Here is a 144179-nt window from a genome sequence, read left to right as displayed (position 1 = left end):
TGAGAGAGAAAAAGGATGCTATGCTTTTATGGGCAGAACACTTTTGTTAATCCTCATGTTGAAGCAAATAAGGTAATTATTGAAGGCTCACTGACCAGCCGCTGATGTTTGTTAGACACGTACTACATGAATGCCGCCACGGCATCGGTTCCCTTGTGGGTTCAGAGGTTACAGTGGTGAGCACTGCCTGCCAGTACTATCCATTTCTGTTGGTTCTCTTCCAGGGAGGCAACAGTGCCACCCACGAGCGCTGGCTGTCAAGGTCTTGGAGGTTTTGGTTTTGTGGGTTTTACTTCAGTCAAGCTGATGTTGAAATGGTGAGACTACAGGAAAATACTCAGCAGTTTGCCCGAGCTCAATGCCAAGGAATAGCCAAAACCTGACCCTGGTTTGTGTGTGATCGATGTGAGTCTTATCGCCAAACGTTGTCAGCAGCTACAGGAAATAAAAGCACATTAAGCTGTCAAACGCTTCCTATAACTGAAGGTCTCAAACAGAGTTTGTAATCTGATGGATAATAAAGCACCAAATTACACCCTTGTTTCCTGCTGCAGTGGTTTGTCTCTGCAGGGTGGCTGGACTCTCTCATTTATTAATTTGCTATATTTGAAAATAAACTAATGAGGGCAATTTAACAACTTAATGTACTTTAAATGAGACTTTCAGGCCTCCAGATATTTACCTAACAACACGTAAATATTTGTCTATACCTATGCTTTACTGTAGTTTGAATAGGGGATAGTGGGTTTAAAAATGGCCCTGGTGAATTATTAATATTCTCACTCACTTAATTGGCAAGCTCACTTACATCCTGAACCCACTGCACATTCTCCAGATGTGTAACAAACTCAGCAGCATGAGAACGTGACCATAAATCAATCAAATAATAAATAGGATATTTGCACCAAGGTTTCCCATAATACAAATGCCAGATGAGAAATCTGAGAAGCCATACCCAATGTCCAAACACACACAACGCCTTAATCAGATGTAATTTACTCCATAAATGCAGACAAAGATGAAAATATCTTTGGGGAACCACTTTAGAAAGAGAATGACTCAGTGAAGTGTTGGTTTGTGTTATTGACCCCGTTTCAAGGCAGTAACTGCAGCCGTGTATGTATTATTAAGACTGATTGGTAGCCTTGCGACCACTCCTAGAGCTGAATCTGTGCCACACTTTATCCTTACAACCTCATGAAGAGAGCAGACTTGTTATATTTAACTAATTCTGCTTTCATGATTAAATGCAGAGGGTCAGTGTGGTTTGACGGCCGGTGTCAAGCCAAATGTTCGGCCAAAGCTTAGCTGCGGCTGTTACTTTACAACTCTGGAAAACTTCTTGGCAGCGAGAAGACACAGAAACACACACATATACCCACCTCCTACTGTAAATACTATCTTCACTGTGACACACTGCGCCATTCACCGTGACATTTATAAGAGTGGTGGTCTCTGCAGACGTATGTTGTTTCTCCTCAGTCCACCCTTCCACACTGTTCCAGATTATCACAAGGGCAAAGATGTAAGCCGGCACTAAAAGTGAGGTCTAACAGGGTTGGTTAAGTTTTGATCTCCACAGTTCGCAGGAGTGAAACTGGCTTTTGCTCTACATCATTTTCTTCTGAAGTAGCGGAATATCAGAGCACAACTCTCAGCTCTGTGCACAGATATTTGACACTTTCTCTACTGTAAGTGATCTTGCACACAGTTGAATAGGCCAAACGTGACACAGAAAAAGAAAATAATTCAGTAAGTAAGCAGTAATCAGCTGACTGAGTGAGCTGGTGAAGGTCTATGTGCTGTGCGGGATGTGATGGAGATGTGGCAGTGCCATCTGCTGCTCAGAAAGATACCATGAGGCATCTACATGCTGAGCTGAGTATCATGAGAATCCTATATGTTTAATTCAGACGTATAGTGAACATTGATAAGATGATGTCCCAATGGTTTTTCTATGTCTTTTTGTTTTAGAACTGACATTAACCTCAACTAAACCTGGAACTAAAACATCCAATTCCATTATCATTTGGTATATGAATACATTTTATTCCCTTGCCAAGTAACAAAAGTACAGTTGTGCTTGATCAAATCTTTAGACCCACTCATAATGTTCACAAGTTTTTTTCAAAAAGCTTTTTTTTTATTCCAGCGTTGCTGTCAAAGTACAGTAATGTGGTATTTTGTTGAAACAGCAGGAATTGATAACAGTTTGAGTGGGTATTAACTGGTTGGTAAGAGTATCCTTCAGAGGCCCCACAGTAAGAATCTCATAATCCCAGCAAGCGTCTGGACCACTTTAATGATTGTAGGACCCAGACAGAAAATTACCCCAAGTGTTAACTTTTTCTCACATTTCTGTTGGCATTAATGATTTAGTGTGGAAGTGCGCTGCAACCAACTGTGGCGTCAGGTCTGAAAAGCAATTAGGGTTTATGAGAGGTTCAAGCCCTACAATTTCCAATAACGATCCACACATGAGAGGTTTTTCTTAATAGCATGCGGCTACTTCACTCCAGGATTCTCTATAGGCGCAGTTTTGGAGTTGGAGTGTGCACAATTACGCACAGATTGACTGCATCGCCTTTAAGTGAAAAAAGAAAGTTTTCTCTTTTTGACATATTAGAATTATTATTTAAAGATCACTTGCTACTTTTTGGACTTGACAAATCATTATTACTGCTAAGATTATTCCACTGGCTCTAATTCATCTACCCAGTTTCGCGCTGTGTGTAAAATCGATTTGGCATCTTGATTTAAAATTCAATATTAACAATTACCTAACAATTAACAATAACAATTACCTGGAGGTTGTTGTGTTTCTTGGTGGTCCCGCTCTGGGCAGAGGCAGAGCGATTTGTTGCGGGTGTAGGTGACTCTTCCAACAGCGCTGGCTTGATAGCGTTCGCCTTTGGGCGCGTCGCTGACACCTGGGATGTCCCCGTCCTCAGTGTCGCGACGAGAAACACCACAACACAGCATCTATTCCACGTAGAGACGAGCATCCTTGAACGTTACCGAATTGCCAAAAAGGCAGAAAATGAACTTTGTGCGGGGGAAAAAAAAAAATTGTGTCTCAATGAGAAGCGTGCGCACTAGTAGTGTCCATGCGTAACGCTGGTTCTATTGCGGTACAGAGAGGAGTAATGACGAGGCCACGTTTTTGTTCCTGAAAATTAGATATGCAGAGAAATGACTGCCATCGAACCTGTTATTTGAAAACACAGAAAGCCCAGTGTGGGAAGGAAATAATGAAGAAGATAAGATGTTAAAATGTCGATGCTGAACTAAGGGTCAGAGACTTGGCAACACGTCTCCACTGAGTCTCTATCTGTGAGTGAGCGCTGACTCCTCCAGCCGGGTGTTTTATGATCTCGGATACTTTCTTTTTTTAGGATTCTAATGAGTTTGCCTCCGCCCCTTACAAAGATTGAAACTGATCTGTGTGCTGCTCTGCCACTTGTGTATTGTCGTCTCCACACCGGCACCAGGAGCCCCGTTGGGAAAAAGCTATAAAATTATACACTGTGTATTTTAACTGGTCGTTTGACCCTTTTTACTGCCAGGCGCGTAGGAAATGAAGGAAAAAAGTCTGCGTTAAAGTGCTCTAAAGAGGGTTTGTAGGTAACGTGGAACATTTTCCATTATCACAAAAAGGCATCTGTCTTCCTTGGTAATCGTTCCTTGTATTCGTAAAACGTTCATCTACCACCCTGTGTGAAAACAAATGACTTAAACATGTAGCTGTGATTATGTTTGACAGTGAAGTAACTCCCTGACCGGTACAACAGTCAAGATGCTGTTCAGGGTCCAGCAATCTGAAATAACTCAAAATAAAAACCTGTCTGATAACCATTGTTTTCCCTCTGTGGGAAAAGCATCCCTCATGATCCAAGGAATGCCAGTGGTGATAAAGTTAGTGATATAAGTATTATAGAGGCGTCTTTGTTTGATTCTTAGAGCCTTTGTATGAGCATAAGTTGTGTTGGTTAGTTGAAAATACATGTGGAGGTACAATGAAGTCTTTCAGTTTCAGACAGGTGAATGCCACAATTTTAAGTACCGGCCCATAGACTAATTATTTCAGTGGTTTTATCAGTTTGACAACGTCAAGTTTGTATTAGTGTACATCTACAAGCACTGCTCCTGTGTATATATTGTTGTGATGGTATCTCAAAATGTATTAAGCAAACCATCCATGATTATGAACTTCTAAGTGAACGTCTAAAACACAATGCGCGAACAGAAGCCACATGTGAATGTATATCCAGCACAAAAGGCAGATTGTCAGTGTAAAAAAATAAGAAGCGAGTCATCAAAACCACCTTTCCCACAATGGATGCTTAATAATGCTTCAGTCTTCACACAAGTTGGGACCATCTATTCAAGGCTAGAAGCTTGGATGGGCTGGGGTGAAACCAGTATACCGGTAAAGGCTTCTGACCTCAAAAGCGATCCATCAGAGGCTCCAATTCAAAGTGTCAAGTTCTTTTGTTAGAGACAATGGACAACCAACTGAACTGGGGAGTGAGAGGAAGTATTGGACTTGTTTTATGTAACTGTAGATGCTTAGAGGTGGTACTATTTTTGCCACCTTTGTCACCCGAGTGTACAATGATTTACCCACAAAGACTGTCAGCAGACAGCTGCTCTTCACAGAAACACATTTTCAAAGAGGTTAAAAAGTCCATTTGTACTATATGTTATTGAAAAAGAACAATGAAGTTGTCTCTTTACTACGAGTGTTGTCCTCTTCTTTGACATGTTCCAATAACTAAGCAAAACAATGATTCACAGCAAAAACTATGATTTATCCCACAAGCGCTGGGTGATGCTCGGCTGGATTTTGCCGGTTTTCATTGTTTTTCTGATTAAACAACTGGAAAGGTCCCTGAAGAGAGGGCGAGCAAAGTGGGATAGGGCTGATTTGAATCGTCTAAGGCATTTAAAAAACATTCATCACTTACAATACATGCAAACAAAGAAGAGGAGACACTTAAAAGGACAAACTGCTGAAACTCTTGAGGGCAAAAATCATCGTGTTGAAGCGCTGGTGCTGATAAGTGGAGAGATGTGACAGTCCTGAGTAACATTAAAGCGTCCTGATGAAGGGAAGGAGGAAGGGGGGGGGTGGACAGAGAGAAGGTTCTGCATGTGGTAACTCAATGCGAGAGACTTCTGGGATGGCTGTGTGAGTACGCCCCTGGTGCTTTGTGACCATTATCAACACAGTGGATTAACAGAGAGCTTTGAGGATGTCACCAATTAGTGTCAAACATTTCGATCTTTAAACAACCGAGAAGAAACAGGATCAGTTTCTTCACAGAAACACAGAGAAGATCACCTGGACCAAGATTTGTGATTGTTTTCTTTACCACTACCTAGTGTACGGACATGCTCCATGACATCACCACTCCAGCCTCCACGCAGTGATCGCTTCTCAACCAACATTGCGCAACAGTTTTGTCGTGATGGCACAATCCTTGTTCAGTCTCACGTACTGAAAGATCCAAACCATGTGTAAAATAATATCTGAGAACATATCAATATCAGTTCACCTGATAACAGAAAACAAAACACTCCTAAATTACAATTTGTTTTGAAAATAACAGATCAGATGTATCAATGCAGGCAGATTTCACTTCAGAGCAGACTGGATAACTCTTGCATCACTTGTGGGAGAGATAAAAAGGTCTTTTCCAGTGGAGTAGTAGTAGTATGTTAATACTGTCAAGAACTGATGGTGGTGGTGGTGTAGCACACACCTCACAGGCACAATAAAAATAACAAAACAAAATATTAATAATATAATAATAGCATCAAAAATATCAGGCTGCTCAGCTCATTATTGCTCAGCACTTAGCTCAAACTGCATCTCACTCGACTCAAATTGCACATATATGCTCCTTAAACTATATTTATATTTCTATATATCCTATATATTTTAGAAGAAATGAAGACCCCCACCCCTCTACTGCTGTGCTTTAAAGTGAGTATGAGGTTTGGTTTTCGACAAATATGGCACTTTGGTCTTATCTGTCCATTGAAGATGGTCCAGATTGGTGTGTGGGTTTCGCAAAACATAGTATATATTGGTGCTTTACACTGGTTTTAGTGATACTCTTTAGCTGAACGTGTCCACAAACGTATTGTGCACTTGGTCTTAGTGTAGTGCCTCAGAAAGGCAAACCAAGATAGGTTTATTTGTATTGCACCTTTCAAAGACACACAAGCTTACATAAGATAAATATATATCAGAACATTTAAATCGATCAGTTTTATGGTTAGGATCACTGTCTGCAGACCTTTTGATTCAAGCCTAAGCACTGTATACACTTGTTTTTTGTCCAATAAATGCGCTTGTGGAGCTGCTATTGTCTAATAAAGCCCATTTTAAATCACCGGGACACAGTGCATAACCCAAACATTCATGTGAGTAGTAGTCTGTAGACACAGCATCGTGCATGGTGTGTGAACTTTTTGGATGGGGATTAAAGTCATTGTGGCTCGATCCTTTCATGTAACTGAAGACAGTGTAGACCAGTTTCACTGTGGCACAGGGAGACTGGTTCTTATTAATGGATCACACAGTCCAGGAATGGTTTCACCCTCCTGGTTGGCCACCCGCAGCCATGCATCAGTACAACACATCAGTCGGCTCACCCTGAGCCTGCCTTTGATTCGGGGTTGTTCCGAAATGTGGGTGTTTATGTTCTGTGCCGAATGTGGGGTTCCCCACAGTTGAGACCCAGCAACATGTCTGTAAATCATGCTTCCTTTGTGCGGCGGAGCTCACTGAAAGGCTGTCTTGCTGACTTTGATGTGACTCACACAGAACATGCATATGGACAACACCCACACTAGATGATAAACAAATAATCAAATAATTGTGTTTAGTAGATCACGACGTGGTCACACAGCTCCACTGACCAGTGGCGCAACCAACCAAGTGTGCTTCCAGAAGACGAAGGGTTTAAATGTTGGGAAATGTTGGGATTTTGAATGCAGATGACTGTTCTCACATTTATTACGGGAAATATTACAAATGACATTTATCATAGATTGTCTGGAAATGTCTTCTCATTATGAGTTTTTTTTTTTTTTTTTTTTACATAATTTTGGTTTGTCTGGTTCTTTGGTGAATCAGTTTCTTGTCCAACAAAGCCAGAGATAAGGATTATCCTTTGTAGAGATGAGTAGCCTACATATGTCTTCTTTCTGCACTTGCACAAATCTTTTCAACTTGTTCCAAATGTATTAAAAACATTTCATGCATGTGTTTATAATAAAGTCGGAGCCTTGTGACAGAATTTGCCAGAAATTAAGACATTTGTGATCAAAGAGTCTTGTTCAGATAACCACACTAGAACACAAACACTTGTGTTACCCAATCAGCATGGCATTGACACTGTGAACCCATAAAAGCTAATATATCCATAAAACACTTCTAATATATTTTTTAAAAGACTGCTAGATAACACCATACTGACTGCCTATTTATACAGTGAACAATATATTAGTCTTTGTAGCCCTTTCTCTTTTCTTTAATGGACATGCAGACATCTATTCCTAATGTGACTCCAGCAAGTGTGTCCTTGCTGAGCTGCAGCAGAGCAGTACTAACACAACAAGGGAATTTCATACGAAAACACTGCAACTCTGGAATTTAAACAACTCAAATTAGTGTGGTTAAGTCAAATCAGGTTTATTTATCGCCCACATTTCATTAAGTAAACATCAAAACACATCAAGAAATGGAAGTTCTCTATAATATAAAATATAACATGCAAGGAAATGCAAAAATAGACAATGTAAGACAGCCCACGAAGGCATGAGCACAGATATACAAACACTTTGAGAGCATAAAAACATCCTTACAGGACACAGGTATGGATAACCACCACCTGTTGACATGAGAGGTCTGACTGGATTAAAGACAACGAGCAGGTAAAAAATGTACTGAGGAACCAAACCATTAAAGCTTTAAGCACTATTAGCTGAATACGATACATTAAACATAACATATGAATGTTTTCCTTACAGTTACGGTCTAAATGGCACAAAAGGCATTCAAAGTGCTTAATTATATCAATGGTAGTTAGGGAAAGGTAATTATTTTGTCATTAGGGCAGTATAAATTTTGATTAGGTAATCTCTGCCATATGTGTACGTTCATTAGTCAATGATGGAAAGTCATTTGTAAGACCTAACCCAACATACAGGAGCTCAGGATGTCTACATGTTCACTCCTGGTACTTTTTTTAAATCAATGAAATCAAATGATTCATTTTTCTAACCACAGTCTGTCTTCGTACTGTTGATGTGCTGCGTCTCTCATGATCTGAGTTGTTAGTAATGTCGCAACACATTCATAACTTCTTTCAACTCCACATTCCAGGAAGATGAACTAGAGGCTCCACTGAGTGGTGGGCACGACGCCGCTTAAAAGAGGACATGTTGCTTGGCAGATAATTGTTCCTCTCGTCTCATTTCCCAGGAAGATGGATTAGGCTATTTCCGAAGGGTCTGGACTTCAGTTGGGAGCATGAATGCACCCTGTTACTGCCTATTACTGACTCAGATTATTTAATCGATAACAGTGACCCTTCTCTGGCAGAATGCTGACCACATGAAAGCATGCAGGGTTCTGGTAATCAAGGGCTGAGAAGGCCATTCCTGCCTCTAAATCAAACGATGCCCTCTTTGCCTTGGGCTGTGGGAAGTGGTGACACACAGAGCCGCACTGTCACTGCTGTCATTTAAAAAATCCTCTTTAAAGATGCCTGTCCTCCTGAAGTTTCACCATAGACACTTTGCCCATGAGGCATAATGATACCTCTACTACCAAAGCTGCCTTTCAGCTTTGGGATTTCATGATTATGCCTCATGGGCAAATGCAACGTATTACAAAGACCAAAAGACATGAGCGCACAGGTATCTCATGTAACAATGTACGCAGACATACAAGGCTTTTGTTCATTCTTTAACACCAAGACCACTGCAATATCGCATGGGAGGAGCGAGGAGTAAATATAGTTGTCTATGCTGAGGTTGACATATTTGAAAAGAAAATTTAAGCCTGTGGTTCAAACTAGCATGAACTGTGAATAACAGACACCAGGTACATATTCAGCAGTGTGCACTGAGGCCAGAGTCTGGCAGCTTGCGGCCACCTCTCAAAATGAGATTTATGATGTGCCTGACCAATATAAGCTATAAATACCATGTTCTCATGATAAACTATGATTTTCCAAATATTCCATCTAATCAATATGGTAAACCAGAAAATTAGATAATACTATCTGTGGGATTTTAATAGCACACTTAGAGGCCAGTAGTGCATGGACAGCATAGATAAATGTAAGCTTAATTATTCCTGCTGAGATCCCCATGAGGAGTGTTGATTAGTCTTGACAGTAATAGTGTTTTAATTGAAGCCAGCTCCAGCCACATGCATGTGAGCCTGCTGGTATATATGCTATGTCTGGTTCATGCATGCGTTTGGCAGCTTAACCTAAAATGCTGCTTTAAAAAGCCTGCAGTAATTACAATTGCATGCAATTTTCGGTCTGAAAATCGCAGCCCTGTCGGTACACATCCACACCATAACAACGTTTTCAGGTTTTGTGGAAACTGTAGCCAACAGCTGTTTCAGCAAGTGAATTAACTTTATCACACGAGTTATACAGTGAGCTGTAAACAGATATGATGTAACCTGGCTTGAACACTTGAGTATAAAAATCATTTGTAGTCAATGACTGCCTGATGCCAGGTGGCTTACCTGACCAGTGACGAGTATCCCATTACTTTGCGTAAGAAACACTTGGGTAGCTTTCTCTGCATGTTTTGCATTATTATACATCTGCAATAGGAAATATAGGCATCCCATCGGTTTTGCAGTATTGGGCTGAATCAGAGCATAGAGTGTTGCCCGCACTCTTCAAAATTCATCCTTCTACTTTTATCAGCATTCAGGTCTTGTTCCATTGGTAGCCATACATGCCCATGTCATAACACTGCCTCCACCATGTTTTGCAGATGATATGCTACACTTTGGGCCATGAGCTGTTCCTTTCCTTCTTCATAATTTTCTTTTCCCATCATTCTGGTACATGTTGGTTTCATGAGTCCAGAGAATCATATTGTCGAACTGTTCAGGCTTTTTTAGCTTAAAATGTTTTTGACTGTCAGTCTCGTATTTTTAGTACTTCAAGATACTGTATGTTAATAGAGTTTCTTAGTTTTCATAATCTTCTTTGTCTAAAAGTGCTCATAGCTCAAACTAAACATATAGATTCAGTTACAAAATCACAGGAATGCAACTTTAAAAAGCAGATTTAACACTGTAATACTTTTTCCTGCTTTTAAACCTTGACCATCTTTGGATGAATTTTAAATTTTATGAGAAATTTACCCAACAGTGCCATGTAATCAATGTCAATGCTTGTGCATAAGTGTTCCCTTCTGGCTCTAATCGGACTTCAGATCCGTCAATTGTAAAAGGTACTTCTTTGTTGTAAGCAGCTGTGGTGACATCATTTTTCTGTGATCACTCGCTATCAGTGTTACTGCGCTGTACTGGATTGAATGACAGCCACACAATGCTCCTTTGTCCCTGAACCTGTGATGTTGGTGCACAGGAAAGTCACAGAGGTGGACCTCTTTGTACGTTTCAAACGTATGCGTCCATTATCAGTGTAATTTCTTCTCTGATCTTTTCATCCCTGCAAATTTGTGACCACTCAGACCATGCATCACTGTCCTCCACTGTATCTATTGTTTTAAACACCGAACTATGCATTAACCTACAATACACCACGTGTATAGGAAGCCAAATCTTAAGTCTGTATCTGTATTTACTGCTGATGTGATTGATAAACAGTTTTATATGAACGAAGTGTCTAGGGACGCTAATGTGTTTGCATGTTTTACTTTAGATTTTTACTAATATAAACTTTTTTAAATGTGTGTTTTAGATTTTCAGATATTACTGTTCCTGTTCCATTGATTCCTGTTTTTTCTGTGACCTTTCTCTCACCTTTTTTCAAAACTACTGTATATTCTAATTAAAACTTAATCAGTCAATACAGAATCTCATTTGGAGAGCTGCGTTGAGTTAGAGTCAGTCTAATCAGCTCAGGTAGCATCTCATCATGTCTGCAAGAGCTCTTGTGCATCCGATGAGCATGAGATCTGTGCATCCGCAGGAAGACGTAGGTCATCAGCTCTGACCAAGAGCATGCATTAATCTTCTTTTTAATTAGTGCCCGCTCCGTAATTACATCAATCTGCTGCCAATGTTGGTGTTCTTTATGTTTATATATACATTTCAGTGTTCAGACAGTCTGTCAGGAACAGCCACCTCCAGCCAGTGACTGGCCTCGTGTGCACTGGTTGGAAACATGATTAACTTCTCTACTAGATCACCTTTTTACACAGTTCAAAGTGTTAGAGTGATGTTTGCTAATTTGAACCTAACCTTTGACCATAATGCTGCCTAAAATAATCAAATTCATTATTTTAAAAGATTATTAATGATAAAGCAAGTCTCGCTGCTGTTCATGTAATATTCACTGCAGCCACTAGACGTCGTCAAGCGGTAAAACGTAAATGTTGAACATTATTTGCTGTGTAGCAGTAGGAATTAGGTCTTAAAAAGATTCTAGAGCTAGTGTAAATGAGGATCCATCAGTTCCAGTAAAGTTTAAGAGGATACTGGCCTCAAAGGCTATGATTTTTTAATGTCTAAAAGAAACCTGGAGTTTTCTTATTTTCCTCTATTAATGATAAATAATACGCAGTTCTAACATTACGGAGGGCTTTTTGAAATATATTATTAAACTGTCTTTCCAGAATAAACAAGATTTGTCTAAATTATTGGAACACCACCTCCTTTCCGGCTTTTATTTGCCTGATTTAAGGCACAGCTATGTGATTCGTGCCATGGAGCTAGCCTCATCTGATTCACTGCAACAGAATCAAGTATTGTACGCAGTGAGGCTCATGTCAGTTATCAACAACATAACTGACTCATAAGGGAACAGGATTAAGAAGGCTGCTCTCCTCTGTCTTGGCACTGAAGTGACGATCAGATGGAATCATTTCCTTAAATTTGGTAACAGCATTTTCAAGTTTGTGATTAGAGAGATCTGATATTGAAAAGTTGAAACATTTGTTTTTTCTTTTCCCTTTTTTATTTTGGACTGAAGTCTTGATTTTAGTAGCTTCTATGAATCATTCCTATTGTGTTGATTTTTGATTTTATACTATTTCGGTGGTCGGGGAAAGGAGACACTGTTACACACTGTTAACATGGGACTGCATTATCGTTATTTTCTATTATATAACTTAATTCTTCTCAAGCATACACACGTCTCCTGATCTTACTTTAGGTTTTATTATGATTGTGGCATATAAAGATCCTTGTCTTGATCCATTTCTGATCAAAATGAAAGCAGTGGTTGTCCACATGAAACCTGCCCAGTACAAACATTGTCTTTAGCAGCTCCAGTGGACCTTTCTCACTGGCTCCACAGCAGCACTAAGAAGTCAATGGTATTCACAGGCTCAGTCAAAATACATGTAAAAACACTATTTTTTTTCACTTTGGATTAGACAGAACATTTACTGGTGTTTTCTCATACATTTTTATCTCCTGCAGGGGTTGTGTCACAGTCATTTCCTGGAGCGCTGACAACGTAAAGAGGCACAAATTAATTGTGTAGAATTGATAGTGTCAATTCAAAAATACTATAGACGGTATTTTCAATAGCACTGTTCACCACATTACCACAAACATCTATGACTTCTTTTAAATTCAGTTTTCTAGTTCATTCATAGGTTACTCAGATGTGTTGGTCAGAATAGTTCTGGTTTGGATAGAGTGAGAAGATATTGTTAAGTCAAAGCCCAAACTCCCTGTCTTTCCCATCGTAAAGAGATCACTCATCTATGGACATCCAGGATTCTTGGTCGGAGATGGACAAACTCTGTGCCAGCACTCAGTCGACACCAACAAACCACCCATTAAACGGGAAAATAGTTTCACATGCATTTATTCTGGCCGCAGCATCCTGCTTTCTCGGTGACACGCACGTTTTAGGTGCACAAGTCCTAAATTACTGAAGTCCTGACGTGCTATGGACCTCAAAAATGCTGTTATTGCCATAACACGGGGAGAAACCGGAAGATGTAATTGTTTAACAGACGTGTCACCAAACCTCGTTAAAGAATGATTCCATTTTGCTGTTCTTCTGAGTTTATGAATGGTGAGCGGTGCTGCATGTGCGCTGTGGCGTGGTTATGAATTACGGCCCGTGTGAAAGACTATTATCTCTCTGGACACCCACTTCTCTTAATAAAATAATCCTACTGGAATTCTTCTCCAGCAGTGGGCCTCTTAAATTGTCACAACCTTTCACTCTTGTAGTTAACAATATCCCAGAGACACATGGCTAAATCCCCAAGACGACCTCCAAGCCTTCATCAACGCAACAGCATGTCAAACGTCCATACATCACAGAGCGACTGATGAGGAAAAAATGTCTCTGTGTTTTTTTATTGCTGTCATCCATCCTGGTCCTTGGTGTTTTTATTGGTTGGATGTGAATGGACCAGATGTCTGAAGGTGTTAACTTTGACCTGGTAAAATGTGTTTTGTCTTTGCCTGCAACAGAAACAGAAAAAAAAAAAAAAGATGAGGCACTTTCATGTGGTATGTTTTCAATTTCACTTCAGCAAGATTAATCCAAAACAATTTATATGTGCTAAGAGTGCTGTGTAAAACCTGGCATCTCTCAAGGAACGTTTCCTTTTCACATGTCCTCAGCTGATTGCTGGACACTAAGCAACATAGGACGATTTCACGAAAGCAAGAAAATAGCAGTCAGCAGCAGTGTCGTTTCTGAGATAAGCCTTCAATTAGCCGAGGACTTATCTCGGCAGTGCATGAGCTCATCGCTCAGAAATGATGCTTTGTGAACATGTGGTGAAGTGCACACTCTCCTCCTTTCGATATGCAATCACTGGCTCCTTTGTGCTCCACTGACCAACGCTGTTCATGGCAAGCAAGTGGTGCAAGTGCTCATCCACCACCTCCCAGCACTCATAAGATGCTACGAGAACCCAAAGAGGAGGAGCTGCACTCATGGTGGGCAACTTAAAGGATTTTCTAAATTGTGCCGCTTCAACCACAAAGCATCAGATCAGCCGTTTTTGATCACACAATATTTACAGACATTCGAGTGTGTTCAGCTGCTTGTCTGCTGGCATGGATAAAAATTACAGGCTTTCATAATACCAATCTTTTTATAAGATTTTGACATTTGTTGTGTGCTGTTGAGGTTTTACGCTGATCGTTTCGTTTAGTATTACTTTCTGTGTGTGATTTGCAGGACCACCACCACTGTTTCTACAGAACATTTGAGCCTTCCTCGTGGCAGCAAAGTTTTGCTCCTCAGTCAGCTGTGGAGAGCAGCGACCACAGGAACACCACCGCTTTTGTTGAGTTACATTGTCCTGTGGGAGAGCGCTGTGCCGCTGACTGCATTTTTTTTGTGTCTTCATATCCATTCGATTTAGCGCCTCGTCTGTGGACACTGGATAGAAAATCAACCCCCTTTTTGTGTTGCAAAACACTGATTTGGAACAGCTAATATGTTTTTGAGAAAATATGATGCCAGCATGCTGCTGACATGTGTATTGGCAAGTCACAAACTGTTGCTGAACACATCAGTCAGATGTTTACTGGTGTAATAATCAGTTTATTTTGCACCACAATATCAGCTTGTAGCAACTACAGCAAAGTAAAAGAAAAATGGTGATGTTTATGCACTTGTTAGCACAGATTTCAAGCATGATATACACCAATCAGCCACAACACTAAAACAACCCGGTGAATAAATAAATATAAAAAGGCAACTGACTAACAATCACATAGTGATTCCACTGAGTAACAGGCCTCTGCAGTCAGGTTTCTTACGAATAGTGTAACAAACATTCTCGTTCGCTGCCACTGTACCTCTTCAGCAAGGACAAATACGAAATCCACAACAACCACACGCAGAAAAAACTGTGGTCAGCCGACAAGTTACTGCTTACACCAGCTAAACCATGGGGCTAATTTCCGTGTCAGCTTTTGCTCAGACTCAGAGATTGTTTGAAATGATTTATGTAAAATGGGAGTTTATTTAGACGCTTTTAGGCATGCTGCTTGCTCTAATGTTTCCTGTCCTTTGTTTGATGGACTCTTTTTTATGTAAACTCATACATTATTTTGCATTTTTTCAGTTGCTACAACAGAGGTATCCAGCACGAGATCTGTAGTCAGACTGTCTACAAAGAAACGGGTTGAAAAATACAACAATATTGCTGTGACTTTCTTCCTGTGTGTAAACTGTGTACAGTGAGGTTTCTGTTTTCACTTGTGAAAGTCAAAGCACTTGTTGCTTCCTGAAACGCCGCTGATTTCAAACAAAGTGTCACTGGCAAAATAAAAAGGCCTAAGGAAAAAATTAAAATAAAAGACGAAAAGATCCGTTTGCTCCAGCTTCACAAATAAAATCCACATGCAAGTGAGAAAGCTGGCTGCACTAAAACTGTGATCGACTTTATCCCTGTGTCTCTGTTTGTGTGTATGTGTGTGTGTGAATCCAGCATGTGTGGTAATAGATAGAATGGAGTAAATAACCTGGTAGTTGACCTCAGCTAACATGAAAATATGCTGGTGGTTGACTGGTGATGCTGCAGTTATAAAAGCCTCTGTGAGCCTGTGTGAGATGACACCACAACATGATGAGTGATGTGGAGTTGTGTAGGGCAGGCATATTTACATAGCAGATGTTAGACTTCACGGAGGTCTGCTACTTGAAAAGAGCAATGATTTACCCGGTCGGTCGTCTCAAAAACTTTAAAAAGAATTTAAAAAGCACTGAGTCAAATCGAGTTAAATGGCAATGACTGGATTAGCAGTGGGAGCAACACAGCACCAGTCAAAGAGAGTTAATTCCAATGTTCGGTTTGAAAGAGCATGTCGTGAACGCACTTTCGTCTTCTGCAATATTTGGGCAGATTTCAGTTGGTCCTAATTGTGGTGCAGAACCACATTTGTCATGGCGGTTTAGACGACGCTCAAATGCTAAAGGGGTCTTTTGAGTTTCTGAGAGGCTTGCTGACCCATTGCCTCCCTGTGGAGCTGTTGGGGCAGATGTGAGACATATTGGACATGTTTGTTCGTCAGTGACGGTGCAGATGCCTTGGACGCCGGTTGGAATTCTGCCTTGAGAAAGTGAACAAAGTGTCTGTGGTCGGGGGTGGGCGGGTGGGTGGGGGGGAAACCACGGCACGGCAAAAGAAGATCATTCCTCAGGCGACAGAGATGAACAAAATGTCCCCTTTCTTGCATGTAAATAGCACTCAGAACGATTCCCAGAATTTGGCTTTATAACGTAATATCTCCAGGTCATGTGCAATTGGACACCTTCACCTGACATTTCCAGCATAAGCCATCCAGGACTGTGAGTCTGAGATATACAACGTGTCATAAAGATTCATTTTCAGGTTAAGTGAATCTACAGCAGCTTGCAGGCTGCCAGGTAAACATCCCTTTGCACCTTTGATGCCAGCGTAGTAATTACGAGAGGGGTTGATGTCTCAGTGTTGCAATGAGAGGTTGGCTTATGAGCTTGTACCAGCACAGGAGTTTGTTTTCTTGTAAACAGTAGTGGCAATATATGTAATATGTTTTCTAAAATAAACGTATGTGTAAGTATTGCTTTGGGTAATTGAGAGAAATCCCACGCTGCCACTCAAACAAGCAAAACTCAAAACTGATGAGAGAATAGTCCATGAACTGATGCAGTGAAAAAGAATAGGCCGCTTTTTTCGCAACTAAATAATTGTAAAAATAATTTATCTCTAATTTCAGGTGCTAAATCGTGAGAATGTATAGTTTTTATTGGTTATGTGGCATAAAAAAGCAGTTTTTTAATTGTTGCCTTGATAATACAGGTGATATTATACCAATGTCTTTTCTTACTTAGCACTAGCTAAGGTTAACTTTACATTTAACGCACGCAGGTTCGCTCCAGGCAACTGTATTGCAAGTAAGAGGAACTGCTCTTAATTAAACAAGAATGAGAATATCATTTGAAATAAATGGTTTGTTTAGGTGCCTGCAAACAAAACAAAATGAATCTGACTGTTTCATCTTGATGGGATCAGAAAGCTGTAAATAATTTGTGCTGAATCGTGAACCGTTATTAAATCACAATCATGGTCATATTCCCTCCACAGGATTATGTTTCAGCTTTTGCAATGCAAAAGAACCTGAATATAAAGTATACGACAAAACAGCTGCCTCTCCCCAAAACCCATCTCTGGATCAACATGAAAGAGCTGAGTTTTGACGAATGGAAAGCCCTTTCTTTGTGCGTTATATTGCATGTTCCTCTTGTCATGCTATAACCTCATAACTCATCATGTTTCCCCATCAAGTTTGAGGTTTGTACATCTGGGTAGGACAAATGTTCTTGAACCTTTGTACTTAAAAAAAAAAACAAAAAAGAAATCAGCAGGCAGAGTACACTCAAAGACATGTTGTCATCAAGTTAAAAAGAAAGCTATTATTCTTCGTTTATGAAAAGCTGACATTGTGAACAACGCTCTCGTTTCATCACTCGTGTCTGGCCATTACTTTGGTTTTGTGTCTCTGTAGGAGTTTATTGAAAGAGACTGAAGGTTTTGAGCAACAGTCCAAATTATTTTCCACTAAGTACCAAGTCTCGGTTTTTATAATAATATACAAATAAAACAACTCAGAGTCTGTATCAGCAGACTCAAACTAATCTTTCAGACTTTTTGATTGTTAGTTAGTAGTGAAAGCCAAAGAAGCTGAGCTGCTGTATCTAATCTAAAATGTTATTTGACAAAAGAAACACATCAAAACCAAACCGAAGATCTGGTTCTGCTGCTTTTTCTGGACCTTTTCCATACATGTGTCTGGATTGAACTTGCTTCCATTAATACCACAATCAAACTATTTAACAAAGCAACTCCAAAACCTGCTGAATAACCTTTTATTGTTGTTTTGTTTGTATTATTGTCTCCTGCACCCCAACCGGTCAAGACAGATGGCCATTTAACTTGAGCCTGGTTCTGCTGGAGGTTTCTCCTCTAAGGGGAGTTTTTCCTCTCCACTGTTTGCCTGGTGCTTGCTCAAGTTGATCGTGCTGGGTTACCTGTGTTTTTGTCTCTTTTGTGAAGCACTTTGTAACATACGTTTAGAAAAGTGCTCTATAAATAAATTTGATCAGATTTTGTGGAGTCACTCCTTGTTGCATGGAAACCTGGCAAGACTCAAATTATTTATTTCACGTAACATGTGCATATGATGAATAAACTTTAAACATTTGCCCCGTTTTAATGCTTTATACAGTGTAAACATTTGACACTTTATCAACATGCTGGCAAATTGTTTTAGCATCAAAACTTCCCACCCAATCTCTTAAAACCAAATGTATAAGAACTGCATATGAACAAAGTAACATAGAAATAGATCATTTCAGAACAAATTTCATGATAAAATTCAAGTTAAGGGTTCAAGCTGTTAAATGATGTGAATGAAAATTGTTTGGGGTGCTGACATTAAAATTCCAAATATGATAATTTTGCCTGAACATATGAAAATGAATAAGCACACTTATGTATTACATTGGTTGGTTACTTTGGAATGTATACAATCCTTATCAGACAAAAGGAATAAGGGGGTGGCTGAGAGCTGTATCGGCTGATAACTAGCTGTCAGAGAGCTGAGAGCGACCATTCTTAGCTGCTATATCTGTATAAGAAATGCTACTTGGATGCTCTGTAGAGCTGTTGTTGTACTAGAAGTTCATTGTGCTCCTGTCAGTGACTCATGCACTAATCACAAGAATCACCTATAAAGCACTTTATTACCTAGATACAATATCATGAGAATCTGCATTTTCTGAAATTGAATCTGAGACAAGACTGAACAGTGCTCTGGTCAGATTTATGCTACTGAGTGTGCCAAGTAGAAGTGTAATGATAATGGTGACAAAACAAGGAGCTTTTTGAAAGGGTTGTTAGAGTAGAAAACACACCTGGCTCCTGGGAAAGAATCACAGATTCCCAAAGAGTTGTTTAAACCCTGTTTACACTTTGTATGATGTTACAGCTTATGTGTATTTACAGGATATGCTCTTCAGCACACAGGGTGTTCATGGAGGTCCTTATCCCAAGGCTAATGCAGGATAATATTATAATGTTGAGGTTCAGGCTGTGACACAACTGATGACTGAGAGAGAAAAGCGAACCTCGGGCAAAATACGCCAAACTCCACAGAGCTGGACAAACACTTACTTTTATTGGGAATAATAAACAAAACTAAGTTGGAGGAATTATCTTCACCTTGATGTACAGCAACATTAATCTGAGAGCAGTTTATTACAAAACAGGTTGTTGATGTGAATATGGAACAGACCCATTTAGAATTAGCTTGGATAACTTTACAGTGTAAACAGCATGAAGCGAAAGAATACTTGAAACCATCGAAAATAGTCTTTCTGTGACTTAATTTAATATTCTGAAGTTGAACTTTTTCATGATTCTCTGTTTCAACAATGATTTAAATATTGTGCATTGAGAAAAAGGGTCTGACATGGAGATGTTTGTTGACAACTGGACAGTAAATCACTGTAATTTATACATAAATTACTGTGATTTCATAGCCATCAATGGCTTATCCAGCAAAATCAATGCTATCCGTTGAATTATCACATCAAAGTCAGATGATTAGTTTTGTAAAACATGTTGATGGTGTTCGATGCCAGATACAATAAACCTTAATAGCACAGATGGTAGATTTTGTGTATCTACAGTATCTAGTTGTATTTGTTGAACATAAAAACTGTAAGTGAGTCCAAAAGGGGGCCATTCAGCTGTGGCAATAACCTGTAGTTTTTTTAATGCTTGTTAATGTTCTGTTCATCCATAATAGTGATATCACCTCATTAGATAGGTCCTCACAGTGTAATTACTTTACCAAAATGCTAAATTATTCCAGCACCCTGTCATGTGACACAGGGCAGTCAGCATAGTAATTAAATTGTGTTTATGAAAATAATGTCAAAGTCCATTTTAAACGAGAAGTTTCACTTTGACTTTAGTACAATTTCAGCATAGTGTCAGTACTTGAGTGCAGTACCTGTTAAGAAGTCAGTATTTTACTTTTTCTAACCCCTACAGTTAGAAAAGATCCTCTGTAAATATGACTCCATTTTCTTGGTGTTTCAAGGATGAAAACCCTTTGTGATAACAATATTCAGAGTCTCAGACAGAACTGGCACTACAGTAAAATGAGAACATGATTTCTCCCTTCAGCACTGACGTGGTAACAGGCAAAGGCACAATTGATCTGTGTGAACAACATTAAATCCTGGTCCTGGAAATGTCAAGAGTATTTATGGTGAGCAGCAGTGTTCACTTGCAGAAGACAGCGAACATCCTGAGGTGGATCATTACACGTTGGCATCTGAACATACCACATCATACAGTAATGACCTCCCTCAGGATACACATTTGATACTGTTGCTGGGTGCATATTTCCCTCACTGTGTACCGAGGATGTTTTCCAGAAAGAACTGTTGTATATGTCAACAGAGCCCCGTCATTGTGCAATTCACTGTGAGGCTCGGGCTGATACTGAAACAACACCGAGTCTTGTTTTAGGTCAAAATAAGCTGTTTAAGCGGTTCTGACAAAGATGACATACTCCAATAGTCCAAAAAAAGTGCTGTGTATTCCTAAATACACACTGTATGTCAGACTAATGAATGTGGAATTTGTTTTTAAATTCCTGAAAGTATGACATTCCCTAGAAAACATTCCCATCATCTGGCTCAGATGGATCATCTGGGGGGGGGGGGGGGATTATTTTGAGTTCTAAACAGGAAACAGCCATCTTCATTCTCTGGGTCATGTACCTCCCGTGTACATCTTTTTTAGCACCTGCTAAACCAAGATGACAAACAGTAGCTGATCCAGAGCTTTCACGTATTTCTCACATCAGCCACCATGAAAGTCTAGATGTTCAAACTTTCCATAAGCAGCACACACACACACACACACACACACACACACACACACACACACACACACATTGTGTAAATCCAACACTTACTGACAGTGAAGATGATCAGTCATCCAGGTGAGACTTTCTGGAAGTTGAGTCATACTAGCTGCTTTCTACTATGCAATGCAATGTTCCACTACTCATCCAAAAAAGTTCACTGACATATTGCTGCACCCTCTGGTGTAGGAACCCTGAAGTTGGTCACAAGAATGTGAACTTTAGAGTTTATATGTCCTGTAACCCCATGTTTTTTTGCCTAATGACATTAGATGGCTCAGCCCCACAACCTTTAACAGGATAAGAAGTTTAGAAAGTAGACAGAAACAGTCCTTATGTAAACAATAAAACAAATATGTCCACACATATGTCCAGGGAACGCTCACAGAAGACACAGACAGAACGATGGAATGATCACAATGGAGATAGTACTCACAAACAAAACAAGGCTGACTGATGGTTTGAATAGAAAAATGATCATAGTGAGTTACAGTCCAGTGTTTTGTTGGTACCTTACCCTGGTGGCTTGATACGTCCTTACATGTACAGTATATTGTGAGTTCACCTAACACAGGTATGTGGAACTGTACTTATCAGGTGAGTTGATTGTGTGTGAAGATACCCTGAGGATGGCATGCACGTTGGTGTATCCAATTAAATAAAAGCCATTTTACTTTAAGACATCTGCTTAGATTTTTTTCCTTCTAAATCCTTCCCATGAACGAGGGTATATTTGTTCCTTTGTACTTTTAAATCTTTTCCAAGCACCACTGGTTGTAAAGGAAGCCAGCAGAGCTCCTGTTTTGAAAGTCTTTTTGCTCATAAATTGTAAAAATGGGTGACATTACTACACAATAATAACTATAATTTTATTATTCCCTTATGTAGATGATGGAGCTACTACTGAGTTTCAAAGTCTTGTCCGAGGACACCTCGACATATGGCCAGAAGGAACCAGGACTTGAGCCAACCGAGCCACTCCTATAAAAGTTCAAAGTCACAACTTTTGCCAAAGTGAAGAGCAGAGGATGATCAGCTCGCTTGCAACCTCACATCATTAAAGGTTTTATGGTTATAAATAGAGAATTTCTGGAATTTCTGTCGCCATATTTTTGGAGAACCACACTGAGGTTCCACTGCGGTCTGATGTTTAATTCTTAGAGACAGAGGTTCATGATCTTCCAGGAAGTTACAATGTAGTATGACAGGAATTCTAATTACAAAAGTTTATCACGGTATGCACACTGCACATGGAAGTTAAACATGTTTGTTTCCTGCTGGAGGGAAAAAGCTGCAAAAGATACCATATTTGTGTGAAGTAGATGAAAGGCCATGTGGCAAGTGGGGGGTTAATTGTGTGGCCCCTGTACTATTCAGGGACCAAAATAAGCCACATAGCCTGTTGTTAGTCCTGATTGCGGCTGTTCTCTAGATTCCATAATGAACAATTCCCTGTAGTTATGTCTCAGGTTTTGCTGATTTATTTATTTGAATCAGTGAAGGATGGATAAAAGCAAAAGGAAGTCAGAGGAGGAGGCAGAAGGAGATCTGGTTCGATTACAGAACACCTTGTTTTGTTAGCACATACAGATTTAAGTGAACCTACTACATGGCTGCACACTGGTAGCTGAGCTGCAAAGTACATTGTGGATAAAAGACATAAAGGCTGCATTTAATCAGGGTATTTACCTCACACCAGAGCTCCCACATACTGTAGGCCTCTGTGTCGGTGCTTGTGTACACACTGGCTTCTCCTGTTCCACGCATTGTTTCCAGAAGGAAGGATAAGGCCCAAAGTAATTACTGCAATTCATGATCAAAGCTAGAACAATGTCCAAGACAATGCCAAATGCAATCGCGGCATCCAATAGCAGTACATCTGATGATATGGGGGAACTTGAGATTGCATGACTGAGCGGTGCCAGGGAGAGGCTGAAACCACATCACCGCACTTGTCTGTGGGCAAAAGCGGCTGCAAGTTAACCACAGACACTCATTATGTCTTCATGTAGGAGTCGACCTCGTGAACTCATAGTGAACTGCAGCACGATTACAGAATATGAGCGGGGTCAACAGCGTATTGATGCCGTGCTCGTTCAAACCACCTGCCATATTGTATGAGCTTAGGAAGTAATAATAGCTAATATGGTGCTGATCTGTGTTACATATGAAGTCTGTGAAGAGTGTTGTGAACACTTATCACATTAACCTGATCTGGGGCCAGTTTACACCTACAGCATATTACACAATCCACAATGGCACGATGACAGGAAATGAGAGGAAAGAGATGGTTTAGACCCGCAACAAAGGTCCTTTTCTAGACTCAAACTGGGGGCATTGCTGCTCAGTCCATGACTAAAACCCTCAACGCTGGTCTGTACTTCCCCATCATGTCACTTGACCCCCACACCCACCTGCCTTGTAATAATCCCTGGTCACCTGATTCATCCCTCTCACTGATTGTTCAGTGCCCTATTAATATACAGATTGACATGTTAGACACCAGTTCAATTGTTTTGTGACTGTATTCAAGTGCTATCAAACAGCACAGCTGGCCTGTAATCAAAGAAATCCAGCAGTCAAACAATCAAACCAAATCATATTGTGTTGACAATCCAGTGGCCAGTTGGCTGATCCTCAGCTATGAACTTCAATCCTCAATATCAGCAGACAGCAGTTTCGTCTTTGTGCCAAATTATCTCAACAATCAACAGCTTCTAAATGCACCACACAATTCAGTGTTATCTAAATATATGCAGTTTTGTGCAAAAACAAAAATCCGTCATTGACTTTTTAATTAACTTCCAAACTGGAGATGGCAGTATGTTTAGGCTTTAATTTGCTGGTCTCCCAGATTCTCAGTTTTGTGACAGTCCAAGACAAAAACAATACGGAACGCATACAACACCCTCAGCAAGAGCGCAAGTACAGTAAATCCAGAAATAAACACAGTCTAGGGTTTATGCATCTGAGGAAAACAAAAGCAGGTAGAAGTCATTTCTGCCAGCAGCAGCAACAAGCAAACATCAGTATGCACAAATCACTTTGAGATGTGATGTGTGTGGTGGGCAAACTGAGGGCTGACTTAGCACAGAAGGATTCTTGACTTTATGTCCTGGCTAATTTATTTAGTGCTGATTCATATAACGCAAGGTCATGTATGAAGCCAAAATAAATGACTCATTATATGGTGTACAACATCATATTAAAGGCACCACAGCTTTAATTTGCCATTTACACACATTGGAGCTTCTCCAAAAAGTTGTTTTCTCCTCTTCTGAGAGAACTTTGTTGGTTGTTCATTTCTTTCTTTTAGTTATTTACAGACATTCATAAGCAATAGAAATGATGCAATTTGTCCAGAAACCTTTAAGAAGTTAAAATGCTCATACAGTACTCATGTAAATCATGCAAGTAGGAGGTGCAGCCCACCGTGCAGCCCTTTGGGAAATAACACATGTCCAGATGCTGCAGCGCACTATTCATCTCAGTTACAGTGAAAAGCATTTGAATAACACTGGGTGCCATGATTCATCTGCTCAGCAGCTCCTTCTCTTTTGATCCATTCTTGTCTCACTTATTTTCCGGACAAACAACTTCACTCCAAATTTTATCTGCCCTTTCCCAAAATAGGGGGGCCCACATCAGTCAGATAAAATAATTATCTCAACATTGTAATTAAACTTTCTTTACTCTTTTACCCATGTGCTATATAAGGTTGTTTTGTACAGTTGGGGAAAAAACAATAACAACAAAACAAAATGTACTGCAAATACAGAAAACACACATTTGCAAAATAACTGATGAGAGCTCGCAGTTTTGCGGTGAGACATCCTAAATTTGTAACGTAGTATATATTGTAATTTGTCTCCTTTTACGTTCAGGTAATTTCTTTAGATATATGGGTCTCCCTTCCATGAGCTTTTGGCTCTGGAGCTAATGTTACTGAGGACTTCTAGTTTCATTCCAACATGGTGCACTGACATGAGAATCATAAAGCATAAAGATTTATCAGGCTCTTGTAATCATGGTGTTAATGTGCGTGTCTTGGACCAGCAGCAGTGTGAGAAAGACGTATGACATGTATGTTGATAGCGTGACTGATGGTTTGTGGATGTTCTCTAGCTACAATGAGAATGTCGAAATAATCTTCATACATGTTGAACAACATGTAGTGAACTATTAAAACATCCTCAAGGTATATTTCGAATTGGTGCTAAATCCATTTACCAGATAGGTTGTAATCAATCAAATGTAGCTCTGTTCGTCAGATTATAATCCTAATCTTTGTAACATAGCATACTCAAGAGGCAGAGGCTTGATATATTCCAGTAACACAGCGTAATGTATGCCAGGATCATAGTGCCCCTTAAGTGCGTAACAATGCGGTGTGTTAACCATATGTCAGAACCTTTATGTGAGACAGCTCTCTCCCCTGCCATCATGAAGGTTCAGAAGATCACACAAAACCATTACCGCTCATGAGCACTGACTCTGCCCTGCACACACCTCCAAGCCATGGCTCGCAGGAGCACAGCTTTCCTTGAATTTTAACCTTGTTGTCTACGACTGTATTGAGTTTTGCAAAGTAAAGCCTGCTTTTATCATGACTGGCTTTGACTGGAACTCAAAACAGATGGAAGGAAATTAGAGATAAATGCAGCTGAGGTCCATGTAGGAGCAGAACCTTTTGGCCGTATGTATTGAGATAGAGGTGATGTTGTTGAATGTTCTACATTGCATACAAGAATAATACATGTACTGGAGGAGACAGGCTACACAATAGTGGTGACACAATAGCTCAACTTTGATTTCTGTCTTATTAGTAACTGGAAAATCTATTTAAGCTTCTCAGAGTCAAAGTTTTCTTGTTTTTTTACAAACAACGCCAGTAAAAAAAAAAAAAAAATCATAACCTGGATTTAACTAAACAAATAGGTAAGAGCCTCCCATTGGATAATTACTGCATGGATGATTATGTTTCAGCTGTCAACAAGTTATTTAACCTTAACTGATGCAGTGAGTAGCTTCTCATTTCTTAAATAACAATGTTGGAAGACACATCCTGTGGTCGTGGAAAAGATGTTAATCTGTTTCAGAAGAGTCATATTATTGGCATCGAGCAAAGAAAACATCTAAGGAGATTGATGAAACTACTAAAACTGGGTTAAGAACTGTCCAATGGAAGAAGGTCATGTGGTCTGATGAGTCCCAGTTTACCCTGTTCCAGAGTGATGGGTGCATCAGGGTAAGAAGAGAGGTTGGTGAAGTGATGCACCCATCATACCTAGTGCCTATTGTACAAGCCTGTGGGGGCAGTGTTATGATCTGGGATTGCTGCAACGTTATGTTTCCAAAGAATAAATTCAGCCGACTACCTGAATATACTGAATGACCCGATTCATCGGGCTCAAATTGTGAAAGAGTGGTTCAGAGAGCATAACACATAGTTTTTATACATGGATTGGCTACTACATAGTCCAGACATCGACCCCTATTGAGAATCTTGTTTTTTTCTTACCACTCTCTTGTGGATGGATTAAAAGCTTACACTATAATTAATTAAAACTAAGTTTTCATGAATGGCATACTCGCAAGGAAATTATGAGGAACCATAGTCTTATGAATATATTTTATGTTGTGCTGTTTTGACTAGATACTTCCCGAAAAGACAATCAAGTCATAATAAACCCTGGTGATATATATGTATATATACATACTGCATTAGTGATATAATAATCATGTACATCCACAAACCCCAACATAAGAAATCAAACGTCTTTGAAACACTCTGGCTGTAAACTGCAGCGTCTGGCTTTAACACACTGCACTAAAAACATCTTTCACTTTCATTGCCTGTGATAAATGTTGTTTATGACTAAATTCTGTACAACAGTCATTCAAATTGAAATGAGGTGGTGTAGGTGAGCGGAGGCGTAAGTCATGTAAACAGTAGTCAGAGCACAACATATTCTACAGGAACCTACAGCCTGTTTTTCTGGCACTGTGCCTCATTGTAACAACACCCTCAAAGAACAATCTGACTATGTATTATAATACACTGAGCATCCTACAAGTAGAAACTCACATCAGGAGATTAAAGATACAGAGTAACAGACATGTGCATTAGCCAGAGTACACTGATATACTCCAGACAGTTATAAGAACTACAAAAACCTGACGACAACTTCCACAAAATCATTTGATCATTTTGTGTGTCAAAAAACTGCTTTTCTTTTGAAGCTGTACCGAGGTCCCGGCTTGATTACCATTTGAGATTGAACACAAGCTGCCGAAAGGTAGAAAAAAAATTTCTGCTGGCATGTCTCTTCATTACATCTTGGAGTTGGATTAGATGAAGTATCCAGGATATTTCTGACAGAGCCACTCCTCTCGGAATTTAACCCTATAGGTGCCACTTTCACTGCATCTGGGAGCCAGCTGCAGCTCATTGTATACAGTGTGAGTGTGTGAGTCTGATTGGGAGCGCTACAAGGTCTGTCTCATTCAATAATCTGCTGATTGACCAACTGGGAGGTCACAAAGGCTGCAACAGGAAAGGCCTATGAAATCACAGCAACTCAATTTTGAAGAGTGCACTGCTGATGTAGATGACAAAGTGTACTTAAAGCCCACGAAGACATGAGGAGATTTGGAGCTATTGAGTTGTCTGAATGTGAACTGTGTTATAGTGAGATCACAGGCAGCTAAAGGCTAAAGGCATCTCACGACTGCAAGTTTAGTTTCTAAAATACATAAATTTTAGGGCTGTCATTTAAAATCAAGTGGATTTCTTTGAGAGTATGTTATGTATTTAAATGTATTTGGTGTGCTGCAAAAAGAAAAAGAAAAAAACAACACATACCATGCTCTGTGTGTAACAAATCCGAAGATTAAAGAAAGCAAAAGTAAACAATTTGTTCTTTTTGCTAAAAATGGTTTACTGGACAAGGAAGATAACAAATCTGATCCCTTGATGGTAACCATCAAACATCTGATTATACACACTCTTAAAATGAATTACCAGATGGAAAATATTAGCAAAGTATGAGGAAAAAGAAATGCAGATGATGAAAACAGAATATCAAGACTGTTGTGAGAAAAGGTTAGAGCACCAAAACTACAAGCGAATCATTAAAAAGAAAAGACATGGCAATGTTACGACAGAATAAATAGACTAAAAAATGACAAAATGTTAAAAGTATAACAAGGTTAAAACGTATTTAATTCTGATCTGCTTTGCAGAGCATTTCTTGACCTACTGGACCATTTCAGTGTAGCACATGGAACAAATAGCAAGTGTTCAGACACGTCTTTCTGTGGCTGTGTGGACAAAACCATTGCTGTGAGGACATTTTATCCAGTCAACGTCAAAAGGGAGAAGGAGAGTTAATACTTGGATAGAGTTAACTTTGGATTAGATATTAAGTTGTGTTTATTAAGGTTGTAGTAAGGAAGGCAAATGAACTGCATGTCAAGGAGTGTCCTCACAACTACAGAAAGGCCAACAAGAAGGTGTATGCTCCCTTTTCTGAAAACCAAGGCACTCATCTTTTACACCATGTACTTGTGGACGCCGCATTTTGAGCGATCGTTACTGCTACTTGCAAACATACAGTACAAAGCACCTTGTCTGGTGTTCAGGAGTGCGTAAATAAAGCAGGTGCAGTAACTTTTTCAATTTAGAAATCACAAATAACGGACATTTACCTTTTAAGTACTGGTCAACAGTACTTGCCATCTTTACATTGAGATATTTTAGAGAATATGTTTGTAATCAATCATAGCTGCTGACACAGTTGATAAGTTGGTGATAAAAACACGACTTCTTTTGTTTGTTCTTGATTTTTCCAGCTGCGTTTCATACTCAGTGAGTGTAGTTAAATAAAGAACATACGGCTACAACACAAATGTGATACGACTAAACACAACATAGACCAGTTTTGTGACTAAAAGTTGAGCAGAAAAGTGACAGACGACAGCTGGAACAAAGTTTGTGTTAGTAGCTAAGTGGTCCCCACATTCATTTCAAATATCATTAGAAACCACTGTGTTTCCACATCTCATCTCAACCCTTAGGCCTTCTCCAGTGACTTATAATATTCTTTCAGCACAGCCCAGGCCTTCGGCGCCATGAAGCCATCAGGAGGATTTGTTCCTTCGCGAGCCATTTTACGCATGCGTGTGCCGGAGATGAAATCATAGTCTTGATGGCTGAAACAAAAAAAAAAAAAAGCAAAAAAACAGAGGGTTATGAATGAGTCATATATCAAATCGATGAAAATATTGATTATGAGCTAAAAATAACTATGGTGACGCTTTGAAATCAAGGGCATCAAGATGAACAAGCAGACCAGTTAGCATTATTACAAACCAAAATCAGGCGCTTATAACATTTCACATCCAGCGCAGTGTGATGACTGTATCTTACTAAACTCTATATTTCATTTGCTGACCATTTCAGACAGCTGTTTTCCTCCCAAATCATTTTGTGGCTGGAAATGCTGCACTGGCATGCTATTGCAATGGTGGTTAGAGAGTGAGGCCAGAACAGCTGATCCAACATTTACGAATTTATCATTTATAGCCTTGCGTTTTGGTACGTTGTGGGTCTCTACTAACACACTGTGTCTGCCACAGAATCTTTCTGTTACTACAACTACTATAATTTTACAATCCTACATGAGAAAGTTATATGTCAAATGTCCCAAATAGACAAGTGAGTTTATGTCATTTATATTTTTTAAAACTCAAAATACACAGGTGCAAATAAGGTCCTCAGAGGGGTAAAGAAACCATTCTTTAACAACATTTTACTTAAATTTAGTTTTCAATGTTTAGGCCAGATGTTTTTTTGTCCCCACAATCACTACAAACTACTGCTCCCTTTTAAAAATAAATTGTAAAAGAAAACACCCTTATTATTATTACTTATAATAAGTAATAAGTTATTTAAATGTGTTATATACGCATTTAGTGGACAACTATCGGTTAATATAAGTATCAGACTGGACTATAAATAGGCTTTTTTTACTGCTAGTTAGAGAAGTAAATATTACTTTAAAGTATCACAATACTGTCAAACTACTGAACTAACGGATAGTTGTGGAATCCCCTTGTCAAACTTCTTCATTCTGACATTTGCTCCTTCTCCTCTCTTTACAGCTTCTCACTATACACCGAGTTCACCTGGCTCAAAAAAACAAGATATAAACAACTTTTCTGAATCGAGAAGGAAAGTCACTGGCGCAAGTTCACATCTTCACTTGTCTTGTCTATAAATTACTGTTGGGGATATCAAGACGGTTTTTAGACATCTTGTTCGCAGATATTTACACTCATCTCCACTGAGTTTACATTCAGAGAGGCTCAAACTCCTGATGTTTACGGAGCAAAATTGTTGTCACATGACACAGAACATCTTGTGGATGTGAACCACTGAGAATATGTGAAGTAGAGGACCTAGCACTTCACATGGCGTGAGGTAAAGGAGCTGGAGGCAAATTCTTCTGAGAACATTTTTATACAGCGTCAAATTAGAAACAGCTTGCTGTGACCTGAGCCATTACGCTTTAGAGAAAGACTGAGGGGTATTGCTGGTGATTAGGGTAAGCATCCATATTCCTCCTGAAATCTGGCAAGGCGCTGTCAGCATGAGAGAATGGAATGCCATAAATCTGAGTGACGACTACAGTCTTTGGAAATCTAGTTGTGCTCCTGCATTTGCTCTCTCCAGTTTTAAAATGATACCAAGCCACTGGGTCAATGCTGTTATAAATAAGAAAATACCATATTTTGTGTAATCTGCCAATGAAAGTGACCTACTTTTACTACGTGACAATCTGAAATGTGAATTAAAATTTGTTGAAGTTCCTGGATTTCTTATATCTTATTTTCCTCAATATGTCTTTGTTAGATTTTGTTAGATGCGCACAACACCACATGCGTTATTACTTATGTGTGTGACAAAGTTTAGAATCCTAAAAATATTATTAATACCGGTGATAAAAAATTTGATTTCCTCCCTTGTGTAGCCAAAAGAAAAAAATAAAGGTAAAGACTGCAACATTTTGTAGAAGCAGTGTAGTAACAGTAACAAACGGATTCAAGTCAAACTTAGATGAGGAAACAGTTTTTCTTGTTTGGCCATGTCATAATTTCAAAGCCAAAACAAACTAAACAAGCTGCTGATAATAAACATGCTATTTTTAGAAGCAATGTTGCCTCCTCCTGCATAAATGCTTGATGTTCCCACTCAGCAATTTGGTTTGGATTTAACATCATAAATATGCATCATGGAAAACAAAGCAAATCGTATGATTAGTCTGGCCATATTCAGTTCATTCCTGGCTTAACTGCTGCAGTTGCATAACCTGATGGTGGAAGCTGCACCAAATCCGGAGGAGAGGCAGCGAGATTGCATGATTTTTGTTAGTCATCATGTGCAGTGTCCGTATACAGACTCTAATTAATGGCAGGTCTCTGTAATTTTTGAGCAACATCAAAGCTTATACAAATCCACAAAACCGTTTCACTGTGTAAGAAAGAAAAACAAGCCTTGTTATTCTTGGCTTAATTTTTTACTGTAGATCGAAGAGAAACAGCAAAGAAATGCATGAAAGAGACTTTTTTAAAGACAAGCCTAATGAGTAATTAATTTAGAGAATGAAATGACTGTTTAGGCTGCTGGTTCTAATTGGGCTAAATGTGAAACATTAATCTGGACTAAATCTACAAATAAGCTGGTTAATTTGCTGTGAGAGCACTGGTGATCTACACCCAAACTATTTCTTTTTTCCATGACTCTAGTACACTTAAAGACTAAAGGAGAGAAGATCAGATGCAGGTTTTAGGAAATGAAATTCTAACATGAGTACTCACTTTTTGGGGTCATAGAAGTCCATTGCCCTTTTGACTTTGTTGTAAGCAGCAACCTTAAAAGGCACGATCTCCAGGGTGATGAGGCCTGGAGCCATGGTGAGGACCTTAGCCCCGTGAGTGGGTTCGTACAGGTCCTTTCCCGTGTCAGGGTGGGGCATGCCTGCAGGGTCACGGCCCACAATGTAGAAGTTGGCACCAGCTACCATTCGAGCTCTGCAATGCCACTGAACCTGTGGACAAGGAGAAGTTAAACTGTAGCCACTGAAGAAACACTAAAGACTCACTTGAATAAATCAGTAATTTCTTGGTATTTTCCTTAGAAGTTTAGCCTTTTATTAAACATTACTACTGCAGCTGCCCTTTATGCAGGAACTACTTGTACTGTATTTTTGTTTGTACTAGCAATATTTAGAATTTAATATAACATCATTATTTTCTTACGATTACCGTTTTTAGCACACCAATGCTAGCTCCACATTGTTGCGTGATGACGCTCATTGAAGTTTAAAGGTTGCTTTACTGTTTGAATGACAGTTAAACCAAGGGTACATGTTGTTTTTAATGCGTAAACAAGGTCAGAACAATGATACTAGAACTGAAGCGGAGTCTGGCTCTTTAAAACTCCTGTTCAGAATTAGTGAATAAATTCACTGCCTGACATCCCCCAGCCTCCAATCTGCTCTCAATAATTTTGACCATAACTTTTCAATTATCATAAGTGAATGATTAAAAGATTCCCAGCTACACAGCTACGCTGAGGCACACAGAGAGGTCTGTGCATGGCATAGAAACACTAAACAGAGCGCCTCAAGTCAATTGTAAATTCCATTTCCTGCCATTTATCACTCTCAAAAATGTGCAGACATCAAGTATGTGAAAGCCTTCCTCTCTGTGTCTGTTGTCATTACTCTGTGCCGCTGTCACATTTTCATTCCCTGTCAATTTTGAGGAAAATACATTGCATTATTTTTTTTTTAAGAAACCTCAAACATGTCACTGCAGATACAACATTCTTTACAATCATTACCTCAGTTGGCCCTGCATACATCATGGGTGAGGGGAAAATAGCAACAATGGTTGAGTCTGGATTCAGGATGCCCTCCTCCAAAACTGCAGCGTGCTGCTTCATTCGCCAAGGCAGAGGCACATCATCGTCCTTGGTCCAACCTCCCAGAGGGTGGAGCAGCAGGACAGGCCGACGGTAGCCTCGTTCGATGAGACGCTTGTGGGTGTCCTGCATCAGGAGTGCATGGCCGTTATGGACCGGGTTGCGGAGCTGGAAGGCAAATATGGCATCTGAATGGAGAGGAAAGAGAATAGAGGTTTGTTATAATGAGAGGAAACACATCTGTCCACATTTTTGTAAGACAAACAAAAGGCCACAGGGTAGTCAGAGATAATGAAGCAGCTAAGTGCCCTGCCACTGAAACCACATACAGCCTCTGTTCTCATCAGTAATAGGTTTCACTCATGTGACCCTTATACTTTGACTCATCCCTTACCCTAAGTCTAAACAACAAATAAAAAGAGTGGAAGTTGTGAATTACCCAACGTTCTCCTCTCAAACTAAAAATGGTAGCAGTTTATAAATATTGTGACGTTACTGTCTGTCAAAAGGTTATTGGATCAAGATCTCATCTCTGTTTTAATTTAGTTCTGACAGAAAATAAACAGAGCAACAGCACTCTGCTCCAGACCTGCATTCATTTCTTTAAACTTGAGTTTCAGCTCAGTAGGTGTCAGTCGGTACTGGTCGAGTCCGTCGTTCCAGTAGATCCTGTCCAGAACCTGCAAATCGCCGCCAACTAGCCAGTCCCCACTTTCCATCACCATCTGAAATAGGAGTCACAGTGATCATGATAGTGAACACAACTCAAACATAATCCAGACGTAAGACAGTGTGGTCCATAAAAACTTCACTGTGCTGGAACCAGGCCTGCGTGAATTCTAATAAACCCCCAGGAGTTATAACCCAGTTGCAACAGGGACAGAGCAACATAAATCAAAGTCTGTGTCGTTAAACAGTCAACAAAACTTCCCTGAATCTGGCCATATCTACTACCTTAATTTCAATAGCAGAGCACAGACAAAAATCTGATTGTATTCCACAATAAAACCTGGTGATGAGCCCGTGACCACAATGGAGTGCTTTTTTTTCCCCCTCTCATGAGATTAATCCAACAATGTCACCGAAGTGTTCAGGATCCAGGCAAAGGCAACTATTGTTTCAGGCAATATCATTCGCCTGCCTCCTGTGGCATTTATGACACCATAGCTGGAGTTACTGAAAACACTGGCCTGTGGGATGTTAATGTGATACAAAGTGACAATTCTCTACAGGCTCAGTAATAAAACAAAAAGCACAGCTACAGCATTGAGACAGCGAGTAACCCAAAATAAAGGCCACAAATGAAACCTGAGGTGAGCAGGCATTGTGAAAAGAAGATTTAAATGTTCATAAAGAAGTATCCATGTTACATTTTCAATGACAAGTAATTTATCAAATGAAAAGATAAAAACATTAACGAACAGATTGATTTCAGTTTGATCTGGCAAACTGTATAAAAGAAAAGGCAAAGTTGTCAACAGTAGAGGTGTCTGCATGATGTGATCGATAACCACTTGGCTCAGTCGTGAGACGATTTCAAAAATGTGTTGCAATCTGTTTTCCAAACTCCAATTAATCCAACCTGTCTGCTGCTGGCCCAGGAAGAGTCATGAAAGATGCTTGACAGTCGTTTTCTTTGGGAGGGACAAGTTGCAATTTATTTTCCCAACATAAGTGAATGGAAAACATAATGTCTGCAAGGATAAATCAAAGGGGCAGGCATTCACGTCCACATGTGCTCTGTTAAACTATTATAAGTGCTCCAGGACTTCACATGTGAAAGGGCCCTGGCCAAATAAACAGCCATTACGCCACAGTTTCTGATGAAGGGGGCTCCTGTCTGACTGATAGACAAGGGGTAAATGGGTAAACAACAAAAAGTGGATTAACTAAATGCAATGTGGAACAGGTCACTTCTGGCTGGAAAGAAAAAAAACATAGCTACCAACTTAGAGGTGTGTTGACAGACTGGCTCCAGTGTGGAGAGTTAAACATACACTTATGTATACAGACACACATTACTTAATGAGTGACGCCTTAATTGCAGCAAGCTGGACACATGTTCAGCACTCAGGCATCAGGTGTTGACACCAGAGAGACACAGTACAGATATAATAAAGTTTGCAGCCTTTTACATAAAGAAACACTCATACAGTAAATTACCAATATGTATTGGATCAAAAAGATGGAGAGATTACAGATATGTGCTAAATTAAAAATGATAATTAACTGTTCTGGGATATTGATACAGCTGTAATGTGGCATTCAAGTTCATCTCCAGACTGCATTTTTAGCTGCAAAGGGCTTTAAAGTGAGCCAGTGAGGTTTAAAGTAAGCGTGACCGCAGGAAGCAGAGTTACCAGACACTATTAATTATGTCTTGCATTGTAGTCAATACACAAGTGACTCGCCAACTGTACTAAACCTGAAAACAATAGGATTTAAAATTAGCCAATTTCTAAAAGTAACCATACACTATGTGTTCATGCAGATGGAGATTTAAGTACACTATCTTGTCAGCAACACCAGGCACTTCAGTCCTTTTCCAGCTACAAGGAAATGGCACTTTTGCACAGGGTGTGCAGGATCATTTCAGGACGTTATCTGTCCACCGAGTCTACCTGAGCCCCACAGCAGTCGATAGGACACAGATGGAAACGATTCCTCGGTTTATTTGGAGAAGAGCTGTGTGAGCGGAAAGGTGGAAGCTGGCAGGGATTCCAGAGTCTGTTCAGCTGAAAAGCACAATCTCAAACATATTTGGTCGAGGCTGAATGAGAGGTTCAGCATCCAAATTTAACACCTGCAAAATGAGGGTGGACCAAAAAGATCAAGTGATTACACTGGGCGTCCTAACATACTGTGAGAAAAGCTTGACTCCTCAACCTATTCAGTCTTTCCATAAGCAGTGTGAAAAGGCCAGCTCGGATCTGTCTTCAATCAGTGTTGTATCCAGGGAGGCAGTTTCACATGCAGAGTGTTTATCACACAGAACACAGAGGCGGACTGTCTGCAGATGCCGTTCATTACTGTCACCAAGGTTGAGATTGTGGTTTAAAATATAACTTCCAACATATTAGCCTATAGTGTAAATTCAGTTTTCACAGTACAGGAACAATATCCGTGCATGTGTCATCTCAAAAGTTTACCTTGATGTAGGGGTGGTCTTTACAGGTGGTGCCCCACTGGCGAGCACAGCGCTCTTCCTTGCGGTGTTCGTAGAACTCTGGGTTGCGAAGGATGGCAACTCGTTTGCCCTCATAGACCAGGGCCATGGCTGTCACACCATCTAAACGCTCTTTATCTGCAGTAGAAATCGGCAGCACCACAGGCACCGACAGGTTGATGACCCCACCTATGATAAGCAAGACACCCATTTTATGATGGGCAAAAAGCAGACACAAAGAAAAACACTGCCACCAGCTTCCCAGCTGATGCTACATTAAAATGTACATTGTGAGGTATAGCACTACAATAGAGCAGTGTATTTCTGAGTGGAGCACTTATTTTTTGTTTATACTGTATATATAGTATGCATGGGTATAAAGTCTATGTTTACAAATTGTGACACCTTATTCACCAAAAGTTGTTTCAGTTTATTTAAATTGATCTTTACAAGCTATTCACAAATAGCTCCAACCTAACAAATAATGCGAATTCTCTTAGTTTGCAACTTTAAATAATGGTGTAAGATGGAATATAGTGACCTATGACTCACAGTTTGATCCTAAATGTGTGTTTAAGTGGGAAAACCTGCTGTTGCATAATTAGGCAGCAACATCAACAGGATGTTATAGGATGAATAGTGGTAGGATTGGCTTTTTTCTTAAACACAGCCAGTAGTTAGCACAGAAACATTTCCTCATACAACATATAGGGAACTATGACGTCAGAGACCCAAATTATGCTCATGGCTACACTTGTTTTAAAACTTCATCAATAGTGTAGTTGGTGTTTAAAGCACATTTGTGCTCATCTGGCTGCTATGCAAACACAGACAGAAGAACAGAAGATACATACAGTAGTGCTGGGCAGGGATGACCCCTCTCAAATTTTATTTAACATTTGAGTGACGACTGCTTGACGCTAACATTTCAGATATTTAAACAACTTAAAAAGACACTGAAGATAGACTGCAGCCATTTTGCAGCATGGGAGGACCATGTAACATCACCCTAATCTATTCCAAAGCATAGTTTTTTTCCTACAATAAAAGCTTTTTAAGATATTAACAACAAATATGTGCTAAATACCTGGTTCTTCCCAAGGACACCTTCAATTTCATAACCATGCAAACGCAACGGCTATATATAAATAGATATAGGCCCCTATTGGGAAGCACTAGGACACCCACAACAGGCGTGTTAAAAAGCTCAAATGTTAAGTATACACAACAAAACAGCTCAACAATGCTAGTAGAGTTTCCATATTATACCCTTTTAGGATAATTGTGAAATATAGGCTAAAGCACAGGCTTCAAGGCTGCAATTTAAGAAGCTGAAGAAGAAAATCCCATCTTAAGTTAACTACAGCTTAACCTTTCTTATTGTAGGATTTACTCTGAGCAGTGGCAACGTTCTGTGGCGGGTTCCTATTACCTTCCATTCGGACTGCTGTTGCCCCACCTTCCCCAGACCCACTCTCCTAGTCCACTCTGTCATTGTATAAAGCTTACAGCTGGTTTGAGTAAAAAAACAGACACAAACAAGCCTGCCAAATGTCAGAATGAGGGAGACACAAGGTAGAATTTGGCTTACCGTTTACTCTTTCATACTATTTGATCAATCAAACATGCAGTTTTCTGCTTCCCAACTAGTTTTTGTGTTTTAATGTGGGTCATTAATCCTGGGCTCCCATAGCTTTCTGTCACTGTCAAATCCCCGGAAGGAAGTGAAAATGGACAAATTGTGGTGTATGGTGTCAATCAATATAGTGGCCTCTCCCTTTGCATGCCTCTCCTTCAGGACACAAAGGAAAGTGGAAGGAAATATTTTTCTATCAGTCAATACACAGTATGCTTCTTCCTCTGTCTGGCCAGCTCAGTTTCTCTGACTAGATAAAGTATCTTCCTGGAGAAAGAACTTAACTCATCTGTTATTGTGTTCCAACTAAAAGTTCCTGTATCCTTGGTGAGACAGAGGTTGTGTTATATACCTGTCAAAAACTGAAAATGAAATTCAGCCTATATTCAATTTATTTCACATTTTCATTTCACTGTATGTAACAAAATATTTGGCAGCACAACACACAACTGAGTGTTATGTAGTCATATGGTCAATAAAACTGAAGCGACCTTTTCTTGGCATTTCAACAGTAATAATTACAACAAGAGACATCAGAATTCATATATATATCTATATATCATAACATCATCACCCTTGAAAATGTACAGTTAACTTCAATCAACTTCACTCTAGACGATATCAACGTGTCATTTAACCACCTCAGCTAGGTGGTACGTCAGTGCTATATAATGGGGCATGTACTCAGCATGTCAGCCCACCGGAGAAGTTTATTTAAGTCTCTCAGCACATCCAACAGTGTATAAAAATGCATTGCAGCTTGCAGGGACACATGCAAGTGATATGTGTTAATCTAATTTAATGCTCCATTTAGTCAAGAGTGCTCAATTTGTATTTGAATAAAATCACAACTGTAAGAGGACAACACAAGGTCTACAGCTGGCAGACGTTTGGGTTTCAACAGACAGCATTAACAATAGTGAAAACATCAAACTATTACACGTTTAAATGAACCTTTTGGTATCACTAGATTTAATTTATAAAGGACTGGCTGACTAAGAGAGAATCCTGGTGAAGAACAGAGCATAACTTTATTTATACTTGGAAGACCATACAGTGTTGGTAGTGCCAGACAGTGATCCACATTTGCATTTAACTACTGTAGTAAGAAATATTCATTGATGCCTCTAATGAAAGCCATTCACTACTTTTTGCTAATCAAATACAGCAAAACTGATTTTTAAAATCAAATGTTGGAGTTTTCTTACCATCCAGCAGACAGTCAAAGTGAAGACATTGTAAATACTCTCTCTCCCTCATAAAACCATTCAGCGGAGTGGCCCAGCCTTCAGCCAGCACCTGTACCCACTGCATGTCCACCTGAGCATCACACAGGTATAAAAGTTACAGCAGGGATGGATAAACAACATAATAATAGCTTTATAGGCACAAAGGCTGTCAGCAATGTTCTCATAAGTTTGATTTGTAGAATACACTGCCCATCCAAAAAAAAAAAAAAAACGTCACCACCTGGACTTAACTAAGCAGATAGGTACGAGCCTCTCATCGGATAATTACTGCATGGAAGGTTATTCTTCAGCTGGCAACAAGTAATTTAACCTTAACTGATGCAGTGAGTAGCTTCTCATTTCTTAAATAACCTTATTGGAAGACACATCCTGTGGTTGTGGAAAAGATGTTAATCTGTTACAGAAGAGTCAAACTATTGGCATGAATCAAGCAAAGAAAACATCTAAGGAGATTTATGAAACTACTAAAACTGGGTTAAGAACTGTCCAATGGAAGAAGGTCATGTGGTCTGATGAGTCCAGATTTACCCTGTTCCAGAGTGATGGGTGCATCAGGGTAAGAAGAGAGGTTGGTGAAGTGATGCACCCATCATACCTAGTGCCTATTGTACAAGCCTGTGGGGGCAGTGCTATGATCTGGGGTTGCTGCAGTTGGTCAGGTCTAGTTTCAGCAACATTATGTGTCCAAAAAATGAGGTTCAGCTGACCTGAATATACTGAACGACCAGGTTATTCCATCAATGGATTTTCTTCCCTGATGTCATGGGCATATTCCAGGATGACACAGCCAGGATTCATCAGGCTCAAATTGTGAAAGAGTGATTCATGGAGCATGACACATAATTTTCACACATGAATTGGCCACTACAGAGTCCAGACCTTAACCCCATTGAGAATCTTTGGCATGGGCTTGAGATGACTCTCCCATCATCGATACAAGATGATGACAAAATGACAAAAAAAATTAATTCATCTCTGGACGGATATAAATGCTGAGACATTACAGAAGCTTATTGAAACAATGCCACAGTGAATGTGCGCCGTAATCAAAGATAAAGGTGGTCCCACAAAATATTACAGTGTGTGACTTTTTTCTTGGATGGGCAATGTATTAAAATTGTTTCATATCCAGACATACCTTGCCAATCTGTACAGCAGGCAGAGTCTCTGCATCTGCTTTAGCCAGGTCCAGTTTGTTCTCCTGAACATACAGTTCTTTCACTTCATAAGATGCATCAACTGGAACAATATCCTGCAGAATCAAAAGAATGTGAAATTAATTATTCTATACTCATCAAAAATCATCCTATACAAATAAGATGTTGATTGAGGTTCCCAGTTATAAAAGCAACACTGATTTACATGGTACAGTGCAGACACTACTGTAGACCAAGTGACATCAATATCTGTACAATAACAAGGCTTTACTGACCCCCAGTGGCAAACACAGGAATGACAGCATCATTCTGTGTATTAAGTCTGAACTTTCTCGCTGTCACTACAGGGGGACATTTACATTTACATTTAGTCATTTAGCAGATACTTTTATCCAAAGCGACTTACAAGTGAGGAACAAGGCAAGCAAAGAAAATCTAAGTCAAGGAGAAGCAACATCAAAGGAAAGTGCTATAAAAAGGGGACATCACCAAACATCAACAGTGGTTTCTAAACATGGCTTGTCTAGAAAGACAGTTAGCCCTCTCACCCTCTCCTGAAGCAGGTCAATAAGCTGTTGTATGCACTCATTCACACTGCAGGAGTCCGTCTTCAGCACCAACTCTGGAGCCTCTGGTTTCTCATACTCTGAGTCAATTCCTGTGAAACCTAATTAAGATGATACACAGGGTCAAATACAAAGTTTGGGCTCTCTGTGCTATGGTAAATATTCAAGTGTATGGCATGTGTGTTCTATCAAAATGCCCAAAACAATAGCACTTATCAACAAAATGTTTTTGCTTCACTTGAAACAAAATAATCTCAAAAGGATCACTGAGAAAACACTTCCTCTAACAGTGATGCACCAGTTCCGTTTTCTTTGTCATGTCATTTAGATTAATAAGATTAATGAAACAATGTTTTTAGCTAGTAGACTTGTGACAAATTAAAAAATTATCAGTAATTGTTCCTTCGTAGTCCACAGTTGAAGCAATAGAAATAACAACTGCAAAGTGACTAAGAGGAGGATTTTAACTATACATATTTAGAATATACTAAACTATAAAACTTAGGAACCCTTCAGAATTATCTCCATTTCTGCATGGTCACAAAAATGAAGTCTGAAAACCAAATATTTATCTATTGAGGGGAAGAAAAATATCCTAAATTGATCCATTCTTAAATATTTGTGGGTGGTAAAAGAATGTATGTATGACCTTTGTCGACTACTCCTAGTGTGTTAATAGTTAATAGTGTATAAAGTTCTTTTTTTGATCTTGTACACGACCTGCCTCACAGGTTGGGTTAGAAGCTCTTTTGTAATGCTTTCAGACTAATCCAACTTTGAAAAGGCCTCTCAAACTCATATCTGATTGTCATCCCATTATTCAAAACACTGGGCACTAAATTCCCTTCAAATAAACTATATATACATGAGTATTTGAAGAATATTTTATATTTATGTATATTTTTGTTTAATTTGTTTTGTTAGGTTTCCTTTGTATACTTTCAGGACTTGTGTTTTAGTTTACGTTCATGCAAAAACAGAGAAAATTGTGTTCACAAACGACCAATCATCGCTGTATTATGGATTTACACCTAGGGATCTCCTATTACTATTAAGTAACAAGTGTGATTCTAAGCTTCTCTTAACCAATCAAACTGAAGTATTCAGCATGTTTCCTTGAAACAGGCATTAAGCACTGCACCAGACAGAAACGTCTATAAAAACTGTGAGTAACTCCTGTGTTTCTCTTTTCTTGGAACTCTAGCTAGCTTGTGGGCAAGCTGCTGGCCTGCACCTCTCAGGCCCTTAAATGCTGCAAAATATCAAAAGTACTGGCTATAACAATAATTGCAATAATATATATTTAATAAAATGTAATTTAACATGTAATTAGCAACTGATTATAAACTAACTACATTTATCATATGTTCTCATTGTTTTCACTTAGATGTTTCCTCTTTTAGCTGTTCTGCATTTCACAAAAACATATGATGCTGACACACATTTTGACTTGTAATAACGACATTTCAACAGTTTCAAACCAAACTGCACCTCTTATTTCCCCTGCTCTGGCTCTCTTGTACAGCCCCTTCACATCCCTCTGCTCACAGACATCCAGTGGAGCGTCCACAAACACCTCAAAGAAAGGCAGCCCTGCAGCCTCATGGATCTTCCTGGCATTGAGGCGATCCTGGCAGACAATAACCAATGCAGAAGAAAGGTGAGAAAGGTAATTTAGCCAAAGAGTTAGTAAAAGGCAGCGTTTTGTTTTCAAATACAAGAGGACAAAGACCACTGCACATTTTAGTAAACTAGGTTCTGATGTGCTAAGCACAGTTCAAAATTGGCTTCCAAAAACAAAACACAAATACACTGCTAATCATACAGCAGAATCCTTCATAGTAATTTGAGGAAATTGTAGACAGTTAAACTTGGAGTAATTTTTTTTGTTTCATTTGCTTTTCTTTATTTAAAATTAACATTAATAAATGCAGTATTTTAAAATAACTCCAAATATGTTCAAATTACATCAGGTTAGCAAAAGGTCAGAATTTAGTGTGTAACAGAATGAGAGCCACATTTACTACAGTATCAATCCCTAATGCTCTCTTTGGGGAGTCACTCACTCTGCTGTAGGGAGAGATGAAACTGGCTATGCAGACCAGGCCCGCATCAGCAAAAAGCCGGGCCACCTCGGCAATGCGTCGAATGTTCTCTTCACGGTCTTCTGGACTGAAACCCAGGTTCTTGTTCAGTCCCTGACGGATATTGTCCCCGTCGAGTGTGTAGCAGGGGATACCATGACACACCAGGTACTCCTCTAAAGCCATGCTCACTGTCGTCTTCCCTGCACCGGACAAACCTTTACAAAGAAGACAGCACAATTATGAAAAAAGTTATAACATTACCTAAAGGCAAATATTAAGGACATCCTGAACATGTTTTTGCAACATCCCATAACCTACCAGTCAGCCAAACAGTACATCCTCTGAACCCTCCTCTTGTGCCCACAACCTGCCCACGTTTGTTTCGACTGACATGATGAGCTTGATAGGTGACATTAGTTGCACGTTGCATTCCCTGAAAATTACATAGATTTAGTGTCACTTCAGATTCACTGTCAATGAATTGCACAGAGATTAAAGAGACTCCAAAATACATGGAATTAACATGGGCACAAAAAATCATCATATTTTTATCATACTAGCAAACATTGAAGCTGCTTTAAAATACATTTTCTTATAAATGTGTAGTATTCTCTATATTATAAAGACTGCTAACTTATTGATTAGTTTCACATTAACCATTTTATTTATAAAACAAACTGTGTTTGTCTGATTTTACTGTTTGTCAGGTTTTGGAAGAACATGATGTTATACTTTTACAGTTGATGGACGTAAACACAACAGCACATTTTTATTAATGCTAACAATCAAACAACCAAGATAAATGTTCCACAAACACTGTTTTACTGATACGGAAGCTGTAAACATCATGTGTAATGTTATCTCAGCTGCAAGGGCACTTTACTCAAACAGTTGATGCCCTCAGTCTCAGCGCTACTACGGCAACCAAGGCTTTAAATGTAGAGCTAGCTGCAAGTAGCTAGCTAACGTTAACGTGAAACACTGTATTCCAGTAGCTGTTACATGACCTTAGGAGTGCTATTTAGGTAGCTGCATAGCCCGCTGGACCGTTGGATGGTGGTGGTGGAAAGAGGACCCTCATGAATAGAGGCATTGTATAAACACAACTTGGCAAAAAGAAAACTCACCCAGCTCTCAGCAGCGTTGCTCAGCTTCTGTTTCTTGTTCGAGTTGCCACACGTCTCCATGGTCGGCAGCAGTCAGCGAATTATTCAACCGGCTACACACAAGATGGAAAATGTTCAGTATTTTTATCTTTTTACTAATACAGCAGTTATGTCTTTATGTTGAGGGCATGGGTACCTTTGGTCAACGAAGAGACCCGGAGACGTGGAGCCTGGAGGAGCAACCAGGAAGAGGAGCCACGTCAGCGGCGACGTAGTGACGCACTTCCTCCGTCGACTCAGGTGGAGTCGTGAGAAGCTGAGCTGCTGTCAGGTTGGATGTTTGGAAACTGAAGGTCCACGATCACATTTATGATGTCTAAGATTATTTTAAAACTATTCAAAAACGTATATGACATTGCATTCTGACCAATAAGACATTTCAGATATCTACATATAAATTTTGACCAGTCACTATCCCCTGAGATCAGAATTGACGTCATCAACACCATTGCGCTGATTTAGTTTTCTTTTTTTTCGACCGGAACAGTTCATATTACTCATATATGCAATGTATTTCTGATTAGTCAAAAATGTAATTGAGGATTTCCGCAGATACATTTTGACTAGTCCCAATTCCAGTGAAAGATATCTGTAATTCAATTTTGGCTGGTCAGAATGGCTCATTGACTTGAATGGGAAAACTAATCTATATCTACAATTCAGTTTTGCCCATCCGTAAAGTGAATTCCAATGAAAGATACCTTTATTGGGCACATTTTAAGATAGAAGATCTATCTCAAACTAAGATATTACTAGATATCTTTCATTGGAATTGTGAATAGACAAAATGTAGTTGCGGATGTCTTCAATTACAGTTTTGACTAGTCAAATACACTGCAGATATCTGTAATGTGAATCCTGTCCACCTTGGTAAATTCGCTTGCCATAGACTCACTGATCTGCAATCAGTAATGATGATGGTGGTGGTTACAGGGAAACCTCCAATTCTCGTAAAGATTCACTTAGATTGGATTATTTGGAAAAAAAATAAATCAATATTTTTACCAACATAGCTACAATCATGCATAATGATTTAAAACAGTCAGTATTTTATTTTATACTTTGTCTAATAAAAACTCTAATAAACACATGATGTTGTCTCGGTGATTAATGCAAAAGTGCCCACAAATAGTCTAATAAAAGCATGTGCTGCTCCACCTAACAGTTTAAAGAAACAGAGTGTGCAGAACACTTCTTTTAAATGAATGGACTTACAGGGCGATGCTGGTGCTGATTACAGGACATGCTCTGAATTAAAGGGGATGTAGAGCAGGGGGCTGGATATAGAGGCTGGATGGATCTAGAGAATGTGTGAAGCTTCTGGGAGGAGCGCTCCGTGAAAAGCGAGCGGCACAGCTGTGGCAGTGGCTGTCCAGCCTGAGCAGAGCAGCATCAAACAGGGCGCAGCATCAAGGATTCACGGAGCTGCAGCTGCAGGAGGAGGCACCAGGAGGACGGAGCAAGGCAGGTAGGATGCTGTAAATTGTGCAACGTGAATTAAAATGCGAATCTGTCCTCTTCTCGTTGCTATATGCTGCGCTACATGTGTCTACAGCACATTAACTGTGCCATTAATATGAGATCTTTAATGGGATGGCAGGCCTTTTGCTGGGTTAGAGCTATACTGCTGATGACATTCAACTTTCCATCAGTCTTGCTTAAAGATATGCTGCAAATACACTGTAGATACGAATGTATCCAACGAATATGTATATTTTAATTATATTTTCATTTATAGTGATATGTTTGAATAAAATAAAATAAACTTTTATCCGGTTGGTTATGGCCATGAGCTGGAAGTGTCGGCTGACTTCCATCGTGTTTATAATATCATGATGACGTCATCAGGGTATTTATCAGTAGCATCGGGTGACATAAAAAGGCAGGTTGTCTCACATCAAACTATAAAACTTTTAAACGCAATCAAAACCTATATTCTCAGTCATATAGGTAGACTGTGCATGCTTTTTAAATAATCTAGTCGTCAGTTTCCAAATGCAAATAGTTTTGAATGAAAAGGAAAGAGCTTAATTATAGGACATGCAATGACCTGTTGCCCCACCCAGTAGCCTCATATGGAACATGGTGTTTAGCACTGTGTGTGGGGCCACTGTGCTACACCCCAAAAGTAAACTTCAAAACCAGCTCCGCCAAACCCATCACATGTGACAGATTGCTGCCCTATAATATATGGGAGGCATGGGAGACACCCAGTTCTGAACCTTGACAGTACTGCCAGTATTAGCCCCACATGTGGTTATGGCATCCACAAAAGTAGGGATGGCTCCATGGACAGTGTGGGTATTTTGGCTTGTTCGGTATAAGATTGTTTGTCTTTTTAGAAATAGAACTAACATTATTAGTTCTGCAAACGGTGTGTGTTTGTGGGCTGCTATGAACAACTTTGGATAGTGAATTAGTGTAATTCAGTAGTTGTGGATCCAGTAAAACAAGTAAACATCACTGTGGCAAAAACAGTTTTCAAACATTTGCTCACTGTCTTTCACATTATTGTCCTGACATGTACTATATACTCTGAGGATTAATAGTATGGGTAGATACTGGATCTTACATTCTGGTGCATTGTTTTAAAGAAAACTAATTGTCATTATACATAACATACTGCAAATTAGCTCCACTATAACCAGCTACAACAGTAAAATACTACTTAGATGTTAATGCATCCATAATACTACTATAATGCATACTAACATAATGGTCCAGATCTTTAAATGTTCAATTTTAAATCTTACAGCGTTATAGCTTTTATTAAAGTAAATGAAATGCATTTTTTAGATTACAGCTGCTGCTACTAATAGCATTCAAAAGTACAACCCTCTTACAATTTCTCAAAGCACAATGAAATCATCTGTTCATTAGAAGAAAAGTGGGGAGAACTTTTTATTTTGCTTACAAACTCAAGTGTTTCTGAATCTATGACTGGAACGAAAGAAAACAAAATTAAATCTTGACATAGTGCTAAACATGCAGTTTCGAGGCTGGATTTATAGCACACATTTATAGCCTGTAGAGTCAGCTCCTTTCTGTAGTGTCCCCAGTACATAGAGGGCTGGGTCACTTCTGGTGTGACTTATTTTTAACCCTCCCTTTGATGCCGACAATCCACATGATGTGAAGAAGAAAATGAGTGGACAGCAATACTAGCGTGTTATTATGAAGGCCCCAAAATGGAGTCAAAGCCCTGGTAAAATACAGCCTTTAAGGCAAGTGGGTGGCTTCTCTTGAAATAGCTTGGCTAAGCAGGGACAGCCAAGTTATCCATTACGGGCTGTGACCATGTGGAATAGGTTTTTCTGCCAGTTTTCCATCACCACCCATCCTTTTGGACCACTGGGTGCTCCAGCTGGTGGGAAAATACTGTATACTGTACACAAGGGAGGAGGGGACCAGTGGAAAGCTAATAGAGACACTCCGCTGACCTCCCATGTGCAGCACACATAGTGCAGTCTCACAGTGAAAGCTGGAAAATAAATATCTGGCTGAGTATGCAAAGAGTGTGCACAGATACCAGAAAAAAATAGATCAGAAATACTCTGGTTGTAGGCTTTCTCAAAACAAATAAGAATAATAATTCACAAAGAATTATTATGTGCCTCTCCTACAATGTGGACAGTTAAGTCAATACTGAAAACAAATACACATTTCATAAACTAAAACTCGGAACAGCAACACTCAAAGAGATTGTCCTCGCTGGAAAAACACCAGCTTTAGTCATTTCTTCAAATTCTTACATCAGCCTAAAATAGGTTTATATTTTCTTGTCATGTGGTTTTATGTAAATTCTAAATTTATACATAATTTCACAAGTTGGCAATAACAAACAACGTATTTACTTGTTTAGAGCTTGTCGCACTTAGATCAGTGTTTACATGTAAACAAAATGTCTTTGATCACAGGGTTGAGGGATGCGATACAAAAAATGTCCACATCTCACAGAAAACCTACCACTGGCACAGTCATGTTCAGAGTCTATGCAGCAGCAGGATTTGTCTCTCGTAACTTTTATTACCACCAGTGCTTCACTGTCCATTAAAGAGGTAAAAATGTTAATTATGTTTGAATCTAAAAATAAGAGGAGGATACATTTGCAAGCACTCACACTCCTAATGCTAAGCTACACCAGCAATCAACATGACGTTCCCTTTAATGTTATCAATAGATCACAATTTTCAGTATAACTAACCACAGAGATGGAACATAATGACTCTGTAATCAGCTTGTAATGCTGCTCTGCTCTTGTTGATCTAATTTCTAAAACTGGTTCATATTAATACATTTTATGAATGTTTTAAGTTTGTCAGACTTTGTGTAGCTTTCCAACAGTTGCATAATAGATACTGCAGTGGCTTAGACAGAGAGCAGTCAGCCATTTTCCACTGTAATAATATTTTCCCAAAAATTGATTCTGAGGAAACTGATACTTTCAGCAGCTCGCCAGTCAAGCTCTATTTCTATCCCTTCATTTTTTTCAATTGCCAGGTTTCTTTCTAAGTAAACATACCCTTCTGTCTGTATCCCACATGACACTTATTGAGATGTATTTTAGAGCTGTTAGCAACATCATCAGATCCATTAATGGAGCTGTTAAAGGTACTTGAAGCCTTTTAGACATGAAAGAATGAAAAAAGCTGTAGTGCTCGCACAGGTCATTAACCGACAAGAGCTCAACAACAAACATTGCAGTGGCTCATCTCCACCTCTGTCTTTGTTACTTCACCTTAAGCTTTCAACAGTCCATCCACACTTAAATTTCTCTGTATTTTATTTAATTCTATTATATTGAAGTGTATATGTATGCATATTTTTAATATAGTTTTTGTTTGTGAAGGTTCAACCAGTTCTGGAGCTTTTGATCATATCTCAGGATCAACTTCACCTGGTAGAGTTTTTTCTGGCTGCTTAGGAGTTTTAATCCATTATAAACAAGAACCCCATAAAGTGGTGTCAAAACTTAGATTCATGACAACTGAACAAACTCCATTTGCAGAGAAGGATTGTGTGACCCGATAGCTCCAGGACAGCTGCTAAATGGTGGCTGGAAGATAATTTTTGTTATGTGAACAGAATTAACTTTCACTCTCAACTAGTTAGTTTCCTTGAGCTACTTTATATTCATATAGCTTAAAACCTTTATAATGAGCAAGTATATGACTTTTCTGCAACAGGTGAACTACCATAAAAACCACAGATCTGACTATAGCAGCTTTTGTTGAGGACAAAACCAAAGCAGTGTGACAAAAAGACTTTGGAAAGTCCAAAATAAGAGTCTGGCTGTACCAGAGTGGTTCTGGTGAATGTCCATGGAAAGGAAAATGTAATTCACAGTCTAACTCTCAAAACCACGTCTAGAATAACTGACTGTTATACACTCAAAATAGCTTTTTAGCCTCATTTAATCCAATAAAAAGCTCCATCGCTTGCTTTGCTAATCCCTAGGATAAGAAGGAGCAACAAAAGTAAACTTGTGTTCATCTCCCTGTTTCTCACTGTGATGATTTGACACCTTAATGTAATCAAGCAGTGCCTGAATGAGCTTTTCTGTCTTTTGGCAACAATATATTTTCCAAACCAAATTGTTTGTCAGTTTCCAACCTTTTGTTTTGTCTTATGGCAGCTTAAAAGCTTCACGGTTCCCAGAGGAGCAGTGCCTGTGGATGGACAGTGCGGGCACCCATGGCATCGCAGGAGCTTGTGGATGCAATAGACTCTGCCACTAATAATCTGAACCCAGAAATGGAGGGTGGTACGGGGCCCAGCAACAGTAAAAGTTGTCCTGTTCATACACCTGGCAGCGAGGACACAAAGAAGGGCTTTCGGAAAGGCATAGGAAGACATAATGACTACATTAAGATTTCTGTGCCAGAGTCCAAGGTCAACCGTCTGCCCATGGAGTGGTGGAAGACAGCAGTCGCCTTCTTTTATGCTGGTTTTAACTTGGTCCTGACCACAGTCGTCATCACTATAGTTCACGAGAGAGTCCCACCCAAAGAAAGCAGCCCACCTCTTCCTGATAAGTTTTTTGACTATGTTGATCGGGTCAACTGGGCATTTACAGTGACAGAGATCAATGGCATGGTGCTGCTGGCCATTTGGTTAATCCAGGTGTTCTTCTTCAGATACAAGTAAGAACTTTGGGTACTATCTATTGTGCAAGTTGTTGTCTTTCAGCCTAAATGACAACTTATTTTTAAGACTTTTTGTGGCATCAATTATGTTTCATTCAAACATCAAAATGTTGAAAAATGTGATCTCAGAGAGTTGGACCATGGTGTAATTGTTGGTTCCAGACACGCTGGTTTGAGTATTTCTGAAACTGCTGATTTCCTTGGAGTTTTATGCACAACAGTCTTTAGAGTTTATTCAGAATGGCACAAGAAACCAAAGAAATCAAGTGAAGGCAGATTTATAGATACCTTATTGATAAAAGAGGCCAGAAGAGAATGGCCCTGACTGGTTGGAGCTGACAGAAAGAAACTCAGTGAACCACCAACTGTGGTGAAGCAGAAAGGCATCTCAGAATGCACAACACATCAAAACTTTGGGTAGATGGGCGACAACAGAAATCTGTAAATCTGACTGAATAAAAGTAGCTTTGTCTGACGGACGGTAGATACAGATTTTAGCATCAACCGCGTGAATCAATGGTCCCAGGCTGCATGTGGTGTTGGTGTAATGGTATGAGGAATGTCTTCTTGGCACACCTAATACCAATCAATCATTGTTTGACTGCCACAGCCTCCATGAGTGCTTCACTTTATGACCACAGTTTATCCATCTTCTAATGGTTATCTTACTGCATTGTGATGCACAAGGCCATAAAACAAAAGTCTTTTTTAAACTTATGAACATGACACCAAGTTTAGTGTACTTCAATGTCCTCCCCAGTCACCAGATCTGAAGCCAGGAGAACATGTTTGGGAGGCACTAGAATTGGAGAGTTACTGCTTTAATGTGCTGCTGACAAATGGGCAGAAATTCTATGGCACAGTCATGCCATATCAAAATGACCCAGACTCCCAAAGGTAATGTTTCCAACATCTTGTGCAATGCAAGCCATAATTATTAAGGTCATTCTGAAAGCAAAGACAGGCCCTGCCAATTATTAGTTTGGTGTTCACAATAAAAGAGGTCATTGAGTGTAGTTCTGTCTTTTCTACTGTTGAGTTTCATGTGACATGTCTGATTTACGACCATTGAGGTTCACAGTGAGCAATATTCAGATAAATTCAACTTTTGACATCACATTATTGCAAATTTAGGCATTTTCATGTGGGAACAAAACTATAGCAACACAGCTCTGACACTGTTAATGCATATTCAGGATGATTTCTTACTGTAATTTTGTGGTCTGGTCAATAAAACTCAATCTGATGGACCAAGATGAAGCTGTCCAACAATATGTCGACTGATAAAATCCCCAGATTAAGTTGATGTTTGCTTTATCGTTTTTCAGCATTACTCATAAATATATTTCTAAACTTCTATGATTGTGTATCTTACATTGTCCATTTTCAGGTCAATAGCATGCAGGCGGTTCTTCTTCCTCATTGGCACACTGTACTTGTACCGCTGTGTCACTATGTACATCACCACCCTGCCTGTACCTGGCATGCATATGACTTGTGCTCCTAAGGTGAGTAGCTTGCAAACATCATTCACCCTGTGGGACTCGTGCAAGAGAAGCAGCTATAAAAAATAAAAATCCATTTAGACTTTTTACTGCCTCGGGACACCAACAATGCTGAGGTGCATTAGTATTTGATCAAAAACATGCGCTGCTGGCAGTTGTTTGCTGGGCTGTACAGTGCAAACGGATCAGAAGTAAGACAGTTTAGAAGTCTTGTTTCTGGGATTTTTAAATATTTTGGACACTGAATGAAAGACTTACTTGGAAGAAATGAGCTATTGGCAGTTATAAATAATGTTTTCACAAACGGTACTCTGGTTACTTGTGAACTTATTGTTTAACTTTACTGTGCTTCCTTCAAATTCTCTTTATTATATGTACAACCTCCCTTCCCTCTAATTACCATTTCAACACGTGGCCCAGACTTGGAAAAAATAAACAGAAAATTAGAGAAGTAGCTCAACATTTTGTAAAATACATCTATTTACTCTGTTGCCGAGAGGTAGATTTGAAGATTGATCCCACTTTGATGTCTGTATGATAAATATGAGGCTATAGCCAGCAGCCAGTTAGCTTAGCTTGACACGTACACTGGAAACAGGGGGGTAAACATCTAGTTTGACTCAGTCTCCAGGTAACAAAATTTGTTTACCACAATCTGTACAAAAAATAAATAAATTCTTCATCTAATCCAACCTATATGCAAGTTATTTATTTGTCCCTCTCTACACCTGCTTGCTGTTTTCTATCAGCTATATGGAGACTCTCATGCCAAACTCCAGCGAATTCTGCAGCTTATTTCAGGCGGAGGACTCTCCATCACAAACTCTCATCTGTTGTGTGGAGATTTCCTCTACAGTGGACACACTGTGATGCTCACCCTAACCTACCTGTTCATCAAAGAGTGTGAGTACCCAAAGCAGCACTTGTTTGTGTCCATGAATAAAAATAGAGCTCTCGACACATTTCACTGAAACATCTGATGTTTTATGACTGTGGAAACATGGACGAGAACCACGTGGGGCCCAACACTAACGGATACTGTCATAAATATTACCAACACTCTTGTCTTTTCTTTCCTCCCTCTAAAGACTCACCGCGGTCGTTTTGGTGGTACCATCTGATGTGCTGGCTGCTCAGTGCCGTGGGCGTGGTGTGCATCTTGGTGGCACACGAACACTACAGCGTGGATGTGGTTGTGGCCTATTTTATCACCTCCCGCCTGTTCTGGTGGTACCACACCATGGCCAATTTACAGGTCTGAACACTGAGCCAAACCGTGGGTGACTGTGATGTCTGTGTGTGTTTATGTGTGTTGGAGAAAAATGAGACCTTGTAAAGGAAAAGGCTCTCCTTTCATTGAATGTTTTTACACATAAATCAAGACTTCATTTTGTACATGAAGCTTGCCTCAAGTACAAGCTAAACATCACATGCCAACACAAGAATGTCTGACCAGTTACTTTTAAAGGAAATTGTATGTATATATTTATATATATATTACATGTTATTTTAAACAAAGTAAGTACATATAGTTTTAGATTGTGTCAGAATTGTCTGGATCACTCCCTCTGCTGGCAAAGCTGTAAACAAACCCTTAATATGTAGTGGCACCAGTGCTATTATATTATATTATATTAAACATTATTACTGTATTTTTTAAATTATTTGTATTTTTCCTTACAGACTCTTAAATGCTCACCCAACAACTACCTCACAAACACTTGGTGGAACCCACTGTTTAACTTCCTGGAGAGGAACGTCCAAACTGCGGTACCATGTTCATACAGTTGGCCCATCACCTGGCCTCCTGCCTGTCTTAAGAACCCCTGCAAGAAGTATTCAATGGTGCAAAGTACACGAGAGGAGTGATGTGACCTCCGGATACTCCAGCAGTGTTGCCTGATAATTCACTGAAGTGGTATTTATTCATTCTGTCATGTCTAATGGTACCAAATGCATTGTTATAAAAAAGACATGTGTCAGCATGTGCCTAGAAGCATAACCATTTGTCTCTGTGTGTTTTTTGCCACTATAATTTATTTGTGATATAAGTCTTTTTTTGGTTTTGCAAGCAATATCAACTCCTGGTGAATTTCAGACATGAATGGACTCCTAGGTTTGTTCTTGTATTTGCAAGACTTTGAGTTTGGATCTGCTACCACAACTGTTTCATACTGTATGTATTGATGGGTTTACCTTAATACAATATCAGTGTGCTCAAGTGCCTTATTGTGTCACACATCAGCAGGTGTACCAAAACTATCACGAGAAGTCTTAGTATTTAGTATTATTTTATTAGCAGTATTATTATTATTTTTATTTTTTTTTTTTTAATTCATTTTAGTTGCCTTAATATGTATGCTGTAGCTCTAGTCTTGACATTGTACTGTTGTAATAAAATTGAACCAAAGTCTTTGGTGTATTTTTTGATTTAATAAAATAATGAGCTCATCATTATGCTATAATCCCACAGCTGTTTTTCTTTCAGTATTGTTATTGTATATATTCAGTGCATTGTTAGTCAAACCTTTCATTACCAATTTCATTTAGCTTTAAGTTTTTTGCTATAATTTAACTTATTTGTTTTTTGTTTGTTTGTTTTTTTATTGTATGTATTGAAGTACTTTATTAAGGTTAAGCTTACTGGTGTTAGATATAAAATTATGACATGTAACTGTTAGAAATAATGAAGAATGAAATGATATAATAATATACAGTATCCAATACTATTATTATTATTTGTGCAATTTTAATAATGTACACATGGAAAGTAGCACAATAAATAATTTATTTCAGGTGTTTCTACACATAAATCTTTAATAGTATATCTTCTTACATGTTTTATTTTATTAATTTATTGCTCTGTATGTAACACACTCCACTGTAACAACACTGTGGAGCTCACAGGACTTTGCGGCTCATAGCGAAGCGTGGTGCAGCCTGCAGACCGCCGCACCAATCACAGCACACCACAGCTCTGTCACAGCCAATAGGAATCCAGTAAGGGCGCTACGTATTATTGTTGTTAAAACCACAGTGTGCGCTCTCTGTTCCTTGATAAAATGCCAGTTTCATCCTTCCTGGCATGTCACACATGATCTTTGAGCACTTTATGAGTACTCCCCATGATGGGATAGTATTGCCAGCTCATAGAATTTAGTTTCATTTGCGACAAGATGTTCCCGCAGGTATGGCTGACACATCTCTGCGTTTTTTCACATGCCAACATTGCTGCGGTCTTAGCTTTCTTGCTGGTGTATTTTTCAGTTCGGTTTTATCAGAAGAGATGGGACCTCGCCAATATTCCTCCAGGTCCGAAGCCCTGGCCGGTTGTCGGCAACTTCGGCAGGTTTTTCCTCCCTTCTTTCCTCAAGAGGAGGCTTGGACAGCCGCCTTACAGCACCGACGGTCCGGGCAGCACACTAGCAGTTTTAGCCAAGCTAGCCAACATGTACGGTGACGTCTACAGCCTCTTTGTAGGAAGTCAGCTGCTCGTTGTGCTAAATGGCTATGAAGCTGTCAAAGATGCTCTGTCAAACCATGCCGAGGTGTTCTCCGACAGACCAGATATTCCTGCTGTCACTATCCTGACCAAGCGCAAAGGTAAGAAGCAAATGCAGCTTAATGAACTCTGCACTCAAGTCATGTTGACTGTTTGAGATGTGGTCAGCTGAGTCTAATATGAAACAGTTACAGTGAACACAAGCCCTTTGAATGTGTGTACTCTCCCATGATAACCGAAGCAATGCACTACCCATTCTCTTTGTTTAATTGAACTTCAGGCATAGTCTTTGCACCCTATGGTCCCATTTGGAGAAAGCAGAGGAAGTTCTGCCACACCACGCTGCGAAGCTTTGGCCTAGGGAAGCTGAGTTTGGAGCCTTGCATCCAGCAAGGCCTGGCTACCGTCAAAACAGAGCTGCAGCAACTGAATGAGGAGTCTGGTGGTGCTGGTGTGGACCTGGCCCCGCTCATCAGCAATACCGTCTCAAACGTCATCTGTTCACTGGTACTGGGTCAACGCTTCCATCACAAAGATCACGAGTTCCGCACATTGCTGAACCTGATGGCACGCGGGCTGGAGATCTGCGTGAACAGCCCTGCGTTCCTCATCAACATCTTCCCACTGCTGTACCATTTGCCTTTTGGGGTTTTCAAGGAGTTCAGGCAGGTGGAAGGAGACATCACGGTGTTTCTGAAGAGGATTATTGCAACACACAGGGAAACATTAGATCCTGTGAACCCAAGGGATCTCACTGACATGTACTTGGTGGAGATGTTGGCCCAGCAAGCTGCAGGAGAGGAGGACAGCAGCTTCACTGAAGATTATCTCTTTTATATAATAGGGGACCTTTTCATCGCCGGCACTGACACCACCACTAATTCAGTCTTGTGGATTCTGCTCTACATGGTCTTAAACCCCGATATCCAAGGTAAAAGATGCCGTTCAGTCAATTAGCGGTGTGGAGTATAATCATGTTAAATACTGGAAATGGCTTCAAACAGGTTATTTCGGGTTATTGATACCATCATAAAGTCGTCATAAAGTATTTATCTGTCAAACATAAAATTATTTCTCTTCAGAGTTCCCATGGCATCTTTTTTTTTTTTTTGCGATACTTGCAGAACCGAATATGAGGGTTTTCAGGCTTTTGATCCGCAGACAATGACTTCAGCATTTAAAAGAACAATTTTCTTGGGAAAAAGGAACTGAAAACCCACTGCCCAATTACTTACTTTCAAAATGGCGAAGGGTGTATCATTAATGCTCATAGTATCATTAAGGTTTATGAGGACTTGCAGGACATATGTGCTCAGTGTTTGTTTGCTACAATTGTTTGGATTTCAGACAAAGTCCAGGCAGAGCTTGATCAAGTGGTGGGAAAACATCGGGGCCCTTCTCTCACTGATAAGGGAAGTTTGCCTTTTACTGAAGCCACCATCATGGAGGTGCAGAGACTGACTGCAGTGGTTCCTCTTGGTATTCCTCACATGGCCTCAGAGACAGCAGGTAATTTCAAGTCTCTATGACTCAACATCTTTCTGTTAGTGTTCAGTTAGTCCGATTTATTGGTCTTATAAAACAATGGCATTTCGTTGATAAGAAAAATCCACTGAGCCGTATTTTACGGCATAGTTGATAAGTGTTTTTGTTTCTTTCCTCAGAGTTCAGAGGTTACACTATTCCCAAAGGAACAGTTGTTTTGCCCAACCTGTGGTCTGTCCATAGAGATCCCAGTGTGTGGGATGATCCAGATGCTTTCAACCCATCACGCTTTCTGGATGATGAGGGAAAGTTGCTCAGGAAAGAGTGCTTCATGCCATTTGGGATAGGTATGTTATTCATTAAAGGTCCCCTATTATGCAGAATCACTTTTCCCATGTTGCTGTTTAGTCCGATCCTCTTCCAAAACGCTCTGTTCAGAATCTTTTACCTTCCTGACGTCAAGAAGAATTCACATGACACAGACTCGGTCCAATCACTGCCTAAGACACTCGCTGCCATAGCATCAACATGGCACAACTACTGTCCTCAACGAAAAAGTGCTCAGTTGTTGGATGTTCCAGCCCACACTGAAGTATTTTCGAATTTATCGTTGGAGCAAGACACGACGGACCCATGGGTTACTTTTATTCTAAATAGGCCGGTGCCGGAAAGACTGCCAAAGGTCTTGTATGTCTGTGGACGCCACTTTACCTCCCGCTGCTTTGAGAATGAGGGTGCTTTCAACTCCGACCGTCCATGAGCCACTCGCTACTTCTCCAACAATAAGTACATTTTTTATATATTGGTGTGTAGTAACTGTAGTGAATTAACATGTCATGCTAACTGCATGACGGTTGTCTATAAGTCACTGTGCATCTTATAATAGCAAACGAAAGAACTTCTGTGACAGGCATTTTATTTTATATATAATACTAACAATAATGAATTTATTTATAGAGCAAACTACCTACTATGTAGGTAGTTTACCTACTATGTAGGTAGTTTACACACACACAGCGTGTGTGTAAAGTAACAACAGATAGAATATGTGCCTTTTATTCAAAACCTGACACTGACGACAGTTTATTAGTTGTCTGTATGTAGTGAGTTACACAAACACAGTGGTTGCGTCTCTTACAAACATCAGGTCTGTTGTTTGTACTTCACGGCTACGTAGGCTTATGGATTTGGGTTATGATGAGCATCGATACTAGCTTATTCCATGCTTAGTTGTTACTTTTTCTAAAACAGCTGTTACTATAACAGTATCATAATGATTATTGTAATGTTGCTTAGGAGTCCTCAGCTACCTATACCTTGTGTAACATAGCTATTATATGTTTAGGAGAAATGCAATGTAAAGATATCAAGTGGATTTCTACTGTATACAGGGGGGCACATCCCTGTTACCCAAATACAAGGAGACGTCCTGTCAAACAGAGACATCGCTGCAGACTGTTGGTAAGTTTACAATAATTAGCTGTTGCAGCCTCAACTAGTTAGTGACAGTGTTGCAGTGAATTTTGCTGATGTTATATTTTATAAAATATATATTTCTGCTACAGCTCACTAGGCAGCTGTGTTCTGAAAAGTGTCATTAAGAAACTATCAAATATGTCACCTGGACCTTGAGGAGGAAGATCCAGACTGGATGTGAGGGAGTCAACAGACATGTGAGGTTTCTTCCAGATCATCTAAAAGAAAGCTCTCTAGTTCTAATTCAGCAGTCTCACAAGATTTCCTCCCTGTGTGAAGCTTCTTATGTTCTGTTATTTAAAGGATTCAGCTGTTGTTACACTGTGTTGCAGACAGATGTTATTTTATCTACTTCAATTTCTGTCAGAATGAAGAATGCTGAGTCAAACCAGTGAAGTTTTATATTCCTTTATTTTTTTTTATCAACACCTTTGTAACTTATATGTAATTACTGTAGTTCTTGTACTTTGTGAAACATTCAAATAAAATAAATATAAATTAGTCCAAGAAAATGTGTAAATTCTACTCTGTCATTATTTAGTGATGCACACAGAGAATTAGAAATACCAACAACTTATTTGCATGTGTCTCATTTTACAGAGGGTATGTGGGTTATATATCCTCTTTGAGAACATTTTTGTGGTCCTGTCACCAGAGAACCTGTGTGCACAGCGTGAGCAACCAGACGAGTATGAGGTCATTGCCACCTGCACCTCCTGGTGCTTGCTTACTGTGAATCCAAAAACCACACCGACTGAAATAACAGTTTATTTCCTACATCCAGGGAGGCACCAGCACCACAGGACTCTGAAACATATATTATGTATTAAACAATATTGTTTAATACATTCTTATTTTGGGTCATGTAAAGATCTATCAAAGGTGTGTCTTCAACTCTTTTAGTCTTCAGCTCTTTACTTTTTTCAGTTCAGTGCATACTTGAGTTATCAGTACTATATTTCATATCATAGTAATTAGTGATGTGTCTAGGGTTTTTAAATGTGGCCCTCAAGGACCTTCTGCCCTGCTAGTTTATCTACTGTCTTTGCCCTTCCCACAGCTGATCACCTGGACCAGGAGTGTTTGGTCAATCAGAAGCTGGAAGAACACACCTGATCCAGGTCATCATTTGTGGGCAGGGTTGGGACACATGATGGTAACACTGTGCAACTACTGGTGATGTTAATAAAAACCTTACAATATCTGTAAAATCTCAAATTTACCATTAATGGTATTTTACCCCATTAATGGTACATTATGTAAAGAAATTTGAAGCAGCTGGGCATAACATGTTTTAATTATCATTAAGACTGTTTCCTGTAAACATAAAAATAATTGTGATATTAGAAAGCATAACTGTTCTTAAATGTCCTGTTGTATTGAAATGTTTGTAGCTCTGTGCAAACATTATTTACAGACGCCACAGACTACTGAGCTAACATTACGTTCTACTACTTAGCTTAGTCACTATAGCATTACCAACCAACACACTTTAGCCTGAAAAGCATAATAGGGGACCTTTAAAGACCTGACTACTGCTCTATATATTCATTTTGATGGTGCATGTATGAGATTTCACCCCTGTATTCCTCAGGTCGTAGGGTGTGTATGGGTGAACAGCTGGCGAAGATGGAGCTGTTTCTGATGGTTACCACCTTACTGCAGGCCTTCAAATTCAGACTTCCAGATGGAAAGCCTCCTCCTCCACTGCTTGGACGATTTGGCCTGACGCTGGCACCCGATGCGTACACTGTGTGTGTGAGCACTCGGAGATGAAACAGTGAAAGACTTGGTTGAACAGGTTTTCTATAAATAGACCACTCTGATGCCAAAGAGCTTAAACAAGGTCTGAGATCTTGGTAAAGGTCCTATTAAGAGAGTAACAATCAGTGCAATATATACAATATATATTTACAAATTATGGTTTTATTGTAATGTAGTGCTATTGTATATGCAGTAATGATTGCATAGTTTATTTAAATAGCAATTTTATTTAATTAATCAATTCCTTACACTGTACATTATATTTAATATCAGTGGACCAGCTAAGGTTTAGCATTTTACTTGATAATCAAGTAGCAATTAAAGTTTATATTTTTTCGTTGATCAAGTAATAGATTTTTTTAATGATATCATGATAAAATACAGAGTGTGCTTGTCTAATCCTTGACTAAAAGCCACTAAATAAACAATTTTAAACAATGGAGAATTTGATGTGGGTGATAACATAAATGTAGAAGTTTAGTCTAGATTTGTTTAACAAACTCTCAAAGGTGAAAATTATAACTGTGTTGTTACTTACAGATTGTGGAAGAAAAACAGCTGGTGGGAAAGGTGGGACTGATTGTACTCATAGTGACAGGATTTTTATAAATTATACATAATTATTGGAGTAAAAATAAAAAGAAAAGTAACTAAAAAACATAAAATGGAAATACTCCAATACCTCAAAAGTACCTCAAATTTTTACTTAAGTACAGTTTTTGAGTAAATGTACTTAGTGACTTACCTCATCTGTCTGTACTAGTCAGGAGTGGAAATATGCAGTGAACAGTAATGACATAAATAATGGCATAAAATAATAGTATAATGCTGCTCATCATTTCTCTCTCTTTTCATTTATAATCATCCAGAACAGCTCCAAATTCTATTCTGCATTTAAATTGAATTTTGTTGATTACATTTTGTTAATCAGCTAATGAAGGCCAGTATTATGCCAGATGTTGTTAATTTTGAAATAAAATGAGCTATTTTTGAAAGACACCTGCTGATAATGTGATTTTTGATCATTTTATTGCTCCATGATGCACATATGTGACCACTTGTTGTTGTAGAAATATATTCTATTTCCTTGTTAACTTTTCCAAACCAAACCTGCCAGCCCAGAGCAGCATGTGAGTAAAGGTAGATTATATTTTCTTGGTAGGCATACTGTTGTTTTGGTTCAATTTTTACTGTTTTTCATGCTTTTTGTTGTTAGACAGGCTCTATAGGATCATTTTATCAGAATAGTAGTGGTATTACAACAGAAACAAGTTGCAGAGTTTTTTAAAACCATTTATTTTCATTTGAAGATTAAAAAAATAATAATTTGACATTAAAAACAATACTATGATTTATGGGAATTACACAGGCAGAAGCTTAGTGTTATTTGACACCATGTAAAAGTCATTCTGATACTTTTCCTTCTGTGTTTTATTATTATTAATAAGCTCTAAGCTTTTACTGTTTGCAACCCGGAACTTCCGGTTTCACATGGACTCTATTTTTAAAAGGGAACACTTTTTAAAACGCTGCAGCCTAAATACTTTATGTGTTTATAATTTAAGCTTCACATACCTTAATTATTTCTAAGTGACAATTTCTGGTAATAAACTCATGCAAAACGTGTCATGTGATCAATTTCAGATTTGAATTAAAAAAAAAAAAACTCCATGAAGAACTTTAACAACGTCGGCGTTATGTTTTGATTATCAAAATATAACCAATAATTAAAACACACATGCAGAAACAGGTTAGATTAATTTTTATTGTTAATTTTATTTTTACTTTATTTGTGTGTTAAAGGTCACCGCCGCGGCCGTCCTGGTGACGTCACCGCGACCTTCGCCCCAGTTTTTCGGCGTGTGTTTCAGTCCTGAACTCTGCGGGTCCGCACAGCATGGCTTTCTTTACCCACCAAATCCGCAGAGGTTTCTCCTCTTCTGCCGTCCGGAGTCTTGTTATCAAGCATGTGACGATCATCGGAGGCGGACAGATGGGTGCAGGAATTGCACAGGTACGACATCTGCGTCTGTTTAGCCAGCTAGTTAGCAGTTAGCTTTGCTTCAGCTAACAAACATTAGCCAGCTGCTATTTAAATCAGAGCACGCGTTTCATGTTTTGACTCTTAGATTATATGAGGGCACCAGGTATGAACGGATTCAGACTAAAAGCTGTTTGCACAACAAAATTAGAGTTACTATAAAGAAGCCACATTGCAGTTTATCAGGTGCAGCTAGCTTAGCTAAAGCTGCAGCAGTCCAATACAACCTGCAATAAACCCTCTGTTCATGAAGGTGATAATGTTGAGTTTATGTTGCAGCTCTGAGCCAGGCGTTGATTCAACTGCATGCAACAGCTCCCACTTTGGAGATAAAAGGCAATAGTTATCTTTCTAAAAAGATGTCCTTAAATTTGAGTAACTGTTTTTCTTCTCTCACAGCACAATCACCATCCACTGAACCTGTTGTGTTATGAAACAGATTAATTGTCATTAATTCAACACAGTTGTTTGACATTTTTAACAAAACTGGAATCAGGTCATTTCAGGAGATACAACTTTTGCCACAAGGTGTCACTCTCCATATTTGGTTTTCAGTAACCTACTGCTGGAGAAAATGAACTGTTCTATTATAAGATGGACAGTTTGACAACAACAAGTTGTAGTATTGTTTTTGTAGTTTTTTATTTCAATTCTATTTAATCTTGTGTTAACCTTTGTATAAGCACTTTATTTCTAAGATCGTCCTTGTGCCATTTCACCACTATTCATAGTGTGTTTCTCCTCTATGTCCTTTAGTGCATTGCTTTGTACATCAACAGCATAAACAAAACACTTATAGTGTAAACACACAACAACCAAAACACCTACATGGATTAATTGTGGGTGGATGGACGTGGGACACAGCTCTGTGTCTATGTGTTTATTTAGGCAATAAATAAAGTCAAACATTAATGACTATTATCTGCTTTAAACACAGTATATATCAACTTCATTTCTTTCTGGTAGGTTGCTGCATCAACTGGCCACACGGTGGCGCTAGTGGACACATCTGACGACATACTGAAAAAGTCCATCAAGGCAATTGAAGGCAGCCTTAAAAGAGTGGCCAAGAAGAAGTTTGCTGATAAACCAGAGGTAAGAGGCAGTAGGTCAGCTGACAAATAAACAACCAGATCAATGAGATGTGACCAGTTACTATGTGCTATTTTATCTGGTTTGTTTCAGGCAGGTGAGGAGTTCATCCAGAAGGTCCTGAGCAATTTGACAACCTCGACAGATGATACAGCTGCAATTCAGCACACAGATCTTGTGTTGGAGGCCATTGTGGAAAATCTGAAAATCAAACAAGACCTCTTTGGACGGCTTGACAAGCTGGCACCAGCGTAAGTACTCTCCCAATACAGTTTGATTCGCGATTGTTAGAAATCAGTGAGGCAACAGCGTAGTAGAAATTTGTGTAACACATTTAGTAGTCTAGTCTGCATTATTAGCAAAATAGTGATATTTAAAATGAACTTGGAGGGTAGCGTATATTGTATTTGGTGGTGTTGAATGACAATGAAATGGAAAGTTAGTGTTATTAACTGCAGTTGAGATTATGTGTTACTTATTGTATATTTGTTTGCACTTTGTATTTTAGACACACTATCTTTGCCAGCAACACATCCTCCCTGCGCATCTCTGAGATCGCCAGCTCCACCAACCGACTGGACAGGTTTGGCGGCCTTCACTTCTTCAACCCAGTCCCTATGATGAAGCTCGTAGAGGTAGGGCCCCAAAAGCAAGCGACCTGATTTGTCAAAAAAGGAAGGCCAGAGTTGTTCAGGAGTGGATTTCGGAGCAAAGCTGTTTTTGTGTTTGGGTTTGAGTGACTGGCTGCTCGCAGTAGCTTCAGAGGCAAATGAGCAAAATTCCCTAAATGTCCTTCACAAACATCATTTAAATCACCATTAAAGAAGTTACATGTATGGGATACGGTTTGATATAGACATCATTACCTTGTGTTTTTAACCCTTTTATTTGTATTATATTATGCAACCTGCGCAACAGTGTTTTTTATTTCAACTTTCCCGTATAAAATTTGTAAGTGTGTGATTTAAACTTCAAGTTGAAATACAGATTGCTGAAGTAATCATCTTTGACAGGTCGTCGGAACCTCATCAACAAGCCAAGAGACGTTTGATTCCCTCCTGAACTTCGGCAAAGTCCTTGGAAAAACGCCAGTGTCCTGCAAGGTTAGATTTCCTGTCTGTCATTCTAGCTATAGTGTCATACACATGTAACAAACACTCAGCGGTGTCCAACATCTCTGTTCTTAGGATACACCGGGATTCATTGTAAACCGCCTGCTGGTTCCTTACAACATGGAGGCCATCCGGCTGCATGAGAGAGGTACTTTTACCTGCTTGGGGAAAAAGGGATCATTGCAAATTAACATCACTCATTACGATCTTGTTTATTTTGTGTGTGTCTGTCTGTCTGTCTGTCTAAGTTTAGATTGATTGTCTTTCATTTATTACTTTTTTGCTCTCTTGTTAAGGTCATGGGTCTAAAGAGGACATTGATATTGCCATGAAACTCGGTGCTGGTTATCCCATGGGACCCTTCGAGCTTGCAGACTATGTAGGACTCGATGTAATAAAGTTCATTATGGATGGTGAGTAAACTAATGTAAAAGATGGTGTGTGATAAACAACAAATGGAGCGTATTTGAGGTAAACAGTATTATATAGTAACATGTGTGAAACCTTTGCCACTTCATATTTTTAGGTTGGAATGCGTTGGAGCCTGACAACCCACTGTTTGCACAGAGCGAACTGCTGAACAAGTTGGTTGCAGAAGGGAAATATGGCAGAAAGACAGGAGAAGGATTCTACAAGTACAAGTAACGTTTCACAGGGTTGCTGCTGTCGTTTTGTGTGGACAGACGTCATCAGGAAATGAGTGAGAACTGACGAAAATCAACCATCCAACAAGGACTAATAAGAAACGGAGATAGAACAAGTGCCTGTGCCTTCGACGCTTAAGGTCGACCTTTGTCTGTCAGTCCATCTTCTGCTGGGTGTCCACTGAGATCTCATCTTTGCACATGTGAAGAGATTAAATATAATTCAGTAAAATAGATTTTTCTGTGTCTTCTCATTGCAGTAATCAAAGGTGACAGCTTTGAATTTCTGTCATAGTTTCTAGCCTCAGTTAAAAAATAGCTTAAATAAGCGACTGAAGCAAAATCTCACTAACTTCCAACATGTCAGCTCTTTATCACCTGAGGCACTTCCTTGAGTTTAGTGTGCACACAAGTCACTGTTAGAGAAAGTCAACCTTAACATTACCTTCTTTAAACATTAACCCTTGTCACTTATTGTCTTTCACTGTTAACTCGATGGAAACACAAGGTGGTGCTGTTTTCCTTGGAATGGGGACATTGGGGAGACACAATTCTGATTCATCTATAAATAGATTTTTCTTTGATCTTGGGCTTTTTCATCAAAAATGTTTACTTCTAAAGTTTAATTGTTACCTGAAGAGTTTTTACAAAGTTTAAATTGTGTTTCTGACATTTGTTTTACAGACTGGAGGAATAAAAACACCCCTCCACACCCTTGAAATCATCTCGTTACCCAATTGAAAGGTTTTTATACTCCAATCATATAGGCTTCTCTTTTCATTATCATTGCAATAATGCCGTATAAATGTTGCCTCGAGCAATATGGGTTTTCAGACTTTTAATTGCTTGTCAATTTTTTAAAGCTTTTGAAGCTGAATTTTTTTTTTTTTTTTTTTACTTCTATCCAATGTGTTTTACCTGCTTTGCAACACTAATAAGGACGACACACAGGCTGTTACATCCGGCACTGAGCTCTGGTCTTTCCACCACACAAGTGATCAAATGAGCCAATGGTGCCTTTTTATTTTTCTTTAAAAAAACAAAACGAAAAGGGGAAAAAAAACAAAACAAAACATAATGAAACAGTTCAAATATGACCACTTGGAAAGCAAAATGCTATACCAAGATAGCAGTGACCCAGAATATGATAATAAAAAAAGGGATTCATCAATTAATACTAAAAATAGAGCATTAAAATCAAAATGTTACAGAGATGCTTGCATGGAATAAACAACATGGCTAAAGACCACACTATTACCTACCAGAGAGAAAAGACAAAGGTCCATTGCAATAAAAGAAAGACTGCCAAGTGCTGGGGTAAATATATATATCTGCTTCATTTGTCATGTTTTAGAACAATAAAATATAGGCCTCTGAGCTATCACTCTCGCCTTTGTCCTAATGTTGCCTGCAAAAATACCAAGAAAATTGACATATCCTGACAGTTTTAAAAAGTACACATAGTGAGCATTATTTTACATCTGAGCAAGACTCAAGGTCACTATTTGTTACAAATAGTTATCAAAAGAAGCCTTAAGTTTCAATTTTCTGCAAGACGCTTCAACAAGAAAAATGGCTTTCCTGTGTCCAAAGCTTATTTTCATATAGACAACTATATAAAAAAAAACAATATAAAAAAAAAAGTCACTAACATATACACCGAGAAATTGAAACGATACAAAAAAAAGCATTCAAAATGAAATTCAATCTAAATGAAAAGCAAATTAATTTGTTGATCCTTTTTGCACCAACTGGTCAGCAACAAACTAAAATGGCATCTTGAGCACTTTTTTTGTTTTTTTTTGTTTTTTTTTGTTTTTGTTTTTTTTTTGTTTTGTTTTTTAGACAAGATGAGATCCCTCCATCTTCCTTAGTGCAGTCTAAAAAGAGGTGTTTGGTCGATCGGGCAAAACCCCAAATGGTCTCAAAAATCCAGTGAGAAAGAGAGAGGGGAGGTGTTGAGGGAGTGAGCGTCAGCCTAATGAACTATACAAAGGAACAGAGGTGACAAATAACTTACAATAACTTAGGAAAAGGTGTTCAGGCGGTGCAGGAGGGAGAAGTTTGTGCACACATCGAAATTGCTGCTGTTTTTCAGTGCAGTGCCTCGGATTGCAGTAAAGCTGATTTGTAAAAAAAAAAAAAAAAAAAGGAAACTGACAGAACACAGACGTCAGATTGATGCTTTTTGGGGTTTTCAGTGAGAGATTGTGGTCACGTGATGTGCTCCTACTAATAGTGATTGTCTTGTTCAGTTCAGTGTCTCTACAGCAGGTGCCTTCAGGAAGGGTGTAGAGTCAAATAGTGAAGTGTTTTTGGTGGTGGTGGCGGCTTGTGACTGTGTTGAAGGAAAGGGAGTAGGGTTAAGTTGGGTTAGGACGGCAGGGAGAGGGAAAAGGGGGTCCTCTGAGAACTGGAGGCTTCAGTTTGGAGAGTTAAGGGTCTTCATGGAATCTAACAGGCCTCCATCTCTAGCAGAGGGCCCGTAGCTGCTGCCTTCGCTTTGCATGTGGAGAAACTGTTCCGTTTTCCTCCTGGGGGGGAAAAAAATAGACAGGAACAAAAGAAAAGTCAAACTATGAAGTAACTGCATCTGTATACAAAAGGAGGGGGAAAGAAACTGCTGATTCTTCTCATAAGTGAGGGGAAAATAAATTGAACCTCATCAACAACCCACACCAAAACGCTGGTTGCATTCACGTCACATTAACCAGAACCAGACATATCAAGATGACTCAGAATGACTCCAAAGTGTCTCACCATGCAAGCATGCAACCCCCACTTCAGGGAGGGACTAGTTATCTGTCATTACCATCTACATAATCAATCATTCGTGTGTTTTTTTTTTTCCTTGTTCCTAGCGCTCCAGCTGATTGAATGAAAGTCACTGCGTTGAGCCAAGAGCTGAACTACAGAGGAGTTATAGGTCAGTGACAGGATGTGGGCCGGCCTGGCTTTGATCTAATCCAACATGGGGGTTGCCGTGACCCAGCTGGCAGCGCCGCGCTACTCTCTGCCCTCCCCTGACTGACTCACTCCTCCTCTCACTCTCCCCATTTGTGTAGCTTCTGGTTGACATTTAGGCTTCCATTGTAGGTGGGCGATGGGAAAACAAGATGGGGAAATACTCTCTGCGCAGGAGGACGACCACGTTGAGCTGTGCTGCTGATTATCAGAGCCAGCGCAGTTCAGGTGCAGGCTGATGCTGCAGTGGAAAAGGTGTTACCTGACCGCTCACTACACTTCACAGGACACTCGTGAAATTGGCCCCTTTCCCTGACAAGGAAATTGTTTGTCAAGCTGCAAAAGTGTTCTTTTCCCTCTCGTGATCCATCCTTAAGCTAACATAACAGAGTTAGCTTCAGTTATTGACAAGCCAAGGAGAGTTATTTTAGACCCGAGCAGCATCAAATAGAATCTGTGATCAAAGTGGAGCGGCAGAGACAGAGGTGGATAGATGACTCCTGCGACTATAAAGATGGATGTTTTGTGAAGATGAAAAAAGGAAAAGAAACGGTATTAGTTTGCTTCTCCCTTGTGGCAAAGCCAAGAGTGTGTTTTTGTAGGAGAGAAGTCAGCTGAGCCCTGCTGCTCTGTGCATCTTAACATTCAAAAGCCAGCACACACGTACGTACACACACACACACACACACACACACACACTACTCTGCAAACTGTTTTACCACATGTGGATAAAAGGGATCAGGACAGAGGCCACCTTTCCCGAGGAGAGCTGACCCCGAGCTGCACAGGGTAGAAACTGAAAGCAACGCAGCACTTGGAGAGAAAGAGCGAGAGCCCCTGTCGCTTTTATTTACCTCCACTGCCCTGTGTCTTTTCATCCCAGGATCTCAAAGTGGGCCCGCACGCCCGCCATTGCAAACCTGTTTCCTGGGGAGCATTTTTCCTTCCCCCCACCACAGACATGAAAAGCGCTCGCCTTCCTGCCTGGGGAAGAGGCCTGAGGGGCTGCGGGCGAGAAGTGTGCGAGCGTGTGCGCGCATGTGAACACAACTTGCAAGAAAAGGGCTGGTGGTAACAGCAGGGTGTGTGATTGCGTGGTGGTTGGTTGTAGGGGGACACCAGGCCAGAGCTTCACAAGGTCCGGCCGACACAAACCCAGGGATTCAGGAGCAACTTGACCCCCTCCTCTCCCCTCACCTCACCTCCCTCCATCTCCTCCTCCTCCTCCCTCTACATTAGTGCTCAGGAATGCCGGCTGGACTTTTTTGCAGGAAATGAAACGCTCCTCTGTTCAGAAGGCTAGGGAAGGTTTTGTCTCCCCCCTTTTTATTTTCCTCTCCCCCAGCTCCCTTCCCTTCTACGAGAAGGAGGGAGGGGGGAGAAGGAGTCGGACAAGCTCTCGCCGAGCTTTTGAAGTGTGGGAGGTTAAGATAACTGGCACAGCCTTGCGTCTCAATCGCCGCTTTCACCTCCCAGGCCAAATCAAAGCACCCGCAGCTGGGGCCTGCCCGCCTTATAGCCCCCTAACCTCCAAACCCACGACCCACCCACCTCCTTAGCTCCCTCCCTCCCTCCCTCCTTCCCTCCTTCCCTACACGGAGCTCTAGGGTTTCTTTAGGTGCCATTAAAAAGAAAAGCACAGCAGACAAATTACTCTAAAAATAGTGGAGAGAGGCGTCTCCAACACAGGCTGAGGTGCAGACTTTACCATGGCAGCGAGGGAAAGAGAGAAAAGCTGACAGACGGGAAGACATGCAAGTGAGAGAAGGTGTGTTTTATAGAATCATTCCTGTTGGATCTTACATACATGGCTCTGTCCATCATTTTCATCAGTTAGTAAATCATTGTCCCGACCAAATTAATAGGTCAGATCTGAGAACAGTGTAATATCACTGAATAGAGCAGCACAAGAAACATGCAGTCCATCGTGATGTACCTTTGCCCAGAGGTTTGTTTTCTTATAACCCATCCAATAATGATGTTTGTCATCATCCATTAATGATTATTAAATTATTATAAAATAATTCTTCATCCAGAAGATGTTTGAAAACTGAAAGGCGGTGTGACCATCAACCCATCAATTAATGAAACACAATCCACACAATCACTGGATCCATATTGTTGTGTCACTGGATCAGATAGAAACAGAACCAAGATCTCTGCTCCACCTCTTTCATCTACCTAGATTATCCGCTGATGTCAAACTAACGAGAAACGTCACGTATGGAATAAAGAAAAGTCCACACATGTAGACGAGAGTATCATGCAGCGGCTTGACCTTGGCAAGGACTGCACAGCTGGTTTTAGTGACACCTTTTCAAAGCCGCCTCCTCTCTATAAAATCATGGTTAGTGCAGCCCATAAAAGCACAGGGGAAAACTCAAACAGTCAGGGCAATAAAAAAAAAAAAAGCACCTGGAAGAGAAGGCGATGTTTCAAACTAAATGTCCCGCATTGTCAGCAGTTTCTCCAGCTCGGAGACATTCAACATAAAAGACATCGCCCCCTAAAAGAAGCTTTGAAATGTTTAACCTCCAATCAAAAGACAAGCTCAGGGGATGTTGTATCTTTTCCACAGGGGCTATCAGAAACTAACAAGTCAGTCAGGAGGGGCTGAAACTAGAAAACCAGAGGAAGTCAGAGTCTAGCTAAAATATTGGAGAGAAGCAAAGGGTGGGGTTTGGTTGTGGTCAAAAGGGGAAAGGAGAGGGGGGCGTCACCAAAACCTCAAACCCCAGGCATGTGTGGGTGAGACTAGGGGGGCAAAGGAGGGTGTGGGAGGATGGGGGAGACGTTTGCCCACATCTGAGGCGGCATCGCTGGAGGCCCGGGCAGCTGAAGTCTGGCCGCGCGCCCCCGCACAGCTCAGTCTGAGCCGCTGCAGGCCGGGGGATGTCAGGGAGGGAGGGAGGGAGGGAGGGGAGGGGAGGTAGCGGCACATTCAAAGAGTCTGCACAATAACTGTTCCCTCCGCTGTGCGCTCACTTCAAAGGCCTCCACCGCCACTCACACTCACCATCGGGACAGAGGTGAGGAGCAGGAAAAGGACGTGCAAGGAAAGAGGGGAGTGAAGAGGCAGAAAAAGAGTGAAAGAGGAAAGAGATACCGAAGCTGGGGTTGAGGTCCCCCCCGTTAACAATAGCCAGACTGACTAGAGTAAAATAAAAATAAACACTACTTCCTTTACCCGCATGGTCCCCTTCCTGTCTGTACCTCCTTGTTACCTGGGGGCTTTTCATTCAAAGATAAGCGTCTCACAAGGGGAGCACTTTATAAAGGTCACAAATCTCCTCCTCCTCTTCCGAAAAGGGCTGCAGTGCCTCAAGTACCCAAAGAGGTGAGGTGGACGGGGAGATGGGTGGGTGGGGGGGTGGACAGACGGAGAGAGGAAGCAGAGAAGACATCACAACGAGAAGGACTGGACCCTCATGCTGTTGCTGCAGCTGCCCAAACCACAACACAATAGGCCCATGACTCAATGAAAACAAATTTCAAGCCCCAGTCTAAACAATGGGAGCTACATAGCTGCATTTCTTCACATGTAAAGACCTTAGGAGGGTGTAAGACCCTTACTCTTACTGTTTGTTTTTTTTCCCACTCAATGGTAAGTATAAGGGTAACACTACCTTGACAGTGGAATAGATTTGTGCTTCTAAGCTCAAACCACACTTACATGCCCAAATTACACCAGGTTAGAGGTGTGAACATTTCCGATTCTGTTTCCTACCCGCAGTAACATTAGCCGGGGCGTCGCTCTGATTTAAGCCCAAATCTCTCTCCTCCACCTCCCACCCATAACAATTTCTATTTTTTTTTTTTTTTTGGGTGGGGGTACAGCTTTAAAAACATCTTCTCATCCCCTGTGCGCAGCTCAGAGCGAGACCCTGAGCCAGTTTTGCGATCAGGATTCCTTCCCCAATTATCCCAGGTCACTAATAAGGCGGGGTGCGGAGGCACTGGGCTGTGCCGCAGTGGCCTAGAGGCTCTGTGCCAAATTGAAACGACTCGGGGAAACGGGAGCAGGCGCTGAATCTTCCCTAATTGCAGCGGGAGTGTGTGGCTGGCTGCTAAGATGTGTGCGAGAGACACAGAGAAATGTGCGCAGAGCGAGAAGATGAGAGGCAACAAATAAAGAGAGAGGAAAAAGGGGGAAGGAAATGAGGGATGGAGACTGAAGCATGAGTGGCAGTTGAGTGAGATTGGGTAAACTCCAAACTCTCGAGAATGAGGGATTTTCTTCTGGCCCTTTTCTTGCCCTCCCTTTCCCCTAACACACCCACTCCCCTCTCCTCTTCTTCCCTCCTCACTCATCAAAGTCTTTTGACAGCTGACTTCTGGCTGCACACATCAGAGGAGCAGAGCCAGGGCACAATTGATACAGAAAGAGGAGAGAGAGAGAGAGAGTAGCCACCAAAGCTCCTGCTTGAACAAGCCTTTCTTTCATGTTTGCGGACTAGGACATGTGGACAGAAATTAGCCTTGATGCACTTACTGGAGTTTAATATTCAATCATTATCATTTTTAAAAAGATATCCTAGATCCTGTAATAAAAAAATACAGCCTCTTACACAGGCATATGGATAAACCTTCAAACACCTCTTCACATGTACTTTTATGACAGTTTGCAAGTGTTTGTCACTTTGTGGCCCCTGTAAGCCAGATTAAAAAGCGACCTTTGTTATGACTGTCTCCCCCCTGTGAAAAAAATGTGCAATGGCTGAAATGGGAAAAAACCTCGGGGGCATATAAGTGTCTCAGCCAGATAACTATCTCAAAGGCTGTGAATCAGCGGGCTTAGTCACACAAAGGGCTAACAGCACGCAAGGAAGCAAGGACGAGAGAAACAACATTTTAAAAAGCACATAGAAACAGTAAGGAAGAGAAGGAAAAGTGTGATTTTCCAGTCAGTGCAAGGAAAAGGGGGACGGATCGTGGTGTCAGGATATGTGGGAAGAGACGGAAACCCTAATTTCACAATGTCAGAGTAATGACTTCTCCGAGTGCTGTTCCACTGCGGTGAGAGCCAGCTGTGTGGCGGGCCCAGTGTTTGACATGCTAAAGATAACAAAGAGAACCAATGTCAAGCCATAAAACACACTGCTCGACGACTCGACTCCTGGTTTGCCTCACAGGCAGAAAAACTCAGCAGCAGCCATAAAATATATTAATATGAAAATGTATTAAGTCAAATTTCCCTTCATAAAATCTAACTGGACTGAAACGTTTGATTTTGTTATGCTGAACAGTCACTGCGGTTGTGCACATACTAAAAGGAAAACTGAACGGAGTAAGTGTTCGCTGTGCTTGAACCAGTCGCACAGCGAACCAAAAGGTGTTCGGGTCTTCCGAATTTCCTCATTAACAAATTTCAGGGGGAGAGACAGATGGAGTAGAGGCTGGGGCAGATGAAAAGAAATAGACAAACGAGTTCATTTAAAGATGTTTTTTGGCGTCTACACCAAGCTAACCTCAATCCAGCTCTTTGGGATCTGCATAAATTGAGGGCTTGGGGAGTTGTGGCAGTATCCTTGGTATTATGCATATTAGTTTAAGGCTGTCACTGAGAATCAGCAAGGGTGTCCATCCTGCTGCGGCTAGGCGCTGCTAATTATTGGATCAGAGATAAAGTGCTTTTTAGCGCTTGCTCTCTCTCTGCGCTTTGAAAACCAGCTATGGTTGAAAGAAAAAAAAGAAAAGAAAAGCAGCCCAGTTTGGGGTTCAGAGAGAGCCACTGGGTCAGAAATCGATCATGTGGAAAACCTTTGTCTGGTTGGGGTGATTTCGACGCAAGACCAGATTTGTCACATCTGCCTGGCTTTTTCTGCTGCCGAAAGGGAGCGGAATAACAGGATGCTACCAGGCTCTGAGGGAGGGAGAAGGAAGGATCCTCAGAGAGCAAGAGGGAGATTGAAGAGAGGGGAAAATAGAGTTGCCTTTACCACACATTGGGGAAGTTAATCCTCCTCTCTACCAAAAAAAAAAAAAAAAAGGGCAGGTGACAGTTTGGTGATGGTTTGATATGTCATCAGAATCAATATATCTCAACATCTGACATGAAAAAATAAAAGGAGGGGGACAACTGTGGGAGGGCCTTTGTTATGGAAGCATTATAGACACCTCGAAACCCCAGATACCATGAAATCTTATTAAGGTATAGCATCTCATTAAATTCCTGCCAAACAAGCTGCCGAGTCCTGCTCTGCTTCACAAAGGATACAGAGAGAGACAACACATGTAGTCCATATGGGGCTGAGCCGATATCTTATAAAAAAAAAAAAAAAAAAAAAGAAAGTTCTGGGCTTGTGAAAGTGTTTTCAGATGTATTATTTAGTCCGTGTTTAGGAAACGGAGTGAATGAGCCGTCTGATTTATTAAGCAATATTTATAAAAAAAAAAAAAAAAAAAGTTTTGTTTGGACATTTTTCTAACACACAATGGAAGAACAATAATCCATAAACTGCTGACACAACATCTGACCTTTCGTACAACCAGTCCTCACAAACACACACACACACACACACACACATGAAAAAAAAAAAAAGAAAATCACTGCATTGACTAGTTGAACATTCACGCACACAAACACATGCACACGGAAAGTCCAATGCCCATTGTGCTGAGGCCATTCAGCAGAGTCCACACACAAAGGACAATCCCTCCTCAGGCCTTAACATCACTGACACAATGACTATGGTGAGGTTAGGGTGGACCTTTTTAGGATTAGTCTGTGAGTACATACTCTCAAGTCAGTGTTTAGCAGTTTAAAAAGACTTGACATATATTGAACTGGAGCAGACAGGGAGGGGACAGAGGGGTTTGTCTTACCATTTTCTCAGATGTACGCCGTTTTCATTCTCTGGCCTGTACCTGCAGAAAATTGCATCTTTTTTAAAAATTTTGGAGGTATCTGGACAGCATAGACTTTTTTTTTTTTTTTAACTGTCCACTTAGCCTACACATAGTACAGACCAAACAACATACTGACATTTTACTTAAGATGTAATTCTCAGTGGATTATAGTTGCAGTGCGGAAAGGAGGCTCAAAAAACGCAGCTAAACAAGGTCAGCAGAAAAACACACTGGAGTGCAGCAAGCAAACAAATAGTGCAAAGCCCAGAATCAGTAAGTGGTCGTATAGAATGGACAGACTAATCCCAAAGTAGGTGTAATATGTGAAGACGAGGATGAGAGCGGGACAAACGAATGGAAGGATGTGTACAGAGAAAGTCTACAGGGGCTAAACTGTCTGTAGACTCCAGCATGTGATAATAGTCTGGTTAGTGTTCACTTCTAGTGCTTCTCCAGGACTACTTAGTAGAAATGAGGCGACATGTTGTCGAAGATGATGCACATTTAGACGGGAAGATGGTGTAAGTCGCAACCTCAAGATGCAACAGTCACATAAATAAAGAAACAGAAGAACTGAAAGAGCGGTTGCTTACCCGTGGCCGATTCCTGCATCTTCTCCCTCTTCCGCTTCTTCTTCTTTCCCTAAAAAATATACAGAGGAACACATAAAGTGTGGCTCCAGCACTCACGCTCACTAGACCACTCTAATATCCTGCTGCTGACTGCCATGTTCACTCATCCCCTGCTGGGCATCTAACCAGCATCCCTCGGGCTCCGGACTCCACCGCAAAGTGCCACGCTGAGAGGGACAGACCAAGCAAGAGTCTGAGTGGAAACAAGAGTGCCTACCTGCTCTCAACTGGGTTTAAACCACATGCTTTCTAATAGCTGGGGGCCTTTTTTTGAGTTGCGACTATCCTGCCCGACTGCACGGTGATGGCTTGTTCTGCTGTTGTGACCAGTCTGTGTCGGATTTCCTCTACTTTTGAAGTCCCTCTAATGACAAACATTAACATGAAGTGCAATTAAAAATGCTCACTGTGATTAGGCTAGTGTAGCTCAATGGCTGTGAAGAGCGCCACTCTTTTTCTAGCGAGGTAGTGGGAGTGTGTAAGGATTTATAGCTTATGCTAAATCCCCAGGGGGGAGACTATAGGTATAGATAGCAGTGTAGAGTCATTCTAGTCAAATATGAGCAGCACTTTGGTTTCCTGCTGCAAAGTCTACTAATCCACTTATTCATGAGCTAATCTGCCTTCTACTGCTGCAGCAGACAGGGAAGAAGAGACTAAGTGAGAGTGGGTGAGAGAGAGAGAGAGAGAGAGAGAGAGAGAGAGAGAGAGAGAGAGAGAGAGAGAGAGGATGAGACAGAGGGTACACAGCAAAACTATCAATGCTACACGCTCTCCATGCCAGTGCGTTACCTATTTTGGGTGTTTCCAGATTTGCTGCCTGTACACAGCTGAAGATTGTGTTTGTGGGGGACGTGGGTGGGGGTGGGGGGTGGGGGCAGAATTGAGCTCACACGGGTGCAAAATTCATTTGTAAGAAATGTTTTCATTAAACATATGATTTTGCTTTATCTATCTGTTATGCCAAGCAGAAAGCCATTCCTCTACCTTCCCCCCCCCCCCCCCCCTTACCCGTCAAAACTGTTTGTACCAACAAATCTGGAACTTAAATGGGAACTGTGCTGACTGTCACTAGCTGATGTTGTGTGTCTTTTACTGTGCTGCGCTTCCCCAGGAGCAGAGCTGAGAAACCATCTCCCCCTCAGCGAGGCATTTTGGCAGCGGAGCAGCGGAGGCAGAAGGAGGAGGGATACTGTCGGTGTCCGAGGGGAGGCAGATAAACACCACAAAGCACTTTGGTGGTGGAGTGAATGTGAGTGCCGGAGCCACACTTTTAATAAAAGCTGGTGCTCTCTGTCACAAAAATCATACACACAACACAACACAACACACTCAGACTCAGACAGCGACAACTTCCAATCCCATTCGAAAACACACGTGCACACAGTGACATACACCAAAGACAAACTACATCTTAAATCCAGCTCAACCTCCTACATTCACAAACAAAACGGGCAGCAAGAGGAGCAAAGGTTGCTGCTGCAGAATGCCGTGTGTACAATCCAACCTCCTCAGTTGCTTTTTACATTCAAAGCTTCATGCCGATATGGAACATCAAAGACTAGCATAACCATTACCAGGCAATTTTCCCTCGCTGTGGCAATAATAATGTCCATGGTACTACAATCCATTTTAGTGCGGATGGTAATACGACACTGAATCACAGTGTTATGAATTACACATTAGGCTGAAACAAAGGGTCCACAAATGGACCCCATTAGCATGGAGCAGACTAGTGTGAATTAGTGTGTGTGATTATTGTTTAAAGAACAAGTCATGCAATGCTGACATAAACAAACAAACATACAGTACACACAGTACACACACACACACACACACGTACGCGCACCTCTGCCAATCTGTTCTGTAGATACTTACATAATTGTCTCGAGCGGACCAGCCTGGGTAGAGCTGCATGTGGAGCTGCCGTTCCTTGCGGGCTAACTCATAATACTTAGCTTGCTCTTCCCGTGATAAAGCATGCCACTGTTTCAGTACAAAGAAGAATTGGAGGGGGAAAAATAGCACACAGTCAATTACTTTCATGCACTTGCATGTTCCCTGCATAAAGAAGCGCGCTGGTGTTTTGGTAACGAAAAAGAAAAAAACCCTTTTCAACTTCCAAACATTTGGTGTAGAAAAAAAAAAAAAAAGGGAGAGGGGGGGGGGGATGAAAGAAAGACAACGAAGAAGGGGAAACATGATGAAGAGATTAACATGCACAAGAGTCTGAGAGGGAGAGAAGAGAAGAAGAAAAAAAAAAACTTTGATTTCATATCAAAACACTGGTTCCAATTTAGCAGCACTTTTTTATTCAAACTATGTCAGCGAGCAATTATCCGGTGCAGGCCACAAACTAGGCTTTGCTGTGGCTGGCTGCCTCAACCACTGGGCCTATTCGTTAAGGCCTTTAACATGGCTCTGTGGTTCCACTCTTTTCCCAATCCTCAAAAGGAACAAATTTTGTCATTTCCAACCGTGCCATTATCCAGGCATATTTTATTAAAGCCAATTTGATTAAATGTCAGTTAGATAGGCAGTCTGTCTCTGTGTTGCTGAGAGGGGAGTAATTGGCCGGGGCAATCATTATGACAATAATCACAACTAGTTCATAAAAGACTCTATGTTAATAGAGAGAGGAACCTTTGTACTTTTTTATTCTAATTGGGCCTGGAAACTTGGCCCATGCGGTCTCTTTAGCGCCCTGGCTTCAAATGTGATTTAACACGATCAACAAAGATAAGTTAGAGGGAGAATGAGCGAGTCAGTGTCGGGAGCGCATCGACTGTGCGACCTACCCTCCGCCCCAGGATTTGATTGATGGCAGCGCTCTCCTTCAGTGTGCATTCGGCGACCACATTCGCACGCATCTCTTTCATGTAGAGCATGAAGGCGTTTAGCGGCTTCTTGATGTGCGGTTTTTTGGGCTCCTGCTCCTTTCTCTGTTCATGCTGGGGTTTCCTTTAGGGAAGAAAACAAAAAAGAAAATACATGGAAGGAGGTAAAGACGAGAAAGAAACTAAATAGTTAGAAAATGAGACAAATAAAAAAACGACAAAGCAACGCAAGAGGGGAAACGGCTGGCGGCAAAAGCAGCAAGGTTCTGGTTGCACTCAGCCAATGGTGAGGAAGCGTGAGAGGTTGCCACACCATGGGCCCCTGCCTCTTTAATCATGTGCAGTTGTACAGTCGCAGCCCTTCATGCAGAGAGATTACTTCACCAGTAATAGCAACCAAACCTTCTTGTCCGCAGCATATTGCCAACCACTTAAAGCCAAATGCTCAAGCTCGCACACACAAAGACAAAGTCTGCTTCTTCTACTCCTGACTTACTTTTTAACAACCTTTTTGATACCAATACAATCTTGGTATGAGGATGGCCATGAATAATGGAAGTATCAGCGGTAACCACTTCAGGGCGCTCACAGCACTTCCAGTCACACACGCCGGGGTTGTGAATTCAGTTCACCCGAGCACTAATCTAGGACCTGTATCTGTTACTGGCTAAGTGCGTTGTGATCCCCGAGGCCAAATGAAGCATAGGCCTGTTATCAGTAGAGCACGGGCCCTCGCCGCTTATCTGCTCACATCAAGGGAATGAGAACAAGGCTCTGACAGAGGGTTTGTTCAGCAATGGCCTACTGTAGTGGTGGAGGGCACAAATACCTGGAAGTATGTCATCTCAGAAAATTGCTGATGGAGGGGTTGAGGGGGGAGCATTAGAGGTTCGAGCTTTACAGAAAATACAGTGTGTCGGATGAAGTCATTCGGTGTTTGCAAGACTCACATGTGCATGATGTCTGTTTCATGAGGAGGCTCATGTTTGACCTGTGGGTTGACAATGGCCGGGTGGGGGATACCTGTGGCGTGGGGACCTGGGGGGCCAGGCACCATGTGGTGTGAAAACCTGCAATATAAGCAGACAGCATGAATTTTAATTAACCAGAAAGGATGAAGGTCAGTGGAGTGGAAAGGGATCCTTAAATGTCACATAAGTAAAATAAGCGAGTGGCTATAGGTCTCGTATGTGCAGTTCTTTTCTAAATGACACATTAGATGTTGCTACATAATAAATGGACCACTGGTTTGTGTAATTATATGGGGAGAATTCAGGCATGTCTCATCTATTGTGGAAATGCATTGTGGTCAAGTATTTTTAATATTCTCTTTGAATTTGGCTGAGCTTCTTTCCAAGCTGTTTTTCATATATACACTATAGAGCCGCTACACATGAGGAACTCTTTGGATATGCTTTTCATTCCTCGACACTTTTTTAACTCCCTTAGATTTCTCCTCAGAAATAATATTTAGACTCATCAAATCATCAGTGTGTCCAAGAAGTCTGCATCTCAGTTTTCCGTTTCGTTCCATTTCAACACTCACTTCGTCATCCTGTGGCTAGATTACAATTTAGTCATTGGTGGTTTAAAAAAAAGATATTTATTGCATAAGAACAAATGGATTCTTGTGAATCATAAACTGTACTGATCAGATTACAGTATATAGTATTTGGTCCTATGGAGGAAAGTCAAAATAGACCTGATCTCTCCCTGCACCTTACATCTGACTCCACTCAGTGTTTGTCTGAAGCCCTGTTTTTACAAACATCAGATGGACAAAGAAAAAGGGGTAAGCTATGTCTGGAAAAGAAAACAAGCAACAGGAAATGGAAGTGACAAGGATGCAATCAAAAAAAAAAAAAGAAAGAAAGAAAAGAGGTAAAAAGACAAAAAAAGTATTTTGCAAACATGAAGAAGTGCGCCTCAAAGAGAGAAATGCTTCCAGAAAGCTTTGATGGGGGTTAAGCAACCATATGGTTATGCAGGGGCACGTATGTGGTGATGTGTTTGACATGTGCTGGGCACACTGAGGAGTGGTGTGGCTGGAGCCACAGCAGCACAGCAGGAACAGCCAGAGGCAGACCTCCCTGTATAAGCTGCTCTGTAGGCCAGCATTCCTCCATTCAGTACACAGTGTCAGTGTGCCTCTGATGCGAAGAGACAGGACAGTAATTGCTCCCTGTTTACATGAATCAACTGTGCATGCTCTCGTCTGTCTGTGACTCACCATCCCAGCGGTGGTGTGATCTGCCCGACTCCTCCAGGAGACAGGGAGTAGAAGTTGGACATGTCTGGTCCAGGGTGATGCCTCTGCATTCCTGGACACACAACAATGATGCACAACCGTTAGATACTGTATGTAGGAAACAGATATCAGTGAATCATAACACAGGGTAGCAAACGGTAGCAGTATTCTTATCGGAAGCATCAAACGTCAGCATCAAAGTTAGTTAGCATCATTTTTTATCAGATCTTGTTTACATTTCCTTCAACCAGATGTTTTCTCTTAAGTAATAATGTCACCAATTTATACCGTTTCACTTCTTGTCTCCACAAGTTCTGGACATAATCCAATAATTTCTCTGCAGTGACTACAAGTCAAGGACAGTGCCCATGTTGGGGCTCGAACAGGCGTCTTGACCTCACATTAAGGATAATATTTTACTCTGCTTAGCTTGATGCCTTCCAGTGTGTTTCGGAGTTGCTAAGCTGGTTAATTGAGTCTTCCTCTCTATGGCAGAAGCTGCAGCTCTCCCTGTAGACACGGGATTGAATTGGACTAACTGTCGGTGGATCTTCAGGACTAAGCTCCTCCATCTCAGCTCACCCGCTGCTACTGGATTTCAAGGTCAGGGGGTCTCTTTTTGTATTAAGGCATTATAAGAATAATGCTGCAGTATGTCTAAAATTTAACATCTATTACAAATGTCTTCTCCTTCTCCCCCTATTTGTCCTCACTTTAGCACAGTGCGACTAACAAAACGATTGAAACTCTGTAAATATAGGAAAATGCTGGAATATACACAGATGAGTATGTGCCTGGATGTGTCTGTGCTCAAACACACATTCATAGAGAAAAGAGGGCAAATGCCTCCAGATTAGCACTATCTTCTAATCCCTACTGGAGCCGGTCTTTTCTCCCTGCCTCCATCTTTCTCTTCCTCTTTCTCTCTCCAGGCTTTGGTCTGAAGGGGGCTCCCTCTTCAGAGAGGCAGGGCAACCCAGGGGCTTATATCTCCAAAGCCAGTGTTGCAACGCTGGATTCATAGCGCGCATAGCACTACCCCCTGCCCACTAATCCACCACCGAACACCCCTTAGGGCCCTCCTGAGGGCAGATTGGAAGGAGACAAGGGGTGAGGCGGCAAGGGAGGAGGAGAGAGCCCCAGTGTGTTAACCTTGTCACTCACACCCCTACGGTGCCTAATTACTCAGTCCCCCATTCACACGTTCCCCATTGACACCCAACTGCGAATCACACTCGCATTTCCTCTCAAAACAAGCCACACTGTTGTCGATTGAAATAGTTGTCGTGAAACCTGGAAATGATGAATATTCAAATCTGTGTTCCCCATATTATGTTTACATGTAAATAAAAGACAATGTACACACACACACACACACACACACACACACTCGACCTTCCATCCTGCACTGCAGCCCTGTGCAAATTAGTGTTCATAATGAGAAAATCCATGATTGTTTTTCATAATTAATGAGCAGATCAAAGTCTGAGCCCACTAAGGAAGGCAGAGCAGCAACTGGTCGATATGAGAGAGCGAGAGAGAGAGAGAGAGAGAGAGAGAGAGAGAGAGAGAGAGAGAGAGAAGAGGGAGGGACAGCAAGAAAGAGAACAAGAGAGGATTCATTTTAAGCATCTCCAGCTTAGCTCTGCTGGTATACAGACACATGAATATGCCTAGGGAAATCATTTGCAGCTAATTCTACCACTGGACGGCTTGGGCATGGATTTCTGTTGGGCTGCGAGTGCAAAGATCAAATATAATAAGAAAAAAAGACCTCCAGGGGTCCTCTTCTGCTCTTCTGTTTGTCAGAAACTCCATGGATCTCCACGGACCAGCACGGCCAACGTGAACAGTAAAATTCATAAATTGTACAACATAACTAATTTGTGAAATCGAATGCCTGCGTGTGTGCATGGTGTATTCATGTGTCAACACAATTTCTTCCCGCTTTCATTAGAAAAAGATGCAAAATGTGTCTGATGCATGATTCCTCTGACATATGTGGAACACTGTTTCTTTATATGTCTCACTCCCTTCATCTCACTACGCCGTGTACTCTTGTGCTCAGTTCTACATTGTTATTTATATCCGGTCCCTCAGAACCTCCCAGTCTCATCATCATCGCCTACATCCTGTCTGATCCCTCTCCTCCTTTTCAACTGGCAGCCGCGAGAGAAGAAAGCCAGGAGAAGAGAAAAGGTGCGAGACAAAACTACGGAGGGCCCACGTCGTTTTGCAAATCGCGAGAAGCTGCCAAAGTCTCCAGCTGTGCAGGGCTGAGGAGCTCGTCCAAACTGCTGAGGAGCTCTTCTGCAGCTGTCAGAGCTGGAGCTTGATGTTGTTACCGAGATGCAGAGTGCAGAGGAAGAGGGCAGCAGAGCTCAGCGAGCCGTCCCACAGGCTGCTTCAAATGAGTTTATGCTTAGAGCTGATAGGAAGGATGACTTTGTTGTGACACATTTCACTGAGTGTCTCTATTGATTCCTGACAGTGTTGGCAGATTGTGATGTAAAAGAATAAAATATATATATGTGAAATACATAGTTTTCTCCATATTATTCATGCACTCATGGCATGACTGCCAACTAGGGTTTTAGTTCCACAGCAATCCTTGACCTCATGTTACTCTAAATAGAAATGATTCCAATTAGTTCCTAGAGTGAGATATACAGACTTTAACTTTAGGAAAAAGAGAGCACTAGCATTAGATTGGTACTCAGCATCAGCAGATAACGTGATGAGACATCAGAACTTGTTTCAGGAGAGAAAAAGCTGGACTGAACCTCATTAGCCATCCCCTTCTCTTGCTTGCTCAAGTAGTTTAGATGTAAAATGAAAAGACGTGTTTTCTCGTCTTTTCTTTAAAATATTGACACCGCTTTAAATTCAGCAAATATAAACATGAGAGCATAAGTTATAGAAGATCTTTTACAGTAAGTGAAGACATTAGTGTTTGTAGTTCATTCAGCTGCCAAACTGAACTGTTGTGTCATGTTCTGGTCTCTACCTTGCTTGTTGCTGGCATCCTGGGGGTGATGGCCAGAATGAGATCCTGGAGCGAAGTGCTCATCACTGTACGTGATCAGCGGGGTGAGTGGGTGGACTGCATGAGATGGCTGCACCACAGGGACTTTGTTGGACTGTGAAGAAAAAGAAAAAAACACAAGACACGTTACAGACCGTATACACGTATGATGACATTGTACATAAATGTCAACTACATTTATCCCTGCACAGTATGGCTCCATTCTGTGTCACATGATGTGGGGACTGGTACAGCACAGGTTGGGTGGTCTATTGTGCAGCACAGAGCCTCCTTATAGATATGGGTGAAGCTTAACTGTATGGTCATGAGAGGAAGGTTTTAAAAAAATGTTTAAGTGTCTTTACTTTTAATAGTAAGAGTGCAGAACCTCCAAACTTTGTTTATCCTAGGTCAGCAGGATCAGAAACCTTATTCCCTCCAGAAGTAGGAAAAACAAGTCAAAAAAGGTGCACGAGCATGTCTGAGGCAGCAAAAGAGAGAAAGACACAAACAGAGCTGGAGCGAACAGGAGCAAGCAAGCGATAGAGCAAAGAGAGGGGGAGAGAAAAGAGACTCGCAGAGTAGAGTTAGAGCAGAGGTCTTAGGCGGGAGATCAAAGGCAGTCATTAGCTGGTGAATAAGGGGAGTTCATTACAGAGCAAGAGCCGGGGGAAGGAGAGATGAGGGATGGAGGCGGAGGAGAAGGGGGGGGGGGGGGGCTGCTGGCTACAGAAAAAGAGAGTGAGAGCGTGAGTGAGACAGATGTCTGCAGCAGTACTTAATGCAGGGACAGTCACGTCAACAGTGGCCTGGTCATCAGCCCCCCATCCTCGACTGATTCAGAGAGATCTGCCTTCTGACAACTAAAATGGTTCAAGCCAGACCCAAAAAACCCCTGGCCCCCACACCCCCAGCCAACAGTGCTTACATGCTTCAGCAGGACTGAACACATGGTAATGCTTAGCCATGCTAAATCTACTATTCACAATCTGAGCCCAGAGCTGAGCTGCAGTCAAAATATCACCTTCACAGGATATACAGCTAATCGGAGAGACACCAGTTCACTGCTGGGTGAGACACGTCGCACACCAAACAGCTCCCGCAAGCTCTGTCAAACGTAATGAAGTTGTAATCAGACGCTTTCACGGGAAAAGTCATGTGATTAACAATGTTGTTCAATAATCACGGCTTCTATGTGAGGTATGTGACAAGATGACATTCCTGCAGTGCTAAGTGGTGACTGGTGTCCCTCCTCGCCCATACCCACCACACATATAAATACACAAAACCCCCAGGACACAAGGGTGGCTGGAATGTCTGAGTTTCCCTGAGCCTCTCGCAGACTGGCACGGTCGCTCAACTTAAGATCCCCCCCCCCCTTTCTCTCTCCCCACCTTCTGGGAACGTCCTAACCAGCAACACAAAGGGCGGCAAGTTTGGTGTGTGTCCAAAGATCTTAGTGTCCCCAAGCACATGAAGCGTCATCGACATCAGGCGTCTAATCAGGCGGAGAATCTCATGTCCCAGAGCTGATTTCTTTCCCATTCCATTTTTTGATATGAACCTCAAACTCTGTCATCTAACACAGTTTTAACTGTATCATGTGAGACTGCACACACAAAGTCATGATGGTTTTCATGAAGCATGTCACAAAGGCTTTTCACATTAGTCCAGGTGAGATGGATTCTTTGACCCAGGTCAACAAGAGTCAAAGGTGACGGGATAATCTGTGAGAGTGGGAGGGTGTATTAGTAATGGCTGCTGACCCTAAAGTAGGGCTCACCAGGACCAATGCAGCTGGGACATACCTACACCAGGGGCTAAGTAATAGCATTCTCGCCCATATTATTTTTACGCCTCTCCACTCCCATTTGTTATCCTGTGGGAAAGAGATAAGAGTCTGGGGGATTATCATTATCATTTTAGCTGAAGTCGTCTCCAACTTACGGCACAAAGAACAGAAAGAAAAGGCAAATGGAAAACAAAAATTTGTCTTGCCCTTTTGATCATGTTCACCTAAACCACAATACTGCAAATAATTAAAAAGGGACTGACTCCTCAGAAGCTAGTGGATTCTGTCACAGAAGAGAGTCCTCTTCTGTGGTTTCCCCTGTTACAGCTGTCAAATCCCATTTTTCCCAACTTCTTAATAAACTGCTTCTATTGTGGCAAAATCCACCAGAGAAAAACCTGCAGGCCTCTGTGACCAATACAGAATATATGGCTATTAGGGTCCACATTTAGACAAACTGCATGCTCTAACTAACCATGGTTTACCTAAGGAAGATAAGAAGAGGAATAAATTGTTATTTAGGGTTCATTCATCTCCATGTCTCTCTAAACACCCCTAAAATATGATGCGGGAACTGTGACTGTTTGAGTTAAATCATCACTACATGTTATGACTGTTTCTATTTAAAGTTACACTCATTATGCCTCAATAGCCGTCTTAGAGCCACCATTTCAATTCTTCCAGGTGGAGACTTGTTGGTGTGCTGCACCCACTTCACAGCTCTTGGCAAGCTTACACACAAAGAGCACAACACCCTTTTACCAATTTCCTGGAGGAAGTAGTTGGAGACACTCAACTGACCACAAACGTGAGGGTCACGCAACAATGCCGTAATTTAACCCACCCCAACCCCACCCCTTACTTATCTACACCCTGACTCTAAAAGACCTTAGCAGGAGCGATGTGATGGAAGGCAGCCATATTGGAGGTCCCTTATATTGTAAAGGAGAAATAATAGGCTTAGGATCCTTCTATTCATATTTTTCAGGGAGAGCGAAAGAGGAGAGGCAGTGAGGATTGAAAAGAAAACGTTCCATTTGGAATTTCATATCCAGGCTTGGCCAGCCCTTTTAAAGAACCCCTCAGATGTGGTTTTAAGAGAAATTCATTGTGCGGAACTGGAGCTGGCAGGAAGCCCTCCACGGAGGAGACACTCCAGTGTGTTTCAGCACGGGGAGCCAATGACTTGGCATGCTGTCTGAAATTGGGGGTGGGGAAGGGAAATGGGACGTTTCATGTTTGTTTCTTTTTTTGTTTTTTGTTTATTTGTTTGTTTGTTTTGAGGGAGGATTATTGTGACGGCACACTGGTGTCTCTAAGCTTGTATTCTGTCAAATCCACCAACATCCTGCCATGGTTGCTAAGCATGAATGTGTGTCTATTTGGAATATGGAATAACTATCCCTGCAATATTGCCCTTTTAGTATCTCTCCCTCTCTTCCCTCACAGCACAGCTTTTGTACTCCACTCAATTATACCACTTCTGCAGAGTGGAGTGGGGAAAAAAAAGGGAAAGCGGGAATTTTATAATAATCACTTCCCACTTCTGTAATTTATATGCAATGAGGACTCTACGTGCCTGCAGCTACAATCAAGTGTGTAGAAACCATGTGAGGTGTTTCACAAACAGCTAGGGAGATGGCAGCTCATGTGGTCTATGGATTCCCATGCTGCCAAATCTTTTGCCATGAAAAAAGATGAGGCAAGAAATTGTTGGGTCATTGCAAATAACATTGTCAGTAATTTTCTGTGTCTTTAAAATGAAAATCATGAGCCCCACCTGATGAAAACCACTAGCAGCTAGTTTAAATATGGTATTTGGCTACAGTTTTCACTGAATGTGGTCATTAAGAGGGCAAGATTACTAATAGAAAGCCTCTTTAAATGCAGAAAGAGTATGAAGCAAGGGTGTGCCCATTACTGAAACGCTACAGTCAGCCTCAGACCAGGTGTTCATTCTCAGGTGTATTTGTGTGCAAGTTGTCCAACCTTTCCCCAACAAAAGTGAGCAAACAGCAGCTTTACAGCACAGGAAAGAAAAAGGACTCCTCCTCCCTCCTCCCCTCCCTCTTTACCAAAACCAGTGGAGACCAACCTGAGGAAGCTTAAATAAATAACCAATTACCATTCACAGAGTCAGTTGAACTCCACCAGTTTCAAGTAGAGTGCTAAAAATGGAATGTTTTATTGGCAGGATGGCCCCTTGGCCGGGGGGCTTAATGTAAGGAAACCCAATTAATGGAGAAGAAAGCCGAGCCGCCAGCAAGCGAAGGAGCGCCACGCGCCCAGGGTAATGAGACGAGCAAGCAAAGCCAACCACAGGGACAAGAGTGGAGGAGGCTACCAATAACAGTAAAAGCCTGCCCAGGAGACAATTTACATCTGTGAACCCCCCCACTGCACCACTCCCACCCCAATCTCTCCTCTTTTCATTTCAATCATCAATCCTGCATGCTACTCCAAAAGAGAAGCAGTGACACTAAAGGTTGAGGCCAGCTGGTAAAAATGGAAAAACTTAAAAAGGTATCAATAGAAAATGAACTTGAAACAGACGGGTATTTGGTAAATTAATTAACCATAGAGCAAAAATAGAGATACTACTATATGCACAGTATATGGTTTTAATAACCAAGCCTAATTTAACATGCACTGCGCACTATATTTAAATATTTCTGTTACACCCACATAGATGCACGGCTCACACGTCATACACTTCATATTAACACGTGACCAACACAAACATGGGATCCAAAAAAAGAAAAAAAAAAGAAAACACAAACTCAAAAGGGACAAATTATAAAATATGCTCCTAGTAAATGGCGAAGAGAAAAGTAACTGAGCCAACCATGCGTTTAATTAACTTAACATACATGCTACATAGGAACACAAAAGGGTTATTAACAGCCAAGTGTCTTCTTTCCCACCGCCACCAAACACAGCTGAATAGGACAAGGTGGATTACCCATCATCCTTCAGTTGGCATGAAGAGCATGTGCTCCGAGCTACCCAATCACGCTTGCTCTCATACCGACATTCTGAATGTGCAAAGAAGATAATTTGTGTGAAATATGCCTGCCCCAGTCGAAAAGACTTGATCCGCTTTTTACAGTCTTCAACTCTTAATTTCTATATGTTTCTGGGCTATTAAAAACTGAGGCAGGAGCAGCAGAACATTAGAAGCGATCCTGTCGCTACTTTTCTTCCCTGGTAAGCCACAGTGAGTCGAGCACCACAGTAACGTAGTAAGACAATTATCTGTCTCTTTACAGAATTTAGAGGCTGTGGTGTAGGGCATGGCAATGGTTCAATGCCGTTTTACCGCATGTCATCATTTGGTGGAACCATGTCCATCAAATAAACACAGTCTGTCCCTCTGATTGGACTTTGACACAGTCCTATTGACTTCTGCCGCCCAGTAGGGGAGTCGTTTTAATGCAAGGTTCTGCATAAAAACACAGTGTGTTTCAATGAAGCCTTATGTGAGGATTAGGCTTTATTCAACTACAGCATGTTGGTGGACTAACTCAAAATACAGCTGTCATCTTCATAGTTAGCATAGTAAGCAGTGCACGTCCTCCAGTGCATCAGCATGGTTTATCAATGTGGTTTTAATAGTGTTTGGATGGAGGTCTTAGTGAAGAGTACATATACCTGCTACCTGATGCACTATCATCGTCTGGTATAGTATCTGTTTTCAAAATGCTTCTTTACCACATCAAGGATCATTGTTCTCATACTTTGCATAGACCGTATGGAGGTCAGTTTCTCCACTGTGTACAGAGTGTGTGTGTGCGGTAGAGGTGTGGAGGGGGGGTTGGGCCACTGCTCTGGCAGCGCCATAGGCAAACTGCAGGATGTTCACCTTGCGGCGGGGCACAGCGCTCATTATCACAGCAGGACCTGGTCACATCAAAGGACTGAGGAAAGGGCAAACATTCTGCTGAAGGGCCACTGTCAGCAGGCCTGCAAGCGCACACGCAAACACATACACAAAAGGCAGTCTGCACACACACTTGAGCACCCACTAGGCATATGCACCCCCACAAAGAACATGGCCGCTCTCTGTAGAGCCATCACTTGCTTTAAGACTATTGAGACTAGTCCCTGAAAATCCAAACAAGACGTTAGGTGACACTAGCATCACTTCCTTAGACCTGTTGTGATTGGTAGGGCCAGTAAAAACGTCCTACACCAGTAAGTCGTAATCACGTCTGTTAATGTGACTGCACGCAGTTCAGAGTTGTTGAAAGTAATATGTAAATGGTACCAATCCGACCTACTGGGATCGCCATCATAACTTTTTAAAGGAAGACTTAGTGTTCAGACATTAAGCAGACACATTTAGATGCCATCAGATTGATGGTCTGAAATGGGATATAACTACAGCTATCTGGTATTTGTGGACAATATTGGTGTGTCTAATGGTTTTAAAATCTTAATCTTATTCCTGAATCCTTCAGCTGTGTCATTAAATTCAATTCCCTTCAAGTTTTTTTTTTTTATAGCGCCAAATCAAAGCACTTCACATTATACGGACAGAACCTTTCATACATTTCTATAAATAGGAGCGTCATTGCTACAGACTGATCACCTGGTCGGCTGCGAGTTTCCAATCACTGTTAATTGTGAGGCTGTATGTTTGAAGTCAGCCTTTAAAGCTGACCACAAGCAGAACATTTTGGGAGCACGCTTTATTTTTCTTCCTGAATCAATCAGCATCTCTTTCTCCAGCTGACTATTTATAGCAACCCCACTGCTGCATTAACACGCTGCATGATTTATCATTAGAAACCAGCTCTGGTCTGCTGAGTAGCTACATTCATGCGAGGCAGCACACTGGTGCCAAGATCCACATTGAACAACAACACTCGAAGGCCCTGAGAGATGTGCACAAATAAAACCGCAGCACAAGCTAACTTTGTGCGGCTAGCGCGCTAAAACCTTAGCCTCCGCACAATACCAGAGAAAAGAGGAGAAAGCGCCGTGCAGAATGGGGGAAAAGTGCTGATGAGTTGCCTCATGCAGGAGCTTCACAGATCCATCGAACAAGAGCGGATTTGCCTGCTACCCCTAGATAGTGTTCCCCCCCTCAGCTTTTGCCCAGGTATTCTGGGCATGAATGGCTGTCAGTTTGGATTTGAGGGCTCAGCTTCGAGGGGGGAAAATAGAGTCTGGTGGGGGTCTTTGTGTGCCTCTACCTGTGGAGACGAGAGCCGGAGACAGTACTCTTCTCACTAAGCCCCGGCTAGCTCCATCGCAACACTACGCATTACATCTATGGAAAGGTAAGGGTAAATATTAGCACTGCGGGCGAGCCAAGGAGAACTGGACCAAGGCACAGACATCAGCGGCAGAGGTGCTGTCATGTTTGTGGGGAAGGTTTTCAATGGCGCAAATCAGGCAAATGTGGATGGGGAGGTGGTTTGAATGAGAGCTGCTTCTGCCTGAGCTGTAGAGAGCATTGACCTAGTTTTCCTTCTGTATTTCACTCAGACAGATGCACCCCCACCCACATAATATGCAAGAATGGAAAGAATAAAAATATTGATGGGTTAGACTGAGCCATTGATGACTTAATGGAACAAAAATAATAATAATTTGCAGAAAAACCCCCTCTTATTATCTTAGTTTTGTAAACAGATTACATTTCTTGTGATCACAAGTTATGCAATGTTTGAAACCTGTTGGTAACAAGAAGCCCTTTTGCCTCAGGTGCCATGACACCTGTGTCCTGGCCTGGATCTGAACTTTTGACCCTGTCCTGTCACATTATCAGTGCCTCAGTCACTTCAATGCACCTTTGTTCTTTGCTTTGCATGTGGTCTTCCTTTGATTGACATTTCTCCATTTTACTAAAATGATATATTTTTTGAAATGGCGAAGCATTCATGGTGGAGGATCACATTGCAGACCTTTCAGCTCAGTCACATTATGAACCGTGCAACAATAGTAGCAGCCCGCTGTTTGGGTGTGATTCCACGTTTTAAGGGATTAACTGGTAAAGACTACCAACAACTGCCTTTCAGCCTGGAATTAGTCATTAATCAAACCACACATTTTAGGGTTTCTTTCTAACCAGGCGCACACGCCCCTACTAAGATCTGAATGAAAAGCACAAAGCTATTCAAATCTGATCCCCTCCGAACAAATGGCTTTTCTCCATCCCCATAGAAGCAAGGAACACTTCAAGAACCTCTCCAAGGATCTGAACGGTCACATGAAAACTCCGCCCCATCAATTAGCTTTGTGGCTGGGTTTTGTGAGCTTTAATACAAACAAAACAATGACCATGTACAACATGGCAATGGACAACGTCTGCTTATCCCTTGATACTGCTAAAGAAATGGTAATAGTACATTTTTGGAACACAAAAAGAACTCCTTAGGCTCAGGGCGTATGGTTACAGCACACTCATGCACCTGATGCCACAATCTGAATGACAATGAACACGCCCTGGTCGTAATTCAGCTCCTAATTGACGGCATTGATGGAAAATTGCTCATATATTTAAATATAATCTAGTTTGTATATTAAGTAAGTGATGATAAACAGAATGTGTCTGTGCTTTATATTTATTGGGTTATTTTGTTTCTAGACTGCAGTAAAACACAACTGGAAGATTAATGAATTTGTTTTATTTAATAAACAGGAGTTTGAGCCATTCGCTTTGATTCTTCTAGATTGTGAATCCAGATCATATAATTACTGTTTGACTTCTCGAAAACAAAAACAATCAAGCCACTTTCTTTACAGTGTTTCTTTAATATAGTAGAGTGTGACTGTTTGGAAAGTGGAAAAATCTAGGTTTGAGTACGTGAGAACACGATGAGCACTTCCATTTCCCCATCTTTCATCTCAAAAGATAGGGGTACAGTGGGGGTGGATTGATTTGATGTTTGATGCGTTGTTTGATGATGGGCAGCTCAAAGTGGAGGATGCCTCTGTGATGTCTCTCCGCTGCAGGACATGAAAAGCGTCACCTGGCCCCTGAGCAGAGGGTTATGGCTGCTAGTGGATTTAAGGGCTCCCACTGAGCTGGACGGTGGCTCCATTGATGCCACATAATCCATTCAGCGTGACCTTTATATTTTTAGAGTCAGCTCCAATTCCCTGTCAGCCTGTCTTGTTAAAACAATCGCAGACAACACAATCCTAATCAACAACATTCTGTTACAATAGGACCATACATCTAATTTATTTAATGTGTACGTCCCATGAGGAAGGAGTGTTTTCCGTCTTCAACGAAGCCGTCCAATGATCAAAAGAAACATGGAGCACAAGGCGAGCTCATCAGATGAGAAAACACATTCTTGCTAGATATCTTTGTGGGTTTCATCATCCTGCATCAAGTGACTGCTAAGGAAAAAAAAAAAACAAAGCCTTGTTCTCATCCCTGTGACATCAGTGCTTACAGACAGCGTGCAGGGGAAGAATCAAAGCCCGGGAAATCATATATTTCCAATACACTGGTCCAACTGTGTGAATTAGTGTGAATGTTCTTCTGCCCTCCACCCAACCTCTAATTAATTGTCTCTAAAATCCCACACAAAAATAGCATTGCCTTAAAAAAAATGCATTCAAAAATAATGTCATAATGTACGCTAGGCGGTATTAGTCATGAGCATCAAACTCCTACCCACGTTCTACATGTGCCTATACTAGGAGCAAACATAATTGGGATAAATCTCCTCAGTAAGTCACATAAAAAAGCAGAAGGGTGTAAATTGTTACACTGCTGTGTGTTAAGACACTGAAACAGTTGCACAGATCAAACACACTGCAGCAGCAGGAAAAGAGAAGCATTCAGCTCTGCTGTTTTCCTCTGTGACTTGGGGCCACTGAGTTTTTCTCCAGCCATAGTAAATTGGGTGCCTGGGGCAGGAGCCTTGGCCAAGCTTGCATTTCGGAGCCGACTGTGGAGGGCATGAGGGATAGAGATATGGCACTGAAGGGGGGACAGGGTGATGGATAGTGGGGGAGGACGGGAAGCGCAGTGGAGGTAACATTACGCACATGTTTTAGCACAAAAGGGACGCGGCTCGTTAGCAGACTAACTAACAAGCTCCATGGCAATCGGCACTCTTCATTCTTCCTGTTCTCTCTCTTTCCACCTCGTCGTAAATATGGCTACATCTGCAAGTGTAATCACTCCATTGTACTCTGATTTTCTGCTCTGCTGGACAGCAGCATGGTAGCCTGCTTTTCAGCACCTCTCCCTCTCCCCTCAATCCCCTCCTTTCCCCTCAAGTGCCCTCGCCTGTTCCTGGCTACTCCTTTGCTGGTGAGGCCGGTGTGTCTCACAGATTACAGAGCTCCGGTCGCTCAGGTAACAAGAGTCACTAATCTGGCCGGGGTTGAATTACACATAATTGCCTCGGCACCGTGATTGATTTCAGCCCTGGAAAGGAAAAGACGACCCCCCTCCCTCCTCACAAAAACACCCCCCACCTCCCTGCCTCTCTCCAGCACTCACGAGCAGCAGCCAAGACTCTCCATCTAGTAGAAGGCAGGAGGCTTTGAAGAGATCAAAGCCAAGGCCGGGAGCAGTTGCGCGCCCTGGGAATACGGGAGAGAGGCTTTCTGCTCCTCAGCCCTATTTTCTAGCGTCATGTCGGATTGCAGCTGTATTGCATTTCGCCAGTTTTCTTAATGCTCTTGGTTTTGACTTTGACATCAGTGATCCCCCTCCGTTTCTTCAAAAACAAGGGGGGAGGAGAAAAAAAAGTAAAGTGAACAAGGAAGAAAGAGAGAGAGGGGAAAAAAGCGAAGGAAGGAAAGAAAAAGAGAGACGGTAAAGAGATCTACAGACTGATTTTTATTTTCACAACTCCATAATTGGCCAGTTCAAAGGAGAGGAGGGGAGAATGTAGCATTTGTTTTCAATTCCACAGCAGATATGAAAGGAGCGACAAACTTTTATGGGTTTCCCAAGAATTAAAGACAGGCTTTTTTCGCAGTCAAAGAACAGGGTGTTTTTTTATGGCCAAGACCACACAAAATGAACCGATAGCAAATCCCTCCTCTTTGTCCTCCACACAGAAAACTCAACAGTGTAGTGTAGCTCCGACGTACACCCATATAGGCTCTGCGTGTTCATGTGCGAGTCTCATATCCGTTCCATGTATGAGTTGGGAGTTGTTGGATGAAGGGAAAGTGATGAGATGTTTTTGCACAAAAACACAAAAGAAGGCAAGAGGAAAAAGTGCAAGCTATATCCATCTATTCATTTAACAGCTTGGCTAATAAAGCCTGGTGGCGAGAAGGCACCCTTTGTACTGTAACTATGCAGGCCCTATACCAACCTCCTACACTGGGGACCATTAATATTTCAGCGCTGTCAGATACACATTGCATGTGAGCGTCTTTAGCACTCACACCCACAGCAGAAAGAAATAATGAGCTTCTGAAAAATATGAAACAGCAAAGAGAAGGAGGGAGGGCAAGAACACGCCAGAGACTGACCAACTTCATATAACAGAGCAGCTATTGATCATAGCTCCATTTCTTAGCTGGACAAAGTGAGGGCTGTTTGGGTTTCTCTGAAGTCTGGACACAGCCGTCAGAATTTGCACCCATGTTTCACTCCTGTGGTCCTATTGTTCCCCTTGCTGCAGTTTACTAGCTGGAACACTGCTCGCCTCTATACAGACCTACAAGCTGTCAGGATGGAGTCAATAAAGCTATTCATGTTTTTACACATAAATGGCCGTATCAGAACAGTGATGTATTGTGATCAGGCTTTCAGAGACTACGGTCATGTTTCAATCATGAGTTAAAGACTAAACTGGGTCATTTAAGTTACGCTTATACCTCTATAGCACAATAAACACAGAAAAAAAACAATGTTCATTTTAAATTGATTGATTTTGGAGCATATTCAATACCAGTTTCTAAATGACAACTTCACCCGGAGCCTCTCCTAACTGTGCACGGTTATAACACCAAGAGTGACAACAGTTGGACAAAAAATAGACAAAAACAATCCCCGCGTGCACACACCACCCTATACCATTTCTGATCCACCCTTACAGGAAGTCGCACCCAGGCCATTCAAACTGATTTAGCATAAGGAACAACCTTGGCGTGGCCCTCCACTGACCCCTGGAGATCAGCAACAGTGTGCTGGTGAAGAGTGAAGCCCTCTGAGCAGGTGTTGCGGGCTTGAGCTGCAGAAGCCTGACTGTCTGACTCCAGGCAACACTGCCTGATTGGTTAAGCTTGATCCAATTCAGTGGGAGGATGGGGAGCGAAGAAAGTGTCATCATCTATGACAGCTTTGCTTTGAGCAGTAAAATAAAATAAACATCAACAGAGGCCAAGTGTGTGTCTGCGGGTCGTGCTCACAACCATGACACCTTTAATTGTTCATCTCCGACACAAAGACACATTTTCAACACTTACACTTACACTTAATGACTTTAACTTTATCTACAGCTATAAACAGAGCAAACTCATACGTTTCTAATTATATCTATTGCTTGCCTGTTTTTGGCAGTCAGAATGAAATAGAAATGAATTGTTTGATCATTCATTTAAGAACATAAACATATAGAAATGCAACTTTCCTACTGTACCAAATCAACAGTGCCACCCGAAATAATTGACAAGGCACTTGCTGAGGCTCTGCAGAGCTCCATTTAACAAGATGAAACACATCGATAATGTGATTGAAACCACATGGTGTCATTAGCACTGTGCATATGGAGTAAATGTGTCAACCAGCATCACCATGCACCAGAGGATGAGAAGAAACCTTGGTGTTAATGGTGCTATTTATACAACATCTCGGGCCTAGCAGCACTACAAAGAGCCTGAGACAAAGTATTTCTTCTGCGTGAGGTCCCTAGTGCTGTCCTTTATGTGAACACACATATTTCCCCCGTTTGATAGAGCTGCACAGCAGATGACATCAATGTCAGCATGACTCTTTGATATGAGCTGCCTGACTGCAGAAAATTACTGATAGGCATAAAATGAGCCAATTATACTACTGTCTTTGGCAGCTACTCTGCATTCTAAATGTATTTTTAGACTAAAATAAGCATGTGCTTAGTAAAGACCAACCTAAAGAAGATGAAATGAGCTGACAGTGCGATGATCTTATGGAGTCCAGCTATTTAAAGGTAAAACTCTACAAAACTCCTGCCTGTCCACCCTCTAGTGAAAGCTTCACAAGGTGCCATAAGCTGTCATCTAGAACATTATGTGTGGACATGGGAGGCTGCTGGTAAATGTAGTGTTCTCTTTAACAGGGATCCTCCACGGTAGTGCTGGGGGTATGAGCTCAGGACACACATGGCACTGAGGGACACCAGAGCGGTCCCACCAAATCCCGTTAGGTAAGCCTGGGTTAGTGATTCCACGCTGCGAGACACTGGCTAGCAGATCCGTCACGTTGCCACCACATCAAAGGGAAGTGCAGCGTTACACACACCCCTTATTTCTTGCCATGAGGATCTCCAATTGAGGGTCCGAGGGGGAAAAAAGAAAAAAGAGAGCACGGCAAAGGAGAGGGAGATTTCTAGACTTCCCGCCACCACCAACAGCAGCAGAAAATAAATAAATAAACAAAATCAGCAATTCTAACCATTCCTCTTCTCTTCAAGCGGCTGCCTAAGACCATAAGACTGTTCTTAGACAGCTGGAGATCACAAACACATCTGCACAGGCAGGTGAAAAACCTTGCACCGTATCTCTGCACTATCAACATTTCACAAGTGAGAACATGCAGTTTTAATCTTGTCTACAATGCATTTATGAGTCTAGCCATTGGGTTTTGGTGCGAGGTCATGAGCTCAAGGGTTTTAGGACTTGTATAGAGGAGCATATAAAACAGGAGTTGGGTGGTTTTAACTAAATCAGGATGTTTACGTAACAACAGCAGCGTGTTCCGAAAATGAATTTCAGGTCATTTAAAAATATGTCTTGCCCATCACAACTGTGTTGATCTTTATTTAGAAACTGTCACTAGCAAATCTTGAATTTAATTTGGGAGGCTGAAGTATCGCTTTCAGACAGAACCCATCAAAGCAGTGAACTTGTATTCTTCTACACATCAAACCCAGAGCGATGACATCCTAAATGCTTTGAAGATCGTACATCACAAACCATTATGGGAGATTATGAGAGGTATTAGAATAAGTCTGACCAAAAATTGCAAAAGCATGTTTCAAGTCAATACAAACCCAAACACACAGAAGCCAGAACCGGCACAATCTTCAAGTCTTCACAATCTTTTCCAGATCCACACACGGAAGGCCAAAAGTTTATAAAAGCAGAACGTGTGAGTCACTGTGTGTCGTCGAGTCTCATCACTTTATCTCATGCATCATAAAACCAGTGATTGAGAGAGACACTGTCCCTAATATCAAGAAGACAAAAAATTGTTTTTCTGTGCATGTAGAGGCAGACAGGATCGATCATATGCAAACATACTAAACTGCTCACACAATACCCTTTTGCTCTGTCAAGAAAGGGGGCACATCAGCTAATGAAGAAATGATCTTTCGCTCAACTGTAACCCTGCAGATCCACATCCTCAAACAGCTATAGGTTTACATAAACATTGGCGTATATATAGAGCACATCAGTGACTCTTTGAAGTGGTCCATCACTGTTTTAAATCCACATTAACCGTACAGTAAATGAAACTGAACACCATTAAGGCACCCTGACACCAAAATCTCAGCTCTTGTGGTGGAGGGCGGCTTATCGAGCTTGAAGCCCTCAAATCTGCTGACAATCAGAGACTCCCAGCAGCCCCATCATGACTGGACGGCATGTGCAGGAATGTCATGGTCAATGGAAATCAATCTAAACTACTGTGATTGGGGGAAGGTGGTGGGGCTGGGATGGAAGAGAATGAAAGAGAGAATGTGCCTTTGATCTCAGTGAAAACCGATCCCAGGCCTGCAGATACTGTGGCTGCGGTGGCCGGCAGCCGAGGCAGCGAGCTGACATCAGTGAGAAAGCCAGAGCATTCGTGTTCTATGATCCTTCCACCAAGCCCTGGCTCTTTTTATTGGATAAGTGAGAGAAACATATATAAAATGACTACCGTTTTATTGAAGACAGGGATGAGGGGGAAATTGGGCAAAAAAAAAAAAGAAAAAAAAAAGAAAGCAGCCATGGTAAATGAAATGAAAGCAGGCCTTTAAAAGTTTTGGCAGCGAGTCCACCGCCTAACTGCCTGGCCTAATTCATCTGCAGCGAGGGGTAATTTCCTCTCATGCAGTCAGCTGGTGTCCATACAGACCTCTACAAAATTTTGAGTGCCTACGATGGAATAATTGATAAAATTGACCAGAAAACAAGCCATAAAAAGAGAATTTGGAAAGCGTCATTCCCAACACTTCACAACCCATTCTATTTGTAAAGTGAAGAGGGCGAATCATGAGGTAACCAGAATCACGTTTTCTCCACAGTGTCACATGCTTTCACCCTCTGCAACTTTGGCAGAGGGGGAAGCAATGTAATTTTAACATCATTCCCTGTTAGAGTTGCGTGTGAATGAAGATCCTTTACACCCAGCATGTGGCATCTGCCCCCAACAATCACATCTGCCTCTGAAAGCCGATTCCTATAACAACACAGAAGTCACATTTTACAACTTAACCCTGACGAAACTAGCTCATATGAACTGCAAAAGCACAAACAACCCAAGGCTTTTGGTTCTTCTGCGCCATGTGTGAGCATTTCCTGTATGGAGCCACCAAACCGCAGCCAGACTGAGGCTGATTGTCTTCCCCGAGCGCGATAGAGAAACGTGGACAAAACAGGATTAGAGTGGACAGCTGCTGGTGTGCCGTGCGTTTAATGTCCGTCTTGAGAGGAGAAATTTGCAAACGAGACAGACACAGGAAGCCACCAGCGAGAGACCTGCAGCTGGCCTGAAATTAATACCGTTACAGGGACAATATCTGCTACACACACCATGCCTGGACAGTACCATAAACTCCTCTGTGAGGCAGCTCCAGAGACATGCTGCTGCCTTTAGGTCTCGTCAGTCATGCTGCACTAATTAGAGGGCTTACTTGGGTCACGTAGACATGCATCACTTAAGATTTAAACAAGATGAGAAATACTCCATCATGCTAATCTGCTGGAAAGTTTGGCAGGCATTTGGTTTCCATGGGTCACATATGGTTGTCAAGGGGACGAGTGTCAACAATGCTGGTACATGAGGGTAAATATTGCAGCGTGACACTACACAACAGAGAAACTGACAGCTTAATAGGTGTAGATGAACTGTGTTTTGTAAATCCAAGTTTCAGGTTTGACTTTTTTTTTTTTTTTTTAAACATAATTTCTATCAGTGATTTGATTTTGTAATTTTTTATTTTTTCTGCATATTATTATTATGCATATTTTCTATTTAAAGAAAGATAGAAATCGTCTTTAACTCAATCTTTAAATTAAATAATCAGTTAACAAACCCATGTCACTAGTGGCCTCATAAAACAGTCCAAAGCACAAAATGTTATTTTTACAAGACTGGAAGAGGTGAAAAGAAAGAAAGTATTGTTTATCATTTTTACTTTATCTTTTTATCTAGTTAAAAAAAACAAAATCAACTTAAAAAAAAAAAGAAAAGATTTTGTTGCTTTATAAGGCCCAAATTTGCGTAGCCTATTGCGGTCCCTTAAAAGTACTGTGATTCTTTAATTATATTTTAATTCATTGCTGGTATCAGGTTCTAAAATACCCGATCAGTGATATTTACCACACGTCATGTTTTCAGAGTTTCTGCACGAGTAAATTAAAATGTTCCCTCATCTCTGCTCTGTTCGAAAACCAAAATATGTCACATTATGACACAGTTTACAAAAAACTTGTGCCATCTCTATACTCTGCTCAGTATTTAAGTGCTTTGGATTTAACCTGAGCAGGTGCAACATGAAGTTAAATCTCTGCTGCAGAGTTTGTGTTTGTGTTCCATCACACAAGCGCATGTCCATCAACAAAGTGTATTATTGTTGTTTCAGACTTTAGCATCACATTTAATGAACATTAATATTGTCCTAATATAAAGGGAATTTTTTTTAATCTTGCCTCAAACATACAACATGAAATGACCCTCACCACCCATTTAAAATAGTAATATTTTCACCTGTCTCATTTAAATTTCATTTAACTCAGTATAAATCCATACCACTACCAAAATATGCCCCTTGAATGGCCTCAGTAACTGTGATGCACAAGATGTGCTACAGCTTTTTGTTTTATCTGACAAAAGGTTTTTGATGTTTTTACTCCGATGTCTGTGGGTTCATGGCTGCATTTCAAGTCATGATGTCATACGAGTCAGATTGACAAACTGGCACGTAAAGAGTTAGTACTGACCGTTCTGGGCATAGGCGGCGAGAGGGAGCCATTGTTCATGTAGGAGTCGCTGTTCATGTTGCTCATCATGATGTACCCTGGGTAGCTTGGGTACGGATGACCTTTGCTGTACAAGTCTTGAAGTTTTCCTGAGGAAAAAGGTGATAACAAAATAAGAGTCAGTTTGCTGTGTTTGCATAAAGAAACAAAAATTAATTATGTGCACAAGGTTTAGAAAATGCATCGAGCACCATTTACACAGCTAACATCAAAACTGCAAAAACTCAATTTTAAAAAGCTAAAATCCAAATGCAGTCGACAAACAAAGCAACTAATAACGACAAAGCCGAACACAAAGTTCTGCTTCTGCCTGTTTTGATTCTGTAATGATATCGCTGTTGATCGCTTTAACCTGTGCCCTATTTTGCCTCAGCCTTTTGTTGGTACCCTTTCTTCCCGTCTTGGAGAGGAGGGTCGCATTATGCAGTGGAACAATGGAGCCCCTCTGTGCCAATTAGCACCAATTAGAAGAACATACAGACTGTGTCAAAACAGGAGACGCCCCAACTGTTCCTCTATGGCTTTGACCTGAGAGGGGGGAGCTTTATACGAGGGGCCTCAACACAACGCCACTCAACGGCGTTCTGCGTATTAAAGACCAGGGGGTTGGGAGTGTTTGTGGTATACTGCCTGATGGCAACATGGATCTTGTTGTGAAGAAAGCCTGTGTTTGGTTTGAGGGGATCCCATTCAAGAGTGAAAGGGGAACAAAGAGTAGACACACTCCCCCTCAAAGCCCTAATGATGACCTGCAGCAGCGGGGTCAGACTACAATAGCCAGAGACCACTACGCCCCGGGCGGCAGCAACATGTAGCATGTGACCGTGTGACCGAGGTGCTGATATGGAGACTTTGTTAACAGGGGTAACTGCAGAAAATCAAACACTAGACCAAGATAGAGCATGATTTTCTTTTTTTCTTTTCTTTTTTTTTTATTGTTTCAAATTGTAGGCCAGTGCCACATCTGCTTAAATTGACAATCTCAAGGTAAAATATGAAAACAAACATCCACCTCACAATTTCCGTTTCTGCAGGCACCCTCATCTATGAGGTAGGTAACAGGTAACTGCGTCCATGAAAGTATAGCATGTCCTGACTAGACATCGATCAGAGATTATCTGTCTGAGAGCAGCACCACAAACAGGGGCTGTGATAAGAACAGGACCAGTGGCTGCTCTGATTGCTAGTCTGCCTGTGTGAGGAAAACGTGGTGCTGCTTTTTCACCTGAACTTCTAAAGCTACAGCAAACGATTCTGAGAGTCCAGGGGTTTATATTGGAGCTAAACAGTGCACTGACTGTCCTATAAAAGGATGCTGATTTAACAAGCTGTCGCTTAAGGCTGTGTCACTTACCATCTTCCGAATGGTCTCTGTGTTTTTCATGATATGAATCTTGCGGTATTTGGGACTGTCTAGCTGCCTGTGAAAAAAAAAATAATAATACAAAATGTTGGTGAATCAATTAGGAGGGCCTTCAAACACAGTTACACGCAGACATGCTGATACACTCAGGCACCCATAAACACGGCTGGGACAAATACCGTCCCTTTGCTTGTCACCAAAGCAGAACAAGCTCTCTCTCTCTCTCGCTCTCACAAACACACACACACACTACAGTATCTATAGAGGGGTGATGGAGCAGGCTGCATCAAAGCTTCAAAAGAACCACTTAATTAAGCTTCATGTCCTTAAGGAGCTTACAAATTAACTTGTTTTCAATACCATAGGTCCACTCTCATTTTCATCTCTCAATTTAAGCCTTCTTGTAAATTCAAATAAACGGTGGATTTCTGTTATAAATTAAAAGCTTCTGTGGAAAGTGAAATAAAATTATTGTATAAAAAGGAAAAAATGGAGCAGACAGTCTTTTTTTTTTTTTTTTGGTTTAAAACACATCCTCTGCACTTCCTTCATCCATTCCCTGTCTCTTTTCGACGCCGAATTGAAAAGAGAACCTTTTTTTTTTTTTTTTTTTTTAAGTTCAGACCCCTCAGGATGGTTTCAAGCTGAGCGAGGGAACTTCGCTGGATCCCTAATTAACATTCAGCCTCTGTTTCGTGTGTCTCTAGGACATTTGGCGGTGAATGTGAACAATCTCGTTCGGGATGTGCCCGAAATTTCATTAACACAGCGGTTAATGACATAAGAGCAGACTAACTTTGTGATGGGGAAGCTGCAGCCTGCATCCTGGGGGTCAGTGCACGAATAGATGGAAGGAGGAAAAAAAAAATTAGGAAGAAAATTTAAATTGTGATGTTTCATGTCTACTGCGTCTTTGTTGTGCTGATAAAATGGCATCTTGCAAATATGGAATATTAAGCATGAGTGTAAAATAATTTTAGACATTAAAAATTCATCATGAATAATGCTTCCATTGAGATCCACGATACATTTACATACAAAACGAATTCAACACATTTATACATTTAACAGTTTCTCCTCATACACCCATCTCGTCTGTTTTATCTGATCATGCAAGGCTGTAAATGCATTTAACATATTTCTCAGCAAAAGAACATGAAAAAAATTATATATGGCCATCATTAAATGGAGATATTAAAATATTTAGAATTAACAGGAATATTAACATGTAAATAAATCACATGCTGGTGTCACAGTAACTACAGTGTGTGTATATAGTCCTTCTGCTTAGGTTAGATTTGACAAGATTTAATAATTGATTTAAACTGATAATGTTCGTCATTAGGTTTATATATATGTGTGTGTGTGTGTGTGTGTGTGTGTGTGTTAAATAGATTCAGTGCTGGTATTTACAGCTGCTGGTGGTTATAAAGCGAACACAGATATGAGCATGTGTGTCACAGGCAGCACAGAAGGCCCCACATCTTTATATTTATATATTGTTTATCTACATTTCACTAAGAGTCAACTTGAACTGACAAGCACGTGTTTGGACATCTTAGTGTGTCCAATCGGATTAATAGTGAGGATGTGGTGTTTGGAGAAGCATCTTTAGGGTTTTCTCCTGTAAGAAACACACCTGGCTCTGTAGACTGTCAAGCTGCTGTTTGTGAATTTAAATTAAATACATACAGTGAGAGAGAGGAGGAAAGAGAAGCACCTGAATTCATCTCAGACAATATCTCAGATCAATATTGATGTTAAAAACTAAAACTTCAAGAAGCTGATTTTTTTTTTTTATTATCATCATTTGAGCTCAAACTGTTCATTTGGTTTTTGACTGATAAATTCAATTGTTAATATTAAAATGATAAAAAGGTCTCAAACTATTTCTTTTTTTAATGTTATAATTAAAAATCTCCACCGTGGTGGATCCAGCAGCTGCTGCAGCCTGTCTGGTGGAGTTCAAAGTTGATACCCACCTTCCTCATCACTCACCACATCTGTGAAAAGACCACAAACATGACTCACATCGTGACTGTTGCTGTTGGGGCTGCTCTCCGACTCGTTGACCAGTGAGGACTTGATGTCCGCCAGGTCTCCCTCTTCCTCCGAGTGGCTGAGCTCGGCGAAGATCTGCTCCTTGTGCGGGTCTCCTTCGTCTTTGAACGGGATCATTTCGTCCGTGGCGCACAGCTCCGGGTCTCCGCCGCCTGATAACTGGGGCATGTTGAAGGGTTTATTCTGTTTGTTTCGCCAAGAAAACTGGAGACAACACACACTCCAGCACTGTCCACAACCACGGAGGGGAAAACTCCCACTGAAATCCCCCGAACTTGAATGGGGGAAACGTCCCCTCTGCTGCACCGGAGGAAGCGGCGCGCAAACACGCAGCCGGCGTGTTTTCACTGAAGCAACAGGGGAAGTGCGGCTGGTGTCGGCGTCTTCTTTCTTTTCCTACCACCCAGTGTTGAAACTAAAACTCAGAGCCGGAAAACTGGAGATGTAAAAGGTCAGAATGAGAGTCCGGCGCACGCCTCGGTGTCATGAGGACCAAATGAAAAAAAAAAGAAGAGGGAGTTAAAGGCGCATCACTAGTTTTTCAGTCAACGCGGATACGGTCCAGAAAAAAAAACAGAAGTGAGTCAACGTTTAAAAAGTGCATGGAGACAAGGGAGAGACAGTATTTCCTCAGTGGTCCAGTGAAGAAGCCGAGTCGTCCTTGAAAGTGTGCAGGGAGGGGAAAAAACAAACCAAGCCACAGTCTGGAAGGTGGAAGGTGGAAGTTGGAAGGTGGAAGGTAAGTGATGGATGCAGAACAGTTTGAACACTCAGACCAGACAACAGGCGACAGAAGACGCCCTCATGCTGCCAAATATATATCCCCACAGCTGCTGGGAGGACGAGTGGTCAGCAGCGAAATAAAAGTCACCAAGCGAGCTTTAGAAACATTGACAAAAAAACAAACAAACAAAAAAATTTAAACCAAGATAGAGAGGAGGGGAGGAAAAAAATCAACCCGCCGTGGACCGACTTCCCAGTGCTCCCGCACCGCTGCCACAGTGTAATGTAAGCAGCGTGTGTGTGTGTGTGTTGGTAATGTAGCCGTGCTCCCTCCTCCTCCTCCTCCTCCTCTTTCTCTCTCTCTCTCTCTCTCTTCAGTCACCGGGAGGAAGGCGAGATGAAAGGGAAGCCGAGGCTCTGATTGACACCGCACCGATTGACACTCCTCCAGAGAGAGAGAGATTTATACACAGCGCACAACAAATGGGCAGACAGGAGGAGGAGGAGGAGGAGAAGAAGAAGAAGGGGAGGCTGACACACGCACACGCACAGCGTGTGATGGGTTAAAGCCATCCCGATAAATAATAATGATAATGGGAAAGAAAAGGAAAACAAGACAGGCGGAGGATTTTCAGGCCTCGACCGAAGAAGTGTCATTTAATCTTTAAACGCGAGAAATGGCAATAGAGTTTGGTTTCTTTTTCTTTTTTTTTTAACCCAGAAACTGAAGCGTAAAAATAAAAAATACTGTTGTTATACATGTGTAAAAATAACGTGATGATCTGGCTAAAGAGGTCATGTACACTTACTATTTATTAAACGTGTTTCTGATTTTATTTGAAGCACATGGGGCGTGTCTGCTATAGATTTACTCTTCAGTGTGACTTTCTAATATTACCTCTTTTTCTGATAATATATGATTTTTTTTTCTACTATCACTAGTTTCACAAAATAATATTGTCTTTCACAACCGTGAAGAAATGGCAACGAAATAAGTGTGAAGCCCACAAGCCAGAGGGGTCAAGATATGGACGCTCGGACTGGATTAGAAATTAATTATAGGCAAAAGTGTGCACACAAATAAAACAGGAATAAAAATTGAGGAACGAAAAGCACAGAACAGATACTCTGAATGAATAAATAAATGCGATTAATAAAGAAAATAATGGGCAGAAGCAGGCCGGAGACGTGAGGGGGAAACAGTGGAGAAGAAAGTCAGAGAGAGTCTTCCAGTCTATGGTCATATTTCATGAGAAAAAGAAAGGACAAACAAAATAAACACACACACACACACAAATAAATAAATAAAAACACACAGACAGACACACACGCAGTGGAAGTGGAGTGCTTTCTGTGTCTGTCTGCGCGGTGAGAGCTTGCGTGAGAATAAAGTTGGGATGGGGAGGCAGATCTTTATAAAGCGCGGAGGTGGGGTTAGCGGGGCGGAGCCGCGGCTGCCTTTGATCTTGCGGCGGCTGGCTCTTTCATCCCCGGCCCCCCCCCCACCAACACCACCCCCCCGCCCGGCTTCACCTCCTCCTCCTCCCTCCCTCCCTCCCTCCCTCCTCTTCGCTCTCCCTTCGCCTTTGTATGACTAAATTTGGTCCGAGTGTGGAGCCGGGCCAACATTTCCACGTGTGCGTTCATCCCAGCTGAGAGAGAGAGAGAGAGAGAGGTAGAGAGAGAGAGAGAGAGGGAGAGAGAGAGGAGGGAGAGAGAGAGAGAGAGAGGAGAGAGAGGGAGAGGGAGAGAGAGAGGGAGAGAGAGAGGGAGAGAGAGAGGAGAGAGGGAGAGAGAGAGAGGGAGAGAGGGAGAGAGGACGAGGAGCGAGGGCGAGAGCGTAGGCGAGGGGAGCGAGAGAGGAGGGAAGAGGGAGAGAGAGAGGAGAGCGAGGAGGAGCAGAGGCGGTAAGGAGGGAGAGGTGAGGATGGAGAGGAGGGAGAGAGAGGAAGGGAGAGGAGAGGGGGGGGGGAGGAGGGACGAGAGAGGGAGAGAGAGAGGAGAGGAGAGAGAGAGAGAGGGAGAGAGGGGAGAGGGAGAGAGAGAGGGAGAGCGAGGGAGAGAGAGAGGAGAGAGAGGAGAGGAGAGCGGAGAGAAGAGGGAGGAGCGGAGAGAGGGAGGAGAGAGGAGAGGAGAGGGAGAGAGGGGAGGGGGAGAGGAGGGAGAGAGAGGGAGAGGAGGAGAGAGGGTTCTCTTCCGGGTAAGGAGACAGCGAGGAAAAAAAAAAAAGCCAGATCAAAGGCTCCGGGCTCCGGAGGAGGAGTGAGGTTCAAAGAGCCGAGACTGGCTGCATTCCAGAGGATGGCGGAAAAGCGCGCACCCTCACGCACACTCACATCCACGAGTGCGCACGCGTGCGCGTCGATAGTGCGTAAAAGCGCCAGTGAAAGAGAGAAAGAGAGAGAGAGAGAGATAGATCATTAGAGTTAGGATTTCACAACCAAAACCTTTCACTGAATTTAATAAAAGAAATAAAAACTTTCTATTTGAGGTTTCCGGTTCCAAATGTGACTCCAGGTGGGAACTCTGGCTGTTTTCTCCTCTGTACTGTACAAAGTGTTGGTTCTGCTTCATTAAACCACTTCTTTAATTTAATTATGCGCCTTGTTTTTTTTTTTTTTTTTTTTTATTTCTGGCACCTTTTAAAATGATGCTACCAACATCCACCGCTTCCCTAAAACCACGCTAACAGGAAGAGCCTAATTTATTTGAAATATGTTTTTTTTTTTTTCAAGCATTCACCTTGGATAAGGTTTTATATCATAAAATTAGTAGAAAAGAGAAATCAGGAGGGGGTTTTTGGAGCATTAAGGCCTGTTAAGATGCTAAAAAAGAGACGGTGCAGGCCTGCAGGGCCCGAAGTAAGAGGTGAAGAGATCCAAGCTGTGGGAAATGAAACTGATTCAATAAATCACAGGACTAAATGATTCATGTTTGGTTTTTGGCTTTGGTTTTGGTTTATTGGCATTGTAAGATATTATAAAATGCAACATGCAACACTTTATTAGGTAAAGCAGGCTTAAAACGAATGCTCTGTTTGAGGTCACAGGAACCCCAGGCCCCATTTAACAGCTCCAATACATACTTAGCCCACTATTGTTGTATCACTTCGATACCTCAGGATATTTGTATGAAAACTGCCAAACTTTATTTTAAATTGATTAAAAATGCTTCATTTGCTATTTGTGGTTAAATACAGAGGGTTCTCATATGCTCTGCTGCTTCTGTTGCTTGGCGTGGACTATTTTTTATAACAGTAATAATTTCAAATCTGTAAATTAATGTTGCTCTAACAGAGACTTAGAACTCAGGTTTATTGAAACATAAATGTCACAGTATAAAGTAAAATGCATTTTTGTGTGTGCGATATGACTCAAACAACAGGAATATATTTTAAAATGAAATGCACAACCTGTTTTCTTAATTTGGTGTAATGATCCTTTAAGGTTCTTTCTGTAATCTATCACTGTTGTTAAATGTGTAAAGCCAGTTAATAGCAACAAGGGTTATTTCAACAAATTTTCCTAATGGGAAATATATAGAAAAATACACAATTGTAACAATGAATTAAAACATCTATTTATGGGTTAAAATAACAGATTAAATATTGATGTTTTGTTATTTTACACATATTTTCTGACCAAAGAAATAATACATTAATAACTAAAAATAACTCGAGCTATAATGTTTTAAGAGACAGTCATGTTAGAAGATATGAACCAGAAATTCAGAAAAACAACTTAATTACAATAACAGGTGCAAAACAAAGCAAAGCAATGAACATGACTTCACTGGTAACTTACTATTAATGATGTCGCATTTGTCACATTGCCTATCGCAGCGTGTATGTATGTTATATAAAGGAACAATAAAAAGACATTGAGAGCATTAATTAAATTTAGTTTCCTACATGGAATTTTTCCAAAATAACCTAAAAGTTACAAATTCTGCACTTTGAAGTACAGTTTGTTGAAGTCTTTAGTGACTGAGAGATTTATAATTTATTGTCTTCTGCTGCATGATGAGAGATCACTGCACAGAGAAAGTCCATCCTCCTGATTAGAAGGCCTGAGAGGCAGCGCCATTTGTTCACCGGGCTGCTACACTTATATACATATTCCACTGCGTTTTATAGATTTCTTTTAAAAACGTCTTTTTAATTCAGCTAGTGAATGATGTGTGCTGGAGAAGCCGGCAGCAAGAAGAATAAGCACATCAGTAATAGGCCAGCAAAGATAAAGCTGAAGTTTTTTGTTTGCTGTGTAATGATTCTGGTTTATGCGACGTGATGACAAGACAACAAACGACAGCCTCTCTAATGAAGCCGCTGTCAGAACCACCTTACACACTCTCCCCTTGACATCAAAATACATTATAATCTCCAGCGGGGCTCTATGTGCCGCAGCCCCCCGGTTGTTAAGATAACCAGGAAAAGTTGGAGCGGAGAGAAAAGAGAGGAAAAGAAGGGGAGGAAAAAACAGAGCCACATTAGCATTTCTCTCCTAATGAGTTCATAAGAGTGACCCCTCTGGATCTCACATGAAAAGGAAGAATCCTACTGCGATGTGACCTGAATTCAGTTGTCTCTCACTTTAGATACTACATTTTGCATGTTATATAAGTAAGAATGTATCTATACACAGAGCATAATTTATCACCAGCAGATTTCTTTTTAGTATCTCGCCGCTTAAAGACCAGTATTGAATCTGAAGGAAGAAATAATGGTCTACACATCACTGGGAGACAAAAAGTCTAGATGAACAAAGTGTATATTGAGCATGTTTTGCATTATATGATGTTTTCCCCTCTGTTAAAAAGTTGGGAGAGTGTCTGTATCAGTTCAACAGAAAATATGGATGGTGTCAAACAAAATGCTCTTTGTTGGAACAACATTCAGTCAAGGTCCTCTTTAGATCTATTATTGTCTCATCTTTTATCTGTTCTATTTTCATTGCAAAGCGTAATACTTCAAACAGAAATTACCCTAATTATCTCCCGTTCGCACATTGGGCTGCGTATGTGTGTGTGTGTGTGTTTCTACGTCTGCGTCTGCGATATCAGCCTGTGCAGAGTGATCATTTGTCAATATCAACTCCCAGATTCACTTGCCAGGTGAGTTCGGTGGTGAAATCCCAAGTCGGGTGTCGATTCCACCTGCTAGTCATTCACGAGTTCGCCTTCCTTGATGTAGAAATTATAGCCCCCTACGCTCATAGCCATCTCCAAGAAAACGACAGGAAACAAACATCAAATTATGATGAAAAGAGGGTGCAATTAAAGCCGAGGAAAGACACCATTTATCAACCACGTAAATCAAAAAAGGGGGAGGTCCAAGGTGAGTGATTATTTGTGCTGCTCTTTGATTGGTAGGAGATGAGTCACCTTCTTGAAGGGAAAGAAAGTGTCTTGGGGGTAAAGTGAAGGAAGAGACAGGCAGACGTGTGATCTGTTGATTTATGACTATGTGCTGTCAGGAGGCTGCCTTAGACAAACTGTCATTAAAATGAAATTATCTCCTTGATGGAAAAGGAGGGGAAATTGTCATGCTATGTATAGTTTTTGGATATGTCCAATTGGTGAAGGCGAAAGAAGGATATAGGAAAATATACAAATAAAATCCAAACTCACAGACAAGTTACCAATATGTGCACAAGTCATGCTGGTAGCTCTGTCACAGTCTGACTTAAATGCTAACATCAGCATGTTAACATGCTTACAGTGACAAGGCTAATATGCTGGTGAAGTGTTTACCATGCTCACCGTTCAAGTTTAGCTTGCTAACATTTGCTGTTGTCAATATACACAGTTTAACTGAGGCTGATGGGAGCGTTATGCAGGTATTAAAGCAGCAACCAAAATACAGGGTAATTCACAATTTAATCAGTGCTACATGAAAAATAATGAGCTCATCAAAATTTCTCTAATTTGTTATTGTTTCACTCAAAACCACAAATACCAATCTCATGATGGCACTAGAGGAAAAGTCATTCGGATTTATTGTGTTGGAATAAAGGACATTTGAACAAAACCTTCTAAATGATGAACACGACGCTACAGGAAGAGTCGAGGTTTGTTTGGTTTTGGGGTCCATGAATTATTTGCACAGACATTTATAGAAACCCAACCCATAGTAATGAAGACATTTAAACCAAAGTGATGGGCTGACTGACCGATGTCACCATTCACAGAGCCGGGCTGCAAGCGTGGCTAAATCTGAATACAATGAACTTGAAAAACGAGTTTTCTCAGGAGGATCCACTCCTCCACCCACTGTACAGATTACTATTGTCTTATTCACAGAGATGAAAAATGATTCATGCCAAATGGCACCTGACTCCACCCTTCTATCTTCACCAGGCAGTGATGTTGACAGCAGAGAGAGAAGCACTGAGTAAGCTGCTCAGAGAAAGAGAGAGAGAGCGAAAGAGAGAGATCACTTTTCCCCCTTAGTCTTGGCTCCCTCTCACAGGCAAGACAGTATTAACTTACATTCTCCAAGCTTCAAAAAACCTGAGCGCTTGCATGCCACCACCATCGCTAGACAACACTGGACAAGTACGCACAGACACAATCTGTGTTTCTCCTCTGACTTCTTCTCCCTCTCTCAACACAAAACACATCCAAACTATGCACTGATACCCGTAGGTGCTGCCTCGCTGCAGCCAAAAGAGAAATCCTGTGGGGCATATAATATCACGACAGCCAGTCTTTCTCCTCTGTGTGTGTGTGTGTGTGTGCACGTGCAGGCTAGTCCCGCTGTCACTCCAGAAGACTAATGGGCAGATTAACACTTGGCTGACCCAGGCACCTTGAGGGAAGCTAATGGTGAGTGTGTTTACCTACAAACTTCACCCAGCTGGGACGGCCACCTTCTCTGCCGCCGACGCTCAAGTCAGTTTGCAGAAATGAATGAAAAACTGCTGAGTGCGCCTGGTGGCACCGTGGGTTCCTGTTGTTGATAGGGGTTGTAGTTCAGGAATTAAACTCTGTGTGTGTTTCAAAGTGAAATTGCGGCGACATTTCCTTCAGGAACACGGTGGAAAAGTGCAAAATCTCCACTGGTGTAACTGATCAGGTTATGCCGAGGCTCCTTTTCATTGCACGCGGCTTACATATGGCCAGACTTTACCACCAGCCACGCTCTGCTGTGTGCTGTTGTGTTGTGCTACATTCTTCAAGTCTAAACTGGAAGCGGTTCAGTCCTGTCAGCGCACACAGCCACCCCTTTCATCCCACTGTGTTGCCGGAGAAAGCACTGAGCACAGCATCAGGCCCTGCTGTGACAGGGTCATGGGTCAGAGCTGACCTGCTAAGAGGTCACAGGGCCCCCATCTAGTCTGTAATCAAGCACACAGCACACCTCACCGACCCCGCTCCTCCGTCTGTGCCAGTCCCCCGGCTTCAGCTCGCCTTGGCTGCCTGAGATCAAACACAGAGCGGCAGTACCTCTGGCCCTGTGTTATCAGCCTGGGTGTCTCATCACATCAACACGCAGATCGAAACAGTAAACACACCCAGTCTGGTTTAGCTCACTGTGTGTGTGTGTGTCTGTGTGCTTGTCTACATATCATGTGCGTGACTGGACCCGTGCGTGTAAGAGTTGAGGTCAGGTATTGTTTAGATTTCCACAATACTAGTTTAGATTTCTGCTTCACTAGAATACTGTAGTGTACAATGAGAAAAATCTGTCAGACACAACACTTACATTTGCAGAAATCCTAAACCTGTCATGTGGTGTTTAGTCATTTGATTAAATCCAATCTTTGTCTTCTTTTAGCTCTGGGTTTGGTCTCTACCAGCTCAACAAATCTATCACTTTAGTTGCAAAATGCACAACTGTGTTCACCAGAGCCCAGTCACTAATTATCTCTAACTGACCTCTGGTGCTGAGCAGGTGCTGTAGAGTAGGGGGGGGGGGGTGCTTTTTCCCCTGCTGCCTGCTGTGGAAAGAAATGACACTGTTGCGGGAGGTAAAACTGAAAGTTACAGGTCACAAAAGCAAAACACTGAGCTAAAAAAAGCGGTTAGAGAGTCAGGTAGTCGTGATGTTTGTCACTGTGAATGAACAAAGGTAGAAGATGAAATGTGAAATAAAGTTTTATCGCTGCTGTTTGTGAAGCCACTTGCTTTATATTCTGCATCATGACTGTGTCTGGAGACACATATTAAACTCTTCATAGATCCTCTCCCTAGCATTATGTTCATGCCCTGCTTTCAGGAATTGACAGGATAAATTAAAACTGTATATGTTTCTTATTATAAATGTGTTTGTTTGTCCTATATGTTTTGATTTTGAGTCAGTTTGATACCTAATCAGAGACAGTGTGTTTATGTTTGAAGCCATGTGGCTGCCGAAGTTTGTGTATTGCACATTCACATCCATTTCGGTATACATACTTCATGGGTCCAGAGCCTTCACTGCTGTGGTCATAGTCTTCAGGCCACAGCTGAGAGGAGTACAAGCAGGCAATATTTAACCAGGTTGGTAGCCGATTTCCTGTGTGCACCAGTCTACACCGTCAGGATATTAACTGTTAAAACCACTGGAGTGTGATACTTACTTGTGCTGATTGATTTCTTCTAGTCTCACTGAGGGAAAGTCCACAATTCCCAAAAGTTGTTACTAGAGAGGAAAGCGTTTCCAGACACAGGCACATGCTGCCAATTTAACAGGTTTAGTTAGGCACCTTGGGTCCACTCCTTTGTTGTATTTAAAAAGCATCAGATGACTCCTTTTTTTAGGCAATCTGTGTTTGACTTTGCTTCAGAGTGGGGAAACAACTAATTTCTTTCCTTTGTCTAAGGGTTTCCCCCCTCCCAACACGGAGAAATTGCTGCAAATGAGTCATTTCTTGTTGGCAGCCCTCAGGCAAAAATATTTGCAGTGTTCTTGAGTAGACAAAAGCAATTTACTTATCCTGACACAGCTTTAATTCTTTATGATGAAAGTGATATTTACTGATATTGAGATTTAATTTCTGCTATTTACATTTTAACTAACTGCATTCATTTACATGGTTGCTCACGTTGGCTCACGCACGTAGAGTCACTAACTGTCTGGGACATTTGTGAGCAATTGTGTGTGTGTGTGTGTACAAAAAGGTTTTGGAAAACGTTGAGGTTTATGTTTGTGTGCATGCATGACTTCATGTGTGAGTAAATGAATGTGTTATTGTTCTTGTCGGTCTGGAAGAGGTGATCAAAGGCAGATCTCGTCTCTCGGTAACTGGACTGAATTTATAGCCTGACTCTAAACTGGACGTGTCATATTTTCCCCTCCCAGTCCCTGTGAGTTTCAACATGTGGTTGCAGGTAATATTTCTGAAATGCAATATATACACTGTAAGGCAACAGCCTGTTTTGTCCTGTTGCTAATTTTATTACAACAGAAATATGTGAGCAGGAGAGCATTTGAACTCTTGGCCTCCGTCTCAGCCAAGTTGTGTCACATTTTGAGCCAAATTCGAACAGTAAAACCCCAGAGGACGTATAGTAAAGCGGCTGTGCCAAAACCCTTGTTGCCTCGCCTCGCCCTGCCATCTGCTTCATGAAGTGCAGTCACGAATGGCCTGCGAAAGTGACATTTAGTGGCACCACACCTTAAAGAAATTTGACCCAAGGGCCATGTTCTGTAAACATTCATACTATTTTTCCAAATTTCCCTGCATGTAATTAAAATGTATCAGCAAGGCGTTTCCCTCAGGGTTTGGTGATCTATTACCCCTGTTGATTGTTCCAGTGTTTGTGCCTTCCCACTGCTGTTCATGTCATTTGCCCTCTTCTGAATTCCCCGCTTCAGTTGACTTGCCCGGGCTTTGACTCAGAGTGATGCTCATAAACAAGCCTCCCTCGTGCATTTATCTGTTTTCATCTCCATCCAGTGCAGTTGCTGCTTAAATGTTTGATATGTCTGGGAATGCCAGTGCTATTGGGTGGGGAGGGAGGGAGGGAGGGAGGGGAGGGGGGGTCACCTTCTCAGACACCACAACATCAGACACAAAGACAAAGAGGCAGGCGTAGGCAAGACAGAAAAACCCAGAAAATGATTTAAGTGAGGCCAATCCTCCAGAGATGAGTTCACACATTTCCGTAGACAGAAATCCCTCCCACTACACATAAAACATGTGAATGTTTCCTCTCTTCGCAGACTGCCACTGGCCCAGGTTACAACTTAAAAGGCATTCCCAACCTCTTTATCGAGCCTTTGAGCCTCAGTTTTATACACTATTCTTTTTTTTTTTTTGCTTTAATCCAATAAAGTCAACGACTGTTGTCACGTTATGAGGATTTTCCAAGTCAATTATAAAAGAATTTATATGGAAAAGTCTAATTCCTGTACAAAACTATAAAAAAGGAAGATGGAACATAAGAAACGTTATAATTTTATACAGTTAAAGGAAGTTACTGCAGACTTGTGTTTTCCTTATTTATAGTTAATGTGGAAACTGATTTATCTACCTTGCTTAAAGTTTCAAGAGCTTAAAAACTAAAATAGTGTTCATGCTGGTATTTAAAGGAATACCACAGTTTGCTTTGTAGCATAGAGTAGATAAGATGATGATTATGGGATTGACTTAAAAACGTATAACCATTGTAAATCTCCACATTCTCATTTGTAGTTTTATATGTTTTAACTTGGTGTCTTTGGACAGAGCCAGTGTAGCTGTTTGTCCCTCTTTCCAGTCTATATACTAAGCTAAACGTGCCGGTGCCAGGTATTGATCTTCTCATCATCTAACTCTCCCAGCATTCATCCCAAACACCTGTAATGTCCAAACAAGGAGGATCTTTGCCAAAATGTCAGCTTTTTGGAGATCATTGAGAGTCAGTGCTGCTGTCCCCTCGATCCTCATGCAGATTGGATGCAGAATATAAGCAATAACCTTGGCAAATGAAGATTACCATGTTGCTATTGCAATGAATTTAGTGCGGTCAGAATGGAGACGTTATTAGTTACAGTCTAAGCCAACACTATGACCACGATGCACAGTGTTGGCAGCCCGGCATGTGAGTTGGAGCAGTGAATATGTGTTTTAGGCCCCCTGACTGCTGCTTGGCTTTGGTGCATTAGCAGATCCAGCCAGATGCTCAGCGTGATCTGTCATAGGGGATCGGGCTGGATCACAGTGGGTGAAAGTGAAATTAATCTCGGGCCAAAGCAACATTGCACAACTGTTTCTTCTCAAAGATACACAGAATGTTTTTAAAAAAGAACAAACAGGAAAACTGAGCGCGATGTGGTTGTTTCATGAAGCCAGAGTGAAGTGTGGGGAACTCTTTGTTCTCTCAATTAAGATCAAATGTAATGATTTCTCAGACAAAAACATATTTTCGGCAGATGCCGTCAAGGCAGAGAGTGAAACTCTCGTGGAAAGTCCAATTAAAACACACCTTTTTGATGTATAATTAAAACTGGTTAAGATATAATATAACCATTCAGCTGAGCATTAAATTTTATGAAGCCTTAGTTTAATCCTCTGACACAATGATTGTGTCGAGGAAAGAAGTGATAGAACTGCAACATTAAGTGTTTGTATTTCTATATAATGAACTTTTATTTAATGCTCATCTGTACTGATGTGATACGATTGATCGACATGATTGTCTCCCCATTCGTGTGCCTAAAAGTCATCATATGAAACCACTAAACACATCTTGGAAAATTGAATTCTACTAAGAATACATGTAATTATTAGCACACAATAAACTGTGTGAAAGATGCTCTTCGAAAACAAAGCTGCTCAATGTACCCTTCCTATTTTGAGCAGACACTGCTTTAGCATACATTACGCATGCATATTATCTTCACTAATCACACTATTTGTGGGTCTGATTGCAGTGTTGCTTAAGACGGGGTGAGCAGGGGCCTCCTTTGTGCTGAAGCTAATGATGTCCCTTTGTGATAGGCCTGGGTGTGAGGTTTGAGGACACTGGTATAGACTCCGAAGAGCTGCTGTGTGGGTTTTAGTGTGACTGGCAGCTGCAGTAATCCGCCCTTTGTATCTTCAACAGGGCCCCACTGAGCTCCCCTGACAGGGACCGATGTTCCCAACTCTACCAGACAGCCCAGATGGGCCGAGTGACACAGAGAGAGAGAGAGAGGGCTGGAGGGGGGGGGGGTAGAAAGCATCGAGATAAGAGAGGGAAGAGAAGGAGTAAGAAAAGAAAAGGAAAGAGAAGACCACAAAATGATGGCAAATTAAAGGCTGGGAAGCAAATCTAAAGGATGGATCATGAAGACGGGGACAGGATGGGCTCAGTGGGTTTGGATCAGAGCTTGGTTTGTTTGCCCAGCATGTGTTTTTTTGTTTTTGTTTGTTTCTTTGCGGTCACCCTGAAGCGTGCCTGAGCAAGCCTTGTGATTGGTGGAGGCATTCAACGCAATTAAAATCCACAGTTGCGCAGAATAACAGCAATACACACGTCGTCTCTGTCGCCTTCCACTCTATCTGAGTGAGGCTTTGTCATGACGTCGTCTTCTGTAGCTGATTGTGGTTTGTGTTTGTCTCATCTCATTACTCCCAGTGATGTGGCTACGTGGGTTTCTCTCCACAGCTTTGCATACGTAATCTAAATGAAAGCTTGTGCAATAAGCTCCCGTAGCACTTTTCACTTTTGCTGCGACCACATCCTGCTCCACAACGTCACAAGAGGACGACAGAATCGCAACTTCCTGCTGTCACCATGGAAAATGTTGCCTATGAACATACATGATATCTTAAATAAATTACTGTTCAACAACAACAGTATAACACATTTTAATCTGCTTATAGTTTGCTTCTCCTTCAATTACGCTCATCTGTACATAACTGTATTAGCATTATAAAACCAGTGAGATGTGGAAGGAATAGATCTGATTTCCTAAAGCTCAGCAAAAAGTATGAGTGTGGAGGTTTCACGTTGGCGGGCTGTTTTCCTTTGATGTTAGAAGTGTGGGTTCATAACCTTTTTCATCTGTGGTCATTGCTATTCAACTGCTCTCTGATTTTTCACTTTGATTTTGTGTAACTTTAACAAAAGGATTTAGTAATCCAACCTTAAACCTATTTAATTTGTCACATAGAATATAGGTCCTGTCCACTGAGAGAACAGGCCGTGAGCACTCTTGAATGATTAGTAATGTTCTGTTGTATAAAAAAACAAAAACCCGACGACAGTTCATTACCGATTCTTCTGTAGATTCGTTTCTGAAAATAGCTAAACACACGTTCATATTAGTTATTTTATCTGATCAAAATTCCAAAATCAAAGAAATAATAAATTCATTACCAAATAAAACATATTAAATCAGATTTGAGAAACTGGAATCAGATAATAATTAGCGTCACATCATAACTGCACTTTATCACAACTGTGTGTATTTGTCCGTCATCATAATCATTACTGGTCATTGTGCTGCACACCATCTCTGATATCGTACACCTCACAGTACCCAGCTCCATTTTTTTCAGTTTTCATCTGACACATGTTGATGTTTCTGGGTGTCTTTTCATTTTGACTAGCTGTATCACTTATATCAGTTGTTGTGAGTAGCTTAAATAATAAGAACTAATTTCCCTCAGAGATTCAGAGATTAAAAAAGTTCTTTGAATCTTGTATTTTTATGCACTAAAAGAAAAATCTATCAAAATAGCTGCGAAATAATTTTCTATCTATTGACAAATGAGTTTGTTTTAGTGCTAGATTGATTATTAGAGAAAGAAAGTTTATTTCAGATTTTGATGTATTATGAGGTATACATCTTATGGAGATGATGACATTGTACTATACTAATAACTTATAATAAATAAGTATTATACTAGTACTACGCAATAATTCATGTTTATACATAGTATAATTTGCCAATGTAAAATTCACCACCATTATTGTGTGTCATATTCTATATATGTACCATAGTACTATTAAGTAACAGAGTCACTGGAAGCAGCTGAAAGACAATCTATTTCTTTATGTTGCATCAGCATCAGATTTTATATGAAAAGGTCAGGTGCTCTTTTAGGAAATGCTCCAGGAGTCATTCAGCTTGAGAATCCGTAAATAAAAACTTACTGTTTGTATTAATTGTTTTTTACCATAAAGGACGACGGCAGAGCCCTTACTGTTACAGTCAGGTAGAAATAGTCTTATCTTACATTATCTTGTTAGCTCAGATCCCAGCAGACCCTTCAGTGGTCCCTGGTGTGTCTCTGACAATCAGTAAGCGGTGTAGATGTGTTGGTCAGCAGACAGTGAAAAACACAGTCAAAGTCGAACCCAAATAAACCTCCTTGTGGAAACAACAATTTCCTAAAGGCTTAAAAAAACTAACCCATACCCAAAGTCCCATACTATGATATTATCTGCTCAGGCTGAAACTAAGATGACAGCTCTTTGATTTTAGCATGAATGAGCTCTTCACTTGAGACATCAAACAGAACATAAAGCAATGGGGATTTGAGAGTGATAGAAGTCCCATTGATCTTCCGCTTTCTTCTTATTTTATATTTAACCATTGGCTTGGCACCAAAAAAGATTGTGTTTATGGCCTTCTAAAATCCATCATTAATTTCTTACTGCTAAACCCAGGCCAAACAATGTCGTAAATAAAGTTAATCGCAGATGAAACTGCGTAATTTCAACCATCAACATTTCCTCAAACAGCCCTGTATTTACCCTGGCTCCCACAACAAGCTGTTGAGCCTTAAAGTCTTGCTACTACTCTGCAAGGAGAAGAAGTAATTGTCTACATTGAATTGCATGAGCTCAAATGGGCGCTTGCTCTGATGTGTTTGGAAACTAATTGGGAGACAGAAACAGCTTTGGCGGAGGGAGCCGGGTCAATGTAAATACAAACAAGACAAATTCAGTTTAACATTTTAACATTGTAGTCGAACAGTACGAGGAAGTTTATATTCTAACTAATTTAAAGTCACAATAACATATGTTGGGAGAATTTAATTGAATTAATTTCACATATTTTTATAAACATAGTGGTGAAGAATAAAACTCTTCTCAGACAGTTTCACCTGTTGTTGCACGAAGCTGGAAAACGTCGCACTACTTACTTACTTTGGTAAAGTGTACTACCAGTTACCTTTTTGGGGAGAGAAGGTGGACGTGCAAAGGGCAAAGGTCCTTTGATGTGTGCAACAAGATGCTGCAACTATTTTACCAGTCTGAAGTGGTCAGTGCCATATATATAGCATCAGATCCAGTGACAGCAGCTAACAGAATAAAATGATCTGTAAGGCTGGGTTTCCTCTCACATAGTTGTGACTTTATTACTTATTATTGCCACAACACATCATGTCATTGCTGTTAAAACTGGCCTGTGTGCATGTTTCAGGTGCTGCATGATTCAGGTCTGTGTATATACATATGTACAGTACATATAGTGCAGTACTATGTGAGTACACACATTGCATTCTTACAGTCTTACGAACTCTCCACCTGACTTGAACCAGTGCAGTCCATCTAGCTGGACCTTTAGATGGGGTCGTCTGACATGTTATATTTTACCCTCTTGGACTGCTTTTTGTATTTCTCTGTGCTTGTGTTCATCCCTACACACACATACATGCAATATGAGCGCATGTGTGATGACAGATGTGTTAAATGAAGGGCAGCGAGTGAACCAAATCTGATGCACTCACGTTGCACAAATTAGAAACTGGAGAGCTGCACATGCATCCTCCTATCTCAGTCTAATTGGCACATCATTATTGCCACTCCACATTGGACACTGGATGGCTAAACGTAGGTGACTCTGCACCCTGCGCTCTCCAGTCTGCAATTTTGGTGAGGAAATGTAATGTCTGAGGTCTGCAATTGGATAGTTTTGGAAACTGAAGCTCAGATCAAGGTTACAATTGAACATAATTAGTGTGCATCAGCATCAAGAAACTCGCTTTCCTTTTCCTTGGACTAGAAACAGTAGGTAGATCTGAAGATAACCAACATCTAGCAAGGGGGGACATCCACAGCAAAGAAAAGTGCTATATAACTGTTAAGGGTGCAACAAAACTTTCTTCCAGGGAGTTTATGCTAGTTTCATGTAAGTTGTATTTGAGCTTGGTCTCAAGTGCAGCTTTATGAACATGATGAAATGGCCTTTTAAAGTACTCTCGGAGGAGCCAACACTTCAAGGGCTTCTTAGAACCCGCACCACTGCCTTGTATCACCCCGGGAGTGGGAGAGAAAATAGCGCCAAAGAGGAATAGAAAGAGAAACGCATAAGGCAGAGAGCAAGAGGGAGAAAACCTAAAACCAAAATGCAAAAGAGTCACAGAGATGAGCAGAGAAATAGAAAAAGCAAAAAAAAAATGAAAGAGCAAACATTTTTTATTCTGAGCTGATCCTCAGATCAGATGAGATAAGAGCACAGTAAGTTCACTCTGTGCTTGCAGCTGAGTTCAGGCATTTCTTTTTCCAACTTATGAATGTAGGACTGAAAACAGGACCAGAGGAAGAAGACGGCAAGAGCAGCATGAGCGTGCCCACTAGCTTTTAGTCAGGAAGCCTAATGAGTTCCTCTGGGATGGAGGATGGCTGTCAATCACCCTCATTCTTCTCCAACACTATGCTGTGTCGTCCCATACACGCAGAACCAAGGGGCATGAAATAATTAGAGATGGCTAGCCAGCCACAGTGTGACTGTAGCTGCCTGGCGAAGGAAGGAAGTCACAGCGTGTCTCTCTCGAGCGAGGGGACATTTGAATTTGTTGGATTACGGGGTTGGAAGACGCTGTACCCGCCTTCACGACGACACTAAAATGTGACAATGAGGTAATAGCGTTACAGCACATTGCGTAATGTCGCCATGATTCTTGATTTATTGTGAGGGTGATGAAAGGAAAAAAAAAAACTGGTGAGCAATGGATTCAGCATTTGATGAAAGGGAGCCCCTGCTGATGGGGCAGCTGTGAGTCTCTTTTTTTTAAAAAGAGGGAGAAATGAATGAGCACATAGAAAATATTGGGCCTATTGTTCAGCGGAATAAAAAAAAAAAGACAACACAGAAAGGATGGGGGGATGCTATACATACAGCTTCATGCCTACAATTAAATATTTATCAGGCATCAATACAGACTCCCAGAGCGTGCAGGGGTTGATTATATAGACCATGCAACCAATTAACGTTTCTGTACCATTCACATTTGGGCTTAACCTCCTTTTTTTTGGCTATAAACACAAATATGAAGACACACGCACAGAAGGAAGGGGAGCTGTGGGAAGGGGGGGGGGGAGTCAAAACAAAATGAGCCATCCCTGAAACAAAACAAGAAGAGGATTTAGTAACATCTGCATGTGAATAGATGCTGCCGAACATCGGCAGCCGCAGCGAGGGCTTTATGTAATTGCTGATGTACAATGTCACAGAACAGGCATACTGGGGGAAGGACGGCTTAGAGGGTCACGTGACGGGAACTATCTTTACAGTGGAAGCAGGGTTTGACTGTGCAAATCTAAATTTAACTCTAATACCTTCCCAGACAATTCAAGGGCTCTGACTGAGAAAAGATCAAATGTGGCGAAGAGGCTGTGATGTGCTCTTCCTTCATCGTACAGTATGAAACGCACAGACTATTGTCTTGATTAATAGTTTTGATTCTAAATTGAAAAATCCGATTTTTGATCCATCCATCCTCAACACTCTCATCCAGCTGAGGACGTGTTGGCTTGCTACTTTGCTCTGGACGAATTGCAGAAAAGGTGAGAAAGAAAATGCCTTTTTAGTGCATTTAGGGAAATGACAGTTGTTCTTGTTCCTCTCTGGAGTCTCAACATATCCATTGACATTTTAATATAAAGAAAATGAGCAGATCTCACCGTGGAGAAGCTGGAACCAGGGAATGTTTTGCTCATTTGCTTGAAAAATTACTTATGTAATAAATCATTAATCAGACTAGTTGCCAGCAAATACTTGTTATGTTTATCACCTAACTTCTGCAGCTCTAAATATAAACACACATACATTTAATCAGGCTTTCCGGAGTTTAAATTGCTACCAATGACGTCCAGGTTGAGTGAGCAGCCAATGAGCCACAAAGGTTAATGGATGGCGTTTTCACTAATGTAGTCCCCCTCGCGCTCTGCAAACATTCCTGACTGTTAGCTAACCTGCCTTCTCCGCGAGGCCTGACACAGAGTAAAAACACCCATGATCCAAGGTTAATTACGTGTCCATCTCTTAACCAAAACACTGCATTGTATCCTCTTTGTTTTGTGTATAAAGCTGGCAGTGAAAGGCGGGGGTTTCGTCTGCCAGGGGTGCTGGGACGACCATCGGCTCAGGGGACGGAGTGTGAGGGTGTAGGGAGCAGCCAAGGTTGACCTACGAGGCAGGGCAGGAGAATTGGCCCGGGATCTGAGGCAGCGATGTGAGGACGCTGGGGCGGGTGGGTGGGGGGCTCTGCTCTATCGGTGGGCACGCAGCCAGCTGTGATCTACTGTATTTCCCCATCAGACAAGCCAGTAATGTTCTGATGCCAAGAAGAGAAGGAGAGGAGAGGAGAGGAGAGGAGAGGAGAGGAGAGATTTTAAATGTAATGAATTTTTGTACTAATTCAATTTATCAACCTCTAAATACCTCAAACAGAGATGTGTTTCACATTTTCTTTTTCATAATAACCAGGACAAGTTATTTCATATTAATAGTTGCATATGATGGATTATACTGTGTTTACATGTAGTATTTAGGTTTAGCTGGAAAATCAGGGACAAATGTATTAACTAAAGCTAAGAAAAAGTAGTTTGACTTGAAAAAATGAAATTAATAATGTAACTTGATACAAAATATTCAACTGCAAAAAGGATCTAGTTGTTCTCGGTTCATGTAAAAGTCGAGGAGTGAGCACTGCAACAAGCAGGATTACTCAGGTCACTTCTTAAACAATTCACATTCAAAACTATGGTCAAACATTTTTCACAAGTGAGCTGACAGTCAGGCTTTCAGTAGTACTGGAGTTACAGTAGTTATGAATGGAAATGTGAATGTTGTACCAACAGGCTAATGGAAAAGTTAGTTAAACTGCTAGTTTGTAGTTTACGTACATGTAATTCACTGGTAAAGACGTTTAATGTCCTTTAGGTGACAGGTGATCTAGTTTTCTAAGCCCTATGAGACAAACTATGTATTCTAAATAAAATGTACAGGAATTGATTTGTTGACTTAATTTCTATAAAAAAAAACATATTCCCTAATTTGACGGACAGTCTTTTGCTTGTTAATAGTTGTATTGTCTAGTTGCTTGTATATTTAGGTTTTAGCATGATGATACACTTTCATTCTGTCAATAATAAACTATTCTGATAACTATTTTTTTTTATTATTGGTTATTTTGTGCATCATTGTCTTGTGACACTGTTCACTCCAAAACTTTTTCTTACTTTGGCTTGATATAAGCTGCTCATCCTTTAGACTGAGCCAAGTATGCCTGGTATGTCCAGGCTCCCACAGCTTGGACATAACAGTATCTACGAGGCTTTGTCTCCATCACCCAAAGCAATAGCTCCTAAACGCTCTTGCTTCCCCTCAACCACCAGCTCTCTTCTATTTTTTTCTCTTTTCTCCACTTTTCTTTCCCCTTTTCCAATTTCCCCCTTCGGCTACTTCCCTTCTCCTCTCCCGTCATTTCCCCCATTTCTCTATTTCTCTCCCCTTTCTCCTCGGCCTCTGCCGTCCCCAGGGGGTATGAGACAGTCTGGGAGAGTCACTGTGTGTGCCGCTGTCAGGGCCTGAGCTCCCCAGTTGAGGATCCTTTGATGGTGTTGGGGATTATTCATCTTGTTCATTGGGCCGCACACCACTGTCACACAGCACCAGCACCAGCAGCAGCAGCAGCATCACATGAACATACAGCAATACACAGACAGGCACACAAATAACTGCACCAATATACTCAGGAATTTCTACCATTTACACACTTTGATGTTCAAAGTGTTGTTGTTATCAAGATATTGTAAAGTTATGATGCACTGTTCATTTTCATTGCAGTTTTATTACGTTAGGCATTGCTAGCAATTCAAGTTAAGGTCGTTTATACTTTCTCCATTGTCAGGTGACCAGCATAAAAATTGTAATTATAAAGAAGATGGCAGGACTCATCTTTATGTGTGCGATGCTACCTGCTGTAACCACGTACGTCTAGTTTGAGCACAGTTGTGATTATGCAGACTGTTAAAGTTCCAGGTGAGTATTGGTCAGTGGTTAGACCACTGTGTGTGAATGAGTGTTGGCACTGAAGTTTAGTTCTCACCAAATTGTCTTTTTTGTTCTTTTCTTTCAGGGTCCCTAGAGGGATCCAGGAGCAACCCCCTTAATGATCCTGTACGGATCAGCAGTGGCAATATGTGGGCTGCTGCTGTGTAGGCAATGGGAGATGGAGCAGCAGAGCTCCACAGCACCTCATTAGGCCCGGGACTCCCAAACTGGAGCCACATTAAAGAGCAACCATGCCTTTCAACATGTGCCGGCGGGTCTCCCTTCCGCTTTCTCCACTGCTGGAGCAGTTGCTCACATTTCAGATGCATCCATACATACACACACTATAGGAGGGAGAAAGGGTGATATAGGGTAGTATGGAAGAAGGCCAGTTTATTCATGATCACTTAAGTGCTGTTCTGCACTTTGCATGATTTGATAACACTATAAATCTTCAGCATACTCGCAGACAATAATGCTCACATTTAGTTTTAAAATCTACAAAACACGGACATGAGGTAAACAAAGATGACGGATCCTCCTTTTATCCCGACTCTCAGTGCAGACGCTCCCTTGCGTGTGTCATCCAGGCAGATATCACAATAATCCACTAAAGCCCTCTTCACACACTCAAGAGAAGTGGAAGGAGCTCCTCCTCCCTCTGTGAAGTTAGGTTTCAGAGGCTTCTTGAGGTCATCCCCGTTGTTATCATTGTCATATTGATGAAGTACCGAGCTTGCAATTGGTTTGCAGCCTGCCAATATTTCAGCTGACAAGCCCGCTCGCCTCTAAGAGGAGAGAGATTAAGTTGCTCCCTCTGCAAGTGCGCGCAGCGTAAAACGGGTGTTTGCTGAGGATTGGTATTCAAATTGCTGTGGGAATTTCTTTTCCATGCATATGTTTGCGATGTGTGTTTATGATTTGGAAGAGTTTTGATGTAAACAAGCAACCATGAGAGAGCTGTTTGGATGATGAGTTGAAGCGCACATCTCTTTTAAGTGCTGGAATCAATATCCCATATAATCACAAACACGAGGGCATTAGAGAGTGATGTTCTTCTTTGGTTGGAAGGACATACACTATGTCATATTAATGCAGTTTAATTCAATTAGCTCTACGCTGGGTGTGCCATGGAAGCCCAGAGGGATATTTTGTTGATGGTATGCAGAGAGCTGAGCGAGGATTGCCAGTTAATGCGATGATATGATGAGAATTCGGTGCCATAACAAGCAACAAACTTTTAAAGTTTTTAATTAAAGCCAAACAGCTCTGCAATCACACACACACACACACACACACACACAAAGTGTGAGGTTCAAGCTACAGCGAGGAGCGAGAAACGCAACATTTTTATAGAAATGGCAGAAAAATAAAAAGGTTTAAGAGTCTGTTTCTCTCTGTGCAAGCACATTTAAGAAAAAAACTGCATTTGTCATCATACAGAAAACAAAAGCACAGAAACCGCGACACATTCGGAGGAGAATCCAGGAGGTTCTTCCTCTCAGGCGAGTCCCTGTCACCAGTGACACCAGCAGTTATTTTCCTATTTTCACCGTATTTCATTTAAATTTCAATTTTGTATTTTAGAAATGAATATTTGATCTCCCCCCCTCCCCTGAACCTGTCACCAATGGGCCTTTGAAGCTGTGAGACACTGCATTGTGTTTTTGACACTGCGGGATATACAGGAGAAAAAGATCAAACTCCTCCGCGGAGAGAGGACATGAAAAGCTAAACACTGGTGTCCTGGCGGTTTACCTGTTTAGAGGCCCTCTTTGTTTCAAATGTTCTGACCACAAATGTTTAGGGGCAACAGCCTTGTACAATGTTTGCTTTTCTGGAAATGATTGTCTGCTTTAATGTTTTCTTTTCTTTCTTTTTCTGGCTGTGTTTGTTCTACAAATGCTGCTGCAGTTTGCAGAATAAACTTTCTCTCTGACATCTTCACTCTTCTCTTGTGTTCTGTTGACTTTCTTAAGTGTGTTCTTTGTGTTGCTGTGTGTGTGTGTGTGTGTGTATGTGTGTGTGTGTGTGTGTGTGTGCAGCAGCAACAGCAGCATTGGAGGTCTGTGCAGTAGCAACTTGTGGAATTCCCCTACCTGAGATCAAATAGGGAGGGGAAACAAAAAAAAAAAAAGATATATGGGCTCTAACTGCTTTCCAATTAATACTTTACCTGCGTCAACGAGACGATGAAAAGTGATAACGCCAGATGTGGGGGACGGCCAGAGGTCGGAAGAAAGTGTGAAATGTAGCTGGAATGAGCTTTATAGGTGTTTTTTTTTTTTTTTTTTGGGAAATCTTGGATTCGCTCTCGTGTTGATCGGCACGCTCCAGCACAAGAAGTGCGAGGAGAAATATACTCAAAGGTGTGTAACCAAAATGTTGATTCTATGCTCCAGATTTATACGCCTATGTAAAAATAGAGAAAAACATGATAAGCACGGTTTCATAAAAAAGTGGAAATTGAGCAGCCTAGTTAGTCATAATTGGCTAATTTTGTTTGTAAGGTCATGATAGCACTTAAAGCCTCTCTGGATCCCTTCCCGCAGAAATGCAACATGCAACACAGGCAGCCCTTTTGTGTGCCAGCGAGCACTGATGTGCTTTCTGTTTCCATGCCAACTCACTTTCATCTTTCATCTTTCTTACCAGCTCATCCTACGCTTCAGATGAATTAGGTTTGTTACAAATTCTTTTGAAGTGCACACACAACCCCCCTATACCACCCCACTTCAGCGAAACAAAACAAAAACACTGAGGAGCTACAAATGTAAGCCAGTAATCTTGCTCGTTTCGGCTCCTTGGCTAACCAATGGCACCAAGGACAGGATATTTCCACTTCATTTCAATTTGGAATATGTCCCTCGCTCCTTCTACCTCTCGGCTTCCATTTTCTGCTGTTGTGGGCTGCTCTGCGCCGCACAATTCATTTCCATTATGGAGACGGTCCCTGAGAGGGTTGCATTGTGGGTTGGTAATGATCTTCAATTACACTGATGCCAGTATCCAAGAGGTAAAAGGAAGGTGGGGGTCTTTTAAGGATCAAAGGTTCAGACCTGAAGAGGACTTCGGTGTCCTTGCAGATGCATTTTCTCAAGATTCTCCAGCGAATTCTGCCTCTGGACACAGACGCAATTTCCAGGCCCTGGGCTGTGTGTGTCAGTAATAGAGGCTGGAAATCTGGTATCAGCTGGAGCTCTGGCCTTTGAGATACCACTGATAAACAAACTAACTTTACTTTTCCATCTTCCTTTTGACCTTAAAGTTGATTATATTAAAGCTGCGATCAGCCACTTTTTAAACATTAATCAATGTCTTAAATGACAGTTTGTGTCTTCTAAAAATTAAATTTTTATCTAATTCTATCTAATTAATAACAGTTTTATGTTTCGGTCGTCCCAGCACTTGGTTACAGTTAGAGAAAAACTAACAGGAGGCCTAATAGAGAATTGAGATACATCATTTAGCACACAGCATGTTTGTTGACCTTTAACCAGAATCTTTCTCTAACCATAACCAGAGGAGACACGTCTGTACAGTGAGCTATCATCAAAATCCACAGAATTTTACGGACTTTTAGCACACTGTTTTGATTTTACGGTCCGTAATATTTACCGAGTAACACAACACTTTATTTTATGGGTCCTGCAATTTCTTAACACTTTTCAAAGGCAGTTCTACTAATTACAGGGAAAATAGAGTTGACAGCACATATACTATGTGAGGTCTTTCATTTTGGTTTTTAAGGATGGACGGGACAATGTTAGTAACTGCAATTGTAAAGAAGCTGATTCCCACCAGAAATACTTTGAAACAGCAGATAAAATGTCAAACAAAACAAACAAAAACTATTTAAATGTTTAGTTTGAAACCTAATTCTCGTTATCTGGTCATTTTTATGTTTCCACCACTGCACATTACACAGATAAAAGGAAGAATGGAGTCAGCAAATTGTGAAAGCAAAATGTCACATAGTCTGTAAAGAAAGTGAAACTGTAAAGAGTCAGGCATATATGACAAGACAATAATCCAGAGTACACATGAAAACCAACAATCAACTACTTCAAGATTAAGCTTTTTGACTAAAAAGATCTAAACCTGTCTAATCTGTTGCAGAGTGTTTGACTACCTACAGTAGTACAATAACGTTTTTGTAGATTACAATTATTCTTTTACTTAAAATTGAACTGTAATAAATAAATCAGTTTACAAATAGAAAACTGTCCCTATATTTTAGTCTTTTCCAGAAACCTTCCTAAGACGGTTTGTGTTGCTAGGTGTAGATTTTTGTGCTCAACTTGAAGGAGGTGTTGAAGGAGATGTAACTGTGCTGTTGCACGTGTGCATTGAACTTCAGGTTTTCCAGATTTACCACCATAACACAGATAATTAATTTTAACCATTGAAATATGAAACTCCAGTTCTGCCTTTAAAGCAAAAACAAACCCAAGGAAAACCACTGGATTAGCAATTATATAAATCATATTTTGTGGTAGTTCAAACACCTAAAGTCTCGAGCTTTCCCACGGTCACTGTTTTGTGCCATGATGAATTCAGTGCATACAGTATGTATGTCAGAGTCACTGTGCCTGTCACAGCTGTCAAGATGGGAACTCAAAAAAACTGTGAAAATCTTCTTTGAATGTCAGTTTGGAGAAATAAAATCCAAACCAATACAATGTTTCTCTGATATAAAGTCAGACATGAGCTTTTCACCTCACTTTCTACAAACTTTGCATCAGTCTCAGTTGCAGAATTTGTCCCTAGTGACATCAAACGTGCTTTGCACCATCTTGGGATTCTTTTGAAGTTCTCTCAGCTCACGAAAAAATGGAAGAATGAATAGCACGCAAATGTGGAGCTTCACATCCAGTGGACATGAAGGTTCAGAATTCTTTTCATGGAAGAGAAGATGTCAGCCTTTGAGCAACTGGCGTTTAGGAGAGAAGGGAAGGAAGAAAGAGCGTTTTCAGGTTATCTCTGAGGTTCATCTCATGGTGAGCAGAAGGTGAAAAAACACTTGAGGAAAAAAAAAGAAGCTGTGAGAAACTTGGAGAATAAATGATTTGTGTTCGTCCGCTTGCAAATAAAGACTCCTGCAGGTCAGTGAACATCACAGAATAAATCCCAGCTGGAGAGTCTTCAATCTCTTCATCAGCGAGGAACGCCAACATTGGCAGAGGCGATTGCATCCAGTTGGTCGATATTGGACCTCTGGATTCTCTTTATTCATCCTAGCCATAACATTCAGCGTTTTAGCCTCTAATTATTTTTTCTGCGTGCTTTAAACCACATGGTGAAGCACAAACACAAGAAAAGATAGATCATACATCACAGTCTGCCAAGCTACGTCAAACACAACCACACACAAAGGAGATGCATGTAAAACCAGCAAAATGCATGTTGTCTGAAGATCAGCTCATTAAATGCTCCATTATGCCTGGCAGATTGTGACAAAAATGAAAGACACTGAAATTCCTTGGTCAGCCTTTTAAAAGCGGGGATGCTGTGGTAATTTACTTGATTGGAATACAATTTTGAGGTTCAATTAATTCCAAGCTGATTTGGAATACATTACAGGAAGACTGATTTATTTAGGTTAAGCTTCCATTGGTGCCACGCAGAAGAGTAAGGAGGCTTTAACAGAATGATATTTCATAGTACAGAAGTGAGAAATCTTCAAGCCCCCTGAAAAGGCGTTAAAAGAGCATGAAAGGAGCCAAGGGTGATACTATACCCCTACAACATTTGGTTAATTGGAGATTGGTCACGGGCTGTAATATTTGACTGTAATCTGAAAGGCCTGTGAAAGCAGGAGTGTGCAGTCAGAGAGACAGAGAGAGAGATCAGCACAAGCTGTGAGGAACAGCCAGTGATAAGATTAAAGCCATTCACATCCTCTAATGAAAAATGAGCAGCAGTGGCTCCTTTTTATCATCCTCATTTCTTACACCGTCGCTACTCTAAGTTGTTTTCACGTACAGTAAATACCTAGATATGAGACTCTACAACAAGCTCGACAGTGCTCGGTCCCATGCAGAAGCATACATTCAGTATGGTGCTGAAAACCAGGAGGAACGAGAGGTGGAGAAATAACAGCACAAATATCAGGCCTGGCCTTATTTTCTCCCCGTTCCTCCGCGTAACCAAACTGACTCATTATGAACTTCAAAGACACAGATAGGAGTTTTAATTAAGAGAAATGCTGCGGAGCAGTGGAGATAAGTAAAGTCTCCCCCACCCCCTTTTTCCCCCCTCTGCACCCCCGCTCTCCACGCTCCCTATATCCCCACCCCTCAGTGCTCAGACAACATCATTAGGACAGCACCGAGGCTGGTGGTGCACAGCAGCCAACCATCGTCCCGCCGCATGAAACCAAAAGCGCCACGTGGCTTTACGCGGTAATCCTCACATCACAGGGCCTTTGTGCTGATGCGAAGTGACACTGTGCATGTTTCAGTATACACATGCAAACATAAACACGGGATTGTCTGACACCAGCCACAGCATCACTGCTTCCATCCGTGTTAACTGCACTGTGTGTGTGGAGCAGAACCAAGAGACGTGAAAGTCAGAAAGGTGCATCATCTTTTTTTTTTCTTACCGTTGAGATTACGTAACACGGAAAAAAGCTCATTTTTAGCTCATCCATGATGTCAAACCAGCCTTTAACCAGAGAGGGGTGATGGGATCACATCACTTGTAGCCTGTGAAAAGTTTTTATGCAATAAGAAAACAAAACATTAGCAACATTTTAAATTCAATATTTAATTTCTCCTTTGTAAACTTCAGACTTTTAGGTTTTTATAACAAAAAACTAATAATTTTATAACAACCAAACAAAACAAAAGATGAAGAGATGAAGACGAAAAAAGGACTTGACAGATCAGTAGATACTAAAAACAATATTACAGCATTAGACAGTATTATATTTTTAGTCTCTTTTAGGAAGTAGAGTTTTTTCTTTTTGATTAAACCAGCAATTTACATTGTTCCCAATAAAGCATGAAGGTGTTTGAAATGTTGAAGGTACGACGGATATACAGTACAAACATGTATAACTACTGCATATACTCTACAGATATATATTTACATGTCTTTCAAAACTTTGAGCCTCCAATCCTGGTGATTCTTATGTTGTCATAAGCTTATAAAAAAAAAAAATCTGAGAGTTGAGACAGCATCAACCTCTGGAGGAGCTCATGAAATCCTTTTCCAAGCCCACTGGAAAATGTCACAATGCATTGTCATCATAGTCCAATCCATGCGGTGTGACAGAGCTCCTAAAACCGAAATTGCATATTCAAGTGACACATTCAGAGGATTTAAATTTATATTTCTACTTCACATATACAACTCGTATTTAAGTAAGGAGGTCAGTTAAAAACACACAACCACAATCACAAACAGCCCCCACCAGGAGGAGATAGAAAGTAGGAAAATCTACATGTCATGACATTACTTAAAGAGCTTTATTACTCTTAATTAGCCAATGATCAAAACTGATCTTACATCACACCATCCACCCTGCAAGCCAGGTGAGTTGTGCCATTGCTCATGTCTCTCCCGGTGTTCAGGTGGATCCCCTCCTGCCTGAGTAGACTGGGCTCTCTCTCTCTCTCTCTCTCAGACCGCCCACACGCCCCCGGGTCTGCTGTGTAGCGGAGATCAGTAGCAGCAGAGAGAAATCTGCCCCCCCTCTCCCTCCTCCTCCTCCTCCCCCCCGGGGGAAAGGCCTGATGTCGGAGAGATTAATTGCAGACTACGGAGCTGCAGCATGCTGGGAGCCCACATTGCTTGAAGGCTCAAATATATTCATCTGCGTGCACACACACACACACACACACACACACACACATGCAAACACACGGGCCCCGTCTCTCCCTCGCTCTCCCTCACAGGCAGGATCCGTCAGCATGTTGAATCCCAGATGAACATCAAACCCCCCCCCCAGAGGTGCTGCTCCTTTGTCTCCAGGTAGCGCTGCCTGGCGTTCTGCCCACCGCCTCCTGCTTTCATGTGGCCAAGGGAATTATCCTCCCTTTTGTGTGTGTGTGTGTGCAAGTGTTGGTGTGTATAGTTTGCACTAGAGTGTGACGCCTTGACAGGTACTAGCTTTCATATCTGTTTTCTGTTCTGGCAACGGGCCAGCCGGCCTACCTCACAGGTGGCTGGCTGGCTTGTTTACCCAGAGGCTCCTGAGCAAGGCAGCGCTGGGGCTACGGCCGCAGCCAGCCGCCGATTACGAGAAGAGCAGTCAGAGGAGGGACGTAACTCTCAGACGGCTGCACTCTAGTTAGCGGTAAAGGTTTAGGAAGCGGTTTGCCATGCATGTGCAGCGTGTGCATGCGTGTGTGTGTGAGTACGAGTACAGTAAATCACAGTGGCTTTTTCATGTAAACAGCGTGCTCCTGAATCTGAAAGAGTTTCCCTGTGTGCTCATGCATGGTTGTGTGTGTTTGCGTTCACCCCCCCCCATGTTTAGTTTTATTTGTACAAGGAGAAAAATTGAAGGTACAAACCCACAGTGTGCCGCGCTGCTTATTTTGGGGAAACATAACAACTGGTATTTCCCACTCTTCAAAGAAAGCTGTATAATACTCGGTTTTGCTGTGTTCTGAGCGTGCTTTGTGGAGATCCCCACTGTGAATCCAGCTTAAATACTTTTCCATCCTGCAAACTCCTCGCTGAGCACAGCGGCTGACTGCACCTTGAAGATGGCTCTAGAGTCTCAGCTAACTTTTCACAACAAAGATCATCGAGGGCTTTGGTAGTGCCAGTAGATGCGTGAGCTCATGTTTGTGTGTGCAGGACTGTAAAGCCGCGTCATCGGGAGCTTCAGCATTACCTCTGGTCCTCCGCAAGTCTAGCTTGGGGGTGCATGTCTGTCTAACTCTTGTGGAGGTGGCTCCAGTCGAGCCATTTCTTTTTAATTGCCCTATAAACAGGTTCAGGTGATTCATCAGAAATAAATACAATAAATAAATCAAAAAAAGGTCTTTCCTGCAAAGAAAATGGTTGTTTTTAGTAAAACCATTGTGCGCTGAATGTTGTCGGCTTGTTGACATAAATATCACAACTGCAAACTAAACTTATAAAATGAATTACTGGCTAACTACATATTAAAAGGAAGTAAAACACTGGTTTGCCTGTTCAGTCTTTCCTGGCATTGCACATGACTCACCACAGCTCATCTAACCAAAGTCTTTACTGGAATCCAGCAAAGCCAATCCTTGTTCTGACCTAAGCTATCGCTAAAATCAGCACCTGTAGGCCTCAAGAACTCGGTCTGTGCTCTGTGTATGTAATGCACATGCAGCTTTGCCCTGATGCCAGTATGTTTATGCTGCAGCAGAATGGGCCTGCAGGATAAGCAGCAGGCGGCCACCATCTCTCGTAACAACAGTTATATCCGGTTTGATGCTGGGTGCTGGAGGAAGAGAGGCCCACTTAATATTCCTCCGCTCTCAGTCCAGCCTCTCGGATGGCAAAGCTTTACATTTATGAATGATGTTTGAGGAAAGAGTCTCTCGAAAGTGAACTAAAGCTAAAGTTTTATGAAGGGTCCAGTGCATTCAGTTGTTTCTTTTTTAGATAAAATCACCTACTTACTGTATTTACAATTGTCTTAATTGTTAGTTTTATCATCATTTTGATACTTACAGTATGCTTTGGTTATATACTTTAAGTATAACGTTGAAAATAGAAGAAGTAAACTGAGCAAATGTATCTTCCACTTATGGCTAAATATAAAAATGCTGCTGCCATTTCTGTTTGCCGGTGTTTGAAGTTTGAAGTCGCCATCTTGGAAAGTGATTTCCGTTTTTTTTATCATTCTGTCAACATGTTAAAACCACAGTTACGTAGGAACAGCCTTGATGTAAACTCAGTCATCTTCGCACATCTTACACATCTGTCTCCCAGTGGCAACGAGGGATGTTATTGAACACAGCACATGAAGCCAACCAGAGCAAAAACCTCTGAACATGTGAGAAGAAGAAAAAAAAAAGTGAGATTCTGTAATATTACATAGGATACAAAAAACTGGATGCCACATCACTTCAGTGCCTAAAGTCAATATTTCTTCCTAAATAGAAATCCATTCTCCCACCCCCACAGTTCTCTTTGATGTGTGGGTGTCTGGGTCTTACATCAGACATCAGGGTCAAAGCCTGAAAAGGCAAGTCAATTTACAGACAGACATCAGAGGGAGAGACTTCTCCTGCACAGGTAGGGCCAAGCCTCACAACCTCCTCATCTGTCAAATTTGAATGGAACAGACAGCTTGGACAGCTCGGCTTAAAGCAGGTTCATTGTTGGCTTCGTTACACACATCGATTTACGAGCGAGAGCACAAACAGTTCAGCACGCGGTCCTGAAGGGCAGGTTGACTAAGGTGGTGTCTCCAGCAGCAGCCGTTAAAGGTTTTGTGTCTGCACATCAAAGCCCCACGAGAGCACGGTCCAACAGCCAGTAAACGGCTTCATGGTATTAGCAATTTGCACATGTGCCTCTATCTTCATGGCTCTTAAATTTCTCATTCAGGAAGACATGAGAAGGATGACAGGAAGTGAGAGCTCACTATAGCAACAGCGGTCGGACCGGAGCGGCCGATTTCTAACTTGATGCAGCACAAGGTACATTGCACAAATAAAGCAAATCTTGTTTACATGCCTGCGGGTGTATTGGAATCTGAGTTTGACCAAAGTTAACATTCAACTTTTCTGTTTTGATCTGCATGAGGAGTATTCAGATCACTGTAAGCGAGAAGAAAAAAAAAAACACATTTTACTTTGAACTGCATTGAAGTCAAATGTAATATATGTCTTTGTATGAGGAGTTGTCAGACATCAAATAAATGCAGGAGCTCGTAATAATACATTTATTTTTTTTCAAATCAGCTTCAGCAGAATGTTTTAATCTGAACCCCACAGGAATAGAGCCTATTTCGGAGAATTAATTGCTTTCGCTGTTAAAAAATATTTAATTTCTTGACCACAGCTTGTTGAAATCTCTCAAATGGTTGGCAAGATCGAATTTCTGTGCACACGGAAACCCAAACAGCACCACTCAAACGTGCTGCATTTCCTTTTGCTGTATTTCGATTTGTTGACACGTCCAAAAAAATGAGACTGCCTTCACGTTCCAGGCATTGTAGGCACGCAAGTCTCTTATTTTGATCATCAACATCTCCGTTTCTACAGGTTTCCATTTACGTGGAGTTGGACGGACAAAGTTGGCTTCAAGCACATACAAAACCCCAATATCCTCCAAAATCTTCTTCAGTGTGTTTTACTTCACATTCTGACCTCTGTATGTTGAAGATTGCAGCAGGTGAAGGAAGAAGCCAACACAGTAACTACCAAAAGGTAGGATGTCAGTGTCATAAACAACTCTCCCTGCAATAAAGTGATCTGGCAGTCTCACATAGAACATGAATATGGATGAAAGACAGAAGCAAAGCACCTCCAACACAGCTCCTGTATGTGCCATTACATGCAGGAGAGTTCATTAAGCTGAGTATGTGAGGAGAGATAAAGGCCCCTGTACTGTGGGATTTCCCCCTGCTAGTATTCTGTCTGAACATGACTTCCAATGTCTTTGAATAGTGTACAAATGCATGGCTGAGGGCGTATTCTCATCAGGCCTCAGATCCCAGATCCTGTCTTCTTTCCACACACAGATGGAAGTTTTTCTTTTTTCTCTCTCTCTCTTTTTTTTTTTTACTAGCATGCTAGTTAAACGGTACACAGCGATTGAAATATGTCTTTGATAAGGATGAAGAATTGATTCATGACCATACTTTTATCATCGCTCACTCATAACCCGCTGCCCCCAAGCACTCTATCCTGTGGAGAGGAAACCACCTGCTTTGATTTATGACCCCCACAGATTGGAAGTTGTAGTCTGGACTGCGGTGTGTGAAATCCCTGACATGTCTTCTAGGTTCAGTCCCACTGCTGGGCACTGGGCAATCCAGACTCTGAGCCTGATGGTCTAACTTTACAGTTAGACCAGCTTTCTTGGCTTATATTAAAAAAGAAAAACTGCAAAAGAGGCAACTGGTAAAAATGAAAAACAACATGGTCACAAAATTATTATTATAGTTGTTATGACTGCTGATGTTGTTATTGTTGCCAATACTACTGATTCATTTTTAGGATTTTCTACTAATTCTAATGCATTTTTATTGTTTATTTTTGACTTAACAAATACATTTATATAATACAGTTAAAAAATATTTGACTCCCTCCTATTTTATTTTCTGTTTGTGTGTATCTCATATAAAAAAGTCACAGGTAATTCAAGTTTTAAATGATAATTGTATTGTATTTTACAAAGCAGTAGATCCAGTATCCACTACCTGTATCACCAATGTGAAAACATGATCTAGTATAACTAGTTCAGGTCTCGACTTCCACTTAAAATCGACTAGAGAACTTTAATTTTATTCCCTTTGAACCATTCAGAGGTCAACTTAGTCTTATGCTTGGGATCATTGCCTTCCTGTATAATCCAGTTGTAGTTGAGCTTCAACTCTCAGATTGATGACTGATGACCTGATGTTCTCCTTCAGGATTCTCTGGTACAGAACAGAATTTATGTTTCTCTCAATTATGGCAAGTCGCCCTGCCCCTGGAGCAGCAAAGCTTCCCCACAGCATTACACTGTCACCTCCATGCTTGACTGTTGTTTTTGTGTAATTATGTGTTTGATTATCACCAGATGTAATTGGACTCTTCCAAATAGTTCAACTTAAAAGGTTTTTATTTTTTTATGTGCAAACAGATCATGCAAGTGAAATAAAATATCATTGTGCTTTTTTTTTTTTTGTCTTTGTGAAGTCAACAGTTGTTTGAAACACAGTGCTACAGATGGGACTTCCTCCAGTAGAACACACTGGCACGAACCCGACAGGAGCTTCCAGTAAAGTGGGATCTGCATTGGAAATGCAGTTCATCTCCTAGGGCTACAGGCGCTCCTCCATTGTTTCATGGCTATCTTGACACCCACTCACCAGAATGAAGGCATGCCGCAATGAACCCTGGGATCTGTGATCCTGCCACCGATAGGCACAGCAGTGCCACAGATTCCATTAAGCTCCAAATTAAAGCAGGCACATCAAAGAGCCTGCGAGGAGGCAGCATGGAGATGTGACAGGGAGAGGGGGAACGAAAATGAGTGAGAGGAGAATAAAGAAGAAAAAAAAAAGAAGCTTCATTTACGCAATCCTCGAACGTGACAGAGCCTAATCCAAATCAATATCTCTGAGTGGTAGAGTGTTGTTACAATGCTGGTGTGGAACATATTAGTGGAAGATGAAAGCATCAAAGTGGCTAGCTAGATGAAATTATGTCTTTTATAGAATGAGAAATAATTGGAAAAATCAAGAAGAGCCGGCATACATTTTTGCTAACATGCAAATGTTCTTAAACATGACTGACGGTGTGGACTGGAGACAGAAGCTTTGTTTAGTCTGAGACACACTTGATAACCAACCTCTCACCATGTGGCTGTGGTCAGTAGGTAAAGCAGTCAATTGTTGGACCAATGGTTCGATTCCAAGCTTGTCCAGTAACGTTGAAGTGTTCTTGGGCAAGACACTGAACTGAAGTTGCCCCTGGTGAGTCAGGCCAGCTGCATGACAGCTCTGCCATCAGGGTGTGTGTGTGTGTGTGTGTGAATGAGAAGCAGTGTAAAAATGCTTTACGTACCAATAAGGTAAAAAAGTTCCGACCATTCACCATTTCACGCGACATACAGTTAAAAATAGACTTTACAAGCAAAAACAATCAAAATTTTGTGCAACTGCAACAAGAAAATCACTTACCAGCCCACAGCAGACCAGCACATTTAATTTATAAATAGTTATTAGCATGTGTCTAAGAACTATACAGTACGTTTCACTTAGTATCTGAAAGTCTTTATCTGTGTCCTCCATGCAGAGGGTAGAGTAAGAGAGGACCTCTGGGATCATATTGTCTCTACAGATAATCTCTATTTATTTTTCTGTCCAGGGTGGAAAATTTGCAACAAATCTCTAGGGTTTCTGCAAGTGTTTTATCACTTAGCGATTTTCCTCGAGATGATACTCGCGATTAAGGAATGGGAAGGACTCTACGTGATACTGCCCGCATAATTCCCAAGGCCTGTCTAGGAGCCTCGGTTGGTCAAACAACACCCCGGGAGCCTCGGAACCCTCTATAAGCATCGCTCTGTGGTGTTGAAGAGTATTGGACTGGAGGAGTTGATCTGGGGAGGGGGTGCTTGTGGCCCTACAGCAGTCTGCCTGATTGCATCGCCACACAAGCGTGCCTTCAAAGCCTTTCCCTCCCCACCGCCCAGTTTGACTAGATAAGGGCCCCCTCACGCTGTGGTTCAGCTAGGGGACAGGAAGACACACAGAGGGGTCAACGGTAGTGCCATCTGCTCCCCATGTACAACAAATATTGTACATCTACTATCAACAAACTGTCTCGCTGTCCCAGCACATACCCTACCCTGCATACGGACCAGCCCGTCAGACTGCGCCTTTGATCACTTTATAGCCTTTAGATTGAGGTATTTACTGAGTAATACATTCAGGGTGTTTATTGGACTCCTCATACAAGTTTCATGAGGGCGATGTTGATTGAGTCAATATGTTTGTTCTCTCATTTTGTGCTTCAAACAAATACTGGAAGACGGTTCTTGTGCAGCAGAGACAGCAGGCGGCTGCCAGCAGGCTGCTTGCCGTATACAGTGTTAACGATGTGTATGAAGGGCATCCTGACATAGGTCAGCTCCCTGTGACATCACATTCCTGCATGTCGCTAACTGCGTGCCGCGCCGCAGTGATTGACAGCCGGCACAACACACAAGACATCTCGTTCTTGGAGCAGCAAGCACGTTGGAATGCAACTTAATCTGCAAGTAACAATTCTAAAAATGGAGGATGGTGTATCATTTTGCCTTGTGGCATTTTTGGATAAGCATGCCAACCCCGACCCCACACCACCACAACAACACAGACACACACACAACTACCCACACTCCCATTGCTCCTGACTGGTTCCACAAGCTTTGAGTTTACGCATCAAGCAGTGTCAGCAGCTGTCACAGACAGCGTATCGTGTTGCACACAGGCAGCCAAGACAGTGCCTCCAGGTTTACTGCTCACTAAGGTGGCTTTTACAACAGCTTTTCATCTTTTTTCTTTATATCTCCTTGATATGTCGACCTATCCTTTGCTTTGCATTCTTCGTGTCACGAGCAGGTCGTTGGCTCCTGGTGCTAACACATTATCAAGTCAATCAGGAGATAATGACTATCATCTGGATCTATGTTTAATTAAGTCGTTTCCAGTACGCGCTAACAGCACACCTCTATTTCCCCTATGCTCAATCTTCCACCACAAAACTGCTCTCTCATGACTTCACCTGAAAAGGTGCTTTCCACTTGCACAGTAAGTACATCCTGAGGGAGTTTGCCTCTCAACAGCCAGGGCCCCCCAGAATCAGTAATCACACTAAAAACTTCAATTACATGTGTGGTTCCAACCATTTGATGAATGAATGGTTTACTTGCCGGGACAACAAAGGAAGTATCTGGATACAGTCACAACTCTGGGTAATAAAACCAGAGACTATCAAAGCGTTTAGTCGGTTTAAACACAAGCATGAACTTCGGCATATAGTATGAGCTGTCCCCCAAGTATGAATCTGTGTGTGTGTGTGAAACAGTCATGTGGGGCCTTGACAGGGCGCCAAAGAAAACAGAATATGCTTTGCATAAAAGAGAAAAGTTACACAATAGAGTCTGTAATATCTGGTCAAACAAACCTGTGATTGATGCATTTCAGACAATAGAATAGTTCAAGAGTGAATAGGATCATGGGACTATGACCAAATAACCTTTACATCATTTTTCTGGGAGAGGCCTAGATGCGGTGAGTGCTTCACCCACTGGTAATCATGTTTTGTTTGGAAAACCCTGCTTTATATTACAACTAATGGGAAACAAATTGCCTGGGCATGTAGTCCCCTAAAATCAAGGGATTCCCTAATCCAAATCCACAACCGATAGAGAGAGACAGACAGATTTAAACCTCATAACTTCTCCTGTTTGGTTTGGAAGGGTGGAATAATGACAAGGAAGACTGAGAATATTGGGCCGTCTCCTAGCAAGGGCATGGAAACCCCCCAAAAACTAAATGTCACATAATAATCCACAACACCACAAGGAAATCAGATGGAGAAACACTGAAGAGCGCCGAGCACATAGTGTAGCTCCAAGAGAGGCTGAGAGAGCTAGAGGACAAAATTCAGAGAGAAAAGAGACCACATACAGACAGAGTAGAACAATGAGGCTCTTTCATTGGGGTTCAATGGTGAAGGGAAGATGAGAGGGAAGAGGATAGATGAGGGTGAAGTGTCAGTGTAGCTTCCACATATAGAGCAACTAAGATCCTGGAACCAGAGAGACGACTGAATCAATGTCAGACATGGATTTGGAGGCAATGTCACTGAAATCTTGCCAATCTTTGGATGTGGTGACCATATGGTGGCAACAGACTACAATGTGCAGGAATTGATGATGAAATTACACAGCGAGTGTCTGTGTCAGTGAATGTACACACACAAACGCACAAGTGAGTGTATGTGTGTGTGTCACAGGGAGTGCACGTGTGCGTGCGTATGGTAAAAGGGTGGGGCATTGAACAGAGGCCCCTCCAGCCCAGACTTGAAAAGGCATTCTTTCATCATTGCTAATCTCCCAAACATAAACATGAGAGCATCCACACAGTCTCTCTCTCAGGGCCAAAGGGGTGACCCTCCCATGACTGGAGATGAGGGACTGCACGAGTGCAGCAGTGTGCGTGCTTCTGGATTTCAGAGTGTTTGTGTTAAAGAGTTTTCACCGACTGTTATCGCTCGACATATCAGTTGTTTGTGCACATGTTGGGAGAATTTGTTTTGTAGGTGTGCAAAAAAGAGAGAGAACGCGCACGTGTGTTTACGACTGCGAAGGATGTGTGTGTTCCCGTGCTGCTGGGTAAATCAGACTCCAAAGCAGGGCGCGACTCGACATGTGAGACAGCTTCATCCACAACAACCAACAATTAGTTATTTTTCCACAATAAGCGTGTAAACCATAATTGCATGTGGTTTCAGAAGGAAAAAATATGTCACAAGCACTTAATTCTCAGCTATGAGGACCAAGAGCATTAGGATAGCTGTGTCTAGATATCAGGAAACCGTATTATGAGAGGCGAATCGGATAGTGCACCAAACCAAAGAGGGGAACTGAATCACTTGGGAATGACTGTAAGGTTTTTAGGGGGCTAGGAAGGCTGGGGTGTGAGCCAGCGCAAGGTGGCACTGGACGTGCTCTTCTCTGTAACAGAGGCCCTTATTTCTCAAGCCTGGTGTGAAATGAGCTCATCTCACGCAACACAGATGCCTGCGTGCACACTTGCGCACATCCACGATTGTACCCAGCACCATTGCCCGCGTACAACCCAAAGCTGTTTTTTGCAGAGCATTTAAAGAGATAAGGCCAGTGAGTTAATGCAGACGTACTGCCATAATCCAGTTTCCCCCCTCTTCTGACTCTCACCCCCCGCCACACGCTCGCGCTCTCCTCCAACAGCTTCCCTGCGCTTCAGCTGCGTATCTGTGACAGATTAGGGCAGATCACCAAGGATTACCTCCACCAGACACAGCCTCCACATGCTGACCATGAGCAACCCCTCAACCCCCCCCCCCCCCCCCCCCCCCCACAGGAAGGGGGAGAGAAGGAGGGAGGCCACTTTGAATTTAATATTTATTCATTACATGTATTGATTATGTGTTGGAAGAATATTCTTCTTATCAATTCATATTTACAAAGGAAGAAGCTTTATAATATAGTTTACGTCTATGCATGCTAAGCAGTTGATGGGCTGTTATGGGGGTGCACGACGCCCTGGTACCTGTCGTTCCTTTGGGATGCTCCGGCACAGTGAATATAGGTCACACCTTGTTGTTGTTTTTATGTACCTTTGAATGCTGGATAAAAGACGTCTACAGTCCCTGTTAGTAGCTAATGATCGCCCTTTACTAACAACATGAGGAGTGTTCAGTACACAAAACCAACTAGCTGACAGAGAAATCAGTACTTTTATTTTCTTTGTTCCAGACTCAACAACTTCTTCTTCCTGTGGCGCACATCTCAGCATCATCCAGTGGTCTGTTTGGGAACTGCACACAGGAAGGGGAAGGGGGAACCATGCAGTGAGGGGGTTTATCTCGTGGATTTGATGTGAGTGTGAGATAAAATGAAACTGATATCCTACCACTTTTTAATGTGTTGCTTTTGGGGCTATTTAAGGGCAGCTTTTTACATATGAAATGCATTTGAAATGAGGGAAACTTTCTGTCTAACTTTCAGGAGTTTTCCACTGTTTAAGTCCAGAGAGAATATTTTACCCATTTCCATTAGAAGAGAGCCTGAATAAATGAGCAATGTCCTTTATCCTTCTTTATCCAACTACAGCATTTGACAGCAGCAGTCTGCAGCCTGTTTATCAGTAAAATATGGCTTTAATTAATATGTATACAGTTTAGAATATGTATATATTAAATAAAGCTTGTTTTTTCTTTATATTCTTTTTAAAAACCCTTTTTATCTTCAACATATCTTCTCACATTGCACATCACTGAATCGAACTAAACACATTTGGATCCTTTTTTCAGGGCTCTGGAGAGTTAAATTATTTCAAGGACAAAGTCTTTAGGATTACATGTTTTCAGTTCTTAAAATACTAAATGGTAAATTACATTTATTCAACAGTAAAACAGCATTTACTCAGTACCTCATCTACGCTTGGATGGCTGGAAACAAAAAGGTGTGTGTGTGTGTGAGCGTGTGTGAATGATGGAACAGGTGTGTGTGAGATAGAAGCATAGGGGGGAGCAAGGGCATTCTGAGACCCCACCTGGATTCAGAATAAGCGGGGGATCGACTAGGGCCGCGGACACTACACAAGACACACTACAAAGGGCTGGCGGGGCGAGGTGCACGAACGCCATAACACAGCCAAAGTACCATTGTTCTATCCCTGTTTCATCTCTCCTCCTTCTCTCCAAATATTTGGAGGAACACTCTGAATAACATACTGGTACTGAGAATATTGCACTCTGTATATTGTTGAAAGGAACTTAGGC

The 144179-nt window shown here is 41.3% G+C and overlaps 6 protein-coding genes across 8 annotated transcripts in view; 3 read left to right on the top strand and 3 right to left on the bottom strand.

The window, feature by feature from the left end:
• Positions 1 to 3318, bottom strand: part of dkk2 (dickkopf WNT signaling pathway inhibitor 2) — a 12738-nt gene extending 9420 nt beyond the window's left edge. Inside the window, exon 1 of the mRNA XM_026358767.1 lies at positions 2805 to 3318. Within this exon, the coding sequence (XP_026214552.1) occupies positions 2805 to 3005 (201 nt within the window). The 5' untranslated portion in view covers positions 3006 to 3318. The remainder of the gene's footprint in view (positions 1 to 2804) is intronic.
• A 24768-nt stretch (positions 3319 to 28086) lies between these two features.
• Positions 28087 to 44369, bottom strand: papss1 (3'-phosphoadenosine 5'-phosphosulfate synthase 1). The gene is made up of 13 exons (XM_026360110.1): positions 44302 to 44369; positions 44127 to 44218; positions 43318 to 43432; positions 42979 to 43214; positions 42404 to 42542; positions 40895 to 41013; positions 40328 to 40441; positions 39148 to 39259; positions 36287 to 36492; positions 33727 to 33862; positions 33057 to 33325; positions 32030 to 32259; positions 28087 to 29362 (listed from the first exon to the last, which is right to left on the bottom strand). The coding sequence occupies exons 2-13, from the start codon at positions 44184 to 44186 to the stop codon at positions 29224 to 29226; spliced, it is 1875 nt and encodes a 624-aa protein (XP_026215895.1). The 5' UTR covers positions 44187 to 44218; positions 44302 to 44369; the 3' UTR covers positions 28087 to 29223.
• Positions 44370 to 45410: 1041 nt separating this feature from the next.
• sgms2a (sphingomyelin synthase 2a) lies at positions 45411 to 54134 on the top strand. Its single transcript, XM_026360653.1, has 6 exons — positions 45411 to 45633; positions 49801 to 50308; positions 51702 to 51819; positions 52566 to 52719; positions 52905 to 53071; positions 53500 to 54134. The coding sequence occupies exons 2-6, from the start codon at positions 49860 to 49862 to the stop codon at positions 53683 to 53685; spliced, it is 1074 nt and encodes a 357-aa protein (XP_026216438.1). The 5' UTR covers positions 45411 to 45633; positions 49801 to 49859; the 3' UTR covers positions 53686 to 54134.
• A 703-nt stretch (positions 54135 to 54837) lies between these two features.
• On the top strand, positions 54838 to 61042 carry LOC113162499 (cytochrome P450 2U1). Its single transcript, XM_026360651.1, has 5 exons — positions 54838 to 55419; positions 55599 to 56249; positions 56666 to 56827; positions 56983 to 57150; positions 59874 to 61042. Exons 1-5 carry the CDS (start codon positions 54993 to 54995, stop codon positions 60053 to 60055), a joined length of 1590 nt encoding a protein of 529 aa, XP_026216436.1. The 5' UTR covers positions 54838 to 54992; the 3' UTR covers positions 60056 to 61042.
• An 834-nt stretch (positions 61043 to 61876) lies between these two features.
• hadh (hydroxyacyl-CoA dehydrogenase) lies at positions 61877 to 65168 on the top strand. The gene is made up of 8 exons (XM_026360000.1): positions 61877 to 62057; positions 63051 to 63179; positions 63270 to 63427; positions 63685 to 63811; positions 64190 to 64279; positions 64364 to 64436; positions 64585 to 64701; positions 64815 to 65168. The coding sequence occupies exons 1-8, from the start codon at positions 61941 to 61943 to the stop codon at positions 64931 to 64933; spliced, it is 930 nt and encodes a 309-aa protein (XP_026215785.1). The 5' UTR covers positions 61877 to 61940; the 3' UTR covers positions 64934 to 65168.
• A 615-nt stretch (positions 65169 to 65783) lies between these two features.
• lef1 (lymphoid enhancer-binding factor 1) lies at positions 65784 to 105082 on the bottom strand. Of its 3 annotated transcripts, none has more exons than XM_026359997.1 (11): positions 104055 to 105082; positions 102015 to 102081; positions 100622 to 100749; positions 83470 to 83602; positions 80445 to 80535; positions 79165 to 79284; positions 78176 to 78338; positions 77256 to 77363; positions 75339 to 75387; positions 74722 to 74763; positions 65784 to 67466 (listed from the first exon to the last, which is right to left on the bottom strand). In XM_026359997.1, the coding sequence occupies exons 1-10, from the start codon at positions 104250 to 104252 to the stop codon at positions 74729 to 74731; spliced, it is 1092 nt and encodes a 363-aa protein (XP_026215782.1). In that variant the 5' UTR covers positions 104253 to 105082; the 3' UTR covers positions 65784 to 67466; positions 74722 to 74728. The 3 variants fall into 3 exon arrangements, with proteins under 3 accessions (XP_026215782.1, XP_026215783.1, XP_026215784.1); XM_026359998.1 differs by having other exon boundaries at positions 75339 to 75381; XM_026359999.1 differs by lacking the exon at positions 79165 to 79284.
• Positions 105083 to 144179: the final 39097 nt, after the last annotated feature.

Source organism: Anabas testudineus, chromosome 1 (assembly GCF_900324465.2).
Source record: "Anabas testudineus chromosome 1, fAnaTes1.2, whole genome shotgun sequence".
Taxonomy (NCBI): domain Eukaryota; kingdom Metazoa; phylum Chordata; class Actinopteri; order Anabantiformes; family Anabantidae; genus Anabas; species Anabas testudineus.
The sequence above is the reverse complement of the archived record's forward strand: the minus strand, read 5'-3'. Positions and strand labels throughout refer to the sequence as shown.

What these genes read in the sequence shown, in the direction of transcription:
- papss1 (XM_026360110.1), bottom strand. Translation starts at nt 44,186, where the DNA reads ATGGAGACGTGTGGCAACTCGAACAAGAAACAGAAGCTGAGCAACGCT. An exon ending in TTGACCTGCTTCAGGAGAGG is followed by an intron (nt 40,442 to 40,894) that starts GTGAGAGGGCTA and finishes TTGATTCTGCAG; the next exon opens with GATATTGTTCCAGTTGATGC. An exon ending in AAGACCACCCCTACATCAAG is followed by an intron (nt 33,863 to 36,286) that starts GTAAACTTTTGA and finishes CTCCTATTTCAG; the next exon opens with ATGGTGATGGAAAGTGGGGA.
- sgms2a (XM_026360653.1), top strand. Translation starts at nt 49,860, where the DNA reads ATGGCATCGCAGGAGCTTGTGGATGCAATAGACTCTGCCACTAATAAT. An exon ending in GTGTTCTTCTTCAGATACAA is followed by an intron (nt 50,309 to 51,701) that starts GTAAGAACTTTG and finishes GTCCATTTTCAG; the next exon opens with GTCAATAGCATGCAGGCGGT. An exon ending in ACACCATGGCCAATTTACAG is followed by an intron (nt 53,072 to 53,499) that starts GTCTGAACACTG and finishes TTTTCCTTACAG; the next exon opens with ACTCTTAAATGCTCACCCAA.
- LOC113162499 (XM_026360651.1), top strand. Translation starts at nt 54,993, where the DNA reads ATGTTCCCGCAGGTATGGCTGACACATCTCTGCGTTTTTTCACATGCC. An exon ending in TATCCTGACCAAGCGCAAAG is followed by an intron (nt 55,420 to 55,598) that starts GTAAGAAGCAAA and finishes ATTGAACTTCAG; the next exon opens with GCATAGTCTTTGCACCCTAT. An exon ending in CATGGCCTCAGAGACAGCAG is followed by an intron (nt 56,828 to 56,982) that starts GTAATTTCAAGT and finishes TTCTTTCCTCAG; the next exon opens with AGTTCAGAGGTTACACTATT.
- hadh (XM_026360000.1), top strand. Translation starts at nt 61,941, where the DNA reads ATGGCTTTCTTTACCCACCAAATCCGCAGAGGTTTCTCCTCTTCTGCC. An exon ending in AAACGCCAGTGTCCTGCAAG is followed by an intron (nt 64,280 to 64,363) that starts GTTAGATTTCCT and finishes CTCTGTTCTTAG; the next exon opens with GATACACCGGGATTCATTGT. An exon ending in CATCCGGCTGCATGAGAGAG is followed by an intron (nt 64,437 to 64,584) that starts GTACTTTTACCT and finishes TCTCTTGTTAAG; the next exon opens with GTCATGGGTCTAAAGAGGAC.
- lef1 (XM_026359997.1), bottom strand. Translation starts at nt 104,252, where the DNA reads ATGCCCCAGTTATCAGGCGGCGGAGACCCGGAGCTGTGCGCCACGGAC. An exon ending in CAGAGACCATTCGGAAGATG is followed by an intron (nt 100,750 to 102,014) that starts GTAAGTGACACA and finishes CTTTTTCCTCAG; the next exon opens with GAAAACTTCAAGACTTGTAC. An exon ending in ATCAAATCCTGGGGCGGAGG is followed by an intron (nt 77,364 to 78,175) that starts GTAGGTCGCACA and finishes GTACTGAAACAG; the next exon opens with TGGCATGCTTTATCACGGGA.